This window comes from Pteronotus mesoamericanus, unplaced genomic scaffold (genome assembly GCF_021234165.1).
Source record: "Pteronotus mesoamericanus isolate MK-2021 breed Mesoamerican mustached bat unplaced genomic scaffold, CSHL_Meso_final contig_256, whole genome shotgun sequence".
Taxonomy (NCBI): Eukaryota; Metazoa; Chordata; class Mammalia; order Chiroptera; family Mormoopidae; genus Pteronotus; species Pteronotus mesoamericanus.
Genome location: NW_026555108.1, coordinates 1,285,746 through 1,429,924, shown reverse-complemented (window position 1 = coordinate 1,429,924; position 144,179 = coordinate 1,285,746). Strand labels below are relative to the sequence as shown.

At 38.8% G+C, this 144,179-nt stretch overlaps 1 protein-coding gene and 1 non-coding gene across 2 annotated transcripts; one reads left to right on the top strand and one right to left on the bottom strand.

Annotated features, from left to right (window-relative positions):
* Positions 1–38,465: 38,465 nt before the first annotated feature.
* HEPH (hephaestin) lies at positions 38,466–98,370 on the bottom strand. Its single transcript, XM_054574199.1, has 21 exons — positions 98,341–98,370; positions 91,115–91,320; positions 88,978–89,222; positions 87,705–87,917; positions 86,473–86,655; positions 85,113–85,367; positions 82,780–82,948; positions 81,460–81,596; positions 79,667–79,798; positions 77,691–77,902; positions 76,610–76,760; positions 74,090–74,302; positions 64,729–64,942; positions 62,865–63,004; positions 61,736–61,867; positions 48,780–48,886; positions 47,500–47,725; positions 44,876–45,015; positions 43,831–43,993; positions 40,667–40,711; positions 38,466–38,695 (listed from the first exon to the last, which is right to left on the bottom strand). The coding sequence occupies exons 1-21, from the start codon at positions 98,368–98,370 to the stop codon at positions 38,466–38,468; spliced, it is 3,543 nt and encodes a 1,180-aa protein (XP_054430174.1).
* A 5,293-nt stretch (positions 98,371–103,663) lies between these two features.
* On the top strand, positions 103,664–103,772 carry LOC129071145 (U6 spliceosomal RNA). Its single transcript, XR_008529213.1, has one exon. It is a non-coding gene; the product is annotated as a U6 spliceosomal RNA (small nuclear RNA).
* The last annotated feature ends 40,407 nt before the right edge of the window (positions 103,773–144,179 follow it).

Here is a 144,179-nt window from a genome sequence, read left to right as displayed (position 1 = left end):
TAGGTACAGAATAGACAAAGGGATATTAAGAACAGTATAGGCAATGGAGAAGCCAAAGAACTTACATGTACAACACATGGACATTGAACTAAGGGGGTATCGCTGGAGGGAAAGGGATACCAGGTGGAGGAGGGGGAAGGGGGAAAATTGGGACAACTGTAATAGCATAATCAAAAAAATATACTTTAAAAAAATAGCAAAGCTTAAAGACAGGGAAGGAATTGTAAAAGTCACAAGAGAAAAGCAGGTAGTTACCTATAAGGGAGCACCAATTAGCCTGTCATCTGATTACTCATCAAAAGCATTTCAGGCCAGAAGGGAGTAGCATGAAATATTCAGGGTGACAAAAGGCAAGGACTGACAACCAAGGCTACTTTACCCAGCAAAGCTATCGCTTAAAATTGAAGGAGAAGTAAGGAGCTTCCCAGACAAGAAAAAGCTAAAAGAGTTTGTTAACACCAAACCAGTCCTGCAACAAATGTTAAAGGGTTTGCTTTAGGAAGAAGAAAAGGAGAAAGAAATGAGAAAAATACTCTAACAATAAAATGGCACTATATCCATATCTTTCAACAATCACCTTAAATGTAAATAGCTTCAATGCTCCATCCATTTTGTTTTATATACTTTATTCTATCTTGACCAAATCAATGCTGCTTTATTGGTTCTGCTCTCCACATTAGTAAAGAGCTTTCTTAATTCCTAGTTATTTTAGGTACCTCCTTTTCTTTTCTTCTTACTCAGAACCATTTGCAATTGCATAGGCAGAATGACTTTTTCTGTCAGCATCCCAATCCCTTGAAGCCATATCATTACCTATTATCTGATTCTGCTTTACTCCTTTAACTTGAAGAAATGTTACTATTAATCCCACTAACCTAAGACAATTTATTAAACAAAGAATGCTTTTAATTGACCTCTGTAGCCCTAGTTCCTGATACACTATGTGGCACCAGGAAGACAGGAAACAAAATGTGAAATTAAGGAATGAAATATTTACTGAGTATGAGCAAGAGATAACTAATGTTATTCCTAAATTTTACCTTTCATTGTATGCATTAGAGCAGAACTCTCTACAGAGTAGTAATCATATTCTACAGAAAATTTTGTTTTCTGCTTTTTTTACTTAAATTTAACATAAGCATTTTTATATGTGTACAGATTTCATAGTTATATTTAATGGCTGCATACTATTTAACTGAGTGAATATTGCATAATTTCCTTAACTATTCTCCAAGCCTGATTATTAGAATATAGACAGATTTTCCCATTTACAGACAATTTCACTGCCATGAAAATGTTATTACTCATACCTTTTCATTTTTATTTTAGTTATTATTTCATGATTAATTCTAGGAGTGGAATTTTTGTATCAAGAAATTTGACTATTTTTATGAAGTTTTTTTTTTATTGTTCAAATACATTTGTCTCTGCCTTCTATGAGTTTTGATATACATTTTTATGCTTGTTTGTATTTTCTTTGATCTTAAAAAAGGAATCATTCTCAAAGACTCTAGAAAATGTCTCATTTTATTTAAAAAATCTCATTCAGGCTATAAGCAATGGTATGAAGTTTTAAAGACCAGTTCTCTGAAAAAAACAATTAAAGCCTTGGTTTATAGTATTTGTCATTTTTCATGGTGTAAATACTGCAACTGAAAGAGATAGGCCATTTCAAGTACCAATGTAAAGTAATTGAACACAGTGTTAAAAAACAATGAGTCAGCACAAGCCAGCTCCAGTACAGCACTGGTATAAGGCACCCTAACAAAGTATGGTTCTTTTCCTCTCAACAGAGGCACTTATTTTATGCTAGAATGATCTTGAGATGATTGTTCAGGGATCACAGTATCAGCTCTCAGTGGCCAATCTTAACAAAAGCATCCCCTGGCATTTCCTAGGTCCCTACACCCAGGGGAAAGTAAGACTTAAAGGGCAGAGAACTTGTCATCAGCTCCAAAACCTGTCCAGTCTCTGAAAGTTTGACTGTCCACTCTGACTTCCTCTTCAAAGCTTAAAGTTTTTCTGAGTTCTTCTTTATTTCAATTTTTATTGAAAATATTGTGGTGATATTGGTTAATAAAATTATATATTATTCAATTATACATTCTGTAATATACCATCTGTATATTGTATTGTGTGTTCACCACCCAAAGTCAAGTCTTTTTTCATCACCATTTATCCCCCTCTTTACCCTCTTCTACATATCCCTACCCCCCTTTCCTTCTGGTAATCACCATGTTACTCTCTGTGTCTATGAATTTCTTTTTGCTTAATCCATTTACTTTTTCACCAAGTTCCCCAGTCCCCTGCTCCTTTAACAGCTGTCACTCTGCTCTCTGTATGTATGAGTCTATTTCTATTTTATTTCTTTCTTTATTTTGTTCATTAGGTTCCACATATAAGTGGAATCATATGTTATCTCTGACTAGCTTATGTCACTTAGCACAATAATCTCCAAGTCCATCCATGCTGTCAGAAAAGATAAGATTTCCTTCTTTTTTTTATGGCCAAGTTATAATCCATTGTATATATGTACCAGAGCTTTTGTTTCTACTCATCTACTGATGGGCATATGGGCAACTTCCAAGAACACAGGGGTGCATATATTCTTTCAAATCAGTATTTTGTGTTTCTTCAGATATAGTCACAGAAGTAAAATTGCTGGATCGTAAGTCAGTTCCATTTTTAACTTTTTTTAGGAAACTCCATACAGTTTCCCGCCGTGGCTACACCAGTCTGCATACCCATGAATAGTGTACAAGTGTTCCCCTTTTTCCCACATCCTCACCAATACCTGTTTTTTGATTTATTAATGATAGCCATTCTGACAGGTATAAGGGAGTATCTCATTGTGGTTTTAATTTGCATTTCTCTGATTAGTGATGCTGAGCATTTTTCTTTTTTTATTGTATTTTTCCATGACCATTTATGCCCCTATATTCCCTCTCCCGACAATCACCACACTGTTGTCCATGCCTATGAGTCCTTTTTCCTTTTCCTCGATCTTTCTAACCCTTAACCCCCACCCAGAGCTATCAACCTGCCCTCTATCTATGAGTCTGTCTCTATTTTGCTTGTTAGTACAGTTTGTTCATTATATTCCACATATGTGTGAAATCATATGGTATTTGTGTTTCTCTGACTGGCTTATTTGACTTAGCATAATGCTCTCCAGGTCTGTCCATGCTGTCGCAAAGGGTAAAATTTTCTTTTTTTTTAAAGGCTGTGTAGTATTCCATTGTGTAACCATCCCATTGTTATTTTATCCACTCATCTACTGATGGACACTTGGGCTGCTTCCAAATCTGGGCTATTGTAAATAATGCTGAAATGAACATAGGGGTCTTTACATTTTTTTGAATTAGTGTTTTGGGTTTCTTCAGATAAAATTCCCAGAAGTGGGACTGCTACGTCATAAGGCAGTTCCATTTTTAATTTTTTGAGATATCTCCATACTGCTTTCCTCAGTCCTCATTTTCTACCTACTTTCACTCTCTTGACACACCCTATTTCAGCCATTCTCTTTTCAGACAAATGAGAATTCACCTCCTAAAGTAGAAATAAATCCCAGCATCATCTAAGATCTTTTGTACCACTCTGCCTCAGCCCTACCAGGCTGCTTTTTTTACATGGCAAGCAACTGGGATCTGGACCAGAAAAATGGAGCTGATTTTAAAAATTAAGGTAATATTGGTTAATAATATTATATAAGTTTCAACTCAATATACGCATACATAATAGTGTGCTTGCCACCAAAAGTCTAGTTTCCATCCACCACCATACATTTGACCCTTTTCACCCATATCTCCCTCTCCTCATCCCCCTTCCCCTCAGGTAACCACTCATCTGACACTTGTATCTATGAGTCTGTTTTTGTTCATTTGTTTGATTGTTTCTTTTTTGTTTCTATTACAAATGAGTGAAATCATGTATGTATTCTTTTCTGTCTGACTTATTTTACTTAGCATAATACTCTCAAGGTCCATCCATGTTGCTGCAAATGGCAATATTTTAACTTTTTAAGGCTGGATAGTATTCTATTGTGTGTGTGTGGGGGGTGTCTGTGTATTCACATATTCTTTATCCAGTCATCTGTTGGAAACAGTCATGGGATTGTTTGTAGGATTGTAAATTGGTGCAGCCACTATGTAAAACAGTATAAAAGTTCCTCAAAAAAATTAAGAATGGAACTACCATATAACCCAACAGTTCCTCTTCTGTGTATTTATCCAAAGAATATGAAAACACAAATTCTATAAGATATATATACCCCTGTGTTTATTGCAACATTATGTACAATAACAAATACATGAAAACAAGCTAGGTGTTTATTGAAATGGAATAGTTTTTAATGAGAGGTTTAAATCTTTCCCTGGGTTTGCCTCTCCTTCTCAAGAAGGCCTACATTCATATTTGCCTTTATGAATTTAACAGAGATCCATTTTTCATTAGTCTAGGGATCCATTTTTCATTTGTTTATTTATTCATTAATTTATTTGTTCAATAGTAACTTATTGAGTAACTGTGCTCTTAGTTTATCCCTTCCAAGCATTCTCAGTCTAGTCAAGAAGCCAAGCAAGTGTGTGAACAGCCAAATTACAATGCTTCCAGATAATTGATACAATAAATATATAAACAGAGCATGGAGACAAACCATTTCAGCCTGGGAAATTTTGGAAGCTTTCATAGAGAGGAAATAATGGGGTTGAGTCTTAGGAGTTTTCTATATTTCATGGAATATAAACACATTTCTAGTAGAGAAAAAGAGCATGTACAGAGATTTAAAAAAAAGGTGGAGGGGAGCTGGTGTGAAAAATCATGAAATGATGTTGAGAATGGGCTATGGAATCAGACACACCTAAATCTAGTTTATATATTAAGTTGATTTTCTCATTTACAAAATAAAAATAATAAATAGCACCTTCTTCACAACTTGTTGTGCAGGTTAAACAAGTAATGCAGGCCAAGTGTTTAGTGTAATACCCAGTGTATAATGACCACTCAGAATAGTGCATCCATGAAACACCAAGAAGTGTGTGAGGTGGAGGAGCTGAGTCTCTGTGGGGAGAGGAGTAACAGATGTAGATATAGAAGCAAGTTGGGGCCTTCCTCCCAAGAGCATTCAAAAGCCTACAATTCAGCATTCTTCTTTGGTGTTGAAGGGATTTTTACATAATGCACTGCCTGATGTCTTTAAACCTCCAGCTCAATAAAAATATCTGGCAAATAAATCTACAGGTTCCAGTTTGCTCTCAGAACAGCTGAATGAATTATGCAGATGCTGTTTTGCTTTCAAATAAAAGAAAATTAATTTATCCCATGGAGATTATTTTGTTTTTCCTTACTCATAAGGCCTCCATCTGTGCCTTTATACAACATAAGGAAAGTAGGAATGAAAATCACTTCTCAAGCTAGAGTCACTCATATTGATATTTCCTGAATTTAAAAAAAGCGTAAGATTTGCCTCCAGGGCATTTGGACATTTTCTGAGTAGTCTTCATCTTCTAGTTATGGAAGTAAGGATGGGATAAGATGGTTGTGGTATCACAACTCCAAGTTTGAGTTTGTACTCTCTACTTACTGCACAATACTGAGAATCTGGAAAGAGTTGCTACTGCCTAGGATGCTCTAGTTGCACAAGGATCATTGAATGAATAAATGTCACTCTCCTGCTCAGAACTTGCCAAAGGTTCTTAATCTCAGTCTCAGTTAAATCCAAAACTCTTGCTGTGACATACAATGACTCCTGCTATTTGTCTGATATCATATTCCATTGATATCTTCTTCACTCACTTCATTCTAGCCACACTGGGTTCTGTTCTGTTCTCCAAACACAGCAATAATGCTCACAATTATTACCCCAGATATCTGCATGGTTTTCTCCTCATCACTTCAAGCCTCTACACAAAAACAACCTCTTAATGAGAGTTCTCTTGTTAGTACATGCCAACAATTTCATTCCATTCCCATTTATTCTTTTTTATTTTTTTAAATTATGTCTTTAAGGAGAATACAGAAACTGATTTACTGGTTTATAGTTTGACTCCCCTCACCACATTAATTTGGGAATTTTTTTAAAGCCTGCATACATGTTTATGTGAACATAAAATTCATTCTCTAAAGCAAACACTCTTAGCTGACTGCTGAAATACATGTATTTTATATATATATATTTATTTATTTATTTATTTATTTTTTTTCTTTTTAAAAATTTTATTTTTAAATCATGTTTATTCTACTACAGCTGTCCCAGTTTTTTCCCCTTTGCCCTCCTCCACCCATCTCACCCCCACCCTCTACTCCCACAGTCAATTCCCACCCTGTTGTCCAGGTCCATGGGTCATTCATACATGTTCTTTGTCTAGTCCCTTCTCCTTCTTTCCACTACTGTCCTCCTTCCCCATCCCCTCTGGTCACTTTCAGTCTGCTCTGTGTTTCCATGCCTGTGGTTTATCTTGTTCATTAGTTTATTTTGTTGAACACATTCCTCTTATAGGTGAGATCGTTATGGTATTTGTCTTTCACTGACTGGGTTATTTCACTTAGCATACTATGTTCTAGTTCCATCCATGATGTCGCAAAAGGTAGGCGTTCCTTCTTTCTTTATTTTCTTTTAAATGCAGACTGATTTTATTTACTTATTTTTTTAAATGTCAAGATCCATCATAAAATATTAAAAAATTTAAATCCATTATAAATTCTCAGCAATTAAGACCAGATGACACCATCACAGAAATAATCAAGTAGATCAATGAAATGAGCATTCTAAAAACAAACGTATATATCTGTCTAACAATGTAATATATGATTAAATTGATATTTCAAATCAATGGGGAAAATAAGGCTTATTCAACAAATAAGGTACATGGACCACTATTACTTGAAATAAAAAAATAGAGCCTTATTTCACACATTACACAAAAAATATTCAGGTAAGTTAAATATCAATATGTAAAATCTAAGGAGTTTTCTGAGAAAATTCAAAATAATATTTTTCTTACCCTGAAGTAACATATTAAAACCCAGAAGCCATAAAGTAAAATATTAACAATATGACCATATTAAACACTTAAGACTATATAGTAATCTACATATAAAAAAGTTAAAGGACAAGGAATAGAATAGGAAAGTATTTGCAACACATCTAGAAAAGGGTTGACAAGGGTTGTGGAGGTTTTTTTAAGGGCAAAAATTCTACAAATATTTAATCAAAAAATGGAGAAAGAATACCAAAAAGTCATTTAAAACTTTATAAAAATAATAGAAATAGGCAAGAAATATACCAAAACAGGTTAAGTTTCAACAAATAATAAAGGAACAATTAAAATACATCATTATCACAATCAGATTAATAAGTTAAAAAATTGGTAAAATCAAGTATTGGTGACTGTGAAAGAAACTGGGTATTCATAGACTCTTTCTTCATCTTCCTAAAGCAGTCCCTTTAGAATATCTTGCAATGCCGGTTTGGTGAAGGTGTATTCTTTAGCCTTCTTTTGTCTGGGAAACTCCTATTTCACCTTCCATTTTAATGGAGAGCCTTGCTGGGTAGAGCAGTCTTGATTGCAGGCCTTTGCTTTTCATGACTTGGAATATTTCTTGCCATTCCCTTCTGGCTTGCAGTGTTTCTGTTGAGAAGTCAGCTGCTAGCCATATCGGGGCTCCCTTATATGTTACTACCTCTTTCTCCCTTACTTCCTTTAGGATTCTCTGTTTGTCTTTGATATTTGCCATTTTAATGATGATATGTATTGGATTGGGCCTCATTGGATTCCTCTTGAATGGAACTCTCTGTGCTTCCTGGACTTGTGTGACTTTTTCTCTCCTCCAATTAGGGAAGTTTTCCATCATTACCTTTTCAAACATGTGTTCTATCCCTTGATCCTCTTCTTCTCCTTCCAGTACCCCTATTACATGGATATTATTGCATTTCAGGTTGTTCTGCATTTCCCTAAATGCCTTTTCATTCTTTCTGAGTCTTTTTTTTTTCATTTTCTTGCTCTTTCTGGGAATTCTTTTCTACCTTATCCTCCAGCTTGCTGATTCAATTCTCTGCTTCATTGAGCCTGCTTTTGATTCCTTCTACTGTGTTCTTCAATTCAGAAATTGTTTTCTTCATTTCCTCTTGTGTCTTCTTGATAGTTTCTATGTCCTTTTTCATGCTGATACAGTTTGCAGTAAGTTCCTTGTAGTTTCCCTGTAGTTTTTGGTAATTCTCTCTGAGTTCACTGAGCTTATTTAGTTTCCTTGGACTGTTGTTTGGAACTCGATATCTGATAGTTTCCTTGACTCTATTTCATTTAGTTCTTTTTCTGGGGATTCCTCCTTCCCCTTTCGATGGGGGGTGTTTCTTTGTCTTCCCATTACTTGTGAGACTCCTCTCTTTTGCTTCTGCTTCTTAAATTGATCTGTCTTGATTTCCTGACTTTGCAGTGTGAACTTCTATGGTAGGAGACCTCTGTTTTTTTCTTTCCGGATCTGCCTCTGATGATATCAGATGTTGTCCCTGTCTGACCTTAAGCAGCCTGTTCAAGACTTCCAGGAATCTACTGTTTGTGGCTGTCTCCTTTGGCTGTTAATCTATCCACTCTGCACTCAGCAGGCAGGATTAGAGACACCACAAGGCAGGGCAGAGTCCCTCCTAGGGGCGGGATTATTGGGTCCTCTCACACTGGTTCTGCACAGGGGAGTGGTCTTCCTGAGCAGGATGGCTGCTGCCATCTGGGGGATGAGTCAGTGCCGGAATCCTGCTGGCTACTCTCTCCGTTCTCTCCCCAAAGCCTCCTTCCTGAGTCTCTCCTCTGGCATCTCTAGACCCCTCTGTCCCCGCCTTTGCCAGAGACCAGGGTAAGTGGCTGCAAATAAAAAATATGTGTTGGCCTTTTAAACAGCTCTTTGCCTCTCCAGCTGCCTGTCTCTGGCAGAGAGCAACCCTGCCGTTTTTCGCAGCTGGTGTTATCTGTGTACTTTTTGGGCTCTGGTGCTGTAGGCCGGCGATCCTCACTTTTGGTTTATACCCCACTCTTCTCAGGGAGATCCAACTGGCTGTTTCAATATCCTTCTGGTGCTTCCACCCGTGGGCACCCCGCCCTCTTTCTCAAACCTCTACCGCACTCCTTACCAGTTTGGTTGTGCTAAAGCTGATTCTTCTGTCTGTCCAAGGTTACAAGGCTTCTCTCTCACTATTGTTCAGTTATTTTTTACAGGTGGTTTCTCCATGATTTAGTTGTAATTCCAGGTTGGTCCTGGGAGAAGGTCAGTGTGACTTCCACTCACTCCTCTGCCATTTTGATTCTGTCAATTTGGGAATTTTTTGATGGCAGGAACTAGGCTTGATTCTGAATTACCTTGAAGCACAGAGTAGGTGATCAGTTGATTCTATGTCCTTTTCTTTTTACTTTTTCTCCTCTTGATATTTTTTGCAGTAAAGTGACCAGTGGCTTGGATGTTGCCTGATTTCAACTTAGGTAATTCTATTCCCTTCTCAGCATCTCCTGGTCAGTCCTATTCCCTTCATTACTTAAAAAGTTTCTTCCCTTCTATTATTTTATGACTTAAACCCAACTATTGTATTAACCAGAGTAACAGTTCTCTTTCTAGCTATCCCTAGGCAACCTCTAAACTCAATTCCAGGTTTGACTTTGTTTTTTCAACAAAAAATGAGCCATCAGCATCAAGGCCTCTGGCAAAGAAGGCAAAAGAGACAGATTGTGTTTTCCAAGTCACAGTACCTGATCAACATATGGCACCAAAACCCATTCCCAAGCTCAATCACAACCAGAGTCCCAGGATAATTACATGGGTAAATGAATGTGAAATTGCTCCAGAAATGGTGAATTATTATTCATATGGAAGGAATTTGGGGTATTGAAAAAGCCAAACTTCTCTTCACTTACTTCCATGATTGGCATTAATCCTCTCTGTATGCTGTTTTTCTAGCTCCCTCCCTTGGGCACTGTTCATGGCCATGGTTAGTGTTCCTAGTAACCAATAATTAACCCAGGAATTAGCTATCAAGGTGGTTGCCTCAATTTAAAAAAATGGCCAGAAAGATTTTAATGGCCACAACCTACCTGAAATGCTCCTTAGAGAACTGTAAAATCTTGTGTTTATCTACCATAGACCTGGAGAGGCCCATCAACATGAGTCCAGGTTCTGAGGCAGAAACTCTTGAAACTGAAACCAGCTCCTTCCTACTCAGCTAATAAAACACTTAAATTTGTAAAACACTTTATGGTCTCTTAGGCATACACATTATTGCCCTTAAGAGAAGATCAGCAAACCTTGGGCTGTCATACCATAAACCGGAACCATTCCCACAATTAAATATAGGTGAATGCCATTGAAATAGAAATGGAATTCCAGAGGAGTGAGGTAATGTTCTTACTCTTCTTTGTCCTGGTCAGGCCCCATCATTGCTATATATTTAGGTCTGCACCCCAGATATTAAGGCAACAACAACTACCCTGGGGAATGTTCACAGGTGAATGAAAAGGCCAGAAAGGGGGCTTTAAACTACATGAGAAATTATGTTAATGGACCCAGATTTGTTCCTAATGGAGAAAAAAGAAACAAACACAACTTTTGTCTTTAGACTACTAAGGGTCTTGTAACAAGACAAAGGGAACTGACATGGTTTGGGTAGTAGAGCTAGAGCCTCTGAGTGGTAAAAGCTTTAGGGAGACATATTTCACCTTAACTAAATTAAAAATTATCAAAAATTCAGAGATGTCAGTGTATAGAACAAGCTGCATTAAGAGGAAGCATGTTCTCTGCCTTTGGAAATATGTAAGAAGAAGCTGCCAAAGATTGTACAGAGAGGAATCACTCATTAGGTATTAAGGTTATGCTATATAACCTTTCAGGCTCTTTCTAAATATTAAGAATCTGCCATGATCTACTCACTTCATCTTTTTTTAAATTGAGGTCAAACTTACATAATATTTTATTAGTTTCAGGTATACAACATAATGATTCAATGTTTGTATATATTGTGAAGTGATCACCACAATAAGTATAGTTAATATTTGTCACTAGTCTCTTCATCTTTGATGTTTCTTTTGGCCTATGGAGAGGCCTTAAATATGAGCAGGACTGCAGAGAGTAGAGAGGGGAGAGAGAGGAATTGTCAATACATGACATATGAATGGATAATAACATTTCAAAAGCTTCCTCATGGCCAGAGCAATGTTCAGGTCTTCACCATGTATCAATTATGCAATTAATGCTATGATGGTAAGAGAGCTTTCTGAAGTTTGAGATGTAGCCCATGATAGGAATGATTCGGACCCTTCAGCCTTAAATCAAATATTTCTTACATATCCCTAGGTGTTCTTTCTAGAGGCTTAGAGCCAGAAGAAAATGCCTCACCCATTTCTTGGAGTAATCAGCCACTAGATGCCATGGGGATCACTCTTTGCTTCTGAACTATAGATGTTGAGTTAGAGAAGATACAAGTCAAAAAGTGCCTCAGAGATCATGTAGTCCAGTCCCTTTTATAACATGGCATATTTGAGAAGATTTGGGTCCACAAAGGTATATGTTTTGGGCCTAATGCCACAGAGAAAGTTTGAAGCAGGTTCATATCTAGAATCCAGGAATCCTGATTCCATAATTACCTCACCATACAGATTTTCCTTACATTTTTGAGGGATCAATAAATCATTTCACTCCTAAACCTCCAGCTAATTTTTTTCTGATACTTTCCCTTTCATCTGAGCTCATTCAGGTGGAAAGCAGTACAGCTTAGAGATTAGAAGTGTGGGTTTTAAAATTTACTTGGGTTCAAAGTCTGAATTTTCCATTTATTTATAACTCTGGGTAAGATACCTAACTTCTCTGAATCTCAATTTACTCATTTTTAAAGTAGGAATAATAATAGTTCACCAGCCTTACCTCCTAGGATACTTGTGGATTGTAAATTTGTTAATTTATAGGAAGAACTTAGTAAGAAGCCTGATAGTAAGTACTCAATAAATGGTGGGTATTATTGTTTATGCAACTGCTATCTACTGTATGCCTTTTTATACCAAGGACAGGGAAACTGATGAACAATTAGAAAATTATATTACAGTATGGTAGTAACTGCTGCCATAAGCTATGTCACAGGCTATGATGACATAGAGAAGTGCAAGAAGGTAGTAAAGGGTTTGTGTGGAAGTGATTCATCAAAGTAGCTTGAAGTGAGGAGAAATGTTATTCCAGGTAGAGTAACCACCAGGTTCAGAGGCTAAGGGTTAAAGAGCACCACCCTGTTTCCCTCTTACTTATAGCCACATGTTCCTCACCCGTAATCTCTCTCTAAGCAATGTCTGCTTCAGATGCACTCTAAGGTTGACCTCAATCATTACAGATGAGTGTTGAAGAGTTATAGTTCTTCATATATTCTGAGCGTGGGGCAAAATAGCAACAGGAGAGTCTAGATATGAAGACCATGCGGTCAAAGGCACACAGGCTGAAATGTCTCTCTCCCTAGCACACATCAACACAATTACAATAAACTATAAACCAACAAACAATCTAGAAATTTTACCATAGTCAAGTGCATAGGACTAGTTTGCAGATAGGCTTGGTAGTTGTAAATTGACAGAGCAGCCATAATTAAAATGCAAAAAAAAATTATCTCAAGACATCCTGAAAGTGTCAAACATGTACCAAACATTTACTTTGTGGTGGACATTGTTCTAAGTACTTTATACATATTAACATTTAATCCTCACAAAAATCCTATGAAGTTGTAACTAATATATTCATTTTACCAGTAGGAAAATTAAGGCATAAAGTGGTTAAGCAATTCTCTGAAGATCTCACAGCTACGAAGTTCCTCAGATGAGATCTGAATCTGGCAATTTGGAAACTAGAGTCCAAGCTTCGAACCAGGAATAAGAATATTCATAAGAATAACAACTGATGTTTTATATTATGGCACACCACTTTACATTTGTTATTTAGTTGAATTCTCACAGCCATTTGTAAGATTGACTTTGTTTTTTTTTTATTTATTTACTTTTTAAATACATTTGTCTCTGCCTCCCCCCCCACCTCTTTCCCTTGCCCCCTCCCTCATTCCCTCCCTCAGCTCTTCCCCTTTGGTTTTGTCCATGAGTCCTTGCTATATGTTCCTTGACTTTCCCATTCCCTTCCCTTTCCCTGCCCCCCCTTCCCTCTTGCCTCTGTTGATTTCTTTTCGTTTCAGTGTTGCTGGTCATATTTTCCTTGCATCTTTGCATTGTTGGTTAGGTTCCTCTTATAGGTGAAATACTACAGAATGGCCATCATAAACAGATCCACAAACAACAGGTGCTGGCGAGGCTGTGGAGAAAAGGGAACACTAGTACACTGTTGGTGGGAATGCAGACTGGTGCAGCCACTATGGAAAGCAGTGTGGAATTTCCTCAGAAAGCTGAAAATGGAACTGCCTTTTGATCCAGTGATTCCCCTGCTGGGACTATACCCTGAGAACACCAAAACGCCAATAGAAAAGAACCTATGCACCCCAATGTTCATAGCAGCACAATTTACAATAGCCAAGTGTTGGAAGCAACCTAAATGCCCATCAGTAGATGATTGGATCAAAAAATTATGGTACACATACACAATGGAATACTACGCAGCAGAAAGGAAAAAAGAACTACTAAACTTCGCAACACCATGGATGGAACTGGAGAGCATCATGCTAAGCGAAATAAGCCAGGGGGCGAAAGACAAATACCATAAGATTGACTTTGATATTTCTTTGTATATGCATGAGAGACCCAGGAAGGACTGAGAAGGTAATTTTCCACAAGTTGTACACCTAGAAAGTAGCAAATTGCAGACTCAAACCAGGTTTTTAGAAGTTGCCTGTAGATCATTGATGTATGTGAAAAAAGGATATGAAAACACTTGAAATGTGTGTCAATCACGGTTTTTAGTTACAAACAGGAGAAGAAACTTATTAAAGAATATTAGGCAACTCAGAGGATCTCTTGGAATATGTGTGGGTTGGGAGAGTATAGAGAGCCAGGTTGGGAGGCGACCCTGCCATCAATAAGGCTGAGGCCAAACCACAAGACTGTTGAGAAGAAACCCTCTGGGAACAGAAACTGCCGGTCACAACACTGATGTCAGATTTTCCCCCACCACATGCTACTCTTGCTATCCTTCACAGAAGAAGGATCCTGCTCAGCACCTGTTTCCTCGTAATGACCTTTTCCAAATCATATTTTCAATTGAGTACAGATGATGAGTGGATTTTAAATTTTAAGTTTCTTCTCTAGCTGAAAGAAAAGATAGGAAAGCAAGTTTCTGGCATATTAGACAGATTAAGACTTATTGTGTAAAATTCTCCAAATACATAGGAATGTGTTGGAAAACCACAAAGCATGACAAATATTTGTCCCAGGAAAAACATGGAATAGGGCATGTGAGTACCAGATATATGGTTGGGGATAGAGTTAAGCAGTAGATGAATTGTTCAAACCAAGATAGTGTGTGTATATGTATGTGCGGGCATGTGTGGTTTCTTCAGCTTCTCTCTGGCCCCTATGAATTCAAATCTACAAACCCCTTAACTCTGATAGCATGTGCCCTATCCAGCACCTCCTCCATCCAGAAAACCAACAATATGGAAAAAAGCTACAGTTTACTAAATAAATCAAGTATCTTTGAGAATCTTCTTTCTTATGTCCAGGCGACGAATCTCTAACTTGCTCAGAAGGGTCGAATAAACATTATGTGCTCATGGAAAAACATGGAAGTACAATATTAACTGTCTTTAGGATGCAAATAGGATATCACTCAATCCTCAAAAGACAATTCTCCATATTGTCTATCCTGTATCTCTCATACAAAAATTATAACTCACCAGTTTCTATATTGTTTAAGAAAAGAAATGATAGCCAATGCTATCCATTCTTCTTTGTACAATAACTCACTGTGGAAAAACTCATAGATAATCATGAAGTTACTGAGTCTTATTTCTTTCCTCAGTCTAACTTAGCCAATTCTTATCCTATTGAAATAGTAAACACAAGTCTGAAGATTTAGAAAGGAAATTTATTGCAGTATTATTTATGTAAGGAACAAACTGAAAATAACCTAAATGCCCCCCCAATTTGGGGAAATCTTGAATAAGTAAAGTAATAAAGCATGAAAGATCAAAAAGATGTGGCAAGGAAGTAGAAATTTAAGTTAGGATGGTAAATTAGGGCCTCAGTGATAACATAGTATTTGAGTGAAAATTTGAAGAAGGCAAGAAAGTGCACCATGCAACTAGCATGAAAAGAGCATTCTGTATAAAAGGAGTGGCAAGTTAAAAAAAAAGAATAGCAGGTTCAATACTTGGAAAAGAAGGTGCCTGGAATGTTAAAGGAGCTACATGGAAGCCAGTGTGGCTAGAGTAGAATTAGCAAAGAGATGAGTAATAGATGGTGCCAGAAAAGTAATGACACAGTGAAGGAAACCAAAAACTAAAGGAAAAGACAAGCTGCTGCATGGGAGAAGATAATTAGCCATTGATACATACAATAAGGGGTTAACATCAAAAATATTTAAGGAACTCACACAACTTAACACCAAAATACAAACAATCCAACTTTAAAATGTTCAGAGGACCTGAATAGACATTTATCCAAAGAGGACATATAGATGGTCAATAGACATATGAAAACATACTCAACGTCATTAGTCACCAGGGAAGTGCAAGTTAAAACCACAATGAGATATCACCTCACACCTGTCAGAATGGCTACCATCAATACATCAACAAACAACAAATGCTGGCGAGGCTGTGGAGAAAAGGGAATCCTCGTGCACTCTTGGTGGGAATGCAGACTGGTGCAGCCACTGTGGAAAGCAGTGTGGCGTTTCCTCAGAAAATTAAAAATGGAACTACCATATGACCCAGCAACTATACATATGGGTATTTATTAAAAGAGATAAAAACAGTAATATGAAAAGATATGTGTATCTCTGATATTTCATGGTGCCCATTTTATAGCCACACTCATCTCCATCCCACGAAACTCACTCCCCCTGCTCTGTCCCATCCTAACCACTGAGAATCAATAATTTGTTCTTAATTTCTATAATTCCCTGGAGGTTTTTCGAAGTAGTTTGATGAATTTCTTTTGTATTGTTGAATACAATAACCATGGTAATGATGTACCAGTTTAATTAACCATTTACACATAGAAGTGTATCTGAACTGTTTTCACTTTGGGGCTATAACAAAGCCATTATAAACATTTCTGTGTAGGCTTTTGCGTGATCATACTTTCATTTCTTTGGCATTAATGCCCAAGAATGTAAATAAGTTGTATAGTACTTGTGTGCCCCATTTCTTAAAAAATTGCCAAACTGTTTTCCAAAGTGATTGTACAATCTACATTCCAACCAGTAATGTATGAAGATCAGGAGAAATTTGCATCCTCAGCAGCATTTGCTGTTTTCACTCTTTTTAAAAAGTTTTTATTTATTTTTTAATAGAGGGGAAGGGAAAGAGAAACATCGATGTGTGACAGAAACATTGATCAGTTGTCTTTCTCACACCCCCACCTGGAGACCTGGCCTGCAATCCAAGCATATGCCCTGACTGGGAATCAAACTGGTGATTTTTCAGTTCACAGGCCGGCGTTGAATCCACTGAGTCACACCAGCCAGGACTGCTTTCACTATTTTTTCCTTTAGCCATTCTGATAGACATGTTGTATAACATTATAATTTTAATTTCAAGATGCTACTTATGTTGAGCATCTTTTTATATACTTATTTCTGATTTGTATATCCTGTTCAGTGAAATGTCTGGTCATGTCTTTTGCTCATTTTCTAATTAGATTTTTAATTTTCTCTTTACTGTTTATTGTTTACTTTTCTTTTTAAAATTGAGGTAAAATTAACCATATTAAAGTCAACAGCCCTGGCTGGTGTGGCTCAGTGGATTGAGGACTGGCCTGCGAACCAAGGGGCTGCCGGTTGGATTCCCAGTCCGGGCACATGCCTGGGTTATGGGACAGGTCCCCAGTGGTGGGGCATGGGAGAGGCAACCACACATTGATGTTTCCCTCTCTCTAAAAGTAAATACATAAAATCTTTTAAAAAAAATAAAGGGACAGTTCAGTGATATTAAGTTTTTATCGAGTTAATTGTTATTGAATTTACTCATAAAAATCTTATGGTTAATAAAATTATATGGGTTTCAGGTGTACAATTCTATAATACATCATCTGCATATTGTATTTTGTATTTACCACCCAAAGTCAAGTCTCCTTTTGTCACCATTTATCCCCCCTTTACCCTATTCTACTTCCTCCAGCCCCCTTTTCCTCTGGTAATCAAGATAAAGTTGTCTGTGTCTATGAGTTTTTTTCTTAATCTCTTCACCTTTTTCACCCAGCCCCTCAAACCCCTTCCTTCTAACAGCAGTCACTCTGTTTTCTGAACCTGTAAGTATGTTTCTATTTTGTTTATCTATTTATTTTGTTCATTATATTCCATAAATAAGTGAAATTGTATGGTATATGTCTTTTTCTGACAGGCTCATATTTTTTTAATATTTTACTTATTTTTAGAGAGAGGGGAAGAGAGGAAGAAAAAGATGTAGAGAAACATTCATGTGTGAGGGAAACATGGATCAGTTGCCTCTTACACATGCCCCAAACAGGGACTGGACCCACAACCCAGGCATGTGCTCTGACCAGGAATCAAACCGGCGACCTTTTGCTTTGTGGGATGATGCTCAGCCAACTGAGCCACACCTGTCAGGACTCTGAGGGGCTTATTTTACTAAGCATAATACTCTCCAGTTCCATCCATACTGGTGCAAAAGGTAAGATTTCTTTCTTTCATATGGTCAACTAGTATTCCACTGTGTAAATATACCACAGCTTTTTTATCCACTCATCTACTGATAGACACTTGGACTGCTTCCAAATCTGGGCTATTGTAAATAACACTGCAATAAACATACAGGTGCATATATTCTTTGGAATTGGTGTTTTGGAATTCTTTGGGTAAATTCCCAAGAGTGGAAACACTGGGTCAAAAAGGTAGTTCCATTTTTAGCTTTTTGAGGAAATTGCAAATTGTTTTCCGCAGTGGCTGCACCAAACTGCATTCCCATCAACAGTGTACAAGGGTACCCTTTCCTCCACATCCTTGCCAACACTTGTTTGTTGTTTTATTGATGATAGTCATTCTGTTAGATATCTGATATTTCATTGTAGCTTTAATTTGCATTTCTATGATGATTACTGATGTTGAATGTCTTTTTGTCTATTGGCTGTCTATATGATTTCTCTGGAGAAGTGTCTATGCTGGTCCTTTACACAAATTATTTTTCTATTCTTTCACTTGCCCCCTCCACCCAGACCCCACCCCCTTTCCCTCTGGCTATTACCATATTCTTGTCTGTGTCCATAGGTTATACATATATATTCTTCAGCTAATCCTTCCCCTTTCTTTCATTCAGCCCTCCCTTCCTCCATCCCCTCGTTTTACATTTTTAATTGGATTGTTTGTTTTATTGGTGTTGAGATGTATAAGTAATTTATAAATTTTAAATATTAATCCCTTATCAGATGTATCATTGGTGAATATGATCTCACATTCAGTGGGTTGTCTTGTAATTTGTTGATGGTTTTCTTTGCTGTGCAAAACCTTTTTCGTTTGATGTAATCCCATTTGTATATTTTTTCTTTTCTTTCCATTGCCCAAGGAGACGTAACAGAAAAAATATTGCTACAAGAAATGTTCAAGATTTTATTACCTATGATTTCATCCAGGATTTCTATGGTTTTGAGTCTTACATAAAAGTCTTTACTTCCTTTGAATTTATTTATGTTTATGGTGTAAGAAGGTGGTCTAATTTCATTTTTTTGCATGTATCTAATTTACCCAACACCATTTATTGACTGAACTATCTTTCACCATGTCTTACTGCCTTCTTTGCCAAGTATTAAATGGCAATAAAGGCATGGGTTTACTTCTGGGTTTTCTCATCAGTTCCATTGATCTATTATATACATAGTTCCAATTAAAGGTGAGATCATATGGTATTTGCCTTTCACCCCCTGGCTTATTTCGCTTAGCATAATGCTCTCGAGTTCCATCCATGCTGTCGCAAAGTTTAGTAGTTCTTTTCTTCTTTCTGCTGCGTAGTATTCCATTGTGTAAATGTACCATAATTTTTTGTTCCAATCATCTACCGATGGGCATTTAGGTTGGCTATTTTACATTGTGTTGCTATGAACATTGGGGCGCATAGGTTCTTTTGAATTGGTGTTTTGGAATTCTTAGGGTATAGTCCCAGCAGGGGAATCACTGGATCAAAAGGCAGTTCCAGTTTCAGCTTTTTGAGGAAATTCCACACTGCTTTCCATAGTGGCTGCACCAGTCTGCATTCCCACCAACAGTGCACTAGGGTTCCCTTTTCTCCACAGCCTCACCAGCACCTGTTGTTTGTGGGTCTGTTTATGATGACCATTCTGACTGGTGTGAGGTGGTACCTCATGGTGGTTATGATCAGCATTTCTCTGATGGCTAGTGATGCTGAGCATCCTTTCAAATGCCTCTGGGCCCTCTGTATCTCTTCCTTGGAAAGGTGTCTGCCCAGGTCCTTTGCCCATTTTTTGATTGGATCGTTTGTCTTCTTGGAGTGGAGTCAAGTGAGTTCTTTATATATCTTGGAGATCAAACCTCTATCTGATGTATCATTAGCAAATATATTTTCCCATAGTGTTGGCTCCCTTTTCATTTTGCTGATGTTTTCTCTAGCCATGCAGAAGCTTCTTATTTTGATGAAGTCCCACTTGTTTATTCTTTCCTTTATGTCTCTTGCTTTAGGAGACATATCGGTGAAAAAATTGCTGCGTGGGATATCTGAGAGTTTCCTGCCAATGTTTTCCTCTAGGACTTTTATGGTGTTGTGACTTATATTTACATATTTTACCCATCTGTCCTTTTTTACAGTGGGGTGTTGAAATCCCCTACTATCAGTGTGTTGCTGTCTATATTTTTTTTATGTCGTCCAACAATTTCCTTACATGCTTGGGGGCTCCTATATTGGGAGCACATAAGTTTACAATGTTTATGTCGTCTTGATAGATTCTTCCTTTGAGTATTATAAAGTGCCCCTCTGGGTCTCTTTTTATGGCCTTTGTTTTGAAATCTATTTTGTCTGATATAAGTATTGCAACCCCTGCTTTTTTTCTCTTGCCCATTTGCTTGGAATATTTTTTTCCATCCCTTTACTTACAATCTGTGTAGGTCTTTTGTTCTGAGGTGGGTCTCTTGTAGGCAGCATATGTGCAGGTCATGTTTTTTTATCCATTCAGCTATCCTGTGTCTTTTGATTGGGGCATTTAGGCCATTTACATTGAGAATTATTGATAGAAACTTATTCTCTTTTTCTCTTTGGACCTGTGGTTTTCTTTTTCTCACTCTTTTCCTTCATCTTCTTAAACCAGTCCCTTTAGCATATCTTGTAGTGCTGGTTTAGTAGAGACATATTGTTTTAGCCTTTTGTCTGGGAAACTCCTCATTTCCCCTTCCATTTTAATTGAGAGTCTTGCTGGGTAGAGCAGTCTTGGTTGCAGGCCTTTCCTTTTCATGACTTGGAATATTTCTTGCCATTCCCTTCTGGCTTGTAGTGTTTCTGTTGAGAAGTCAGCTGCCAGCCGTGTCGGGGCTCCCTTGTATGTTACTCACTGTTTCTCTCTTGCTGTCTTGAGGATTCTCTCTTTGTCTTTGATATTTGCCATTTTATGAGGAGTTGGCCTCATTGGGTTCCTCTTGAGTGGGCCCTCTGTGCTTCCTGGACCCGTGAGACCTTTTCTCTCCTCAAATTGGGGAAGTTTTCCATCAATACTTTTTCAAAGAGGTTCTTTATCCCTTGCTCCTCTTCTTCTCCTTCTGGTATCCCTATTATGCAGATATTATTGCATTTCAGGTTGTCCTGCATTTCTCTAATTGCCTCTTCATTCTTTTTGAGTCTTTTTTTCCATTTCTTGTTCTTTCTGGGAGCTTTTTTCTACCTTATCCTCCATCTCACTGATTCGATCCTCAGCTTCATGTAGCCTGCTTTTGATTCATCCTACTGTGTACTTCAATTCAGAAATCGTATTCTTCATATCCTCTTGTGTCTTCTTGATAGTCTCTATGTCCTTTTCCAGGTTGATATAGTTTGCTGTAAGATCTTGATCGTTTCTCTGCAGTTTCTCATAGTTGTCTTTGAGCTGGCTGAGCTCATTGAGCTTCCTTAGAACCATTGTTTTGAATTCAGTATCTGATAGTTCCCTTACCTCTATTTCATTTAGCTCTCCCTTTGGGGATTCCCCTTTTACACTCATTTGGGGAGAACTTCTTTTTGTTCCCATTTTTTGAGAGTCTATTAAGTTATGTATTTATGTATTTATTTATTTTTGCTTCTGCTTCAATCGATCCATCTAGATTTCCTGACTTTGTGGATTAAACTTCTAAGGTAGTAGGTGGGTCTTTTATTTATTTATTTACTTACTTACTTATTTATTTACTTACTTACTTTTCTTTCTGGGCCTGCCTGTGATGATGTTGGTTGTTGACCCTCTATGGCCTTGGGTCATTTGTTTGAGCCTTCCAGGAGTCTACTGTCTGTGTCTGACTTCTGCTTTGGGCACCTCTCTGACCCCTTCAACCAGGAATCCACTATTTCTGTGGATTGCTCGGCACTCTCATGAGGGCTCCTTGATCGCGCTCCCCGCAGGCAGGATCCCCCGGCCCAGGGGCACTTATTCGCAACCTCGCACACTCGTCTGGCTCCCTGCCCGGGAGGCACCCCGTCAGTGGTCAGTTTAGGGTCTTCTATTTTGTGCTTTCCCTGCTTTTGGCTTTTTGGCGGCGTCGCCTGCCCACGCAAAGTGGAGACTACAGAAATGGGAAGATGTCAGCTCCAGGACTCTCTGGTTAATCCTGTCTCGTCTCTCCTCCAGGGTCTCTGGGCAGCTCTGTGACCCCTTTGGCCGGGGATCTACTGTTTCTGCAGCCTGTTCTGCACTCGCAGGCCCACGCGGGTCCGTTTACGCCTGCCCTCACTGATCTGCACACTGCCTCGCAGGCCCCATTGGTGCCAACCTGCAGGAGCCCTGGCCAGCCCGCGTGGGTTTGCACATGAGCTCAACAACGCTCGCCAGCCACTTGGCGCGTGTGTGTGCGCGCACCTGCTCTGGGTGGTTTTGGTCTATTGTGTGCTTTTCAGCTTTTGGCTCTTTGGGGGCATGGCCTGCCTGCGCACAATGTAGACTACAGAAAGGAGAAGGAGTTAGGATTCCCCGGTTCCTCCTCCTTTTCTTTCCCCAATGCCTCTGCTTCCAGTCTCTCCTCAGGGGTCTCTGGGCAGTTCTGTGAACGCTTCGGCCATGGATCCACTATTTCTGTGGACCACGTTGTATTCACAGGCTGTCTGGCTCCCACGCGCCTGCTTCTACCTCTTTGGGGGCATGCCCCGCCTATGCAAAATGGATACTATGGAATGGGGAGGGAGTCGGGACCCCCTGGTTCCTCCTCCCATTCCTTTCCCAACGCCTCTGTCTCCAGCCTCTCCTCAGGGGTCTCTGGGCAGTTCTGTGACCCTTCGGCCAAGGATCCACTATATCTGTGGACTGCGTTGTAATCGCAGGCAGTCTGGCTCGTGTGCACCCCGCTTCTGCCTCTTTGGGGGGCACGCCCTGTCCCAGCAAAATGGAGACTACAGAATGGGGAGGGAGTTGGGACTCCCCGGTTCCTCCTCCTGTTCTTTCCCCAACGCCTCCGTCTCCAGTCTCTCCTCAAGGCTCTCCCAGACAGTCTGCACTTAGCCCCCCAGCTCACATGTGCACAAGCTGTGTGCAGAGCGCACAAAAGGCAGGTTCATTGATTCCCTTATGCCTGAGCGAGATGGTAGCTGCAGAGTGGGAAGTGCGTTATCACCCGGGCTCCACCGGCCGCTGTGTCAGTTCTCTTCACAAAGTTTTCCTCACCAGTCTTTTCCCAGGCACCAGCCCACCCTGCTGCCCTGTCTACCCAGAGATCCAGGAGGGCGGCTGCCACTGCAATTTTTGCGTTGGCCCTTTAAATGTCTCTTTGCATCCCAGCTGCCTGTCTCTGGCAGAGAGCACCCCTAAGCTTTTCAGGGTTGTGTTTTGTCTGTGTGTTTTCCTGGTTTTAGCTGCTGTAGTCTAGGGGTCCTTGTGTATGATTCAGACCCCGTTCTTCTCGGGGGGAGCTAACTGGCCGTCTCAATGTCCCTCTGGTGCTGGTGCCCATGGGCACCCAGCCCACCCTCTCGAGCCTCCACCGCACTTCTCACCTGTTAGGATGTGTGAGAGTTGACTCCACTGTCCGCGGCTCCAAAGCTCCTCTCCCACTATCGTTCCATTGTTTTCCAGGTGATTTCTCCACTATTTAGTCGCAATTTCAGTTTGGTCTTGGGAGGAGGTCCACATGACTCCCATTCACTCCTCCACCATCTTCCTTCCTCCAATATATAATTTTATATATAAACATATAATATATATCTTTTTATGTCAGTACAATGCTATTTCGATTACTGTGGACTTGTAGTATAGTTTGAGATCAGGTAACGTGATTCCTCGAACTTTGATCTTCTTTCTCAACATTCCTGTGGATATTTGAGGCCTTTTGTGGTTCCATATACATTTTTAAAATATTTGTTCCAGTGAAATAAGCTTTTGGACTCATGATAAGAATTGCATTAAATCTATAGTTTGCCTTGGGTAGTATGGATATTTTAATGATGTTAATTCCTCCAATTTGTGAACATGGTATATGCTTCCACTTATTTGTATGTTCAACTTCTTTCTACAGTTTATTATAAATTTCTGAATACAAGTTTTCCATCTTTGGTTATATTTACCCAATGTATTTTTTGATGTAATAGTAAATTGGATTGTTTTCTTAGTTTCCCTTTCTGATGGTTCATTATTGGTGTATAAAAATAAAACATTTCTGGATATTTATTTACTCTCCTGCCACTTTACTGTATTCATTTATCAGTTCTAGTATATTTTGGTTCCTCAGGGTTGTCTATATATGGTGTCACATCACCTGCAAATAATGACAGTTTTACTTTCTCCTTTCCAATTTGGATGCATTTTATTTCTTCTCCTTGTCTGATTGCTGTGGCTAGGATTTCGAGCACTATGTTGAAGAAGAGTGGTAAAAGTGAACATCCCTGTCTTGTTACTGATCTTAAGGGAAGCACTCTAAGTTTTTGCCCATTGAGTATGAACTTGGCTGTAGCTTTGTCATATACAGCTTTTATTTTGTTGAGGTATATTCCTGTATTCCTACTTTGCTTAAAGTTTTTATCACAAATCATAAATGGGTGCTGGATTTTACTGAATGCTTTTTCTGCATCTACGGAGATGATCATGTGATTTTTATCCTTTATTTTGTTTATGTTGTGTATCATGTTTATTTATTTGAGGATATTGTACCAGCCTTGCATCCCCAGAATAAAGCTCACTTGATCACGGTGTATGAACTTTTTAATGTACTGCTGGAACTGGTTTGCTAATGTTTTGTTGAGGATTTTAATATCTATATTAATCAAGAATATTGGCCTATAATTTTCTTTCTTTGTAGTGTATTTATCTAATTTTGGAATTAGGATAATGCTGGCCTTGTAAAATGAGCTGAGAAGTCCTTCCTACTCTTGAATTTTCTCAAATACTTTGAAAAGGATAGGTGTGTGTTCTTTGAATTTTTAGTGAAATTCACCTATGACAATATCTGGTCCAGGACTTTGTTTGATGGAGTTTTGTTTATCACTGCTTCGATTTTCTTAGTTGTAATAGGTCTATTGAAATTTTTCTGATTATTCCTGGTTCAGTTTTAGAAAATTGTATGTTTCTAGGAATTCATCCATTTCATCTAGATTGTTTAAATTGTTGCCATATATTTGTTTGCAATATTTTCTTGCAATCCCTGTATTTCTGTGGAGTCAGCTGCTACTTCTCTTTCATTTCTGATTTTATTTATTTAGGTCCTCTCTCTTTTTTCCTTGATGAGTCTCTTGAAATGTTACTCAATATCATTTATCTTTTCAGGGAAACAGCTCTTGGTTTAATTAATGGTTTGTATTGTTTTTTAGACTCTTATTTATTTCTGCTCTGATCTTTATTATTCCCTTTTTATACTCAATTTGTACTTTGTGGGGTTTTTTTGTTCTTTTTCTATTTCCTTTAAGTGTAAAGTTAGATTCTTTATTTAAGCTTTTTCTTGTTTTAATGTAAACCTATATTGCTGTGAATTTGCTTGTTCTGACTGCTTTTGCTGTGTCCCATAGATTTTGGGGTGCTGTGTTCTCACTTTTATTTGTTTCAAGATATCTCTTGATTCCTTTCTTAACCTCATTGTTGACCCATTCATTATTTAGCAACACATTACTTAGCTTCCAAGTCCTTGTGTGTTTTTTACTTTTTCCTTGCGACTGATTTACAGTTTCATACCATTATGATCAGAAAGGATGCTTGATACAATTTCAAGCTTCTTAAGTTTATTGAGATGTTTTGTGTCATAACATGGACTTTTATAGAAAATTTTCTATGTGCACTTAAAATGAACATATATTCTGCTGCTTTTGGATGAAATGCTCTGAGACTATCAATTAAATCCATCTGATCTAGTGTGTTGTTTAAGTCCACTGTTTTCTTGTTGCTTTTCTCTCTGGAATATCTATCCACTGAAGTCAATGGGGTATTAAAATCCCTTACTATGACTGAACTACTGTCAATCTCTCCTTTTATTTCCATCAGGTTTGCTTTATATATTTATGTGCTTCTATATTGGGTGCATAAATATTTACAAGTTATATTCTCTTGCTGGATTGTTTCTTTTATCTTTCTGTAGAGTCCTTTTTGTCTGTTACTAGAGCCTTTGTTTTGAAGTCTATTTTGTCATATATAAGTATTGCTACTCTAGTATTTTTTCCTTTTCATTTGCATGAAATATCTTTTTGTCATCCTTTTACTGTTAGTCTGTGTGTATCTTTCATTGTGAGCTTTGTCTCTTGTAGACAGCATGTATATGGGTTTGTTTTCTTATCCATTCAACTGTATGTCTTTTGATTGAAGCATTTAATTCATTTAGATTTAAAGTAATTATTAATAGTTATTGCCATTTTATTATTTTATCTATGTTCCTGTCTCCTCCTCCTCTTCCTCCTTCTCTTCCTTCTTCTTCCAGAAAACCCTTAACATGTCTTGTAATTCTAGCTTGATGAAAACAAACTCCTTTAGCTTTTTCTTGTCTGAGAAGCTCTTTATTTCTCCCCTATTTTAAAATGATAGCTTGATTGGATAGAGTAATCTCAGCTTCAGATCTTTGCTTTTCATTACTTTGAATACTTCATGCCATTCCCTTCTGGTGTGAAATATTGTTTCATTGTTTTTAGAGAGAGAGGAAGAGAGAGAGAAAGAAGTAAAGCAACATTGACGTGAGAGAGAAACATTGATTGGTTGTCTTCTTATATGCGCCCTGACCAAGGACCGAACATGCAACCTGGGCATGTGTTTTGACTGGGAATCAAACCCATGACCTTTCAGTCTATGGGATGATGCTCCAACCACCTGAGCCACATTGGCTAGATCCTGAAATATTTTTGTTGAGAAATCAGCTGACAGTCTTATGGGAGCTCCCTTGTAGGTAACTATCATTCTCTTATTGATTTTATGATTCTCTTTTTGTCTTTAACCTTTGCCATTCTAATTATGATGCATCTTGGTGTGGGCTTCTTTGGGTTCATCTTATTTGGGACTCTGTGTTTACTGGACTTGTGTGTCTTTTTCCTTCACCAGATTAAGGAAGTTTTCAGTCATTCACTACAGGTTTTTTTTTCCCTTGTAGTTACTGTGGAGTTTATATAAAATATCTTAAGCTATAGTATCCTAGTTTAAAATAACAACTTTATCAGCATTCCTGAACTTTATACATTTATTTTTTCTCCCCCTCACATTTTATATTATTGATGTTACAGTTTACATAATTTTTTACATTGTGTAATACCAGATTTTTATAGTTATTTTCTCTAAATTTGTTCTTCACTTTTAAAGTTGCAAGTGAATTATGTAGCATGATTACTATATTCCACAATCTAATTTTGACAGCATATTTTCCATTACCAGTAAGTTTTATGCTGCTTTCTTATGTTTTTACAATGTTAATAAGCATTGTTTTACTTTCACTCCAAAAAACTTTCTTTAGCATTTCATTTAAGTCAGATCTAATGGTTATGAACTACCTCAGATTTTGTTTGTTCAGGAACGTTTTATTCTTCATTTATTTCTGAAGGAGAGCTTTGTCATATATAGAATTCTTGGGGGGTTCTTTCACTATTTTGAATATATGGTTTCATCCTCTTCTTGCCTGAAACGTTTGTGTTGAGAAATTTGCTTATACTCTTATTGGGGAGGGTCCTCTTGAATGTAACTTCTTTATTTTCCCTTGATGCTTTCAAAATTCCTTAACTTGATTTCACAGGTGAAGAAACCGAAATGCCAAAAATTTAAGTGAACCACTCATGTTCCCCAGCCATGAAATGGTAGAAATAAGATTAAATTCCAGGTTAACCTAGTTCCAGTTTCAATGTTCTGGACAACTAAATTACATGGTACTTACAAGTAGTGAATATTTACAGAAGGAAATAATTTTCTAACTGCAAGCTAAAGAATGGAAACTTCTTTTGTTTTACCCATTTCAAACCAAAGTTCTCATCACAACTGGTTTTGAATGCAAACGCTCTGTTGTGTGAAAGCAAGATGCCTACTCAGGGTAAACCAGTTATAGTGAAACTAGTAGGGGAGTCTTCTGGAAATCCTCTTGCCAAAATTTCACTTTTATATATGAAGAAACTAAGCTCCAAAGAGACTAAAACTGAAGAAACCAGTTAGTGGCAAAGCTGGAATTCTGTATGACCCTTAGACAAATAGCTTCACCTTGCTGATCCCAAGTTTCCCCATCGGTAAAATAAGGATGCCAATATTAAACTTCAAAATTATTAGGAAGGGTAAAGAAAAAAGAGAGTGCAGGTGAAAGTGTCTTTCATCATACCTGTCTTAATGTAACCTCTCAAAAATGGTTTAAGAAAATAGTAAAGATCATTTTCTACTTCCTTGGCTAGTTTAGGAGCCCCTGTAAATCAGACTGACATTTTATATTTATTTCTCCTCTATCCCCAAAGCTCCCTAAAATAGATATACAATTTCTAGTATGAGGCTTATTACCACTTGAAGTGACACTTGACAGCAGTGGCCTATGTGAAAAAAAATGTGTTAAGAGATTTGAGTTGTCTGCAATATTCAGCTGAGTCATCAGTGAAAAGGGACTGCTATAAAAGTTAACACAATCTTATGTGGTGTTAATAGAAGCCTAACGTCTACAGCAGAGAAGGAATATCAGAGAGGTTTGCAAGCTGCTTCAGGCAGAGACACACGTTACCAAGGGATGAGGCTTGGCTTCCCACAGCCCCAGATTCAGTTTCAACAGTTCACTCCAAGTTGAACAATCTTAGAGTTACTGAGTCATATTCACCAAAGTCACTGGCATTCAGCGCAGAGAGCACAGCCAACTTATTAATATAAACCCAGTTTTGTCTCTGTGGTTTAAGTCTAGAAGTAGATTTGGTAGCCTCTCAAACTGGACAGACCCCATTCATCATGCACATTGTTTTATCTTACCTTCTCTTTCTCTGTCTTCCACAAAGAACCCCTCTTCTTTTCCTCTATTACAACTTCACAATGGTTACCACAGCCAAATTTTAACACAACTGAATAGGCTGGTTTTTTAAACATATTTTTGGTTGAGGAGTAATTTGAATAGCAAGCAGAGAAAGTCTCCCTCTAATTTCCAGCTCTACCATTTGATGTGATCTTGGGCAAGTAAGTAATATTATCTATCTGAATCTAAGTTTCCTCATCCATCAAATAGTGTTAACAATCCCTGGCTTGCTTCTCTCTTATCATTGGAATTAAGATCAATTCAGTTAAAAGATGGTAAAGGGCCTTGGAAATGGTGACAACTTGTGCCTTTTTAAAGAATTGTTAGTTTTGTCATTTACATTACAAACCTGTAACTTATATTTCTGGAGCATATACCCTAGGCTTTTTAATTTATTCATTCAAAACACATTTATTGAGTTTATACTATATATCAAACACTGTGCTAACTACTGGAAATACAGTAGTGAACAAACAAAACCAACAAAATTTCTGCCTTTGTTGAGTTTTGTTAAGAAGTAGGTAATAAATGAGAAAACAAATCCATATGAATGAGACAATTTTGATTGTGGTGAGTTCTATGAATGAATAAAAATGAGGACTTATGATAGAGAACATGTGTGTTGATGTAAGAAATGTCCAAACCTATGGAGAATTTTTATAAGAGTTTATTTGAGCCAAACTGACAACATTCTGGGAAGCAAGATCTCAAATGCTTTGAAGAATGACAGCTTTGCTCTTCTTTTTATACATTTCAAGTCTAGGAGGGAATGCAAGGAAGATTACATGAAAATGAGAGAAAGCACAGAAGGAAAATCTCTATGATTGAATTACAAGATAGTTAATAAGACTATCTGCTTCCATGAGCGTGCTTATAACTTTGAGGGGACTGGAAAAGAAGACTACTCCTAACATTTTATAGTTGTATTAAACTAGATGCACAAGAGCAAAAGACAGGGCTTGCTTAAGACAAAGATAAATCTTTTATATGCTTGGGGCATGACTACCCACCATGACCTGTCAGAAATTTATGATCAGATCACCCCGTCACATTACTTTTGGTTACTGGGCTTGTCAAATTTATTACATAGCCCCCTTTTTGTTCACATGTGGGATATGGAAACTACTTTATATTCAGTGGTCAAAAAAAGAACTCTCTGTAAAAATGACATTTAATATGAGACCTGACTGACAAGGAGTCAACCATTTGAAGGTCGAAAGGGAAAGATTGTTCCAAGAGTCAATAAGTACAAACACCCTGAGTAGGGTATGAGCTTAGCATGTCTGGTGATTAGAAAAAAGGTTAGTGGACTCAACATACTCCAATATACACAAAACATTTGAATAGTGTTCAAACTAATTGAAATTTGGTGATATCTTGTAGAATTTTGGCGTCTTGTAGAATGTCAGGATTTACTGTGATACACTAGCTACTGAGACATAGGACTGGAGGGAAAAAAATTAGTCACTTTTAATTCAACAAATACTTTTTGGGTAGCAGGGACTGAACTAGCCACGTCAAAGCAAGTGCATAAAAAGAGGGGAACAAACTAAAATTTCTCACTTCAAAAAGCCCTCAGTTTAACCAAGTAAGCATGCAGATAATTATTGTCTAAGAGAAACTGTTATATGCTATAAGAAAGGTATTAAAAAGTCCCTGGGAGCACAGAAGCAAGACTAGTGGAGTTTTAATTATGCTTAGAGGAATATCAGGAAGTTTTCATGATTTAAGCTGGCTCTTTAGGTTAGTGTCAAATTTCTATAGGTGGAGAAGGGAGGAAGGGCATTCCATGTGCGAGGTGCAGAACAAACAAAGGCACAGAAAACAAGGCAGGATGCATTGAGAGAAGATTGACTTGTCAGCTAGAACTTTGTTTCCAAAGACAGGACATGGTAAACACAGGAAAACAAGAATAAAACTGGTCTGGGGCCAAGTCAGTCACTGGCAGGCACTGACATCTAATAAGCATCTGCTGAATATCCCACTACACCATGTGCTCGGTAGCTCATAATGTCATGCTAAGTGTTTGGAAAGAGCAGAGGTGAGCTATAGGATTCTGAGAGGGTGAGTGACTTGATCAGACCTTTGCTTTAGAAAGATGTCTATGGAAGCTACATGAGGATGAAAAGGAAAGACTAAAGACAGGAAAGCCTGGTAACAGACTGTTATAGTCATTGAAAGAATCAGTGAAGTAATTCATCTCATAGCTAATGTTTATAAACATTCTGTGCTTCTTTTTTTTCTTCTTCTTTTAACCTCTCTAGGTCCATTTCCAACCCTTTTCTCCCTGTTCTATGTCTTGGGAGGCTGACCTAAATGGCTTGAATCACCCAGGCTTTTTTGCCTTCTGATTTTTGGTTATTTTCAATCAATGAGAGGCACTGGCTAGAGGTTAGAATGTGAGAGAAGTCCTTGTATGAATCCACCCATTTTCATTATCCCCCTGCCATGCTGTGATTCTGACAGTGGTCATATTCTTTTACTTACAGCCATAGCTACAGTTGGGCAGCCCCTCTTCAATAATTAATAACTTTCTTTAGCTTGCAGTAACACCATATCTTCCTCTTGCTCCTCTAGGTCTAAGAGTAGTAATGACTTCCCAATGTTGTTAGAAACTGGATGCTTCACCATCCAGTTTATTTATTGTTAATTCTCTTAAATCTGCCTTCATCTCTGTAAATAGTCCCTTCATTAAATTTCCTGCAATCTTTAGTTTACCTTCTGCTTTCTGCCAGTATCCTAACTGATCTATATCCATTAACTTCCTGACTCGTAACCTTATTATTAATAATCCTTCAGATATGCACAGTGTATTAGGTATGCCCATATTCCTTCTCACTTTATTTGTACACAAAAAAAGAATGGTTCTTCAAAATGTGAATATGATTATATCACTCCCATGGTCAAAACTTTTCAATAGCCCCACCACACTTAGAATAAACCGAAAGTCATTATCATAACCTGTAAGACTTCATATGAGCTGGCTTCCAATACTTCTCTGAGTACATCTCTTAATACTGTGCTCCAGCTGATTATCATACATCAGTCAAAAACTATCAGGAATATATTTACTGTCAAAGGAGGTTAGGTACACAAAACTTGCTGCAGTATGGGAGAATGCATACCAGAGGCATGCTCTGGGACATCGCAAAAGGAGAGATTAGGAGGCAAGGGTACTCATAAGATATTGAAGGTTGCAGTCAGACATAGGATAATATTTGCAAGTATTGGTCAGTATTTATAAACTAAGTGAGTTTCTGCAACCTTCAGTGGTCTTAGTTTTTTAAACTGCGATTATGCTGATCAATACACCATTAGATGTTTGACAATATTCTTTTTTTATTGCATTTTTTTCCATCACCATTTATCCCTTTTATTCCCCCTTTCTCCCACAATCACCACACTGTGGCCTGTGTCCATGAGTCTTTTTTCTTTTTGAACAATCCCTCCACTCTCTAACCTCCCCCTCAGACTAATTGTCATCTGTTCTTTACCTATGAGTCTGTCTCTGTTTTGCATTCTAGTTCAGTTGTTCACTAGATTCCACATACGAGTGAAATCATATGGCATTTGTATTTCTCTGAATGGCTTATTTCACTTTGCATAATGTTCTCCAGGTCTATCCATACTGTCACAAAGGGTAAAATTTTCTTTTTTTTTAATGGTTGAGTAGTATTCCATTGTGTAAATGTCCCATAGTTGTTTTATCCTCTTGTCTACTGATGGGCACTGGGGCTGCTTCCATATCTTTGCAATTGTAAGACCATATTCTTAACTGGAATATATGGGTATGAATGAGCTGGTGTCAAAAGAGTTTGACCTTAGGTAGCCAATGATTATGATTTGACTTGGCACAGTATATCTGTTCTGCAAGTTTTAGTGTGGGTTTACAAGATGTGGTTTCTATATTACTTCTCAAGCTTCACTGTCCTTGTTATCCCTCCAATATCCTAAGCATATTTATACCTCAGGGTATTTGCACCTCCCCCTCTCCTTTGTGTGGAGTGCTCTTTCCCATGTTTATCTTTTTCTGACCCATCAATTAGCTGTTCAAGTGTTACTTTTTTGGAAAGGACTTCCCTGACCATCTCCTCTAAAAAAGCATCCCCGACTTGTCCTTATCTATTTCACTACTCTCCTTTGTTTTTATTCACTGCACTTAACACTATCTGTCTCTCCAAACTTCATGAAGAAAGGGACTTTGTCTTGGACATCTCCGTGTTACCAAAGTCCATTACAATGCCTCACATGTTATGAATGTATGCATGTGTACCCTAAGAATTAAATAATGTAACTTTTATTCTTTCTATTTTATAAAAAAAAGGGACGCCATAAATGGCAAAATGATTGGCTTACAATCAGTTTTGCATTAGTGGTCAATCTGATACTGAGACTCAGGCCAGAACACTGGGCTGTGGTCCAATTTTATAGAGGGACAGACAAATAATAATAGTGAGCAGAAGGCTGTGCAGGGTGAGAAAGGAAGCCTGAACTATCTGTCTTCCAAGAGAAACACTGCTTCCAGAATCATAAATAGTTCATAGAAAGTTGATAATTTACTTTGCAACATGAATCTGAATATGTGAGAACCAGAGAAATGGTGTCAGAGACAGATGCAAGTTAAGACAAGTAACTTATTTCACTTTGTTTTACTTCCAGAAAGAGATCATTTTGGGAGTTGGTATGGGTGGGTGTGTCCCGTTGGCAAATATGCACATGTGTAGGAGAGGAGGTATGCCAGTGTGGATATGGTTACCCATGGAGCACTCAGGCAGAGAATGGAAATTCTGGAAGTTAACCCTTTTGGAGGTTATCAGACCCTCTTGTGAATTTGTGACTTTATCTTTAACCTCAGAGCATTGGGACATAGGTGAAGGAAGATGCACTTGAGTGAATTTTTAAAAATGGTTTTTCAAGGGAGAGACAGCATAGTCCAGCAGGAAGAAAAAAGCAAAAGAAGCCTGAGTTTTCACATGGTTCTGACATGACTAGCTGTGTTGTGTAGTTCAAATTGTTTCTGAGCTTCAAATTTCTACTTGTGTATAAAGGTGCTTTTATTTTTTCAACTTTATTTTTATTGTTGACAATATTACAGATGTCCCCATTTTCGTCCCCTTTGCCCAACTGCCCCCCACCCTTGTCCCCTCTTCCCTCTAACCATCAGCACACTGTTGTCTGCATCTATGGGTCATACATATATGTTCTTTGGTCAATCTCTTCCACTTCTTTCATCCAGTTCTCCCCCCACCAAACCCTCCTTTCTGATAGCTGTTCCATGTATCCATGCCTCTGTGATACCTATTCCACAGTGTTTGCTATGAAGATGAGACAATGTAAGTCAAATGCCAGTCACGTACTAATATGGCTATTTTTATAGAAGAGTGGATTAGATGCTTTTCAACAACAGCAAAAAAAAAAAAAAAAAAACACAAACGAAAACCCATTATCTGTCCTAATTAGGCTGTGAGTTCTGCAAAAGCACTGGAGGGTGGGGTTGAATTGACCCCTAGGTTTTATAGCAAGTGTACTGGACCTGAGGCTTAGACAAACAAATCAACTAGGTTGATTTAGTCCTATGTAACTTGACAGAGTGTTATAGGAAGGGCATTTTAGGTCATGTAAAATACCAGGGGTAAATGAAGGCCATATTCAGAAAATAGCAAATTTTCCAGTTGCACTGAAATAAGGTAGAGGAAAGAACAAGAGTGACATGAGGCTGGGAAGAAGAGGACAGGCATAAGCAATGGTCACCAAGGGAAAATTTAAATAACCCCTAAAATATGTCTGGTATTTCACTATTCATAAGAACTTCTAAAGAATGTCTGTATATACAATTTAATTTGGTCTTTGATAACCTCCATACATATGGTCATTTAACAAGTATTTAATAAGTTCCCACTATGTACTGCCAGATACTTTCCAGGTGTTGAAATATATCAGTGAATAAAACAGTGGCAAACTCTTGCCTATGTAGAATTTACAGCCTATCCCATAACTCAGGTTCTATAATACTATAATTCTAATTATACAGAAAAAGTTGAACAGATTTGGAAAATTTTTGCTCTTGGTTTTATAACAAATAAGTAGATAGAACAATGTTCAAATTTGTATGTCTAAGCCTCAGGTCTAGTACACTTGCTATAAAACCATACCGTTCATATAATCACATTTGGAAAATTATTATATAAGGAGAGTTAAGGACAGAAAGTAGTCCATTATGATTCTGAATGTTTGTGAGTTTAAAGCCATTCAATGAGATATTTAACATTTTATTTATTTTATATAGGGTTTACCACGAGCCAAGTAAGCATTGTTCTATTTTACAAATAGTGGCTTAATTAACCTAATCCTCACAAAAATACTAAGAAAAGATATTTTTGTATCCTTATTTACAGATGAGAAAATTGAAGCACAGATTAACTTGTTAAATTTAGCACAAATCAAATATTTTGCCTAAAATCAAAAAACTGTTAGGTGGTAGATATCAGCTCAGGCAATCTAGCCCCAAAATCTGTATTCTTAACTCTTTCACTATCAGTGGAAGGAGGTGAACATCCGCATTTAGAAAATATGGGTTGCAGTTTCTCCAAAGCAGCATAGCATAAAGCTAAGAATACCAGATCAATTTCAGGGACCTTGGTTGTTTTCTTCTTTTAATTTTTTAGAGTATATTTTATTGATTATGCTATTACAGTTGTCCCATTTTTCTCCCCTTTATCTCCCTCCACCATGCACCCTGCAATCAGCATTCCTGCCCCCCCCCTTAGTTCATGGCCATGGGTTGTATATATAAGTTCTTTGGCTTCTCCACTTTCTATACTATTCTTAAACTCCCCATCTATTTTGTGCCTACTAATTATGCTTCTTATTCCCTGTACTTTTCCCCCCATTCTCCCACTGCCCCTTCCCCATTGATAACCCTCCATGTGATCTCTATTTCTGTGATTCTCTTCCTGTTCTAGTTGTTTGCTTTGCTTTTAGATTCAGTTGTTGATAGTTGTGTTTGTTGTCATTTTACTGTTCATAGTTTCGTTCTTTTTCTTTTTTTAATATGTATTTTATTGATTATGTTATTACAGTTGTCCCATTTTTTTCTCCCCTTGATTCCCCTCTGCCCTGCACTCCCCTCTCCCCAGCATTCTCCCGCCCCCCCCACTTAGTTCATGTCCATGTGTCGCACATATAAGTTCCTTGGCTTCTCCATTTCCTATACTGTTCTTAACCTTCCCCTGCTTATTTTGTACCTACCACTTATGCTGCTTATTCCCTGTACCTTTGCCCCCATTCTCCACCTACCCCTTCCCTGCTGATAATCCTCTATGTGATCTCCATTTCTGTGATTCTGTTCCTGTTCCAGTTGTTTGCTTAGTTTGTTTTGTTTTTTCTTAGGTTCAGTTGTTGATAGTTGTGAGTTTGTTGCCATTTTACTGTTCATAGTTTTTGATCTTCTTCTTTTTCTTAGATAAGTCCCTTTAACATTTCATATAATAAGGGCTTGGGGATGATGAACTTCTTTAACTTGACCTTATCTGGGAAGCACTTTATCTGCCCTTCCATTCTAAATGATAGCTTTGCTGGATAGAGTCATCTTGGGTGGAGGTCCTTGCCTTTCATGACTTTGAGTGGTTCTTGCCAGCTCCTTCTTGTCTGCAAGGTTTCTTTTGAGAAATCACCTGATAGTCTTATGGGAACTCCTTTGCAGGTAACTGTCTCCTTTTCTCTTGCTGCTTTTAAGATTCTCTCCTTATTTTTAGTCCTGGGTAATGTAATTATGATGTGGCTTGGTGTGTGCTTCCTTGGGCCCAAATTCTTTGGGACTCTCTGACCTTCCTGGACTTCCTGGAAGTCTATTTCCTTGGCCAGATTGGGCAAGTTCTCCTTCATTATTTTTTCAAATAAGTTTTTAATTTCTTGCTCTTCCTCTTCTCCTTCTGGCACCTCTGATTCAGATGTTGGAACATTTAAAGTTGTCCCAAAGGTTCCTAAGCCTCTCCTCATTTTTTTGAATTCTTGTCTCTTACATTCCGTTCCAGCTGAATGTTTATTTCTTCCTTCTGTTCCAAATAGCTGATTTGAGTCCCTGTTTCCTTCCCTTTACTATTGGTTCCCTGTGTATTTTTCTTTATTTCACTTTGCATAGCCTTCACTTTTTGCTCTATTTTGCAACTATACTCAACCATTTCTGTGAGCATCTTGATTACCAGTGAACTCTGCATCTGATAGGTTGGCTATCTCTTTGTTGCTTAGTTATATTTTTTTGGGTTTTGATCTGTTCTTTCATTTGGGCCATATTTCTTTGTCTCAGAGCACCTGTTACATTGTAAGGAGCAGAGCCTTAGGTATTCACCAGGGCAAGGCAACTCACGTTGCTGCATTTTGGCACTGTCTGGATGAATGTTTCTTCTTTAACTCCTTGGTTGTTGGACTTCCCTGCAGTTCAATTTTCTGGCAGTTCTGGTTTTTTTTTTTAATTTGTTGTCCTTGTTTTGGTTGTGTAAGGAGGCAAAGTGTATCTGCCTATGCCTCCATCTTGGCCAGAAGTATCCTTCTCTGCTTTCTTGTCTGTGCTCTCTTACCAAGGTTTCAAATAGGCTTGAACTTGCAGGTAACAAAGAAATAGTTCTTTAACGTGCCAGATGGAAGGACTCTGTGTTTTAAACAGGCCTCCAAAATATCAAGTACCCCTCTTGTATCCTCAACTACCAAAAGAGCCCATGAGGTCTGTGTCTACGTTTCCTTGCCTAGTGGACAGGTTCAAGCCTGGTCTCAGCTCTTTATTTTCCTCTTGCAAATTTTCTTGGCATTTAGAAGATTTTTGACACCTATGGGCCAAGAGATGGTAACCACTATTCTGACTTTGAGGCTTCCTCTGGGACAGCATTTTCATTTCTAAAACACAAGCTTTCAGGCTCCACAAAGGATAGGCAGACCCATTCTATACCTACTCTTCTCCCCACCACTGAGTGACTTTTGTTCCAATAACAGTCTCTACCTTCCAGAGGTCAGAGGAGCCATCAAAATAATCAAATTCACTCTTACAGTATTCTAACAAGTACTTTAATGTACAGGAATTTCTGCTTAAAATATGGAGAACACACTCACATTCTCTTCAGTGTGATTGTGCCAGGAATTTTGCGGACTGGCTTCCTGAGGAACAGAGCTCTGAGTTCAGAAGTTAAAGTTGCTCATGGCAACCACCATCCACCTACTTTTCCAAAACAGTTCCTTTCCAAGAAGAATCAAAATACAATTTGGATCTTCAAATCTCACCCCACCCATTTCCTCATTGTGCCCATGTTCTTATTCCTTAGTTTAAATGTAGATTATCCTCACAGCTCACTTAGCCTTGATTCAGAGTGAATGTGCCTAGGTCCTGGAAAGCAATAAAAACTTATTCAATGTGTTTTATTCTTGGTATGTACTTTGTGACAAGGATCAGTTTTTAGAAATTTCCACATCTTCCAAGTGTCAGTCAGTGAGTGAGATAATCTAGCCATTGAAATTTGTGATATATAATACTAGGGGACTAGCCAAAGGTTCTCAAGTAGAGCAATGAAAGTTAAAGGAAAAGAGAATGTATAGCATTTCTATGTAAATAAATAAGTGAAAAAATACCCAGACAAGTTTGATTCCATCCTCTTCTGCCTACCACCCATGCCCCTTTTACAGTGGGGTCAGCTGCTGGTCCATGGCCTGCGGAGAAAGCATTCCAGATGTGCAGTTCCAAGATCCAGCTCTTAGTTCTTGAGGGACAGAAGCTTAAAGCTGTCATCCAGGATCGACCTCCTGTTGCGCCGTAGCTTTTTTTGACGATGTTGGTACCAGACCACACCACCAAGAGCCAGAGCAATGAGCAAGAGAATGACAACTATGGCAATTAAGACAGAAGTCAGCATCTCGATATCCTTTACAGAGATCTGCATGCCCAGCATCTTCACATCACCTTCTGTAAAGTCTCTGGAGATTGCTGGTGAAATGGAACAAGAGGGAAATGGTCACCCTGTGCTGGATCATACTCCAAAAAGACACTTGTAATCTACTCCTGAAAGAGGAGAAACAATTCTATCCAAATACAACAGAGGAACTGTCCCTATCCTTCAAAATGCCAGCTGATAAAAACAGATTCAGAGGTCATAGTGACTTGGAATAACAAGATGTCACAGCTGAGGAAATCCTTATTAATCATGGAGGCCATAATCCCTCTTTGAAAAGAGCTAAGACTCAGAGAAGAAATAGAGACTATAGAAGAATAGAGACCATAATGTAAAAACAACAACAACAACAAAACACCCTGGATTTGGTTTGCATGGTTCCAGAGGATAGAATCAAGAACAAAAAGCAGAAACTCTAGGGAAGAAGCTTGACCCAATGACCTAGCTTATCAATGTTCACTTTGACCATTGGACCATGACAACAGCCTGCCGCTGTGCTGTATGGTCTCTCGCCTCTTTGAGTGATGATAACTCTGATGTCACATTGATCTTTCAGGTTAAATAGTTAATTGTCTGAGTTCCTGGCATGCAAACTTTTAATGATCTCCAATTAACCTAGGGAATGAAGCTCAGACTCAAGCCAGGCATTTCAGCTCTCACAATCAGGTGTTAGCAACTCATTCTTTGTTCTCTAGAATAGGTGATCGTCTTTCAGACCTCCAAGACTTTCTCATGCTGCTCCTTTTACCTGAAAACCCTTTCTTCCTCCTCACTTTCTATACCCAGGTTAAATGTTACACGTATCTGTAAAGCTTTCATCAATTCAGCTTGCAGTTAATGCCCTTCTTCTGTGTTCTCAAAGTATCTGTACTGTTTGTATTCCCACAACTTACTTGCTTGGGCCACATTACCTAATCCTTCCTCATTTCTGCACTTCAGTCATCTCTTTTTTAAAAGGTAGATAATAACCATTCTAAACTCAGAGGTTTATTGTGAGGTTTAAGTGAGTTAGTGTTTATAAATATTTAGCATAGCACCTAGAAGACAGCAAATGCACAGTAACTGATCACAGTTATTACTACTTGCCTTTTTAAAAAACACATAACATCTAACACTGCACTTAACTGTTTCTCTGTCTAATTCCATTTTTAGGCACAAGTCTCTTGGAAAGTAGTATCTATGTCTTACTTCTTTGGTGTCCTTGACACTCAGAAAATGTTCAATGAATGTTTAACTGGATGAACATATGTCCTTACAAGAGTGAGAAAAGATGAAATATATACATATGTATGTATGATGCTCCACTCTCTCAGTCTCACCTTACTTCTTCACAACCCCTTCAGGATATGTCCTAATTCCCTGATTGTCATTTTATAAGATACATAGGCAGATCATTAGGAATTTTCCAAACACAGCTGAAAAGCCTCCAGACTAAACTAATAATCTCTAATATTCCTTCTAGCTCTCATCATTTTTTTAATCTTTCTGAGTCTTAGTTCAGGTACAAATGGGGTCAAGAGTGAAAGTGCTATTTGGACCTAGACTGCATAGAACAAGAATATTTATTTTCTTGAAGGGAAGAAATGACTGGCCCTACAGTGTCAACTATTTGATATTCCATAGATGCAAGAATAAAAATACCTGGTACAGACTCCATGGTATTTGTTGTAGTTTCATACTGTTCCTACAGGAATTTATGTCTGTGCTACAACTTCTTCATGCCCAACCCAGCAAGACCTTGTATTTTCTTGCCACTCACACATTAGGTGAGAGGCTAATATATCAGCCTTCAACTCAGGAAGCTGAGGGTGGGACCAGAGCAAATAAACCTAATGAGGGAAGCTGAACCTGGGATTCTCCCAAAGTCTTGCAGAAATCACACAATGCTCTCTGCTAGTATTTTGGTCCATCTTTCAGCCGTGTGAATCCCATATTTTATAGACACCACACCTTCCCACAAATGCACACTGTGTATGACTACCTAGTCTGTGCATCACTTATCCTACCTTTTCCAATCTCGTTGGTGATGGTGGTGATAATGCTTAAGTGTTCTAAAGAGAAAAAAAAGACAAGAGGTTAGTCCTGTTTTCTTACTATCAACCCACAGGCTCACTATGGGAGGTTGGCACTGGTTGGAGGAATCCCTGTGCCATAGTAATAAAAAATGATGATACCTGGAATTAACTAACTTATAGTCAAAATCAATATTGGTATGGAAATTTGATTTTGAGTAGTGACACAAAATTTGAGTGAGAGCATAGGTTTAGGAGTCCAAAAGGTAAGTCATCCTTCTGCATTACTTATGTATTTATTGGCACTTCCTCTATCCCCATTACTACTCTTTGCCACCCTTTCCACCCTCCCTTCAGGAAGTCCCTACATATTCAAACTACATCCATATATACTCAACCTCTTCTCAGAATACTTCTTTCTCTTCTTGCTTTAATGAGGCAGAATACTTCTCTAAGGACTATTGTTCCTTTACATACATTCAGTAGTGCTTTGAGATTATTGTTCCTCTCCTTTTTTAAAGATCTATCTGTTTTGAGGTTCATTCTATTTAGATAGAAAAACCACAACTGCTTCTTGTCACTGTTACCTAGCAGTTCTTTCCATTCATGGAAGTCTTTGGTACCTGGCTCAGTCTTCCTCTTCCTCAGTTCTCACCATGGGTATTGACCAATCATCCAACACTCAGGCCTCACTGTTCTTTGACCTCTTAATTCCAACAAGTTTTTCACATCTACTCCAATTCTATTAACTACTCCCATGGTCACATCGAACTTTTTATGCAGAACTGCTCCATCTCAGAAATTTAAAATTTAACAACATTCCACTTTGCTTTTTGTACCCTAATGCTATTTATTCCATTTCACTTGTTATTTCCTACCAATGAAGACTTCTAGCTCCTGGACTCTTCTGGTTTTTATACAGAGCCTCCCAGCTTTCTGCTGTCTTTTCTTCTATTCTTGGCCAGGCTATACTCCATGTCCTGTCACCTCAACTACAAACTTACCAGGAGTGTTATAATTATCTACAAAAACTCCAGTAATTATAATTTTCTGTATTTTATCTGGTATGCTAAATGCTGGTGGAGAAAAATCACACAAATATAAAGATCAGTATTCTTTGTGTCCAACGTTAAGCCCTCACTACTGCCTGACAATAATTAATTAATTTCTCATTAATCAGAGTAAACTTTTCTTTCCCATTTCCCAGAATGGTTATTTCAAACATTTGGCCATTCTCTTCAAGTCCCTTAACAAAGCACCTATCCTTTACTCTCAGCAGATGACTCTTTCTCTTCTATCATAGATGGAAAAGAGACCATATGAGAAAAATATTCTACCTTTCTGTAAAGCACCTCACCCAAACCTACCCATTGATGTTTTTATTTTCTATAGAAACAGAAATAGAAAATTTTCTATTTGTCTCCCTTCTTTTAGGTGAAACAATGACCTTACTCCACTCTAATCTTTCAGTTTAGCTCTGTTTTTTATCTCATGCTTCCTTACCAGGAACCTTCTTCCAACAATATATTATTTCTTTCCTGTCTTCAACACATAGGTGGTTGGAGCAATATTGAATTTGGCCATAGTGGGTTATTAAAAAATGGCAAATAGGTAAGATTTATGGGCTGGCTAATTTTCATAAAGAGATATGAACTATTCTTGTTCATGGAAGTTCCCTGATCATGTGAATTGAGATAGTCTCTTATCTATTAGATGGCATTTGAGATGACCCATTATTATACATGGAGACCTGTTATCTTAGATCTATGGCATCTTGATTACATATCAATTCATCACTTGACTTTGGTTCTAAGGACTGACAGAATGCAACAAAAAATTGTGTGCTCACCTTGATGGTGGAAAATAGTACTAGAGTAGTACGTAGAAGCCACATTTTAGCCATATGGGTTACCAGAGAACAAAACTTTTCAAACATACAGGAAATCATAATGTACACCCCAGAGGATAAATAGCAGAGTTGTAATCCCTACCCTGGTTTGCTAAGTCTGTTTGAATGCCTGAAGACTCTCTTCCCCTTTCTATTCCTGTTGACAAGAGTGCCGCCATGGCTGGCAACCCCAGAATATCTACCTGAATACCAACATTTTTCAAAACCATATGACACTTTAAAAAAAGTGCAGGATAAAAACTCCTTGGATTCCTGTGGGCTCCAAGAGATTTTATATGGCCTCTTGGAAGGGAGATAATGCTGAGAGCTGGACCGAGGTCAAAAGGCTAAAAAAGTTAGAGACTTAGCCCTGATTGGTGGGGTTCAATGGGTTGGGCACCCTCCCACAAACCAAAAGGTCACTAGTTCCATTCCCAGTTGGGACACATGCCTGGATTTGAGGCCAGGTCCCCAGTTGGCAGTGTGACAGAGGCAACCAATTGGTGTTCACATTGATGTTTTTCTCCCTCTGTTTCTCCCTCCCTTCCCCTCTTTCTAAAAATAAATAAAATCTTAAAATAAAAAATAGGTGAGAGCCTTAACCCTTTAATGAACCAAAGGCATAAAATCCAACACATCCCACCTTTCTACGTTCTTAGTTACTAACAAAAGTTTATTGGTAAAGAAACTACCCCAGCTATTCTCTTTCCATATTAAAAAAATGATAAGAAAAACACTCTTGGTAGCAACTCTGTCTGTGATAAGCTGTAATCAAAGGCCAATATTTCTTTCCAGCCTTAGTCAGAGTTGTTCCAGGTCAGATAGAATTGCCTTTCACAATCCCCACAAAGAAAATCAATTAAGGGGTGATTATTAGAATTATATTTCTTTTTATTTTTATAAACTGGATTCATTTGCAAAATTCCTTGAAATAGACAGTGACTCTAATTCTAAATAATAAATTTATATACAAAATAAATATATGTCAAAGGAATAAAATCTGTACTAGGCATCACTGCCCAGAACCCAGTTTCAGACTGTTTTAATTGATTTGGCCTCAACAGGTGTCAAATAAATTAGAAGGAGGCAATAGCAAGATGGCAATAGAGAATAAGAAATAGTAAATGGAAGAACACCTAGGGGATATGCTCTGCCTTAAGTTCTGGTTCCTCTAGGATCAGAAGCACAGGTGAAACTTTTTAGAATTATCTGGTTTCAGTAGGGTAGACAAGTGTTAGAAGATGGTACAGCTTGAGTAGTTAGCCCTTACCTCTTTGAGACAAGACAGTAAAGAGGGTCTCCATGCCAGCATGGACATGGTCAGCAACATGGCAGTGCAACAACCATGTCCCAGGGTTGCTGGCCACCATCTCCACAACCTCAAAGGTCCCTGGAAACAGATCCACCACATCTGCCCGGTAGCTCTCTCCATTCTGCAAGAGAGATTTGGGGTAAAAAGGAAATGAATGGTATAGAGATCACATAACAGTTTTTAAAAACCAAAAGGCTTGGAAGTCCACATCAAGGACATGGGACTCCAATTCATAGACTAGAGAGCAGCTTAAAAATTCCACCATATCCATCTTTCCAATGAACCTACCCACACAAACTAAATCAATAGAGGGTACCCTCTCTCTCCTCCTGCTTATTCTTAAAGTATCCCAAAACAAAAGACAGCACAGCTACTTCTAGGAGACTAAAAACTAGTGTCTCCATACTTTTCAGCAGGCTGAGATCTGGGGAATTTGGCTTAAGCCTTGACCTCTGGGAAAGAGTCACACATTATCTTTAGCAATGAAACTCAAATTATTTTATCCTTCATATCATCACCTTTGTAAGTACTTCTAGATCTTTATGTCTATATATCAATGCCTCCAACTCTGCCTCTTTTTCTAAAACTAAATCTTCTTCAAAACCTACGTGTTTTTCCATGTAGCTCCTGAATTAAAAATTCTTATAATGGATTAAGTACTTTCAGACTGAGACAATACTCTGAAATTCGTAGATCTTGGGATAACTGCTCATTGTGTATCAAGTCCTTACTGAGACCTAATTACATTGATTTTTTTCAATCTCCTTACCCCCATTAATAAGCCACTTGTTTCTTCTATATCAGAGTGGAAAGCTAAGACCTAGAGAGAAGTGACACTGGGATATACAGTCAAAGTAGAATTTCCAGCTCAGTGTTCCATGTACAAGACCTCTCCTCTTTAAACTGATTATTATCTTATTCTTTGCTATTCCCTTCTTCCTCAGTGGCTGTTAAAGCACTCCTCTAATTATCCCCGAGGGACTCAGCCCTCTTTCCAGCTCACCCGATAGAGGAAGCTCTCTGCATGGAAGTGGACAGTGTGCAGGTCAATATCTTGGCCCATGGCTAGCATGTACCAGGCCACTCGTTCTCCTTGGTACATAGTAAGACCTTTGAGGTTGGCATAGAGCTTTCCATTAATGGCTGTAAGAGAATATAAAGTCTTATATCTCACATTTGACTTCCCATTGGCACTGTCCTAGGGTTAGGACACTGTCATAGCCCCTATCATCTCTGTTTTTAAACATCTCTGATAATAGCAATAGCTTCTTAAATGTTCTCATCTCTGTACTATTTATTATCTTCCAGTCTGTCTTCCACATTGATATAATAAGAGTGGTCTTCTAAATAACTCATATGACCATGCCATTCTGTTGCTTAAAATACTTGAATACCTCCCTCCTACCCAAAAGATCAAGCCTATGGCACCTTAGCTCAGAAAACATGATCTTTCAAAAGATAGCCCAAAACATTTTCCCAGACTTATCTCCCATTATTCAACACATTTATTCCAATTAGAGTAATTTGTTCACCATCCTCCACATGGCTCAATATGCATGTTCTTTATATCTTTTTTCATGTTTCTGATCTTCCTTCCCCAAAACTCTGCCTCTTTTTATCCATCTGTTCAAAGCCCAGTCAAACCTTCTCTTCCTCCAAGAACACATCTTTGATTAGCTCCTCTCAGTACTTCCAATTTCCTGCACCTCTTCCTACCCTGAACTTCCCCAGCACCATCTGTTTCACTTTTTAGAACTCAAGAGAAATTGCCTCTACATTTAATTATCTTTTAATTTGTGAAAGCCCATATCCCCAGCTAGAGTCTAGGTTCCTAGTAAGCAGGAAATGATTGTACTGTAGTACTTTCATTCCCTTTTATTCCTCAGAACACCCAGCTGACACCTAAGCTTATAATAAATATTTTAAAAGACATCACATTTTTGGAATTAATAATGATATTAATGCATGGGCCTCATCAACTGCTTCTTCCTAGGCTAGATCCTATATTCTAAAAACAATAAACTACACATTGCCATGTTAATTAACACTGCCAGGACTATGCCCAGGACATATTCTTCTACTTCTCATTTTCTCAGAGAGGGAAGGTAATTTCCACTATACACCTCAAGAGGAAAAGTAATGAAAGGGGTATTTATAGCCATCTCTGTTTTTCCCCCACCAAACTATGAATTTGAGAAAAGGAACTAAATATGCTCAATTTAGCCTTTTCTGAATCTTCCCTCTCTTGAATCTGTCTGACTTTAGAAAGGGGTGCAAATAGATTTACTATTTCATTGTGGGAAAGATTTTGCCCCTGAAAAGGAGGATGGCTAATGTTGGCCATCTATGTCAATGACAGGGTAGAAACCCTATTCATTATAGGAGGAGCAATCCCATTTGATTAAAACACTAAATTCAGTTTTACAATTAGTTTTCTCAGTAAGCCCATGTTTGATCTCAAGCAAGTCTTTCTCTTTCTCAGTTGGTTCATGAATCAATCTGAAAGGGATGGGAAAGATACTGTCTATTTGCCCTCAGACCCCAACATTAATTAATTTTGATCTTCAAGGTCAGCACTCAGAAAGTGCTCAGCCAATACCTGATAGACCGATAGATAGAGCAATTGATGTATGAAGACTTTGGATGAGTGAACATATAAACAAGCAGAGGGAAATGGGTATTAGCCCAACCCCTGCACTAGCATAATATAACTGTGCTTACTCTCTTTTTGTCCTGGACAATTTATTTCTCTGATATGATGGAACATAAAGTTCACTTTGTGTTTGTGAAACATTGGTTCCAATGTGAATTGTTTATATATCCATCAAGGAGAAATAGCTAGAATCCGTGTGACAATAAAATACTACTTTTGAATTTCATTAGAGTCCTTATCAATGCGCTTCCTTCTGCTTAGATCAAAGAAATATTGTGCTAGAAGGGATAGTGAGAAATCAACTCATCCATTTCACTGCACTTAAGTTCTTCCTTTTGTTTGAAATTTTCTTGTGTTTTTGAAGAGATACACATATCTCTATTACAAAGGAAGGCTTGCATGCACAATTTCTTTCCAAAATCCACTCAAGTACCAAAAAAATTTTCCCTGTATGTAATATAAAGCAAGTATGTTTCTCTTTGAGACTCTCCTCCAATTCTTCTATCTGCAAATTGAACTTTGTTTTAAAAAATAGACTAAAAGACAAGCTGTCCATTTGTCTATATTGGAAAAGCAGATATCAGATTCAGAGTGGTTAATAAATAAGATGATATTGAGAGACTAAATTCAGGATTTTGAAGCAGAGGAATCCTCAGCATCCAGCTGACCAAATACATTGAAGGTCATAAATGCACATCTTACCTTTTGTAATATGTGCAAATGTGCTGATGTCACCACAGAAACTTTAGAGTCAGCTTCCTGCTTTCTGGGCACCTGACCTACTATAGACCACATATCTATTTTGTATATATAAATGTAAAATAATTGGAGACATTTCTTCCAATTTTTCATTCCACCTTCCTACTTTCACATCTTTTCAGGGATAATGCTCCCTTAAGTAATGGGTCTATCAGATACCCCTATACAATTAGTGGGGGCTTCTATGGAAGAGAGTTAGGTTATTTTCTACAGACCATGCATTTTATTACTCTCCAAAAAAGTTTCATCCTGAAGGTTAATACGGCCTGTCTCCTGGGGCCCGTGGGTTGCCACATTCTCATCCAGATACCAAGACTGGTTCTCATCAAAGATCAAGAATAACAAGGCAAATTCTCGATCCATGTCATTCCGTCCTCCATGGGGCTCCAGGATGCCCTTTCTGCAGATGACCAAGGGCCCCACCAAGCCACTATACATGTCCTGAAAATGGGAGGAAGGGGGAGACAGTGAAGGATATGAGGTTGTTTCTGGGTGGCAGTGCTACACAGGAAGCCAAACTGACATACAAGCCCTCTCTGCCCTCCGAACTTTATCATAGTGTTTTATATTTATAAGCATCTTAACTATGCTATCTGAATTTATCTTCACAACTATCTTGGGATACAGGGAAGATGTGCTATATAACCTATGTTTTACCTAGGCTAGACTATTCATTGATCTCCAAACCCACCAAGAACTTTCAAAACCCAATGCTTTTTCTCATGCTGTTTCTTCTTCCAGTAAAGTCCTCTCCTCTGCCATATCTCTTATCTTATGGCATATTACTACTCATCTTCCAAGACTCAAAGTACATACAACTTTCAGTAATTATGAGGCCTTATTCAGCTTCCCTCCCATTCATCCCCTCTTTCAAGCTGAAGAAATCACCATCTTGTGGACCCACATAAAACTATTATATGGTTTTTAAAGAAATGCTAATATATATAGCTAGCATTATAGTTCATATTCATCTGTCTCCCCACCTAGATCATACTCTTTGAATATGGGGACTCTATCTTACATTTGTATCATCTGAATACCAAGTAAAATGTCAAAAATGCAGTAGGCTCTCAATAAATGATTGCTCAGATCTGGCTGTGGATGGGTGGCTAGACAGATAAACCATTTTCCAGATAAGGACACAGAAACAGAATGACTTATTTAAAGTCACTCCAAAGGCAAGAGAAAACCAAATTTGAGACTATAACCCAAATCTCTTGACAAGATATCTTAGGTTTTTAAAACGAGAGCTTTTAGGATCCAAGAGGAAGAAACAAGGAAGAAAATGCTCAGGGCAAACATGTAGTGCTATGTATTCCCTTAATTCCTCTTCTTGTCTCTTAAAATAAGCCACACATTTAAGGAGCTTTCCCCTAAACCTTGGGCTTTAGTCCTTCAGGGTGGGCTTCTTACTATATCTACTTAATAGCTTCTTTTTGCCAGTCAGCTTACTCATTTGTGAAACTCACCTTCAGGCAACCAATATTGCATTTACCTTGATGGGATCTACTGCAGAATAATAAATCCAGGAAACACAAGCAGAATCATTGGGTCCAGGGCCAGATCTTTCTGGGATGTTCCATTTGTAAGTAAGAACTTCACCTAGGAAGAGTAATATGGATCTCTAGTTGGACAAGGTAAGAAATTCCTTCCAACTCCCTAATCTTCCCAAGAGCTATGGTGGGTAAGTCCCGGGACCTTTAAGATTATTCTCCATCACTTCCATAACAGTTTTAATTTTATTTTGTGAGACTTTGCTCTTCTGCTTCCTGGAACAACCTCAGCCTCTCTTCTACTAACCTTGTCATTCAAGGCCAAGGTCCAATCATCTGGTAAGTCAGCTCTGTTACTATTCTCTCTGCTTATAGTGTCCTCACTTCTTTGGCCTTGTTTTGTTCCAGCTGCTGCCTTCTATATGGGGCTGTCTCCCCAAATCTCTGCCTCTAGTCCTTGTCTACTCTTTTTCCATAGTCTCTCCATAGAAATTCTCATCTGCCTTTCTGATGTCAATTACTATATATGTATTGTTGATTCTTAATACCTAGCCAGATTTCCCTATTTCCCTTGTCATTTAGCTTCAACTTGACATTTCAATTAGATACTTGAGCATTTTTTGAAGATTGTCCTGACAGCACATCAAAAAGTAAAATTGTTATGAACTCACCTCCTTCCTTTGAAAAAAGAATGCTGTTACTCATTTTGTGCTCCCAGTATCTAGTAAAGATATCAAAACCATCCTAGCTATCCCATCTCAAAAGTTTAGTCTTCTACAAAGAAGACTACCTACCTTCATGCACAAATCAGGCAACCAAATAGTAAGTCCTACTGACTGTACCTCTACAATATAATTTACAGCCATACTCTTCTCTTTCTAATTCCCAATATTCCTGCCCTAATGTACACTCTTGTTTTTCTCAACATTAGAAAAACCTTTCAACATGTTTCTCTGCCTCCAAGTCTTGTCCTCTCCAATCCATCTTTTGAATGACACCATATTATTTTTTGTAACAGATTTATTAAGATACAATTTGTGTACCTTTAAATTCAACCATTTAAAGTACACAATTCAATGGTCTTTAATATATTCACAGAATTTTGTAACCACCACCACAATCACTTTTAGAAAAATTACGGTCACCAAAACAAAAAGCAATCCCTACACCCCTTAGCCATCATTCCCTAATCCACCTATTCATCAAAGCCATGAGTACCCACTAATCTACTTTATGTTTCTATAGATTTTCCCATTCTGAGCTTTGGTACAAATGGAATACTTTAGGAGTGACATCAGCAAAAATGGGAGACTAGTAGGTCCCAATGTTCATTTTCCCCATAACAACAACAAAACAAGAAATAAACTATATACCCACAAAAATAGCTACAATAGTGCTCTGGAATACAATAAAAAAATTGTAGCAACCCAGTGGAGAAGACAAGTGAAAATGGACATATAGCAAAGTGTAGGAAGTATCTTCTATGTAACTCTAGTCTGGCATCTCTAGGCACCAAGAGGGAACCCACATTGTGGTAAAGGAAAGCAGGAAGACTCTAGTAACACTTATAACCAGGAAGTCTTTCTTGATGCTGAGCCCAGCTGACTGAGCTGCCAGAATTCCATGCTCCTTTGCCACCTCTATAAGAAGGAGCCACCATCATTCTGCCTCAACCCAAGAAAAAGTTATAGTTGCTCTACTTTCCCCAGAAGGAGCTTCCATCACCTTGCCCACACAAAAAGGATTCTCTACTGCCTTTCTCCCCCACAATGAGCTATGGCTGTGTGGCCTACCCAAAGAGCCAGTACCAATCTTCCTTTCTACTCAAGGAGCCACAGGTGCTCTACCTTTGGATCCACAAGGAGCCACTGCTGCTGTGTTCCTCCAGAGGAAGAATTGTCACTGCTCCAGATCCCTAGAGGAAACCACCACTACTGTATCCTTCTGAGAAGTAGCTAATGCCATTTTTTGCCTTCCCTACCCAAAAGGAATTGCTGCCCTTCCGCACCCTCCACATGAAAAAGAGGCATCAATGCCAACTTTCCAAAGAGATGGAGCCACTGATAATCTTCCATTCCCCAGAAGTAGCTACTCTTGTTCCATATACCCCAAAGGAGCTGTTTCCACTCTCAAACCAAATAGCCACTGACACTCTGTTCCCCTAAAAAGCTGCCAGTGCTCTAACCCCCCAAGATGGAACCACTGATGTCCCCTCCATCCACAAGGGGCCAAAACACTTGTGTTCTCCCAGAAAAGGAGCTACTGTTTCACTAACTTCACCCCCCCACACACATACACACACAAGAAGCTGGTGCTGCTTAGCCCCCAACAAAAGAAGCCAGCTTTACTCTAGATCCCCAATTCAGAAGGAGCCACTCTTGCTCCACTCCTACTAGAATTAGCTGCAACTTGGCCCCTCTTTCCTTGTTCCTCCCTCAAAACATCAGCACCACTGTAACAGTGTGTGGGCCCACATCACAGAATTCTGTAGCACTGTTATTTTATGTACATCTCAGAGACAACAGCCAAAGCTACTGTATGCGTACTTACATGTTAAACATGGTATCAAGAGGAATGCCCTCAGCCATGACCTACTCAAGAAGAAAAACATGAACAGGAGGATCAAAGTAGTCTTCACTATTGAGGACCCCAATAGCCTTTGTTCCCACTGTAGACACCTTCAGAATTGGACACTGAGGACTACTGAAGTATTCACTGAAACTAACCTCAGCAGATGGAGCTGCATAGAAACTATACCATTGTGCCCTCCCCAGAGCCAGAACCAATGCTGAACACTCACAATGGCAAAGCTTCTATGAATCCACCCAGCTGGAACCCTTGTACCCAATCATAGGTGAAGGTCTTTTCCCATGTAAGTCAGTCCATACACTGTGGAAAAAGTAACTGATTCCTCAAAAGTGGATATATCAATGCAAGACTACAAGAAACATTAATAGTTAAGAAAATATGACACCACCAAAGGAACACAGCAATGTTTCAATACAAACCCCAAAGCAACAGAAATCTACAAATTGCCTGACACAGAATTTGAAATGGTTGTTTTAAAGAAGTTCAGTGAGCTACAAGAGAAAACAGACAACTCAATGGAATTAGGAAAACAATACATGATCAAACAAAAAGTTTAACAAAGAGATAGAAGTAATAAAAATAGGAATAGAAAAAATAGAAATTCTGGAGCTAAAATATATATATAATGGGTGAAGAGATCCAAGATTGTGGTGGAGCAAGTGGAAGCTACACTCACCTCCTCCCAGGACCAAACTGGAATTACAACTAAATTATAGGACAATCAACATGAATAACCAACTGAAGACTAGCTGAACAGAAGTCTTATAAATAAGCATTTACAGAAGAGGTGACCATGAGACTGGTAGGAAGGGCAGACATGCAAAAAAGTCTGACCATTTACCCATGTGCACCAGTTGAGAATCAGGAGGAATATTTCAGCTGCAAAGGTATCCTAAGGAGTGAGGAGTCAACCCTATCCCAGGCTCCACATCCCAAAGTACTAGTGCTGGGAAGAGGAGCCCAAATAACATCTGACTGAAAATCAGACATGATTCCATCTACCAGTGGGAGAAAGGAGTCTGCTAGGAAACCAGGCAATCTCACAAAGGTCCAACACACAAAATCTCACTTGTGGGCACTCACCCTGGACTTAAGCAGAGGGATAGCAGCTCAGAATGGATTGAAGTTATACAGGAAGAGTTTGGGTTGTGTGGCTTTGGGAAGAGGACTATAGGGACAGTTGCCATTGTTCCTGTGCTGACCTCCCCCACACCTCACACAGACAACCTCATTCCTGGGTTGAGCACTCTCCTCCATGCCAAGTCAGTCTAGAGGAATGCACTAGCCCCACCCTCCCACTTCCTATGGCTCTGCCTTACCAAGCTTATGTCATACAGAGGGTTCTGCTGGCTATGACCAGCCTAAGCCCATGGCACAGACTTTTTTGGAAGTCTTTTGAGGGATCCATTTTCCCCCCACATGCCCGCAACCAATGTCATTACTCCTGTGCAGAACCCTCCATCCACAGGGTCAAATCTTAATCTGTTTTAGCCTGATGAAACTATTGGCCTTCTCCTGATGACTCCCTGAGACCTTGCCACAAAACAAAGGTCCACAGGCCCCAAGTAAATGGTGGCTGGCCTCAGTATACCCTGACTTTTGCTGAACGGCCACAGTCCCAGCACCAGTGCCAAGTTTGAATCTGTATTAACCTACTAAATATCACTTGCCACTACCTAGTAACACTGAGAACCTATTTCATGCATCTTACATACCACCAGAGGCTTTTTTGTGTGTGTGACTGAGCCTAAGAGGTAGCTAGCAGGGAGAGATAAATCTCAGAGTACCTTTGGCCTTTTGCTGATCTCCTCTAAGCTTGGAGCTAGTGAAAGCTGGCTTTGGTATACAATTCAGCCTTTCCCACAACTCAGGCCCAGCAGAAAAGTCCACAAACTGTGGATCTCTTCATAGCTCTCTTAACAGGACCCATCACAGGAGTAGCCTGAAACTGACCTGCACTGAAGTCCCTTCCAAAAGGCCCCAGAATCAACATACCCCATGGAAGACTTCAGACCACATTAGAGAACAACTCAATCAGCTACACAAGTGGCACACTTAAAGGAAGATCTTGACAGTGAACAGAAACTGCTGAGGTGAGTTCCACTTCCTGGGATCAGCCCCTGCAGAGTAACTTATACACTGTGGTCAGGGTCAGTCCTCATAGTCCACCAGCCTGAGGCTTAACCCCATCCACAAATGGGCCAAGAGCTATCAAGACTCAGCTGTAACAAGAGGGCTCACACAAGGGACATTCCTGAAGCAAATAACTCAGATAATAATGGAGACTTTGTCATCAAGCTGGCAGAACACCTACTGTATTGGGCCACCCTACCAGACTAGGAAATAGTTAATATACCCATTATACAGAAACAAATGCACAGAGGCTCCCAAAAAGGGGTGACAAAAAACATGCCCCAAATGTAAGAAGAGAAATCCCCAGAAAAAGAACTAAATTAAATGGAGGCAAGCAATCTACAAGATACAGAGTTTAAAACAATGGCTATAGGGATGCTTCAAACACTTAGGGGAAGGATGAACCCAGTGATAAATAAAGATATAGTAAAAATAAAAATTAAACTAGGAAACATAAAAAAGAAACAGTCATAAATGAAGAGTACAGAGAGAGGACCCAAGATGGCAGCAAAGTAGGTGGAAGTTACACTTACCTCCTCCTGGGATGAACTGAACATACAAGTAAAGTATAGAACAATCAACATGCATAATTAACTGAAGACTAACTAAACAGAAGTCTTGCAATGGATTTACAGAAGAAGCCACATCAAAACTGGTAGAAACAGATGGCCCTGCTGACACAGGCAGCAGCTGAGATTCCAGAGGGATATCTCAGCTGCAAATGTTCCTCCTGAGGAACATGGGGTCTCAACCCCATGCCAGGGTTCCCAGCCCAGAGACCTGAAGAGACACCTACATAACATCTTGTTGTGAAAATCATCAGGGATACTGTCCACCAGGAGAGAGGGAGTCAGCTATAGACCCAGGATACCTCTTAAAGGGTCAATGTACAAAATCCCATTCACAGCCACTCTTCCTAGGATCCAGCGGAGGGAGTGCAGAGCAGATTAGAGTACTATGAGGAAGGACTATGGTTTGTGGCCCTCAGAAGTAAACTAAAGGAACAACTGCCATGGTCCCTGTGCTGAGTCCCTCTCCTACCCAGCAGATGCCATTTTTCTTAGGTAGAGCACTCCCTTCATTACAGCCCCAGCCTGGGGGAATGCAACAGCCTCACCTTCTGGACTTTCTGTTGCACCACCCTGCAGAGCTCATGCCCTGTGGAGAGATCAGGTGCCTGGGCCTGGGACGTAAAGTCTGCAAAGACTCAAGAGGTGTCTTTGACTGAGTTGTCTAGCTCTGGGGCAGGGGCCATTCCCCCCACCTTTTTGCAAGCCTAGTCAATGCCTGCCCCCCACAGAAGATCACCTCACCCCTCCATCCATATTCCCAGCCACACCCAACAGCTTAGCTTGAGTTCTCTAAGAGGTACAGGTAGAATCAGGGACAGACTGTGTTGTATGGCTCAAGGACGGGAGGCATTTTTCCCTCGCACACTTGACCAATGCAGAGTCCTCCTTTCACATGGCTAAACTTGGTTGGTTTGGGCCTAAAGAACTCTGCTAGCATAACCCTGATGACTCTCTGAGACCCAGCCCCACCACAAAGATCTGTGGGCCCCTGTTGGGTGACATCTAGCTTTGGCATACCTGGGACTTTTGCTGAGTGGCCTCAGACCCAGAACTGGAAATGAGATTGAACCTGTATTAATCTGGTGAATACCACTTGACCTTACCTGGTAAATCACTGAGAACATACCTCATGAAACTCAAGTACTGCCAGAGGCTATTTCAGTGACAGCCTAACAGGCAGCTGAAAGACAGAGGCAGACAAAGGCAGATCTTAGAGTACCTTGGGCCTTTTGCTGACCCACCCACTAGGATAGAAGCTGGTGAAAGCTGACCTTGGTGCACAATTGGTACTTCCCACACACAGGCAGCAGGCCCAGCAGAGGCATCTACAAACTATGGCTTTCTTTGTAGCTCCAAACAAGTTGTTGCAGGCAGCTTCTGATATTGACCTGCACCAGAGTCCCTCCCAAGAGTCCCCAGTATCAACACACCCAGTGGTTGGCTTCAGACAACATCAGAGAAGGGTCCAATTAGCTTCACAAGCAGCACATGGAAAGGGAGATAATGGCCGGCACCAGACCCTGCTGAGGCAAATTCCATTTTCTGTGGTCAGGACCTTTAGATCAGCTTATACACTGTGGTCGAGGTCTATCCTCACAGTTAACCAGTCTAAAGGTTGACCCCACACATGAACAAGCTGATAGCAATTAAGATGCAATCACACAAGAGATCTCACATAACCCACACAAGGGACAGTCTTAGAGGAGTAAGAGGTAGCTGGCAGGGAGAGATAATCAAGTAATCAAGGAGACTGTGTCACTGGGTCTCACAGGACAGCTGCTACATAAGGCCACCCTATCAACACCAGGAGACATAGCAGATCTACCTAACACAGAGAAACAGTCACAAAGAGGCAATAAAAATGGGGACACAAAGAAACATGCCCAGATGAAAGAAAAGGAGAAAACTCCAAGAAAAGAGCTCAATGAAATGGAGACAAGTGATCTACAAAATACAGAGTTCAAAAAAAAATGGTTATAAAGATTCTCAAGGAACTTAGTAAAAATTTCAAAAGTATGAAAAAGGACATAGAAATCATTAAAAAACAGTTAGAAATAAACAATACAATATCTGAAATGAAGAATACAACAGAAGTAATAATCAGTAGGTTGAATGACGCAGAGGATTCAATCGGTGATTTGGAAAACAAGATAGCAGAAAACACACCCAATCGAAGAAGCCGAAAAAGAGAATTTAAAAAAAATAAAAATAGTTTAAGTAAATTTTAGGATGACATAATGTGTGAAAACATCCACATGAGAGAGGTACCAGAATAAGAATAGATAGAGCAAGGAATCAAGAACCTATCTGAAGAAATAATGACTGAAAACTTCCCTAACCTGGTGAAAGACAAAGCACAGATTCCCAATCAAGTTGAACCCAAAAAGGTCCAAAACAAGACACATTATAATTAAAATAGCAAAGGTTAAAGACAAAGAGATAATCTTAAAAACAAGAGAAAGACAATTAGTTACCTACTATGGAGCTCCCATAAGACTGTCAGCTGACTTCTCAACAGAAACACTTCTGACCAGAAAGCATCAACATAAACTATTTGAAGTCATGTAAAACAAGGACCTACAACCAAGAGTACTCTACCCAGCAAGGCTATTATTTAAAGTTGAAGGCAAAATAAAGACCTTCCCACACAATAAAAAGCTAAAGGAGTTAATTACCACCAAGCCAGTATTAAAAGAAATGTTAAATTGGGCTCTTTAGGAAGAAGAAAGAAAATAAACAGTAACATAATTATAAAGAATAAAATGGCAATAACTATGTACCAATCAATAATCACTTTAAATATAAATGAATTAAATGCCCCAATCAAAAACAGAGGGTAGCTGAATGGATAAAAATAGAGGACCCATGTATATGCTCTCTACCCAAATCAGTTAGAAAGACACAAAGAAAATGAAAATAAAGAGATGGAAAAAATATTTTTTTCAAACTAAAATGAAAAATAAGCTGAGGTAGCAATAATTATATTAAACAAAATAGACTTTAAACAAAGGCTATAACAAGAAACAAAGAAGGATATTACATAATGATAAGAGGATCAATAAAACAAGAGCATGTAACCCTTGTAAACATTTAAGCCTACAAGATGGAAGCACTTTAATATATAAAGCGAATATTGATGGGCATAAAGAGAGAGAGCCAAAGTAATACCATATTAGCAGGGGACTTTAACACCCCATTGACATAAATGGATAAAACTTCCAGATAGAAAATCAACAAGGAAACAGTGACCTTAAAATATACACTAAACCAGATAGATTTAATTGATATTTTCAGAGTATTTCACCTCAAAGCAGCAGAGTATGCATTATTTTGAAGTGCACACAGATGATTTTCTAGAATAGACCACATGACAGGACACAAACCAAGTTTCAATAAATTTAAGAAGATTGAAATCATACCACAAAACGAAAAGGGAGCCAACCCTATGGGAAAATATATTCACTAATGATACATCAGATAGAGATTTGATCTCCAAGATATATAAAGAACTCACTTGACTCCACTCCAAGAAGATGTATGATCCAATCAAAAAATGGGCAAAGGACTTGGGCAGATGCTTTCCCAAGGAGGAGATACAGAGGGCCCAGAGGCATTTGAAAGGATGCTCGGCATCACTAGCCATCAGAGAAATGCAGATCAAAACCACCCTGAGGTACCACCTCACACCGGTCTGAATGGCCATCATAAACAGATCAACAAACAACAGGTGCTGGCAAGGCTGTGGAGAAAAGGGAACCCTAGTGCACTGTTGGTGGGAATGCAGACTGGTGCAGCCACTGTGGAAAGCAGTGTGGAATTTCCTCAAAAAGCTGAAAATGGAACTGCCTTTGGATCCAGTGATTCCCCTGCTGGGACTATACCCTAAGAATCCCAAAAAGCCAATTCAAAAACCTATGCACCCCAATGTTCATAGCAGCACAATTTACAATAGCCAAGTGTTGGAAGCAACCTAAATGCCCATCAGTAGATGAGTGGATCAAAAACATATGGTACATATACACAATAGTATACTACGCAGCAGAAAGAAAAAAAGAACTACTAAACTTCATGACAGCATGGATGGAACTGGAGAGCATTATGCTAAGCGAAATAAGCCAGGGGGTGAAAGGCAAATACCATATGATCTCACCTATAAGTGGAACCTAACTAACAATACAAAGATGCAAGGAAAATAAGACCAGCAACACTGAAAGGAAAAGAAATCAACAGAGACAAGAGGGAAGGAGGGAGCGGGGCGGGGACAAGGAAGGGAAGGGGAAAGTCAAGGAACATATAGCAAGGACTCATGGACAAAACCAAAGGGGAAGAGCTGAGGGAGGGAAGGAGGGAAGGGGTAAGGGAAAGTGGTGGGGGGTAGGCAGAGACAAATGTATTTGAAAAAATAAAAAAAAAGAAAAAGAAGATATTATGAACAACTATAGGCCTACAAATTGGACAATCTTGGAAGAAATGGATATATTCCTAGAAACATACAAATTCACAAAACTAAATCAAGCAGAGGACATTTTTACATTGCTTTCAGAAAGAGAGGAAGGGAGAGAGAGAAATATCAATGTGATAGAAAAACATTGGTTTCCTTCTCATACACACCCTGATCAAATCTGCAAACTGGGTATGTTCCCTCAATGGGAATCAAACCCGCAACCTTTCGGTCTATGGGATGATGCTCCAGCCAAAGAGCCACACTGGCTAGGGCCTGAATAGTACTTTTAAAATGAACAAAATTGAAGCAGTGATCAAAAAACTCCTAATAAACTAAAGTCCTAGACCAGGTGCTTTCACAGGTGCATTTTACCAAACATTCACAGAAGAACACCTAGCCTTCTCAAACTATTCCAAAAATTTCAAGAGGAAGCAAGACTACTAATCTCCTTTCACCAGGTCAGTTCTATGCTAATTCCAAAACCAGATAAAGGCACTACAAAAAAGAAAATTATACACTGATATTCCTGATGAACATAGATATTAAAATCCTCAACAAAGTATTAACAAACCAGATCCCCAAATACATTAAAGTGACCATACACCATAATCAAGTGGGCTTTATTTCAGTGATGCAAGGTTGGTATACTATCTGGCAAACAGTTAACATGAAACTCCACATAAACAGAATAAAGGATAAAAGTCATGTGATCATATCCATAGATACATAAAAAGCATTTGACAAAATCCAGCACCCATTTATGATAAAAAAAAAAACTATCAGCAAACTGAGAATAGAGGAAACATACCTCAACATAATAAATATCATATATGACAATCTCATAGCTAACATCATCCTCAATGGGGAAAAGATAAAAGTGCTTCCCTTAGGATCAAGAACAAGATGGGTATCTACTTTCACCATTCTTTTTTTAAAATACTTTTTTAATTGATTGATTTTAGAGAGAGAGAGAAAGAAAAAGAGAGAAGTTGATTTGTTGTTGCTTGTTGATGATGCATTCATTGGTTGATTCTTGTATGTATCCTGACCAGGGATTGAACCCACAACCCTACTGTATCAGGATGATGTTTTAACTAACTGAGCTATCCAGCTAGGGCCACTCATACCATTCTTATTGGACACTGTACTGGAAGTCCTAGCCACAGCACTCAGACAAGAAGAATAAGAAATAAAAGGCATCCAAGTTAGAAAGGAAGAAGCAAAACTGTCATTATTTGCAGATGACATGATGCTTTATATAGAGAACCCTAAAGACTGTGCCAAAAAACGACAACAAAAAAAAAACCTGCTAGAAGTGATCAATTAATTCAGTAGTGTAGCAAGATAAAAAATAAATATTAAAAAATCGATCACACTTTTATACACCAATAATCAACTGTCAGAAAGGGAAACTAGGTCCTGGCTGGTTTGTCTCAGTGGATTGAATGCCAGCCTGTAAACCAAAGGGTCACTGGTTCAATTCCCAGTTAGGACATATGCCTGGATTGGGGGCCAGGTTCCCAATAGGGGGCATGTAAGAGGCAACCACACATTGATGTTTCTCTCTCTCTCTCTTTCTCCTTCTAGTCCTCTCTCTCTAAAATAAATAAATAACATCTTTTTTTAAAAGAAAGAAAAAGAAAGGGAAACCTAGACAGCAATCCCATTTACAATTACCTCAAAAAATACCTAGGAATAAAGTTAACCAAGGACATAAAGGATCTGTACTTGAGAAATTATAAGATTTTAAAAAACACCTATATTATAAAATACAAAATTATCCCAAACAACTTTATTTTATATCCCAAGTAACTAGAAAAAGAACAAACTAAGGCCAAAGCTATTGTAGCAGAGGGAAGGAAATGATAATAAATACAACAGAAATATATCGAATACAGAATTGAAAAAATATAGGTGCCTGTTCTCAGTCCACTATCCTGACCTAGTATCTCCCTACTACATTTTAAAAATGAAAACATGATTTGCATCTCTCTGATGGCTAGTGACGCTGAGCATCCTTTCATATGACTCTGAGCCCACATGGATTTTCTTCAAGAATCCTTCTCTTTCTCACCGACAATATGCAATTAATCACCAAATCCTGCTTACTCTATCTCATTGTCCTTTTTAGAAACTATCTCCCTTTCCTCAACTTAAACATTCATCTTTCTTTCTTACTGGATCTTTACACATTGCATTCCCTACATATGGAACTTCCTTTTCCCTGCCATTCTTCCACACTCTCACTTTAATTGTATGCTTCTTCTTCAACCTTGGTATCAGTGGTTCTCAAAGTGTAAGTTACTCATATAGCAACATCAAAATCACCTCGAAATTTGTTTAATATAGCAAATGCTTGAGCTTAACCCCACATCTACTGGATCAGAGCCACTGGGGGTTGATCCCAGAAATCTATTATTTCACAAGCCTTCCAGGTAATTCTGATGCATGATAAAATTTGAGAACTAATAATTTAGATCTCAGCTGAGGTATCACCTAATCTGGGAAGCCATCCTTTACCATCTAAACATATATTAGGTATGCTCATTTACACCTACCTACAGCATTTTTAAAAACTCCTTTTAACACTTAAAACACTGCATTATAATTACCAGTCTACTTGTCACAATAGCCCAAGCTTTTAAAGAGTAGGAACAAATATCATTTCCTATGCATTCATACCTTCTAAAATTGTTCCTGCACCCAGTAGGCATCCAGTATTTATTCAATAAATGAATGAATGCAAAAGAATGTGGTCAAGATTATGGTCACCCTACATTTAGTATCAGGAGTTTAGTGTGTTATTGGGGTTAGAATTCAGTCTGTACTAAGGGGACAAGAACTTTATCTATGGCTGTGGTCAGGGATCAGTTTGTGATCTGAGGCAGGTAACTACCCATGATTAGGAGCTCATACTATAGCCAAGGTTTAGTTCAGTCCTAGAGAGGGTTTCAAGCTTTATCTGTACTCAGATTTAAGGCCAGCTTAAGGCTCCATGTGTATCCAATGTTGAGGGCAACTTTGATAAAACAAAAAACCTAAGGTAGCCTGTTTTAAGACTGAGAAAATGAGTATCTCATACAGACAACCTCAGGCTGTGGCTTAGTCCTGGCTAATACTCCTGTTTCAGTTCTTTAAGAGCATATTTTTTAAAGGAGAAAGGAAGAGGGCTGAAGAAGTGCTGCACATCTTTTTTACTTCACTAAGTGTTCCCACTCACCAGGCTCAGCAGCCAGTGGCCAGCCAGTACTAGATTCTAGCACTCCATGGGCATGCACAGAGTAAGGGCGGCTTGCATTATTCTTGAACACCACAGTTATGATATCACCAACTTCTCCTCTAAGAAGTGGACCTAATATATGCAAAAGAAGGAAAAGTCTCATTAGTGGAGTAGTAGAACAGGGACATTAAAGGCATTTAAGGAAGGGGACATAGGAACTCTCTGGAATTAGAGGTTTGCCCTAAGAAAGGATCCTTCTTCTTCTTTTTTTTTTTTTAATCTTTTTTTTTTGACTTTATTTTTTTCTTTTTTTTCTTTTTATTTTTTTAATTAATTTATTTACTTTTTAAATACATTTGTCTCTGCCTTCCCCCCACCTCTTTCCCTTGCCCCCTCCCACCTTCCCTCCCTTAGCTCTTCCCCTTTGGTTTTGTCCATGAGTCCTTGCTATATGTTAGAAAGGATCCTTCTTAGCTCAAAGTCATGACTGGCTTCATTTTGAAATTCAGAAGCCCTTAAAATGATACTGCTACCCACATAATGAGAGTACTTCATCCACAGAATTGTGTCTCCAATTACCCCCACTTTTCCCATCTCAACTCTCTCTAAACAATACCCCACATTTCTAGAGAAGGGCTCTATGTAGTAATGGTTAATTAGGAGCGAGAGTTTGACATAGAGTACAGAATTACTGGGCTCTCTTAAAGGGACAAGGGATCCTTTCTGTACAAGAATAAAATGAGGAAACTTACTGGCCCCCACAAAAGTGAAGAAACTGCAGCAATAGTTAAACTGGGTACAAGGCTAATACTGGTTTCCTGTACCATTTTTTTACTTTTTGATGTTCCTACATTCCCTTGCCTTTAGCATTAAAAACAATCTATCAGCTTCAGAGATCCATGATATAGAGACCTGGAAAAATCTAGTTCAGAGTGCAGCAGAATTCATGAAATTCCTCCCTTTGATTTTTTTTTTATTTTCATGGATGATTTATAAAATATGACTACAGTCCTAGTATATCATAAGGAAAAACTGATAATGGGAAACGGGAGGCCTTCCTGATATGACATAGCCCCTTGAGGAGCAGCACAAACTTCTAAACACTAGGAGGAAAGTGGAATTCCCTTACCCAAGATTCCTAAGTGCTCCTCTGGTCCAGTCCTTGGCCGAGGGATCCTGAATGTACCATCAGTGTATTCCCTGAATACAGCTTTCTTGTATCTGGAACCCAGTAGCCCATCCTTGTTGCTCAGAAAGATGTGACCATAACTAGAGGAATCCAAAGACTGGTATCAGCACCTGGCCCTCAGTCCCTCAAGCCCACAGGGAAGCTAGGTCAGACCCAAGTTCATGTCACAGATAGAAGAAGGAAGGGACCTATTCCTTCTAATATAAGATTCCTGAACACATTGGCTGTATACATGCAATTATAGATGGTAGATTTCAATATCTATTTATGTTAGCTTAATAGGAATTTTTATTAAAATTTATATGGCAAGAACACTGGGATAAAAATCAGAAGCTCTGGTCTCTAGCTGTAGCCTTGATGACGTCTTAGAGGGAATTCATTTGACAAGAAGGTGAGGTACATATGGCAGGAAAGTACTAACTGCTTCTGCTGTTGGAGGGTAAGAGATGAGGACAAGTATAAATCTTATAGATTTCTCCTTATAGGATGTTTTCCTGTTTACAAAGATCTTTGTTATTTATTTTATCATTTGACATTACCAATATGCTGGTAAGGTAGGTATGTCCCAGAGGTGGATTCAGTGGTCCAGACGTGACAGGACATATCTTCATTGATATGTCAGCCAGAAAGAGAGCCAGAACTTGAATTCAAGTCTGCTGTTCCTTCCCTACCTCCTTCCAGTCAAGTTATTTCAAGTATACCACATCATTTTAAAGATGAGTAAACCAAGGCTCAAAAAAGTGTAGTCACTTTTTCTTGGTAGGTTGCATATCAACTTAGAAAATAGGCTTCAACTTTTAAATAACCAACATAAAGAGCAAGAATTGGCAAAGGGTAGTGAGAATAGCAAAAATAAACTGTATTGGAAATTGCTTAACAGTACCTCAGTTTCTATTCTTCCCTTCTCCTTTTATGGTAGTAGAATCACCTAGGTTTTAGCTGGGCACAAGGCTGCCAAACAAAAGACTACACTTCACAAACTTTCCTGCACCTAGGCATGGTCATATGAAAAAGTTAAGAATAATGGGGTATTAGAGAAAGTGATGTACACAATTTCCAGGTCATCTTTACAAGTGCTGCTTTCCTTGGATTTGTTTCCCCTTTCTTAATATCTGGGAATGATTACAACTGGAACGGGCATCTTAATTCCAGAGATGAAAGCAAGTGTTATATGTGACTAGTTCATCTACTGGCCCTGGACTGCTCATGTTTATACGATTATTCAAGCAAGAAATAAAATTCTTACTTATCTAAGCCACTCTATTTTTTTCCTGCTATACAGATTCATCTGTACTTTAATGACATTTTGTCCAGGAACAGCTGACTTTGGGGTTCAGTTCCTTGAGTAAGTGCTCTATAAAATTTAAGTCCCAGTAGAGGTGCTTCTGGCTAACCAGAGGAAAGGGGGTGAAGGTTAAGAACATGAGGGTGTGGGTAAAGTCTTTTATTTCAACCCCACAGTACAACAATATAGAAGAAGCAGTGATTCCACTTTCCCTGCACTCTAGTCCCTGCACCAGATTTGTTGGTAGCTTACTAGGTGACTTAAAAGAGTGCCTCCTTCTTTCAGAACTTCAGTGTCCTCCTTATTTGTAAAATGACCCAGGGTCTCTGAAAGTGGGACTTTTTTTTAAATTTAATTTTAATTTATTTTTTCAAATACATTTGTCTCTGCCTCCCCCCCACCACCACTTTCCCTTGCCCCCTCCCTCTTTCCCTCCCTCAGCTCTTCCCCTTTGGTTTTGTCCATGAGTCCTTGCTATATGTTCCTTGTGAAAGTGGGACTTTTTTTCTAAAGACTTACCTGTCCTTCTCAGACTGGTTGTGCCACTCCAGTTCCCAGCTCCTGTCAGGACAATAGTCCCATTCCACCTCTTCTGCCATGATGTAGTAGATTCTTGCAGCCTGGTAGTGTTGGCGAGGGGCGGCTTGGCGGGCAGGACACTGGGAGACATTATAGATAGCCTTCATCCCTGCTTCTCTATGGCTACCTGCCTGGCAGTAAATCTCAAATGTCCCTGAGAAAGGAAAAAAGAACAAAACATGAATCAGAATACCCCTGTGAAGCACCTGGGGGATTCCATGTTTCTCTCTAGGCATATTGCAGAGAATGGGTAGTTTCAGATAAGATTAATCTATGCATTACATAAAAATTATTACAAATGTACTGAGAGCAATTAGCACAGAGGTTAAGGGTTCTACCTCCAAATATGCACTGTCTGGGTTTAAAACTAAACTCTGCCACTACAATGACCAATTTCTCCCTATTTATCAACGGATTTCCAAGTTTTAGCCCTAAAAGTCTCATATCTCTGGAAACTCCTCAGTTGTGAACAAACTAGGATGTTTGGCAACCTTATCAGACACATTAGCTGTATAATCTTGAGGTAATTTTTACACCTCTGTATATTTCAGTTCCCTTATGGTAAAATGGGTATAATTTTAGTTACTTTATTGGGTTGTTATAGAATTAAACAGAATAATATGCACATGTTGTTTCTCATAGTATATACTAAACATTCAATAAGTAAAGCTATAAATAATTAACTAAAGTTGTAATTATTATTCCAAGAAAGGCCTTGACCAGTTGTCTGCCTTTTTAACCATGTAACAAAGAAAGAAAGGTGGGCTTAAATAGATATATAAAAAAAATGAACTTCTTGCTAAGTGAAATAAATTAGATGGAAAAGGACAAGAAACATACAATTTCATTCATATGTGGAACATAAAACAAAAAGCAACAAACTCATAGACACACAACATTATGATCATTACCAGAGGGGAAGGGAAATGGGAAAATATGAAGAGAGTAAAGGGGGTCAAATATATGGTGATGGAGGGAGATTAGACCATGGTTGGGGAGAAGACAATTGAGTATACAGATGTTGTATTCTAAAGTTATACACCTGAAGGGAGATCCAAGATGGTGGAGGAGTGAGTGGGAGTTATACTAACCTCCTCCCAGGACCAATCTAGAGTTATAACTAAATTGTGGCGAAATCACCTGGAACAAACAACTGAATAATAGCGAAAGAGAAGCCTTATAATCATGGACAGACAGAAGAAATAGCTTCAGCACAATGTGACTGGTAAGGAGTGCACAGGAGATGTGAGAGGGCTGGCTGGGCACCAACAGGTGGCAGCTGAAATGCTGGAGGGATATTTAAGTGACTGGTTGGATCCCTCTGAGAAGTGTGGGGTCCAAACCCTAAGCTGGGATCCTTAGCCTCGCCCCGAAAAGTACCCAGATAAAATCTAGCTGCAAAAAGCAGCAGGGTTTCTCTGTGCCAGAGTTGGACAGCTGGAGATGTAAAGAGTCGTTTAAAGGGCCAATGCATAAATTTTTATTTGCAGCCACTTACCCTGGGCTCTGGCAAAGGGAGAGGGGGAAGAGCAGACTAGAGATGCTTGAGGAGAGACTGGGGACCGAAACTTTGGGGAGAGAACTGAAAAAGTACTGCTGGGATCCCAGTGCTGAGTCATCCCCCATATGGAGGCAGCCATTCTGCTCAGTCAGACCATTCTGTTACCTCCAAGTAACAGCAGCCTGAGGGGAAGAAATATCCCCAAGCCCAGGAGGGATCCTTCCCCACCTATGGTGCTTAAGCCTAACTGCTGAGTGCAGAGTGACTAGATTAACAACTGAAGAAGTCAGCCACAGACAGTAGATCCCTGGTGGTCTTGAGCAGACTGCCTAAGGCCAGATGGGGTCACCATCTGACATCACCAGGGGTGCGATCCAGAAAGAAAAAACAGTGGCAAATACTAGATGCTACCAAGACGAAATCCACCATGGTCCTCTACATGATTTGCAATATTGTCATTCCTGCATAGCTTTTTAACATTCATTTCTTGTCCTTCAAGCTTGTGCATATTAAGTCACTAAATTTTATATTATAGTTTATTTCAATACACATATTTTGCTCTTCCTTTCTCTTATCCCATTTTACCTTCTTCTTTCCTCTTATTATTTTCATGTTAAATTTCTTTTTCTCTCCTGCTACAACTTGTTTCCATTCCACACTCTTACTATTTCTCCCATGTCTAGCCTCTCAAAACCAATTTTCTTGCCAATGGTCACCTCACAGTCTTTTTCCTGCTTTAAAAATACCTGTATTCTCTCTCCACCTTTAGCAACCTTTGTTCATTGGTTGTGGATAGGGTACTTGTTGCATTTTTTTTTCAATTTTATCTTTAGGTCTTCACTATTTTTGTATTTCAAATCTCAAATTTTACCATTCTACTCTCCTACTCTTTTTTGTCTCAAATTTTAATTTTTCCCTGTCTTAGCCTAGTTTTTGTTCATCACTCTTAGTATTCCCTCTCCCTCTGTCATCTCAAAATAATTTCCCTTTCTTCTAGACATCTCTTAAGCTTTTCTTTATTTCTTTTTTCCATCTTATCCCCATTTCACCTATATTAATTTTACCTCATTTGTTATTGATAGTGCTGTGGTGCATCTTTTTCTCCAATTTGGTTCCTAATTTTTATTATTTTTTCCCTTTTCCTTTCTCTCTCCCACTTTATTTTATTTTTTAAAACTTCTGTTTAAACCCATACTATGTGCTTCCTTTTTTATACTCTGTTCCATTTTCTTAATTCCCTATTTTATTTATGATGTAAATTTTACTTTCTCTATTCTCATTGCTCTGAACTCTACTCTTATTAGTGGTCCTCCCTCTGCCTTCTCAAAATCATTTTTCTTTCAGTAGGGTATCTCATATTCACTCTCTTTTCTTATAATAGTCTTAATCTCTTTACACCATTATTAATACTGGTTCATTTGCTGTTGATAGTAGGATTGAGGGAGGAAGTTATTTTTGTGGGTGTGAGTTTGTTTCCTGGACTTTATGGTTGTGTTCTGGCAGCACTTGCACAACAGCATACAAGACATGGTGGGTGGAGTGACCATCTCAGTCAACCAGCTGGAGGGAAGGACCCACCAAAGAATGAAGCAACAACAATCAAGACCCAATTACATTCAGAAAGCCAACATAAACAGCATAAAGGGTATCCCAAGAACATCAGGTTCAGGAGCTCAAGGAGGCTGCAGCATTGAATCTCACAGGTCTCCTACCATAAAAGTTCACACCACATAGACAGGGAGTCAAAGCAGATCAATTTAAGAAGCAGAAACAAACAAGAAGAGTCTCCCCTAAAATTGGGAGACAAAGAAACAACCTCCAATAGAAAGGAAAGGAGGAATCCCCAGAAAGAGTGCTAAATGAAATAGAGGCAAGTAAACTATCAGATATTGAGTTCAAAACAATGGTTATAAGGAAGTTCAATGAGCTCAGTAAGAATTATCCAAAACTACAGGGAAGCGATGAAGAACTTACTGCAAAATATATCAGCATGAAAAAGGACATAGAAACTATCAATAAGAGCCAGGAGGAAATGAAGAATACAACTTCTGTGTTGAAGACACAGTAGAAGGAATCAAAAGCAGGCTAAATGAAGCAGAACATCGAATCAGTGAGCTGAAGAACAAGGTAGAAAAAAATGCCCAGAAAGAGCAAGAAAAGGAAAAAAGACTCATGAAGAATGAAGACGCATTTAGGGAAATGCAGGACAACCTGAAACATAATAATACCCACACAATAGGGATACCAGAAGGAGAATAAGAGGAGTAAGGGATTGAGAACCTGTTTGAAAAAGTAACAATGGAAAACTTTCCTAATTGGAGGAGAGAAAAAGTCACACAAGTCCAGGAAGCACAGAGGGTCCCATTCAAGAGGAACCCAAGGAGGCCCACTCCAAGACACATAATCATTAAAATGGCAAATATCAAAGACAAACAGAGAATCTTAAAGGCAGCAAGGGAGAAACAGGAAGTAACTTACAAGGGAGCCCCAATAAGAGTAGTAGAAGACTTCTCCACAGAAACACTATAAGCCAGAAAGAATGGCAAGAAATACTCCAAGTCATGAAAAGCAAAGGCCTGCAACCAAGACTACTCTATGCAGCAAGGTTCTCCATTAAAATGGAAGGCAAAATAAGGAATTTCCCAGACAAGAGAAAGCTAAAAGAATACACCTGTACCAAACCAGTATCGCAAGATATGCTAAAGGGACTGCTTTAAGAAGATGAAGGAAAATAGTGAGAGAGAGAGAGGAAAACAGGTACAAAGGGAAAAAATGAGTAAGTACCTGTCAGTAATAATCTTAAATGTAAATGAATTAAATGCTCCAATGGAAAGACATAGGGTAGCCAAATGAATAAGAAAACATGACCCACACATATGCTGCCTACAAGAGACCCAACTCAGAACAAAAGACCTACACAGACTGAAAATGGAGGGTTGGAAAAAATATTCCAAGCAAATGGGCAAGAAAAAAAAAGTCGGGGTAGCAATACTTGCATCAGACAAAATAGACTTCAAAACAAAGGCCATAAAAAGAGACCCAGAAAGACACTCCATAATACTCAAAGAAAGAATCCATCAAGAAGACATAAACATTGTTGACCTATATGCACCCAACATAGGACTACCCAAATATAACTTCAACCATTTTCCATATAAGATCCAGTATTATCTTTAACAACTGTAGTCCAGAGCACATTGGTCCCTTGCTTTAAATGTTCCATTCATACTCAGACATACAATCCAAACCACTGACTATGGTCAACAAGGCCTTACAAGTCCTTGGCAACACTGTGGCCAACCTCTATGACATCATGTTATTTCACTCTTCTCCTAGCTCTACATTCCAAACATACTGACCTTGTTTTTGACCCTAAAACAAGCCATGCTTTTTCTCACCTTTGGACATTTGTACTTGCTGCTCTCTCTGTTTGAAATGTTCTGCTCAAATACCTTCATATAGCTCCTTTCTGCTCATCATTTAGGTCTCTGAATAAATGTTACATTCTCAAACAGACCTTCCCTAAACACCTTCTCTAAAGTAATCATTTTATCATATCATTCTATTTTATTTCATTCATGCCATAGATCATAATCTGAAATCTTATTTTATGTATGTGTTTTATGTGTTTATTGCAGATATCCCCTCACAGTAATGATCATGTCTATCTTTTAATCCCCCACCTCAGACATAGCACATGAATGGTGTGCATTAAATGTGTTGAGTAAATAAATGTTTTTGCAAATGAATGACTGTATATACTATCAAAATTCATACCTCCAGGATTAGTGTGGAGAAGAAAGTGTGATTAAATGAAGGGGATGGAAACAAATAGAACACATTTGGGGAAAGGCATGTGACCTTGGACTAGCATATCATCTGAGTTTTCTCATAAGGAGATTGTTATCTAGGCCACTACTTTTTTAACATTCTTCTGCCTTGGTGTTTAAGTCTCCTCCTACCACTTTGACCAATTATTTTCTGTCTCCTTACTCTGGCTTCTCTTTTCCCTTCTACCTCTTAAATGTGTATTTTTGCCTTAAGTTTTCTTTTCTATCACTTTACATGTGTACATACTTGAACTATGAGGATATCTAAATCATTCTAGTTCTCTAAGCTTTACATTTCTATTCACAACTATCTACTGTGAAACCTATGTAACCTGGATTTCACCAAGAACTTAAATTTAGCACACCCCCAAATGAGAACTTTTGACCCAAATCTTACTACCCGACTCGTGCTTTTGTATTTGCTCACTTGATTAAAGACACCACATCTAGTGCACAAGCTAGAAACCTCAGACATCCTTTCTTCTTGTGCAGCACCTCGACAAAATCCTGCCATCTCTCTCATATATCCCTTAAACTCTGCCCCTGCTCACCATTGCTATTACTCCCAATCAGCTTATTTTCCAAGAAGTAGAGCTCTCATCTTCTTTTCCAAAAACCTCCTGTTCGACTTCCCCTTAAACCTTACGTTTCAGTATTCCTCAACAAAGCAGCTATTAGAATTTTGCAGGAGGCTATTCTTCATTGCTTAAGAATATCCTACATATTGCAGAAAGTTTTAGTATATCTGATTCCCACCCTCTAAATGACAGTATAACCATCACCATTTTCCCAGTCATGTAACAACTAGAAGTACCTCCACACATTTCCAAGCACCTTTTAGCATACTACCTTGAGTTGAAAAGCATTGAATCAAATGAGTCTATGCAGCATTCTCCATGTAGATGCTGTTTCCAAGCCACTGCCTATGTGGCTTATACTGTCTAAAATGCCTTCCTCACAACCATCCCCTTTCTTTGCCTGGTGACAGTTTACTTATCCTCAAAAGGTCAATTTGAATGTCTGCTTTCCCAGGAAAGCTTCACTCTACAAGTCAGGCAGAAATTGTTATAGCTTCCTGTGTGTTACCATAGCTCTTGGCAGACACATCATCATAGCCTTATGAATATTATTTACATACTTATATCTCTCTGTCACACTAAATGTTAGCTGCCTTATTCATCCTTACATCCCTAGCACTCATACGAACAAGTGAAAGAAAATAGACGTTTATTATTTGGGGTGGGTGGGGAGAATGTAATTGTAATAGAAAAGGGAAATAAAAAGGCAGAAAAAAGGAGGAAAAACAGAAAGATAGGAGAGAATAAAGAAAAGATACAAATTGAAGAAAAACAGGAGAAAAGAAGAAAAAGAGAAAGGAAGACAAAAAATAAAGGAACTGAAAGAGAAGAAAAGACAAAGGGCAATAAAAAGAATGAAAGAAGAAAGTATAGAGCAGAAAAAGAAAAAAGAGAGGTATAAGAAGGGAAGAAGAAAAACAAAAAGAAAGGATAAACTAGGAAAATGAAAACTGAGAGATGAGAGGAAAAAAGAGAAAACACATTGCTCTACCCTTTTTATCTGCCACTTTTCCTGGCTATTAAAGCTCTAATATCAGTAGTTGTGTTGAGCAGTTGATGTATACTATGTAGTATGATATTTTTAAATACAACATGTCATTTCTATTCAATGAAATACAAGATTATTATAATTTAAAGCAGAGCAAAAAGAGGATTAAAAATTATCAACAAACCCACACAACGGAAATTCTTTGAACACTTCACTGCATTTTTTTCTGGGCATTCGTTTCTCTATTTTGTTAAATATAGTCATGAGCCTCCAGCACACAGCATCTTGAATCTCTCTGGTGATGTTTTTAAGTAGTCTGAAAAGCTGCTCAATTACATATGTATATTTATCAACAATCCCCATCACTATTCCTTTCTCTAGAATCCCAAAGCCATATTCTGATCCTGGTTTTCCATTAACTGGATACTTTGCCCTGTCTTTGGAGAGCTACTCACAATGGTCTCTCTCAGTCTCAATCAGAGAACAAGCCCCCAGGGGCAGAATGAAGGAAACTTCAGATTGAAGATATCATCTAGGAGGAAGAATCAACAGGAGTTGTTGGAGAACAGGCAAGAGGAAAATGAAGAAAAATACAGCCAACATGTCTAATCTGAACAAAGCATTTCCCCATTTCAGGTCTCTGTCTCTTCCTCCCATTAGTAAAATAAGTGAATTGATATTATCTTAAAGGAGTTCTATCATTCCCAACATTCTATGACTCTAGAACTCTTCAGAAAGCAGAAAGAGTTTGAAAGGTCTAGAAAATGCAATGGTAAGATAAATTTTGGCTTTTACTGGTAAGAAAACTCAGGAATCTTGACAAAGAGTAACCTTCAAGCCTTTACTCTTATAAACCCATTTACACCTTCTCTTCCCCATACCAGATCAGAATGTTTTTAAGCCATATGAAGCCACCATCCTTGGGTCTCACTGTAGCACAAAAATAATTTCATTCCTCCAAAGTAAGAGTGAGCCCTGAAGAGGCACATAGACATGACAGTGGAGCCTACCTAATTTTGTAGGAAGGAGATTAAGCCTAGAATTTGGCTTTGGGACCAAGACTAGAGAGAACGGTCTTTATTCAGAAGTTCCCCACCACAGGCCTCACTAAAAGCACTTGTTTCTGTTGTTCTTTTCAGCTCTATTAACTATTGTTTCTAATTTGCTAAATTTACTCCCAGAGCAAAAAAATATCTGAGGTAGATGGGGAAAAATGAGGACCCAGATATCTGTGGAGACCAGCTTTATGTCAAATGCTTTTTAAACCCAGTGCCAGAATGAAATTAATAAATTGTCAAGGAGACTTGTTTTTGCTTAGGGATTTTTTTTCAAATATGAATAGAATCTACAGAACTAAAATAAAGTTTAGTGGTAAATGCATGGAACTGAGAGATTTTCCTTACAAACACTATTGCCATCTACTGCCTAGAAAAAGTATATACCCTAGGAACTGCAAAGAGAAGTTATGCTGCATCATTAAATGTTAGACAAATATAGAATCTGAAGAAACATTCAAGTCAAATTCCTTAATGAAAGAAAGACAGAAGAAGAGGGAGAGACAGAAGGGGGGAGAGAGAGAGAGAAAGAACGTAGAGAGGGAGAAAAGGGGCAAAGAAAGGGGAAGGAGGGAGAGTGACGGTCAGAGAGAGAAAGAAATCTAGCCACAGAGGGAGAAGTGACTAGACCAAAGTTAAACAGCAAGTTACTGAAAGAACCTGGACTAGAAGTTCCTGTGTTCTGATTCTTGGTCTAAAACCCCCACCTAACTCCCACCTAACCCCCACCTAACTCCCCCTAACTCCCTACCAGAGTTTGCGGAAATCCTCACAGAATATCAGAGTTGGAAGTGCTTATAGGTACATCTCATGGACCTCCCCCCACCAAAGCAAGGACTTTATCTATGGAATCTCTATGTGGACAAGGGACTACATGGCCAAGTCCACCCTCTGCATATATAAAAATTGTCTTTCTTATTGTTGACATTGTTACAGATGTCCCTCAATTCCCCACTTTGCCCTCCTTCACCCAGCCCCTACCTTCCTCCCTGGCCTTTACCACACTGTTGTCTGTGTCCATGGATCATGCATATGTGCACATATGTTCTTTAGCTAATCTCTTCCAGTGCCCCCTACTACCCTTCCTGTCCCTTGACAGTATCTCTATTTATCTTCTGTTGTTCCAGAAAGAGCTTCCTTAGTTTTTCACTCTAATTCACCTGCAGCCAAGATGATAGTCCAAATAACCACAACATGAACTGCACAATGAGGAGGGAGAAGACAATTGTGTTTTGAAAATGTCCTAAGTACCCTCCACAAGACTCTTATTTTCTCTTCACCAGCCCCCCTCACCCAGCCCCATGCCCAACAAAGCCTCTCGGTGTAGGGCCAGCTGCTAAGGTACTTACCGGTGTTGTCAGGCTGCATAATGGCCATGGCAAAGGTGTGAGGAAAGAGCATCGCAGCACTCTTTCTCATGCCCTGAAGCTGCACAGTGTTGCCCTGGAACATGACCCCGTGCACATCACTCTCTGTGCCCAGGCCAAGCAGGTGCCAGGCTACTGTGTCACCCTTGCACATGTCCAGCCTGGGCAAGTTAGAGAATAGAAACCCGTTAATGGCTGGAAAACAAAAACAAAAGACAAGATAGGGAGATGAAACCAGACTTCCTCAGGCACTGGCCAACAGCATGGAATTGGCTCTGTACTATAAACAATTTTAAATTTCTGAATCACCACAACTCCTCTTCCCTTTCCCCTAAGCCACCTTAGTTCTACTCATGAATATCTGCACCTTTAGGATGAGAGCCCAACTAGCCTTCCTGGCCTCACTTACTGCCCCTCTTCCACCACACTTCACATCCTTGAAAAACTGAACTACTCTCCACTACTACAACCCTTCCACACATATACAAAAGTACCAACCTCTTCTATTCCCAATCTCTTGAAACTCTCCTCCCTTGGCTTCTGTAACATCACATTTTCCTGGTTCTCTTACAGCCTCTTTGATTGTTCCTCCTCCTTCTCTTTCTTATTCTCCATCCATCTGTAAAGTGTTGGGGTTCCCCAAATTTCCATACTTTGTTTTCAAACTATCTCCTCTTTTCATCTTTACTACCCCTGCTCTGGCCCTAGTCCTCACCATCTCTAGCCTGAACTCCTACAAAAGCCTGCTTCTGGTACCCCTACCTGCAGTCCATCCTCCCACCCCTTCTCACACAATAAACACACAATTATCCTGTGTTCTCTATTTTCTTCTGCATGCCCAAATGCTTATAGGACACTTGTTGACTTCACATGCTGTTTCCTCTTCCTGCAATATATTGTACTTCCACTGTGGTCTCTCTCTACAGCAAACTGCTACTCATCCATCCATTATGCTCCAACTCAAATGTTACCTCCCCAGTGAAACAGAGTTATTATTCTGTCTCTGGTTTCCATAAACTTTTCCTCCACAAAATTCTGCCAAATAACTTACCACAGAAGCCAGTGATTTACCTACAGATCTATCTCCCTCACTAGATTGACCTAAGAGGGAGAACTTTTTTTTCTGTATCTGCATGGCTAAATACTTAACATGTTACCTAATATAATCAGGTGTTCCATAAACTCAAACTGGAATGAACTTAGTTTGCAGGACTGCCTTACTTTTTCCAGCTGATGTAACTGACTGGTAATGAGAACCAAGAGATGGAACCAAAAGACAAAACACTTTTTCCTTATTCCCTCACACCTTCTACTCTCCCCTCAAAAATATAGAGGCCTGTTTGAAGCTTGCCCCTTTTCAATATTCCCACATCTACTGGAACTAGCTTTAATAAGTAACCTTCCTTGGTAATCTTCTGAGATGCTGATGAGAACATTGCTAACCTTTTGATTCTATTTCACCTACCTATAATGTCTGATAGCAAACCTATTCAGCCTTCAAGACCTAGTTCAAGCAGTCCCTTCTTTCAGAAATCCTTTAATTGCATTGTTCCTCATTAATGTTCTCCTCCTCTGAACTCCATGTCACTTAAAATCTGTTCCACACAATTTGGCACTTAATTATAGTATGTCTTGGATTGTTCTATATTGTTTCATGGATATTATTAGTCTCATCTCATTGCAAAATGATGGGAGCTCCTTGAAAACTGGGTCTATGCCTTTACATTCTATCACACCTGCCCACCTACTCATTGATTGGTAGTTCACTGGGTCATAATCATTTACTGTATATTAGACAGTGTAGAGGATACAAAGATAAGCAACAAACGATACTCACCTTTAAGGACAATACACTTTAGCAGAAGATAAAAACAATGTAACAATTAACTGAAATGTTGGGGAGTGTATGAAACTTGCTATTAAAATAGTCTGATAAATATAAAATAGTATAATAGTTCAAAAGAAGGTGTCATTATCCTGGGCTCAAGTGATAAATATATTGTAAATAAAGGAGTTACCTTTTGAGTACAGCTTTAGAGAATGAAAAAAATTTCCCCAGGCTGTGGGCAAAGATGTAAGCAGCAGGGTTTCAACTGGAGGGCAAAGCATTGCAAAAGCATGAAGTTAGAAATGTACAAAGTACATTCATATAGAGAAAAATATTCCCGTTTTGCTGAAGTATGAGGTTGTGGAGTAAGCAAAATGGAAGAAAACGGAAAGGATATAAGCCTAGAAAAGTGTCATCTCTGCTTTACCCAGTGACCCTGCTACTATGTAACACAGGAAACAGCACAAGAAGGTGCTAAGTATAAGATCTGTCATCAGATTTAATCCCTCAAACTAGCTCATCTCTTGGATATAGTTTACCAATGTTTGTAACATTGTATATAAAACATTGTATAGAATCAATGTTTTCAGAGATGGGTCATAATTAAGTTAAGGTTCAATTTTACTTATAACCTCTTAGTTGTAGCTCAGGACAAAAGTACTTGGTCCCCATACCATGCATCCGATTGGAGTCTTGGAAACCCACAACATCCTCTGAGAGTAGTCGGGAATCCAACATAGCGGCTTCTTGATTGGTATTGCTGTACCAGCTCTTGTTCTCATCCAACACAGTAAAAAGAAGAAAGAATTCTTTATCCACCCCTTTCTGTAGGCCCAGTGGGAGAGAAGAGGGGGGGGGAATGACAACAGTTTCAGCAGCTGTAGCCTCTGACACTCCACACCCAATGATGCCTTATTCTTTCCCACTGTTTCAGACACAGAGCCAAGTCCACATCTGCTGTCTAGAACTGCAGGTGTTGCTAGGCAGGTTTTCCTCAGGTAACCTCAAATCACAGGTGGGTGAAGGAGATCAGAATAAAGTGAAAAGACTGGAGGTGAGGAGAGTGGAAAAAGGAACAGGGAAGAAGCACAAGATGTGTGTTATGGAAAAAAATACAGAGTGTGATAAAAGAGATCCTATAGTCACCTGGGAAGGAGTGGTAAAAGGTGGCTACGAGATCAGGGGAGGGCTCAAGGTGGAAGCTTGGAAAATAAGAGGAAAATAATTATAATAATTATTAATATGCTATTAATTACTATTACTATTACTAACATTTACTGAGTGATTACTACGTACCAGACACTGTGATAAGCATTTTGTATGGATTATTATAATTAATACCTACAGAAACACAAGATATCTTCCTCCATTGTTAACCCTTTACTGTAGACAAGGAAACTGAGGAAAAGAGAGGTTAAATAACTTGCCCATGATTACACAGCTAGAAATGGTGGTCTGGATGTAAAAGAAGATTAGCAAATTCTAAAGAAGATTTAGGAATTTGGAGCAAGGGTTAGGGGCTATTGAGGCCAAAAAAAAAAATAAAGGATCAAAGACTAAGTATGATGTATGCTTGTGAGTGAAAGAATAACATGCAAGATAGCTTGAAGTCACCAACTATTAAAGTCTGATTCAATACTTGGTTTTTTTTTTCTATTCTCATCTCTAGAACCTAGTTCCATGCTTAACTCCTATTTGGCAACTCAGCCTCATCTTCCTCCCAACAGACTTTCCAGCCAGAAACCTTGGCAATACCTGTTTGCTATCTTCACCCAAGGCACCAGCCTTGCATACTAGTAGAGGGCCCACCAGACCAGAATTTGTATCTCTTATGGGGTCCACAGCAGAAAAATACATCCAGGTGAGACAGGCAGGATCCTGAGCACTAGGGCCTGCATGGGGGGGTACTGTCCAGCGATATGTTACTTTCTCAAAGGGCTTGGCCACCAAACCAGGATGGGGTGAGCCTGCAGGGAAAACATGGAACTCATTACTCACATGGGTTAGAGTAAAGGTCATCAACTCCAAGCAGTGGGGTAAAGATCATAAACTACAAAGGCATTTTGGAGTAGCAGCAGAAACAACGGTAGCATGGAATACTGAATATTTAAAAGAATCCTAGGTAAGAGTCAAGACACTAGAGTTTGGTTCCTAGTTCTGCCACACCTTGTTATATGAACAGGAGAAATTTTAACTTCCCCAAACATTTCCAAACTCATAGGACCTAAGGAATAAAAGAGTGTTTTAAACTTATTTGGAATGCCCCTCACTTGAAAACATACATTTATCTGCTTTTATATCCCTACCTCTGCTTAAAAATTTCCAGAGTTGGGAGATTCACTACCTGCCGTCATAGCCCATTTCATCTTTGAGTGGTTCAGAAGAAGGTGTCATCATCCTGGGCTCGGGTGATTAAAAAAAAATTGTACATGAAGGAGTTAGCTTTTGAGTATGGCTTTAGAGAATGAAAAAAACTTTCCCCAAGCTAGGGGCACAGTATTAATTTATCTTTTCTTATTCACTCATTGTCCCTAACTCTTTAAAATTTCAAACATACAGAAAAAATATAAAAGTTAGTACACTAATCACCCTACCATCTGGAGTTGATTGTTAACATTTTGCATTCTTTAATTCATCTACATTTATATGTATGTATATCTACACATACACAAACACACAGTTTTGGTTTGTTTGCTTTTGTTAAATCATTTGGAAGCAAAATCCAAGCATCATGACATCTTACTTCTAAATAATCAGTAAAAATCTCCTGTATTACCACAATAACATTACCACACCTAAAATAATACTCTAATATCATTAATATCATCTAATATCTAGTCTATAACAAAGAACTTTTAATTATCTCCAAAATGTTCCTTAAGACTACTTTTTTATAAACAGGATTAGATAAGGTTTGCATGTTGCCCTTGGTGTTGTCTCTTTAATGTTTTTCCCTATGACTATGACTTCTTAAGTGAACTAGACCAGTTGCTTTGTAAGATGTTCTTTTAGTGCAGATTTGTCTGTAACTTTGCCCTTTATGATTTTATTATTTTTTATATTTTTAGCTTGGGATTAGCATCTGTTAATATTATTTTCAGAGAAAATAAGAAACTAATTATCCAATAATCTCATTTATATTTTCCTCTTGAAATAGCAATCCAAACCATATGTATGTATTCATTTCATGCATTCAAAGATTTAAAATATTCTAAAATAACAAAAAAATTTACATGTACAAACAATACAGGATAAGATAAATATATTATGGCAAATCTAATAATGACTATTATAAAGTCATTAAAAGATTTATAATATTAGTATGAGATGGAAAATGGACAAAATAGAATGGTAACTGAAAATATGACACAAAACTACAAACCATATGATCATAAATCTATAAATATATAGGTTTTTATAAGCGCAGAAAAATATTTAAAGGTATATCAAAGTGGAATGGCAATTTTTCTATTAATGATTTTAGCTATATTATACTTTTTCACATTTTTCAAAATCCCATAATACATGTTATTTTTATAATAAAAAGTACTTAAAATATATCTCTTATTGAGTCCAGCTCTGCCTTGCTGTATCATACATTTATTCAACAACATCCACACATGCCTATTAATTCTGCCTCCTTCTCCCTCCTTCACATCCTGTTTATTTTTCCTCTAGAGCTACCTTCTATTATCCACAGCCCACATTAGTTTGAGACTGTGCCTGCTTACCATCATTGTACGTAGTTCCCTCATAGTCTTTCTCATAAAAGACCCCATGAGGCTGTATGCTGAATGGCTGGGAGGCGCGATTGTAGAAGATCACCTGAATTGTGTCACCAACCTCAGCCCGGATTACTGGCCCTGTTAAATAGGAAGAAGAGGCAATGAAAGTGAAAACAGGCATGACAAAGGAGGATGGAAACAGAAAAAAGGAAGGGAAAGAAAAGGGATGTGAAAAAAAGAACTCTTTGCAATAAGAATAATCCAAGTATATTGAAATTTATAGCCATAAAAAGTACATTAAAATACATTATCTCATTTTGATCCTCAAGTATCATTCTAAGGTATACAGAGCAGGGGACATTCTAATTTTACAGATGAGAAAACTGCAGCTCAGATAGGTAGAATTGATCTCAAATTCAAATGACTGATTAGGAACACAGACAGGACCTAAAACTAGGGCTTTCTTCCACGCCACTGTCAAGTCCAATTCCATTTCCCCTGCCTTTATTGTCCCAGTTTCCACAGTTGCACTTCCTTGAAGGACGCATCTAAATATCTAAGCTTGCCTCAAATCTAAATACATTTTGATCATAAGAAATTATTATATCCTCTAACAAGGCCCTGGACTAACTAGCCTAGCCATGACTACTAGATTTTTCTTTGCTCTACTACCCACCATCTCTAACCTAGCTTAGGTCACTTTTGAGACCAACCAGAAATAGCAAGACAACCTGAGGACTTATGGTGACTCTAACTCTGTGCTCAGAGCTTCTGGCATGGTTTCTACTCAATGTCTACATCAATATTTTACCTCTGATCAAGACTGGGAACCAATATCCCACTCATAATAATGGATAAAACAACCAGACAGAAGATGAATAAGTAAATAGGAGACTTAAATAACACAATAAACAAACTAGATCTAACATATACAGAACACTCCACCAAACAACAACAGAATACATATTCCTCTCAAGTGCACATGGGACAAATTAAGCCCCAATAGATTTAAAAAGATATTATATAAATCATGTTCTTCAACTACAATGGAATAAAATTTGAAATCAATAAAAGAAGAAAAAATGGACAATTTATTAAAAAAATTTTGTAAATTAAACAACACAATTTTAAAGAATCAATAGATCAAAGAAAAAATCACATACAAAATTAAAAGATACTTAAAGGCAAATGAAAATGAAACCATAACATACCAAAACATAAGATGCAATAAAAGTACTGTGAAGGGGGAAATTTATAGCTATGAACACTTACATTAAAAAGAACGAACTCAAATCAACAACCCAACTTTACAAGTGAAGAAAACAAGAGAGAAAAACAAACTAAACCCAAAGCTAATAAAAAGAAAAAAAATACATGAATGATAAATGAAATAGAAAATAAGAAAACAATAAAGGAAATCAATAAAATCAAAAGTTGTTTCTTCAAAAAGATCAACAAAATTGACAAATCTTTAGCTAGATGGACTAAGAAAAAAAGAGATAACACTCAAATTAATAAAATCAGAAATGAAAGTGGGGACATTACTACCAATCCTACAGAAAGAAAAGATTATAAGCGAGTACTATGAGCAATTGTATACCAACAAATTGAATAACCCAGATGTAACAAACAAATTCCAAAAACATAACCCTCTTGCACAAAACACTCATCTGTTGGTACTCACTTTGAGAGATGCAGGTCTAGAGTGTGCCTCTGAACTGCCCCAGGCTCCAGTTTCTAAGTCCTCCCCAGTTCTCCTGGCTCTAGTCAATTAATTTCATAAGTTAAGGATTCCTCACCCAAGATTCCAAGATGCTCATCTTCCTCCAGCTGTACTTTTTCCTGGAATGTTTCATCTTGGAAGGCTTCATATCGGACTTTCCAGTAAGTGCCCCCAATTCGGCTGGAGCACTTCTGGAAGAATTTATCTGGGCCACTGGCATACAAGGAGGCAAATGTCACATGATTTAATTATATATCAAATAGACTCCAACATCACCCTTGGTCTCATCAAGTTATGGGTATTTATGATAAGGAAAGACCTCAGACATCATCCATTTTAGCTTCCCCCAAATGAAGGTGACACCACTAACAAAGAATATGCAGCTTCAGCTTTTCCAAGATTAGGGAACTCATTTTCAAAGAAAGCAATCCCTCTTATTGTTGGGTAGTTTTAATGATTAGAGTTATTGTTTTATAGCAGATGAAATCTTCTTGCTTGTAAGTTCCAGATATTAGCACCAGTCCTGCCATTTTGAGTTGCACAGACTTACGTCTGCCCTTAATCATCTTCAGGTACTCAAGACTCTTTCTCCTCTTAATTAAGAATATCCCTAATTCCAAAATGAAAACCCACTAACTTAGCAAACCCAGTTAGATATTCTAGCTGTCATGCTGAGACCCAAGTGCCTACTTTCCTATGTTTTCTGCAGATTCATTCCATTATTTTTTTGCTTGAAGAGTAAACATGATGTGGCCATAGGATATTCCCCTAAACTCTCACAGCCCTCAAGTACTTCTTCTGTGAAAGACCTAGAATCACTGATATGTCCGGCAGCAGGTATAACTTAAGGCCTAGCGACTGAATAGGGAACTAACCTGCTCTATCTTGCCCAATCTGAGTCATGGAAGAACCAGGAGAATTTGGATAAATTCCTCCAAAATGATGGTTATGGAATGGCCACAGGTAGATTGCTTCTCCTTTCTACATTTCTCAGAGTGATTTTTACACTCCTGCTTAAATGCATCCTTCAGACTATGAAAAAGAAAGGAAGGTGCAAGGAGGTAAATAATGGGTTAAATAAAGGAGAGTTGGAAAAAAATGGCATTTCAACTGATCTGGTCCCACAGGGTCTCCTTTTCTGAATGTGGCTTGGGATTATAGCAGGAACAATCTCAAACACTGCTAGGACCTTTTGCTGAGTATATGTCGTAACCCTACAAAAAGCTTTCTAGATGCCCCAAAGCAAGCTGTCCAAAGGACCAAAAGAATTTAGTTAACAGCTGTGCCATGTAACTCCAGTCAGACAACAATTGTGACCCCCAAGTGAAAGTGAGAGGGAGTAATAGTGTTTAGGGCTGAAACCAGGAATGGGGAGAAGAAGCCCACTGTGTCTTACCTGCCTGGCTCCCTCAAATCTTTCCCAGTGCTCCCGTCGTAACCCATTGGACCATAGTCCCACTGAATTTCATGGGCCTCAATGAAGTACTGCCGAACTTTTCCTGTTAGTTGGTTCACTGGAGGGGCCATGGAGCAAGACTTGACCTCGTAGAGTGCTTGCATGCCATCTGGGGGAAGAACATCATGGCTGGCCCCATTTCAACCAACAGGTCTTCTACCCAGACAATGCACCTTTCTCATAAGGTCTCTGCCTCCCACCCTCCACTAGGCTTTTTACCCCTACTTCCAAGTGAGCCATTTTTCACACTCCTTAAGAACCTGGCTGAAAGCAAAGGAGCCCAGGTGGGAATTAAAGTATCTCTACCTGCTGAACACCACTGATGCATTTATCAGACATTCATTCCTTTGCAAAAGGCTTACAGTGTACACATATCACAGAGCATGAATTATGAATACCTGAGTATAAGTCCAAGCCTTATCATTATCTGTAGGACCTTAGGCAAGTTAATTCCTAGATGTAAAGTTTAACCCTTATTTTATAAATGGGGACAATAGGAAATATACCACACTGGGCTGGTGGGAGCATCAAATTTTTAAAAAGAGAGAATTAAATAATTTTTAAAGAGAGAACCTCCTCAAATAATGGAATAGCTCCTATACATGGAGATGAAGCTTCAGGTTTAGGTCTGTCTTGAAGATGTACATTCTAAATAGTATCTCCAAAATGTGAAAAATATTACATTGAGTTCTAGTGGTAATGATGACATTGCCTTACATTCGCTTGGCATCTTATAAAGGTCATTCAGATCATTATCTTATTTGAGTCTCATAAAGTCTCAAGGAGATTTAAAATTGTAAATTAGAACAATAAAAAAATGCAAAAAAATAAAATTGTAAATTAGAAATCTGATATACAAAAAAGGATGAGGAAAGGATATTGATTTTTCTTGAATAAGTTTATGGGCCAGACCCTGTGTCAGGTGCTTTACATATGTTATCTCTTTCAAATCTTTGTATCCACCCTGTGAAACAGACTTTTTTTGAAACAGACATTTAATATCCCCTTTTGCTGTTGAAAAAACTAAGGATCAGAGAGGTTATGCAACTTTCCCAAGATAACACAGCTGATCAGTGGCGGAGTTGAGACTTCAGCTCCTATCTTTTAATTGCAAATTTGAGTGCTCATTTTCTTCTCTTATATCCACTAGTTTGGTCTGAACATTCTCTGGGTTTTTAAGACTCAAAATCATATTATTTTTCTAAAACCTTATTATAACTTTATGAGGTAGGAATTATTATTGCAATCATCAGTTGAGGTAAGAGACACCCAGAGAAGTGGTATGACTTACCAAAGCTAACAAAGCAACTGGTAAAACAGGTTTATCTGGCTCTAAGCCCCTGCTTGTTCTGCTATTGTGCTACATTTCTAACCTCCATCTGGATTCATACTCACCCAAGAGCCTTTGGGACCAAGGGAAGACCCTGGGTGATGGAGCATGGGTAGCTGGCCCCTATTGGGGAAAACCTACCACTCCAGACTCATGATCCTACCAAGTCTATAACTCCTTGCCTACTCAAATCCATTTCACACACTCACATGTTTCCTGATATCCATCTAATTTACCATATATTAAATAATTCTAGAAAGTGACAGCTGAAGAGAATCTTAGAGACTATTTAGACCAAATCATCCATTTTATAAATGTGGCAGATGAATCCCGGAAATGGAAAGGGACTTTTCCAAAGTTATTACAGTGAGTTTTTCACAGAGCTGAAACAACTGAAACCATCTAATCACTTATCTAGTGCTCTTTCCATTGCCTCATATGTTCTTCCTCTCCTCTGAAGCTCCTCAATGCACTGTGCCATTACTTCAACCATTCTCCCTATGAAAATCCTCTTCTACCCATATTTCTGTTGGGTCCCAACTAGAGCGTCAGCACTTGCCCACAACACTTTGATCTCCTGCAGAAAACATATACTTTTTAAACCAATCTTTCCTTTACTCCCTGTTCAATCAGCTGCAAACAACTTCAGGTCTTAATTCTTTAGGACTCTGAGCAAATACATATATATCAGCTTAAAAATCCATTTATTAATCATCAACCCCTATTTCATCTTATGTTACAGATGAAGAAGATGAAACCCAGAGAGACGGGCATGAGATCACTGTTCAAGTTAATGGCTGACCCAGGAAAAAATACTAGTCTAGCCTTTCATCCTTTCTTCCTTGCTGTCTCACCTGAAAGACCTATCTAGAATCCCAGGCTCCTGATGACCATATTGCCACCTGCCTCCCATCCCTCAAGGGTCAGAGGTGTTGGATCTCACCTCGCAAGTGACTATTCACTTGACAGCTTATTAACCAGGTGCCAAGTTTCTGGGGCACCATCTCAGCAGTCACAAAGGTGGCTGGAAATATGTGGGCCACATCAGTGCGGTGGCCCCGAATGGTCAGCATCTGTCCATGGAAGAAGGCTGTATGGACATCTACTTCATTGCCCATGCCAAACAAGTGCCAGGCCACACGCTTCTGTACACACATGTTCAGCTCTGGTAGGTTCCCAAATACAAAGCCATTGATTGCTGAAAAAGAAAATCAAAAGAAAATGTCAGAGCTAGGAAAGGGCAGCCCAGTGGGAAAAACCTTACCATCTGATAATAATAATAAGTAACATTTACATGAGGTTTTAAAACAATACACATTATATCATTTAACTCTCACAAACAACCTTAGGAAATCAGCAGATATCAATGATGTCATGCAAAAGTGAGAAAACCAAGGCTTAGAGAGGTAAAGTTATCTCTCCCAAGGCCACAGAGCTATTAGCTGGTAAAGCCAATGTTCCAACCCAGCAATCTGAGGAAGCTTTTTAAGGAATGTGGTTTATTTTGTAAGCTATTATTTTCTTCCAGGCCAATCCCCTTCTAAAATTTCCATAGGACAATTGTCAAATCAGCTGATTAATTACCATAGTTACTATAAGAAACTGGTATAAAATACAAAAGAAATTTGAGCTGTCCAAATCACCCCCTACATCTTCCCTCGGAGTTTTTACTCACCCTTGGGACAGTCTGACTTTGAGCCCACCTTTGTTACAAAGGTAAAGAAGCCATTCCGTTAATTAAACAAAAGCAAAAGTAACTTGTCTCTTTTCCTAAAAATCACTTCTCTGCCCATATCTCAGGGTTTTTGTGCCTTTACTTAGTTTTAAATTTAATTGACATGATGAATTCCCTCATAGGCAACAATTTTTCTTCAAAAAGTGGGTAATTCTTCCAGTGTGCATCCTTTCTAGAACAAAGAAATGCTAATTGATTGCATCAGTGGACAGCCCTCACCAAAGTGACTGAGCAGATGGAATCAACACCCTGGACCATTCCACATTGAGGAGGCAGGATACCTAATGAAGATACCTAATCTTCATTAGGTACCTAATCATAAGGATTACCTAATGACAAGAGCACTGTATGCAGTCAGATTAGGACTGGAATTTTAGCTGTGCCATTTATCTGCTGTGTAACCCTCAGTTTCCTCAGAGATAAAAACAAGGTAAAGCTACCTGCTACTCCTGGTCCTTGTCAGGATTAAAAAGGACCAGTATGGGAGATCACCCACCAAATGCTGGGCCCAGTGGAGACCCTGCATCTGTGTTTAATGTCACAGTGTGGCCACTGCATCCCAGCTCACCATGCATCCTATTACTCTCTTGAAAGGCCTCGTCTTCTTTGTCCACTGAGGCAGGGTCTGAGCAGTAAGTGGCAATGTTCTCATCGATATGCCAGCTAAGATTCTCATCTACCACACTGAAGAGCAGGAAGAAATAATTGTCCACGTCTTGCCGCCGAGGAGGGGAGTTCCCATTCAAGGTTCCTAATACAAGGAAGAAAGGTGCCCTTAAGAACCTCCTATCCTTAGCAACAGTAAACTGCAAGAGGTATTCACAAGAAAGATATAGGAAGAGAGGTAGCCTAATGAACAAATTGAACTAACAAGGAAATGGGGACAAACTCATAGACTGAGAGCAGGCTGGAAACTATTGGGGGAGGGTTGGGGGTGGAAGGATCAACAAAAAAGGAAAGAGGACTCATGGACATGGACAACAGGGTGGTGATTGCTGGGGGAAGGGGGATATAAGAAAGTTAAATGGTAATGGAAAAAATACAATAAAAGTGTTTTTTTAAAAAGAGTTTGTCAGCAACAGAAAAGCAGATGGAGACTTCCTCAAACCAGGGCCTTAAACTGACCACACTGTTGCAACATTTGGGTCTTCAGGCCTTGCTATACCTTAAACATACACTGCTTCAAACCATATCCACAATCCTCCCCAAATCCTGAGGGCTACACTTTCAATGCTATCCAAATTTAAGGTCCTACCACATAACTCACTTTTATGTGACCTAACTGTCATCATTACTAATTCAAATTTTTAAGCGATTAGAAAAAAATGTAAAAAGTAGAAAAGGGGTTTTTTTTCCAAGGAAAAGAAGGTAATATAATAGAAAAGGAATCGCAAAAAGGGCCCTGGACAGTGTGGCTCAGGTGGCTGAGCATCATCCAAGAAACCAAAAGGTTACAGTTTCGATTCCTGGTCAGGGCACATACCCAGATTGCAGGTTTGGTCCCATTTAGGGCACGTACAAGAGGCAACCAATCAATGTTTCTCTCTCACATCAATGTTTTTCTCCCTCTCTCTCTCCCTCCCTTCCCTCTTCTCTAAATTCAATAAGCATGTTCTTGGATGAGGGTTTTTAAAAAAGAATAGTGAAAGGGAGTTTGGCATTGTTTATTCCTGCTGATAAACAATAGTTTTGAATTAACACTCCTCAGGTTGCTGCTTAATATGTAGGCAGTCCAACAATATCACTGCTTCCCATAGATATTCTAAGCTGCATCTCATAGGTCACCCTTGGAGCCCATACCTCTTTTACAGGTGATAAGGGGTCCAATGAGGCCAGTTGCAATGTCTCGTGGAGCATCTACATGAGAATGGTAGATCCAGGTGAGGCAGGCTGGGTCAGCATCAGTGGGTGCATGGCTTTCTGGAACTGTCCAATTGTAGATATGGTAGCCTCCCGGGGAAATAGAGTCATCAGCTTTCAGCTGACCAGAGGAGCCATCTGGGTAGAGGGAGCCTAGAAAATGAAATTGCACATGCTCAGTCCCAGGGTGAGTGAGAAGTAGCCTGGCAGATAAAGAAGTGAAGAGAAGGCTGACATATGAGATACATAGGTCCAGTCTTATGGAGAAGATAAAGTTCTAAGGTTCAGCAGTGTTCCTCACAACATGAGGAGGTCACAGATTCAGGTAATATCTAGCTAAAGAACCCCATACCTCACATCAACAACAGGTGGAGAGGTGGCAGCCATTGGGGGAAGAGCTGTAACCACAAAAACTACTGCTAGGGATAACCTAGTGCAAAGCCAGTGGCGTCGAGGCACAGGACAGAACAGAATTCTCTTCCTGAAAGCACTGGCTTTGGAAAACAATCAAAGAATTTCACTTTAAAGGCAACTTGATGATCAGTTAGTCCACTTCCCCATTTTATGAAAAAGAACCTGAGGAAAAGTAATTTGCCAGAGGTCATACAGAGAGCACTGGTAGCCAAGTCAGGACTTTCTGATTTCTCTTTCTATTCTCTTCAGTCACTGTGGTATCTGTATTATAGATCACTGGCCTGGGATAGTGAGAGATACAGATGAGTAAACTGAATTCCCTATTAAGAAAAAAAAATAGACTTTTTGGAAGACTCTGACCCTAGAATAATGCTCCCTTATACTCAGAGCATACTCTTCTCTTTTCAAAACACAATTTTCCAAAAATGCCATTTAAGTAATTCTTTGTGATAGAAGGCAGGTTTGTATTTTTATTTTTCATTTTTCAATCACAATCAACATTCAATGTTATATTAGTTTCAGGTTTACAACATAGTGGTTAGACATTTATATAAATTACAAAGTGATCCCCTCTGATATTTCCAGTAGCCACCTGACACCATACATTGTTTTTACAATATTATTGACTATATTCCCTATGCTGTACTTTACATCCTGATGACTGCTATGTAACTACCAGTTTGTACTTCTTAACCCCTTAACTTTTCTTATCCGGTCACCCAACTCCCTCCTCTATGGCAACCATCAGTTTGTTCTCTGTACCTATGAGCCCTTCTATGAGCCCTCTGTATCTATTTACCTTCTGAGTCCTTCTCATAGAAAACACCATGAGGGTGGATGGTATAGGGTCGAGTAGCAAAATTTTTCAGGTGGATAAGGATGACATCTCCCACCTCAGCCTGCAACACTGGCCCCAGGAAGCCCAACCAGGCAGGCTGGGCTATTTCATGCGTGTATGAGTCATCACTGTATTCTTTGTAGATGGTCTTCTTGTAGCTGCTCCCTATCCGATTCTTGTCAGATTTTAGGAAGCTGGAAGCTACTCTGGGAAGAAAGAAAGAGAGTCACAACTTTGCCACAATCTTCAAACCTCTGGGGGGTTATTTTCCAGAGGAGACTGACCAAAAAGTGTCCATCTTTGTTTAGGGCAGAACATGAGGAAATGAGACGTACTAATCAAAGCACAAAAGCTTTAAACTAGAGTTCAGTTGTTTGACAATGGGAAGTATAAAGTGAAAGCATGTGAAATTGGTGATATTTGACCACTTTTAGCCTACAAAAAAGGCAATTTCACATGGTTTAATTTAATATAGAGTAATGGGGAAACAGCAAAGACAAGACGTGTTCCTTTTAAGTGACCAACGTTGCCTGACTTAGGTTCATTCTACTATATATGGGAGGTTTTATAGCGTAATGGTTAAGGTCTATCCTGGAGCCAGGATAGTTCAATTAAATGTTGATACTACCACTTCCAAATCTATGGGACTTTGAGCAATTTATGTAGCTTCTCTATGCACAGTTTCCCATTCTGTAAAATGGAGATAATCACAGTACTAAACTTGGACAGGTGTTGCTGGTGATAAAATAATTAAAATTTGTGAATAGCTTAAAACAGTGCCCGGAAAATAGTAAAAGCTTAATAAATGTTAACTACTACTTCAAAATATCAGGGATGGGGGATAACAAGTTATCCCTCAAGGACAATTTTAAAACAAACACTCTGTGATTTCAAAACTAGATGGATAGAAAAATGATTTGTCAAAAAAGAGAAGTTTTTCTTACTCTAATTCTTCCTATAGGGCTCTGAGATGTTACAGTGAACTTTGGAAGACTCTAAGGCTTTGGAGAAACAAAGTGATTCATGATCAGAAAAGATTCTTTACTACATTCATTTACTTTCTAAAAAGAGATATTTCTGAAGCATCTGCAAGGCTCTAAAATCAAGAAAAGTTAATCCCACCATCAGTTTAATCTTTGTTTCTCTAAATTTGTTTTTTGTTTCATTTTGTTTGTTTATATGCTTTGATATTTTTAAAAATTCAAATATAAATGAAATCATGCAATATTTGTCTTTGTCTAACTTATAATACCTTCTAGGTCAACTAATATAATATTGTATGCCAATTTACTTTAATTTGGAAAAAATAGCACTCCTTTGCTATCTCCCCCAGCCTTTTTTATTCAAACAATTTGGGATGAAAAAAAGGAAAAAAAAATCTACAAAAAAGAAAGAAAGGTTAATCCTGTGGGGGCTGTGAGAGGTAAAATGGTAAGAAGAGTACCAATTTTGCATGCACATTACCCTAGTTCAAATCCTAACTCTTAGATTTGTTAGCTGTGGGACTTGAGTTATTTGATGCCCCTGACCCTCAGGTTTCTCATCCAAAAGATGAGGATATTCAGACAAACGTCCTAGAATTTTTGTAAGAATTAGGTGAGACTAAGTATGTAAATGTCTAGCATGATACTTGTCATAAGCAGAGTATTACACAAGTGATACCTATTACTGCTCTTTCTTTGATTCTAAGACTTTATTTTTTTTCTCATGTTAACATATCTGAAGTTAGTATAGTTCCACTACACGTATCTTACAAATACTATATATATTTTATGTTTCTTTCTTTTTTAAAAAAAGCTAAAGAATTGTTTTTAAAACAGTATTGTGGATATCATCTTAGCACCAAAAGAATATGAAATTACCATTAGGACCCTAAAAATGCTAAGACATCTCAGTGCGGAAAAGCAGACTCCACATGTAATTCTGACTCTTGAGTCAACTATACTTATTCTCAGCAAACATGCCACTGAGGGTACGGTTCAGAGAGATCAGTAACTAACTACTAACACACCCTGAGAAAAGGTCTTCAAGAGGCTACCTCCTGATTTCAAGGATGCCCTCCAACTCCAGCTCTAATTCCACAAGAGATTAAACCTACGTGTCACTTTCCAGAGGCTGGTTCGTGATGACATTCCTTCCCTTGGGCGCATAGTTCCACTGCACGTCCCAAATACCCAGGTAGTAGACTCGAGTAGCCCCATCAGTCAGTCGGAGCCACAAGGGTTGCACGAACAGCAGAACCCAGAGGAGATGGCCTGGCTCCATGGCCCACATTACTCTGGGAAACAGGCAAATGAATAGCTCCTGGCATGCAAGAAAGAGAACAAAGGGGTTTTGCATGTGTCTGGAAATTAAAGGGGCAAGAGACAGATGGAATGACAAGAAAGCAAGAATGGATTACCCCAGAATCTATACCTTACCTGATTACTTTCAGTTCAACAAGTGTTCAATGATCTGTACACATTGGACTTTGGAGGGCAAAGTTAAACAGTCACTTATACTGATAATTATGCATCGCTTCCTTCAAAAGAGAAATCTGGATCCAGTTCCTTTACCTTGGCTCAAGAATCAGGAAACAGGCACCAGAAGCCTGATTGGGCCACTGACTCACTCAGTACCTAAATCAAGTCACTAATTTTCCCTGAGCCTCTGTTTTCATTGTTGCCACCTTCCCTCCCCTAAGATATGTGTTTAAAAATGAGAATTCACCAAAAGACATTTAGTAGAATATTAATAGACTCAAAATGGAAACAACCAAAATGTCCATGAACACTAGAATGGATCAGTAAATTGTGTTTTAGTTATACAATAGACTTTTACATAACAATGATAGTGAACAAATTACAATTACACATGAAAATATAGGTGCCGCTCATGAACATAATGTTGCAGAAATAAATCAGACACAAAAGAGTACATACTCTAGCCCTGGCTGGTGTGACTCAGTGGACTGAGTGCTGGCTTGCGAGCCAAAGGTCACCGGTTCAATTCCCAGTCAGGGCACATGCCTGGGTTGCAGGTTGGGTCCCCATTGGGAGGGGTCTGTGGGGTGAAACCACACAGTGATGTTTCTCTCCCTCTCTTTCTTCCTCCTTTCCCTTCTCTAAAAATATAAAAATAAAATACCTTCTTTTTAAAAAATTGCTTTAAAAATACATACTCTATTATTTCATTTATGTAAACAAAATCATACAAAAATAATCTATGTTTCTAGAAGCCAAGATAGTGTTTGCCCTTGAGGTAGGTATCAGTCACTGGGAAGGGAAAAAGGGAAATGTTTCTAGATAATGTTCTGTTTATTGATCTACAGAATGGTAACATGAGTGTGTTCAGTTTGGGAAAATACATTGAGCTATAAATTTAGCATTTGTATGCTTTTCTCCATGTGAATAGCAAAAAGTAAAAAATGAAAAAAAGTTAAAAAGTTAAATAAAACAAATGAGAATGTGTCACAGAAATACTAACTTAAAGGAAATGTTCTCTGCTGGTTCTCTGCTATGCACAAACTCATTTCATGGGTCCAATTCTGAGTCAGAGTCAGAACTAAGTCACTAGCTTCTCATTCCAGTACATCAGCCAGGAGGTTAGACTTCTTGGGACTGGGATGGAGCACTCACTTATGTAATAAACAGCTACAATCAAACTTAGAAACACAAGCAACATAATATAAACACACATATATATATTTACATACACATAGCCACATGAAATCTTACCTAAAAGAAGTTCTCTACACACTTGCATCCACATATAGAACCATAATGTCACACAGAAACTTTGTCACTTTCAGAATAAAAACAATAATAAATCAATATTTGTCATGTGTGCAAAGACAGTTTTTAAGTGTTTTACACAGATTAAATCATTTAATCCTCACAACAACACTATGAAGAAGATGCCATTATAATCCCCACATTACAGAAAGAAAAACTGCAGAACAGAAGTATAATTTGCCCAAGATCACCTAGTTAACGACTAATAGCATTGGGCTGTGAGTCCAGGAAGTATGGTTCCGGTGTCTACATTCTTAATCACCATGCCATACAACCTTCCAGAAAATATACTTGCACACTCACATGAATATACACAGAGAACACATATACATCCCTAACTATAACCATATCTGGGAAAACCCCATTTACTATTAAACATGCAATCACATATAGTTTTGATCACTTCTAGAAACACACATATACTCATATATATAGGCAAAAATACATGTAATCAATATAATTCATAATGATGATAGTGATGATAGTAGTTACCATTCATTGAGATTACAACTAAACACTAAATGCCACATTCAATGATTTATATAAATTATTTCATTAGGTCCTCATCCTAAGCACATGGGATAGGGACAATGAATCAAAAATAGAAAATCAAAGATATGCACAGACTTACCTATGGATAGGAAATCCCCAGATACTTACTTTGGTTAGGCCTAGATATTGACCCTGATTAATAAACAGACCTATAGATTTCCCTACAAAATCTCAGGGCCCTCTACACACAGCACTAGTACAAGTGTTAATCTCCAATCTCCACATGACATCTGGCAGAAAGCCCTTGATATAGGGGATAACTTGTTCTTGGGTTTCTCTTTCCAAAACCTGGATCCCCCACTGGCCACTAGTATAGAATTGGATAATATTTAATTACTCTGAACCTGTTTTCTTACCTATAAAGTACATATAACAATATCAGTTTTGAAGAAATGAATTAGAACACTTACATGAAAGGCACAGAACACAATTAACACTTAGAACAAAATAGACAGTAACTGGTGTCTTTCTTCTTCCTTCTCCCTCCTGGCTACTGTCTCTCCCATATCTTACATTCTATATTTCTACTCTAAGAGCTAACTTAAATCTTAACTGCCCCAGAAGGTCCCCTCTAGCCTTTTCATACCACTGTTTTCTAAAGGACTACTTATTCCCTATACCACCCAGTTTCATTAAGTCAAATTTTGTATTATTGTTACCTTTCTATCCATGAGCTGCTTCATGAACTATGTTTATTCTCCAGATTGGACTATAAACTCCTTGAGGATGAATGTCATGTCTTAGAAGTCTTTGTGCATCTATTGCCAACACAGTGATATAGGTCCTATAGGTATACCATAAACAGCTACTGCTAAAGTGACACAAACATATTATTTTCCCACCAGTTGGTTCTAGCTCAAGTTTGCCACTGGTATACAGAATGACTTTAAGAAAGTTAATGTACCTTAGTGAGCCTCAGTTTCCCCATACATAAAATAAAAGAGCTGGACTATATACTTCTTACCTTTTTGGTGTCATGTTTAAGAACATAATGAAATGCGAAAAGGTGGGACTACAAAAATGTTTAATGCAAAAATTCTCAAAGAGACTTTCTAGTTCTCATACTTTGTCAGTATTCCCATTCACTGATGAAACACAGGTGCATTCACATGCACCTACATATAGTACTACATATGGTCAAGCAAATAGCCATGACTTAGAACCTTCAATATGGAGGCAGTGTCCTTAGTTCAATGGAAGTCTGAATACAATGTGGACCTCCTTCAAGCTTTTTTTCAGGAATGTGCCAGAAAGGCCATTGTACCTTAAACTCACTAGATAGGGAGAAAACTGTCCCAGGTAAGAGTTTCACAATTGGAGAAGCACATAGTAACCCAAAAATATTCCCAGAAGAGCCTGGTACAGATCTTCAGCATACAATGAATAAGCATTCAATGGTGACTAATGACCAAAAGAGCTAGACAATAAAACCTGGGGGAAAACAATGATAGCTAGTGTTTGTCTATCATGCTCTACTTTACAGTATGTTTTTCATATTTGCCTTCTCATTTAATTATCAAAATCTTGTGAGATAAGGATTGTCTTCCCCTTTTGCATCTAGAGCATAGTTTTTGCTATCAGACTACCTAAACTAATCCTAACTCCACTTTTCCTAGCTCTGTGACTCAATAAATTGCTTCACTTCTGTAGCCATGGAGTTTTATCTTTGAAATGAATTTAATACTGTTAGTTACACTCAAGTAGTGTGAGGATTAAATGAATTAAGATCTGTAAGTGCATAGAATACAAATATGTGGTCAAGTGTATGCAAGTGATCAGAAAGTATTAGTGGCTATTATTAGTAAAGATGAAGAAATATCTTTAGAAATAAAGTTTGGCATGATCCCAGAGCTTTAACATTTTATGGGTAGCCATAACATATACATGCTCAAAATTTCCTACATACAGTAGCACATACAAAGCATACAGGTACATGCGTATGGCTGAGATTAGTCTCTTTGGAAGCAATATGATATAATTAAAGGGAACAGAAATTTTGAGTTAGACAAACTTAAGTATGAGTACTGTTTTCAGTTATGTTTGAAAGGACTAGAATTGGAAACTTAGTAGGCATCTGACAAATATTAGCAGTTTTCTTTCTTTCTAATCACTGGCTTTTTTTCTTCCCAAAGCTGCATTTGTTGTTGCTATTGTCATTTTTTTAAATTTGATTTTGTCATAAATTATTACAATAGAAAAAAGAGCCCTGGCTGGTGTGGCTCAGTTGGTTGGAGCATTGTCCCATTCACCAAAAGGTTGTGGGTTCAATTCCTGGTCAGGGAACATATCTAGGTTGTGGGTTTGATCCCTAGTTGGAAAGCAACTGATAGATGTTTCTCTCATTTCTCTTTCTCTCTCCCCCTTCCTCTCTCTCTCAAAGAAAAAAATCAATAGAAACATATCCTTGGGTGAGGATTAAATTTTTTTCATTATATAGGTTTCAGGTGTACAATTCTCTAAAATCAATAAAAACCTCAGATAAGCATTTAAAAAAAACAGAAGAAAAAACCCACAAAATTTCTTTAAAATCATTTAGATATTTCATGATAAAATTGAAAGACTTTAAATCCTAGAAAAATAGATTCTAGTTCTGAACTCATCATTTATTAGTTGTACATCATTAAGTCACCTAATTTCCTGGGTCTTAGTTTCCTCATGCTGTAAATGAAGATAATCTCTGGTTTGGGTTCTTCATTAGTTTACTAAGATGATCAAATGAGATAAAGGATGTGAAATCCCTAGGCAAACTTTTCTCTTGGGCAGGAGTACTTTCTTTCAGCTGAGCCCGTAGGAGGAAGTCTTAGAGAAAGGTCAGACTGAGAGGTAAAAATAAAAAGGAAACATAAAATGACAAATGAAATAGATAAGGTGATCCAGAATCCTGAGACAAAGTAAGAACAGAAAGGGCAGAAGGAGGCGGGGGAGAGAGAGACAGAGAGAGAGAGAGAGAGAGAGAGAGAGAGAGAGAGAGAGAGAGAAAGAATATATGAATTTCTGCTCTACTTGGAATTAGACATAGCATAATTAACATACACTGAGACCAGCCTGGGGTGAAAGTCAGCTAACAACAAATCAGGCCTCTTATATTTTTACCTTATCTTCCTGTAATCCCAGCATCACCTGGGCCTGGTCACCATGATACATGACAATTTTCATCCCTGTTTTCCCTATAATTCGCAAGTTGTTCCTTTAACGTGATAATGTTCTTATCTCTCTCTCTCAATCTCTTTTTCACAGTTGTGTTAGACTGAGATGGACAGACTCATACTAAAGTAAGGATCACTCAAATGCAAACAGGAATGCTGAGTTATATTTTGGGTCCTGTCTCCAATATCAACAAAATAAAACCTTCCATCCATTTTGATCCTCTGCTTTCTTAATGCTTTTTGGTTATTTCTTCACCCTGTGTCTCAAAATATATTCCAAATGGGGGTTTTCTCACCTTCCTTGGGTATAGGCTTGTCTTTACTAGGAGGGAAACTAGAATGTTAAAAAGCTAAATAGGGTTTGGGATAATACAAGTAAAATTTATACTATTCTTTAATCAGTATCACTGTATCCTAGAATATCAGAAGTGATGAAATTGAGACCTAGTGAGGAAGGGACTTACCTGAAAACCTGATGTTGGAACCTAAGAATATTGAGCCCCCCACCACCCGCCACCTAATAATCATGTCCAGCATGTCATCACCATACCATTCCTGGGAAAATGTGATTTCACTACATATTTTCCATTTGTACTAATGAGGTTGCTTTACCTCCACACACTCCAGCTGTGGTATCATAGAAAGCATACTAATTTAAAATCAAAAGACCTGAATTCAAATCCTATCTCTTGCGTGTAATAGCTATGTGGACTCTCAACAAGTCACTTTCATCTATTTGAGCCTCACTTTTTTTATCCAAAAAATGGGGAAGATATTTATTTCACAGTATTGTTTTGAAGCTCAAAAAAAATGGTTATTTAAACCCAAGCAAAAAGCTTGAATGCAATAGATGTTCAGTAAAAAAATTGAATGCATCATAGATTCATACATCCATAAAGACCTTTAGAAACTATGTTTTTTCAACCCTTTAATGTGACGCATAGAAAACAGGCCAGATGGGTGAAGGGACTTACTTAAAGTCAAGCAGCCATTTACTGGCAAAGCCAGAATTTGAACCCATGTTTGCTAAAATATTTCTGTTCTTTAGACACTAAATATGACAAATAATTTAGATTTTAAGCTGAGCTTAGCTCACCTATCATTTGTTTGTTTATTCAATGCCTATTTAGATCTCAAAACATAAAATCAGATGGTTGTTTTTAAGTGTTTGAACCTCTCATTTATGTAGTTCTCAGATCCATCACATCAACAAACCACTCAACCTGTGAAATGGAAAATCAGCATAGTATTTCAACAGAAATGCTAAGCTAAATAAGCCAGGGAGCAAAAGACAAATACCATATGATCTCACCTATAAGTGGAACCTAACCAACAATACAAAAATGCAAGGAAAATAAGACCAGCAACACTGAAAGGAAAAGAAATCAACAGAGACAAGAGGGAAGGAGGGAGGGAGGGGCAGGGAAAGGGAGGGAAGGGGAAAGTCAAGGAACATATAGCAAGGACTCATGGACAAAGCCAAAGGGGAAGAGCTGAGGGAGGGAAGGAGGGAGGAGGCAAGGGAAAGTGGTGGGGGGTAGGCAGAGACAAATGTATTTGAAAAAAAATAATTAATTAATTAATTTAAAAAAAAAAAAAAACTACTCTCTACAACTCCAGGATTGTCCTTGAGGCAGTCAAGCCAGTGTGGTCCTGGCCATTTTGGAGACAGGAACAAAAGAAGCCTATTGTTCGCTTTAACTTCCCTGAGCACCCAGCCAAGATTCCTTTAACTTTTTAGCAACTTAATTTCCCTCCAATGGCCCAGGACTTCCCTAAACCCAGATGAATAAAAGTTTTTACAAAGAAAGGAAGGTAAAGTAGGATTTAGAAAGAGAGAAAAGAAAGCTTACCTTTGCTAGAGAAAACCCTCCTATATTCATGTCAGCAGCCTAGTGATGCTGAACTGCAGACCCCAGCGTGAGTCTGCCAGCCCTGCTCAGTCAGTATCCTGGGTTACAGGGCCTTTCTCATAAATTAAGTCCAGGACTCCAATCTGGCGAGTGTTACTGGGGTAGGGTGAATGGAGGAGGGGGCAGTGCTGGGTGCTGTCCTTTCCAGAAACTAAACTACTGGAATGTTTTGTTCCGGTCTGGTTTGGTACAAAACCTGGGATGGTTCTTTGACCATATCCGGGTGTTTTCCAAATCCCGGTTAGGATCTCAGGAGGAATTACAAGGGGGTGGGCTGCATTTCTGTTATCGCAGCTTGCTAGTTGGCCTTTGCTGAGACAGGGAGGAGAATGCACTGTCAGTGTGGCCAAAGCTCACAGAGAGATTCCAATAGCCCCATTTGTGAAATGGGGTCCTTGGTAAGTATTACTAGATTTAGGAAGAGCACCCCCCATACCAATTTTTTCCCTTCTTGCTGTGAAGCAGTTATCAGCCCTGCCTGTTATACTGAGGCCAGGGTTGCTTGGTAATAAAGGAAAATAAAACTGGTGACACAACAAAGAAGTTTCTACGTGACAGGCCCTATGTGAAACCACTTTCCATGCGTTCTATGATTTAAGTGTCCTGATACCCTGTGACATGGACACTAATTCTCCTTATTTTACAACCAAAGAAAACCAGGCTCTAAGAGAGAAGGTAACTTGCTCAAGGTCACACAATTAGGATGTAAAAGAGTGAATTTTACTGGGTCTGTCTAGACTCTTCACCACCACACTACCATACTGTGCTGCTTAGGGGAGAACCAGAGAGCCCTTTTGAGATGAGGGAAATGGCTTCCCAATTATTGAGTGCCTGCTGTCTACCAGTCACTGCTAGATAATTTTTTAAATGTATATTACCTCTGCTTCTGCCATTTCTAGTAGCTCCTAGAGTGAAACCGAAGGACTGTTATTATCAATACTTTCCATAGAGGAGACTGGATACAACTAGAAGATAGACTGAATTAATATAAGTCAGCATCCTAAAAACAGAGAAAATTCAGAAGAATTGGAAATATTACATTTTTAAAAAGTAAACTGAAAAGAAATTCCCTAAAATTTCTGAGTGAAACTGAAATCTGGATTCGTTTAAAACCAAAGGCCATCCTTGTTTCTTCTGGAAAGAGAAGATTGTGAAAAAAAATCACTGGCCTGAGTCAAGTGACCTAGGTTCAAGCGCTGGCTTGCTCTGGCAGTAATCAGTACATAGGCCTGACCCAGGCTCTTCTCTCCTCTTCTCTGGGCCTTAGTCATTCTATTCATAAGAGGGCCTTGAGCTAGCTACAGACCTTCCCAGTTCTATAAATTTACATGTCTAGCATTCCATGAAGAAGGCACATTCTTGATATTAAGTGGAAGAGAAAGAGGTTTCAAAGATGTAAAGCATAAGGAAAGAATGAGTGGGAAAAAAAGGTAGAGAATTGCATGCCTCTTTGGAAAGGACTGTATCTACCTACCAGACCCAGACATAGAAAAGAAACAGGTATAATGGCGGTTCTACCGCCTAGTATTCTTACTTTATGATGAAGAGATCTTGGCTTGGAGCAGATGCTGTTCTCTAGGCAGGCTCAACACATTTTTCTTTCCTGAATTTAAAGTGTGTGGGGCAGGGTCCAGGGAGGAGGACTTTCAAAGACTGAGCTGGTGGGGCAAAGTCTAGGTCATAAACTTCTGGAGCTGGTTAAAGGTGCCTAGACACTTAGGAGCTATTGCATAAACTGCAACACACACCAAGCCAAGTAGAAGCATCAGTCGGGAGAATGGAGAAGCCACCAGCCTCAGCTCTCTCAGAAATGCTCAGTGATTGAGAGAAGTTGGATCAAGACACAGCAGTTGCTGGGGTTATCTGCCTCTTCTCCCACTTGGCAAAGATGTGGACCTTTAAGTTAGAAGGGGAAGGAAGGGACCAAACCCATTAAGCTGGGATCCAAGTCCAGTCTCTAAAGCATTTATGACAGGGAGGGGAAAGGATAAGGTCTCTGCTCTGACTCATGAAAGACAACAAGAAGCAGTTCATATAGAGACACTTGAGTCAACACAGTAAAAACTGCAGGAAGCCAACGATGCCAGGTTCCAGAGTTTGTTTTATTCATTAAGCAATTCACTGAGTGGGCATGCAGTGCCTCCCACTTCTGTAAATCCTGGATATACTTCTGATGACTTTCATCATCTAAAAAGAGGTTAAGTTGATACCTATAGGCCAGGGATTGGTAAACTATTTCAATAAAGTGCCAGTTAGTAAACATTTTATTTGCAGCCTCTGCTATAACTACTAAAATAGGCCAGTGTAAGATGTTGAGCATATATATGTACCAATAAGAATAAATTTACAAAAACAAGCAGCAGGCCAGATTTGACCCATGAGCTCTAGGTTGGAAACTATCACTATAGACTGTTTTGCAATATAGACATTTCTAATATGGCAATGTTATTAAGAGTATGAAAACTACAGATGTTTTAGATTGAAATACCAACTCTGCCATTTTCTGATTCTATGACCTCATAAAATTTATTCAATCCTTCTAAATCTCAGTTTTATCTCTGTAAAATGAGGATAACAATAGTACCTATTTCATAGGGCTATTATAAGGAATTAAGTAAAATTACTCATATGAACTATTTAGCACAGTGGCACATAGTAAGTCCCCTCAAGTGAATTATCATCTTTAAATTTTCAGTGAAAAAGAAATCTAAATTCTTTATTCTTCATACTTAAAAAACAAATTGTATTAATCCATGATGAAAAGCAAAGAATGTTTGTAGCATCCTGGCTTTTAGTTCTAATTATGCTATTAAAGAAAACACAGTAATCCTGGACAAGTCAGTTTGACTTTATGCAACTTTGTTCCCTCTCTTGTAAAATGGAGAAAATGTTCTGGATTTTACATTTTTCAAAATTATTTTTGGCAGCAGAACTATTTCCCCAAACAAAATCTTACAGTATACCCCCACTATGTATGGAAGATGAAAGTACAGATCTTCTGGTAAGGTTAGGAGAGAGAAAGGAAATGGGCAGAGCTTAGGGGACCTAAGGACCTTCTCCTTTGTATGCCTATCCACCAAGAAAATGTGGTTAATCTTGGCGCACCAGCAAGAAACCTCAATGGCACTGAAAGCACATTCATTTGAGAAGCACAGGGAGAAAATGTGCTTAAAAGTCAAGATTTAAATTCTGTCACTAACCCTTCTTATTTATTTACTCAATCAATATTTCCAGGTTACCTGTGTAGGGACAAGCACAAGGGCATGGTTTTGGGATGATTACAAAATGAAAGGATCACAGGGACGTTCATTGTTAGGGGCAATACTAGTGTGAGAAGCATGGAGTTTGGAGTCAGAAAGACTAAAGTTTGGATTCTGGCTGGCTCCTTCTGAACTGTGTGACCTTGGGCAACTCACCTAAACTTTCCGAACCTCTGGTTTCTCATCTGTATAATAGCAACAATAATACTCCCATGACTGAAATATTGTAAGAATTAAATACGCTGCAATTTCCATGAACACTTAGCACAGCATGCAACACCTTGGTAGCCTTCAATTAACTTTCCTTTCCTTCTCATCTTTCTCACAGTGAAATTTAGTGACAGTATCAGGTACCTGGTGAAAACAGAAGCCCATGGGCAGAGCCCTAGCATAGCCAGTCTACCTTCTTTATCTGAAGACCCTCTGATGAGCTTCCCTTAGCAGTTCTTAAAAAGAAGACCTATGGGAAAGGGTGGAGTGGTGCAAGAAACAAGAGATTGTTGCCTAAAGACCATACCTCTGAAACTACTGCCCTCCTTCTTCATTCCCTGCCACCACTTCTGACCAGCAGGCTCCATCATGCTTTGAAAAGATGATATACACTGCTGTGATGTGTGATTGTCCTGGGTTCCCTCAGGGGACAAGGTCTTATTCTTTAACTCAGTTCTTGATTCCACTGCTGTTTTCTTCAGTCCTCCAAGGCAGTGGATCTCATATTTTTGCATGCATCAGAATCCCTTTGAGGATTTGTTAAAACACTGAGTTTCTGCTTCAGTAAATTTTGGATGAGGCCTGGTAATTCACATTTATAATAATTTCCCAGGTGATGCTGATGGTGCTGATCTGAGGATCACACTCTGAGAAGCACTACTCAAGTTTAGGGGACTTTTGTTCTGAAGCTTACACCTTGCCAGCCAGCTTCTTTTTGCAGGCTGATCCTTGAGCTCTCACCACCCTGGTCTTCAAGTATCCAATCTTTGGCCCCAGGTCAAAAGTATGTTTCTTTCCTTCTCCTGGTATATCACTCATGTGGAGTCTCCCTGAAGGTCCTTCCGACACCAGTTTGCCCACTCCCTTTGCCCCAGACCCTTCCTGCCTGCCTGTGTGAGTCTCATTTTTCCCTCCGTGCTTAGTTAACATGTCTTGTTTTCTGGCTGCCTTCCTTGAACAACTCTATGAATGGCATCAGCTCCTCCTGCCAACTCTCCTCTACATTCTCATGTGACTTCCTCATTATGGACTCTGGACACAGACAGTCCTGGGTTGAATCTTGGCTTTGCCTCTCTCTAAAGTCTGTGATCTTGGGAAAGTCTTTTGAGTTCTCCAAGACTCAGCTTGTTATATGTAAAATCAGGCTATGAAAATAAAATGGAAGAATGTCTGTGTAAAGGCCTAGGGCAGCACCTGTTACATAGTAAGTGATCAGTAAATGCTAGTCTCTTTTTCCTTACTTCCTCTACTTTCTTCACACCTACCTACCTTAACACTTACTACTAAGGACCTGGCAGCAAATAAGAATGATAACAGAATGCAGGAATAAAGTCTTTCACTACCATGAAAAGGCATGGTAAATGAGAGAAAGGAGGCCTACCCATACAAAGTGATACAACAGTTAAGAGAAGGGAAAGATCATTTTCAGTGGGTGGGTGTCAGGATAAGCTTCATGTATGACTAAATGATATAATTTTCCCTCACACTCCCATATCTCAAGCCAGAAACCTGAATGTCCTCCAATATCTCTGCCTTCTCCCTCACTCTCTACCTCCATTTCAACAGCAAATTCTTTCATATTTATATTCTAAATGTCTTTTGAAACCACCTACTTTTCTCCATCTCCACTGCCATAGCCTTGGTCTGAGTAATGTTCGTCTCTGAACTAGATCACTGTAATAACCTCCTCGCTGTTCTTTTTGTCTTCATTCGTGTCCCCCACAGTCTGCTCTTCAAATAACAGCCAAAGGTATTTTTCCAAAAACATAGGTGATTATATCTCCCCCTTACTGAAAATCCTCCAGCTGTGGGATTTTATTGGCTGAAATTGGAGTAGTACAGAGATTAGCAGGGTCCCTAGGTAAGGACGACATTGAAACTGGTGAAATGTTCCGTGTGTTTTTATGTGTGTGTTTTTGTGTGTGAATGCACATTGGAAATAACTCTAAGATATATTATTAAGTTAAAGGCAAAGTACAGAATAGTGAGCATACTGTATTTGCTTCACACACACATACACACTTCTATGTATATACTTATATGAGAGGATAAATGTTTTTCATCTGGATATCATCACTAAAATATTTTTTTGTTTTGCTCAGCACTTTTACTTTTTATTTTTTATTTTTTTATTATGGTTATTATTACAAAGGTCCCCCCCCCCCACCATTATTAATGTTTTCCTTTTTGGAGAGTAACCTGGTGGGGAGGAGGGTGACTATAGCTTTTCATTTTGAAGTGTTTGAATTTTCAAACCTCATACCTTTTTTAAAAAAGGTTTGCTGGAAAGTGCATATTAACTCACTTGTGTTTCTTTCTTTGTATTTCTGTGCATGAGAGAAACGCATGTAAGTGTTATATTTAAAAAAATTAATGACCTCTCATTGTTACTAAGGTAAAGGTCGAACTCTTTAACATAGCCTATATGGCACTTTGTGATCTGGCCCCTCCTAATCTTTCTAGTTCATAGCTTGCTCTTCTTCACCTCATATTCTATGCTCCACCCATACCACATTTCTGTCATTTTGTTAGTTTTCCAGGATACTATGAGCTTTTTTTTACGCCCAGCACTTATATGTTGTTCCATCCACCTTAAACACTCTTACCACTATTTTTTTCTTTCACTCATCATTGGATCTCAGTTTAGAATTCCTTTCCTCCAAGAAATTTCCCTTGATTTCTTTTGTTTCTGGGTTAGGTGTTCTTGCCATGTGCTCCCAATGCACACTGTATATTTAACAGTTAATTGAAATTGCTTGTTAACTGTCACTACCAGCCCTTCTTTTATCCTAATTTTTAATTGAATTTATTGAGGTGACATCAGTTTACAAAACCATACTGGTTTCAAGTGTAAAACTAAAAAAAAAAAATCATCTGCACACTGCTTTGTGCATCCATCGCCCCAAACAAAGTCTCTTTCAGTTTCCATTCCCCCTGCCTTTACCCAACTCCACCTACCCCCACCCCCCTTTCCCTCTGGCTATCACTATACTATTGTCTGTGTCTATGTTATATATATAGTGTGTGTGTGTGTGTGTGTGTGTGTGTGTATAAATTTTTAACATATATAAAATTTGTTCTCATACCAATACTCTTTTCATTCCCAGGGAACTGTGGTAGAAAATGCCACAATGGTTGTTGTCTTAACCACTGGCTGGAAGAAGTGTTCATCTCTACATGATATGATTTAAGGGACTGAAAAAACCCTTCCCTCCTTCCAAAAATTACAGCTTACTTTTTTGAAATTATACCCAGTACTGAGAACTACATTTCAGTTTCCACTATGCCACAACCCCATATATGACCTAAGGTGTGCTATCTTACTTCTTTGGCCTCAGTTGTCTCACTTGTAAAATGAGAACTGTGCATCAGCAGAGCTTTTATGTCCCTTCAAAGTATCCCATCCTATATTTCTATGACTCAGGCTTTTGGATTAGATCCCACAAGCCTCCAAAAAACATGTGCAGGTGTCTGAACACAAATACTCTGTGTTTGCAAGAATGACTTTACACAAGTTCACCATTTGGGAAAATGAATTATGCGCAATTTCACACTCTGGATCTCTACTGACATGTAGAAAACAAAGGCATTCTCACAATACAACTGCTCTTCCAGGAAATGCGAACATAATCAGAGCTCAGGGTATAACTCAAGCTGTAGCAGATGGGTCTCTTCTCAGCCGTACTTTTTAAGCTAGTTGATACATTCCTTTGGCTACTTATTATTTTGTTACAGTGAAAAAGAAAGTGGATTTCGGGGTGAGGTAGGCAGAATAATGCTATCCCCAAAGATGTTTATGTCTTAACGTCTGGAAACTGTTAATATGTTACATTACATTAAAAAATAGGAATTAGCCCTGGCTGGTGTGGCTCAGTGGATTGAGTGCCAGCCTGCGAACCGAAGGGTCGCCAGTTCCATTCCCACTTTAGGGCACATGCCTGGGTTGCAGGCCAGGTCCCCAGTAGGGGACGCACAAGAGACAACTACACATTGATGTCTCTCTCCCTCCCTTGCCCTCTGTTTAAAAATAAATAAATAAAATCTAAAAAGAAAAAGAAAAACAGGAATTAAGGTTGCAGATGGAATTATGGTTGCTAATGAGCTTAAATTTTATTTTTGTTTGTAACTTTTTTTTTATTGCTGTTCAAGTACAGTTGTCTCCATTTTCCTGCCACCACTTCCCCCACCCCCACCTCCCACCCTCAATCCTACCCCCCTTTGGCTTTATCTACAGATCCTTTATACATGTTTCTTGATGACCCTTCCCCTTATTTCTCCTGTTATCCCCCTCTGCCCTCCCCTTTGGTTCCTGTCAGTTTGTTCTTTATTTCATGTCTCTGGTTATATTTTGCTTGTTTGATTTGTTGGTAAGGTTCCACTTATAGGTGAGATCATATGGTATTGTCTTTCACCCCCTGGCTTATTTCACTTAGCATAATACTCTACAGGTCCATCCATGCTGCCCTGAAGGGAAGAAGTTCCTTCTTTCTTTCTGCTGCATAGTACTCCACTGTATAAATGTACCATAGTTTTTTTGTATCCACTCATTTACTGATGGGCTCTTAATTATTTTGCCCTGGCTGGTGTGGCTCAGTGGGTTGAGCGCTGGCCTGAGAATCGAGGGGTTGTCGGTTCAATTCCCAGTTGGGCACATGCTTAGGTTGCAGGCCAGATCCCCGGTCAGGGGTGTGTGAGAGACAACTGATCAATACATCAATGTTTCTTTCCCTCTCTTTCTCCCTTCCTTCCCCTCTCTCTAAAAATAAATAAATAAAATTAAAAAAATAAAACAAAATATAATTCTGAAATAATATTGAGTGGTCTCAATATTGTCATAAGAGTCCTTACAGTGGAGGAGTTTGAAAGCAGAGGAGAAGGTCAGAGTGATGAAGTGTCAGAAGGGCTCAACTGGATGCTGTTGGCTTTGAAGATGGAGGAAGAGAGCTATAAACCAGAGAATCCAGAGCTCTAGAAGTTGGAAAAGGCAAGTAAATGGATTGTTTTATACAGCCTCCATAAGAAATGTAGCCCTGTTGACACCTTGATTTTACCCAATGAAACCTCTTTTCAATTCCTATTAGAATTGTAAGGTAATAAAATGTATAATTTTAAGCAGCCAAGTTTTTGCTGATTTGTTGCAGCAGCAATAGGAAACTAATACAGCGGTCAATAGACTCAACTCTGATTCTTGCTATTGTCACATATTAGCTATGTGATATTCAGAAGATTTATTTACCTGTCTAAGATTTAAAGTCCTCATCTGTAAAATAAAGATAAACCACCTTGGGTGCTTACATCACAAGTAGCCTTGAAGACAAAATATAAGGTGGAATAGGTTTGTACAACAAAAACTTCATAAGAAAAATGAAAAAAGCAGAACAGGAAAAATAACTGCCATATATATGAGATAACTAATTACTATTCAGGATATACACACACGTATGTATACACACACACACACATATATTTGTTTCTGTCCAGAAGGTATCCAGCCATGTACTATGAAAAATAGAGACATTTATTGAAGAAGATATAAGATACAAGAAACATTGTCCATAGGGCAATAATGCCTCAGAGCCCTTCAGAGTAGGCACCTTGAGACCTCACACAGTTCTCCCAGTCACCATCAGCTGCCCCATCGTATTTTCCTGAATCTCACTGATGGTCTGAAATCTCTTCCCTTTCAAAGGTGATTTTACTTTTGGGAAAAGCCAGAAGTCACAGGGTGGCTAATCTGGGCTGTAGGGGAGCTGAGTCACCTGGGTGACTGATGTTTTGCCAAAAAACTCTGTACAAGATGTGATGTATGAGCGGGTGCATTGTTGTGATGAAGCTGCCAATCACCAGTTGTCCATAGCTGCAGCCCTCTGAATTATTCAAGTGGTTTCCACAGAGGAATGTTCAAGATTAATGCAAAATTTGATGCAGATTTGTTGCTCTACTCTCTCAGTCATTTTGAATGTGACAGCCACACAGTAAATACACACACTCACTCAACAGCATCTACCGCCCCCACTGACTAGTACAGTGAAATCGTCATTGTTCATGCATGCACATTCCAGTCCACTCTCTTTGGCTGCCAGGTTACATGGATGTCGTGCAAACCATTCTTGTTATATTAACAGTGACTGGATTTTTTCCAGACAGACGTGTGCGTGTGTGTGTGTGTGTGTGTGCGTGTGTGTGTGTGTGTTTTACATGAATAAAAAAGAAATCCTAAATGGAAAATAACCACAAGAACAGATGCTCAGACTCACAAGTAATCAGGGAAATGCAAATTGAAAATCAAAGCAACATATACTACCAGTTTTCACCAACCAACTCTATTGATTCACATTCTTAAAATATTTCAAAAATTGATAAAAGTGCATGTGAATATATGAGGAAAAAACCATCTTATACTCTAATGAGAACTATTTGTTGGTGGAACTACCATGGAGAAAAATTTGATAATATATACTAATATTTCAAAAGTATATACCTTATACCACAGCAATTCTTGCTCTTAGATATTCACCAAAATTGACACAGATGGACAAAGATGTTCATTGCAGCAGCATCTATCACAGCAATGACCTTGGGCAAATAATCTATGTTATCACAATATAATAAATTGTTATGCATCTGCTTAAGGCAAAAATTGGCACTTGCAAGATGGCTGCAGAGTAGGTGGGAGCTGTATTCACCTGCTCCCAGCTCTAAATGGGATTTACAGCTAAATTACAGAGAAATCAACCTGAATAACCCACTGAAGGCTAGCTGAACTGAAATATTATCAAGGATTTACAGAATAAGCCATATAGAGATTGGAAAAAAAAGGGTGAAAATGTAGGAAGGGCTGACCCCCACACCCATGTGTGGAAGCTGAGAAAACAGAGGGATATCCTGGCTGTAAAATTCCCTCCCTCCCTCCACCACCCCCAGGAGACATGAGGTCTCAACTCAACACAGAGAGCCCCAACCCAGAGCAACAGAGATGGGAAGAGAACGCATAGCATTTGCTGGTCAAAATCAGTGGGGATTCAGTCCACCTGGAAGAAAGAGAATCTTCTAGAGACCCAGGTGCCACCTTCCCAGGGTGGAGTGCTCCTATTGTTACAACATTAGCCTGGGAAGTGCACTGCCTGGTTTTCCAACTACTGGCAATACTACTCCATCATACTCATGTCTTGAAAAGGAGTCTGCCAGCTGCATCCATCAGAGAACTTTGGGGAGCATTTTTTTCCAGAGAAACTCCTGATGGAGACTCAAACAGTGATTTAACTGTGTAGCATTGGAAAGGGGAACATTCTTTCCCACTTCAAGTGCACAGCTGGCATCCTCCCACCTGTCAAAACCCTGGGCCTGCCCTGACAGTCTGTGGCCCTGCCCAGCTGTGTTCATTCATGCAGGGGTATCAGAGTGCTGCACAGAGCTGGGACTTTTGGAGCATTGTCTCCTGGGGAGGCTTCTGTATGAGAATCAAATGGATGGGTGCTGGGTTGTGTGACTGTATTGCGGGGGAGCCACTCCTATCTCGCCCGGAAACTCAGCCCGAGGCTCTCCCTGGAAGGGGAAGAAATGTCTGCCTTCCTCCTACAAGCTTGTCAACACCACAACCAGTGGGAGACAGTTTGGATCTCTTCCCCAAATCCTAGTAGCCTCAACCTGCTTAATTCAGTTCCATGGAGGCAGGGAGGCCTGCTCAAAGCCAGGACATTTGGAGTATGTTTCTCTCAGAGTCTACTGTCTGGGACCGAGATATAGTGCTTGGCCCCCTCCTGTGGACTCAGCCAGCACCACCACCAAAGGGAGACTCTTGATATGTCCATGGGAGCTACAGAGGCTCTGCCTTGCTGAGCATACTCCTGCAAGAGGGGAAGGCTGGCTGCACCCAACCTGAACCTGCAGCATGCTCCTCCTGAGGGAACCAGAGCTGGAGACTCTGGGACATGCTGAGTGCTTTGGCTCTGGAGTAGGGGCCACTTCCCCCTAATTGTGTGCCTGACCACTTGGTCTCCAAGATGTGGACCAACTTACCCTATCCTCCAGACGATGGCCACCTCAGCTTACTGAGCTCACAACCTGTGGAAAGGTATGTGGGTTCTGGTCAGCCTGAACCTGCTCTACATTCTTTTTCTCCAGAAGGCTCTAGAGAAACACCAGACAACCTCAAGTAGAGACAGAATAGCTGACAGGTGGAGGAGCATCTCAGGGACCCTCAGAACTTTTATAGATCTGCCCTCAGGTCTAAGCTGGAGGAATCCAACCATTGTATAATTATTGGCCCCTCCCCTGGACACTCAGGCCCAGTAAATGCAGACACAAACAGTGAATAGCATGGTAGTTCCAGACAGGTAATACAAGGCAAGTTACACGCAACATCTGATATCAACCTGGACCTGAACCCCACCCAAATGGACACAGAAACAACAGAACAAGTGACAGGCCTCAGACCACGCTGGAGCACAACACAATGAGCCACACAAACAGCACACTCAAAGAGGTAGTCTGGCAGTACCTAGACCCTGCTAAGAATGACTCCACCACAGGGGATAGCCCCTGCACAGCATCTCATACAAGATAATCGAGGTCCTTATGGTCAGACAGCTTGAACAGTTAACTTCATCCACTAAAGGGCCAAAACTCCATTTAAGACTCAACTACAACAGAAAGGTGTACGTAACCCCCAATAATCATTCCTGGAGCACTGAGCTCAGATGATTGTGCCCCTGAGCCAAACAAGACACATACAACATAAAGTCACCATAAAAAGTTTGGGAGTCATAGAAGATCTAGTTAATACATAGAGACAAAGTGGGGAGACAAAGAAATATGTCCCAAATGAAAGAACAAGATAAGTCCCCAGAAAAAAAAATGAAATGAAATGGAGGCAACCAAAATACCAGATGCAGAGTTGAAAACAATGATTATAAGGATGCTCAAGGAACTTAGGGGAAAAATGGACGATATCAGTGAGAACTTAAAGAAAAAACATAGTAAGCATTGAAAAGTACTTAGAAACCATAAAGAGAAACATTCATAAGTGAAGAATAAAATACTTAAAATGAAGAATAAAACAGAGGAAATCAAACTGTTCTGAAATCAAACTATACTACAAGGCCATTATCATCAAAACAAGCTGGTCCTGGCACAAGAACAGGCATATGGACGAATGGAATGGTGAGTCCAAAAATCAACCCACATCTTAATGGTCAATTAATATTTGACAAAGGAGGCAAGATCATACAATGGAGTAAAAACAGGCTCTTCAATAACTGGTATTGGAGAGAGAATCAAGAGGGCAGAGGAGTGAGTGGAAGTCATGCTGACCTCCTCCCAGGACCAACCTGGAATTACAACTAAATTGTGGAGAAATCACCTGGAACAAACAACTGAACAGTAGCAAGAGAGAAGCCTTAAAACCTCAGACAGACACAGGAATCGGCTTTAGCACAACTGAACTGGCAAGGAGTGTGGTAGAGACTTGAGAAGACATGTGGGATGCCCACAGGTGGCAGAACCAGAGGGATATTGAAATGGCCAGTTGGATCCCCCTGAAAAGAGCGGGGTCTAAACCATAAGCTGGGATCTCCAGCCTACAGCACCAGAGCCCAAAAAGTACACAGATAACACCCAGCTGTGAAAAGCGGCAGGGTTGTTCTCTGCCAGAGACAGGCAGCTGGAGATGCAAAGAGCTGTTTAAAGGGCCAACGCATAAATTTTTATTTGCAGCCATTTACCCTGGTGTCCGGCAAAGGTGGGGGCAGAGTGGGCTAGAGATGCCTGGGGAGAGACTGGGGAAGGAGGCTTTGGGGAGTGAACGGAGAGAGTAGTCAGCGGGATCCCAGTACTGACTCATCCCCTAGGCGGCAGCAGCCATCTGGCTCAGGCAGAGACCACTCCCTCTGAGTGGCAGCAGCCCAAAAGGCTAATAGCCGCACCCCAAGGAGGGACTCAGCCCTGCCCTGTAGTGTCTAAGCTGGCCTGCTGAGTGCAGAGTGGCAGCCACAGACAGTAGATCCCTGGCTAAAGGAGGCGCAGAATGGTCTGGAGACACTTAAGGAGAGATTGGAGACAGAGGCCTTGCGGAAAGAATGGAGAGAGTAGCTGGCAGGATCACGGCGCTGACTCCTCCCCGATACAGCAGCAGCCATCTGGCTCAGACAGACCATTCCCCTGAACAGCAGCAGCCAGAGAACCCAATAACCCCGCCTCCAGGGGGGACTCCGCCCCACCCAATGATGTCACTAAGCTGGCCTACTGAGTGCAGAGTAACTAGCTTAACAGCTGAAGGAGACAGCCACAGACAGTAGATTCCTAGAAGTCTAAAACAAACTGCCTAAGGTCAGACAGGGACAACATCTGACATCATCAGAGGAAGATCCAGAAAGTAAAAACAGCAGTGTCCTACCATAGAAGTTCACACCACAAAGTCTGGAAATCAAGACAGATCAATTTAAGAAACAGAAGCAAAAGAGAGCCTTACAAATAATGGGAAGACAAAGAAACATCCCCCATTCGAAGGAAAAGGAGGAATCCCAACAAGGACAACTAAATGAAATAGAGGCAAGTAAACTATCAGATATTGAGTTCAAAACAATGGTTCTAAGGAAGTTCAATGAGCTCAGTGAGCTCAGAGAGAATTACCAAAAACTACAGGGAAACTACGAGGACCTTACTGCAAACTATATCAGCATGAAAAAGGACATAGAAACTGTCAATAAGAGACAAAAGTAAATGAAGAATACAATTTCTGAGATGAAGAACACAGTAGAGGGAATCAAAAGCAGGCTAGATGAAGGAGAGGATCAAATCAGCGAGCTGGAAGGCAAAGTAGAATAAAGCTCCCAGAAAGAGCAAGGAAAGGAAAAACGACTCAAAAAGAATGAAGAGGCATTGAGGGAAATGCAGGACATCCTGAAATGTAATAGTATCCATATAATGGGATACCAGAAGGAGAATAAGAGGGGCAAGGGATAGAGAACCTGTCTGAAAAAGTAACGATGGAAAACTTACCTAATTGGAGGAGAGAAAGTCACAAAAGTCCAGGAAGCACAGAGGGTCCCATTCAAGAGGAATCCAATGAGGCCCATTCCAGGACACATCATCATTAAAATGGCAAATATCAAAGACAGAGAATCCTAAAGCAAGCAAGGGAGAAAGAGGTAGTAACATATAAGAGAGCCCCAATACAGCTAGCATCTGACTTCTCAACAGAAGCACTGCAAGCTAGAAGAGACCAGCAAGACATATTCCAAGTCATGAAAAGCAAAAGTCTGCAACCAAGACTGCTCTACCCAGCAAGGCTCGCCATTAAAATGGAATGCAAAATAAGGAGATTCCCCGAAAAAAGAGGCTAAAAGAATACACCTCCACCAAACCATCACTGCCAAATATGCTAAAGGGACTGCTTTAAGAAGATGAGGAAAAAGGGTCTATGAATAACCAGTTCCCTTTACAGTCGCCAATACTTGATTTTACCAATACTTTTAATATTTATTAATCTGAGTGTGACAATGATGTGTTATTTTAACTGTTCTTTTATTATTTGTTGAAACTAAACCTGTTTTTGTATACTTCTTGCTTATTTCTATTATTTTTAAAAGCTTTAAATGACTTTTTGGTATTCTTTGTCCATTTTTTGATTAAATATTTATAAAAATTTTCCCCTAAAAAAACACCACTAACTCTTTTTTAGATATTTTGCAAATATTTTCCTATTCTATTACTTGTCCTTTAACTTTTTTAATATGTACATTACTATATAGTTTTAAATGTTTAATATAGTCATATTGTCAATATTTTACTTTATAGCTTCTGGGTTTGAATATGTTACTTCAGGGTAAGAAAAATATTATTTTGTATTTTATCCTAGAACTCCTTAGATTTTTCATGTTGGTTTTTAACTCACCTGAATATTTCTTGTATAATGTGTGAAATAAGGCTCTACATTTGTTTTATTTCAAGTAATAGTGGTCCATGCACCTTATTTGGTGAATAAGCCTTATTTTCCCCACTGATTTGAAATATCAATGGAATCATATGTTACATTGTTAGACAGATATATACATTTGTTTCTAGAATGCTCATTTTATGTTATTGATCTACTTGTTTATTTCTGTGCTGGTGTCATGTTGTTTTAATTGCTGAGACTTTATAATGGTTCAACTACTTAATATTTTATAATGAATCTAGAAATTTTAAAAAATAAATAAATATATAAAATCTGCCTTTAAAAAAAAAAGAAAGAAGGAACTCCTACCTTTTGCAACAACATGGATGAAACTGGAGAATACTATTCTAAGTGAAATAAGCCAGTTGGTGAAAGACAAATACCATATGATCTCACCTGTAAGTGGAATCTATTCAACAAAATAACCTAATGAACAAAATAAACCACAAGCATGGAAACATGGAGCAGACTGAAAGTCTGAGGGGATGGGGAAGGAGGACAATGGCAGAAAGAAGGAGAAGGGACTGAACAAACAACATGTATGAATGACCCATGGACATGGACAACAGAGTGGGAATTGACTGTGGGGGAAGGGATGGGTGGAGGAGGGCAAAGGGGGAAAAATTGAGACAACTGTAATAGAATAAACATGACTTAAAAATAAAATAAATGGTACTGGGAAAATTGGACAGGTACATGCCAAAAAAAAAAAAAAAGAAGAAGAAGAAACTACACCATCAACTTACATCATACACAAGAATAAACTCAAAATAGATAAAATACTGAAATGTAAGTAGTGAAAGTATAAAAATCCTAGAAGAAAACATAGGCAGTAAAATTTCAGATAGCTCTTATAGCAATATTTTTGCTGATATATCACCTAGGGCAGGAGAAACAAGGTAAAATATAAACAAATTGGACTACATCAAATTAAAAACTTCTACACAGATAAAGAAACCATCATCAAAATAAAAATGGTACCCACTGTATGGGAAAACATATTTGCCAATGATAAATCTAATAAGGGATTAATTTCAAAAAAATATTTAACCAATTTATATAACTCAACACCAGGAAGACATACAATCCAATTTTTAAAAAGAGCAAAGGATCTGAATAGACATTCTTCCTAAGAAGATATACAGAGGAACAAGAGACATATGAAAATATTAACATCACTAATCAGAGAGATGTAAATTAAAGCAACAATGAGATATCAGATAGCTGTCAAAATGGCTACCATCAATAAATCAATAAATAACAAGTCCTGGCAAGGATATGGAGAAAGAGGAACCCTCATACACTGTTAGTGGAAATGTAGACTGGTGAAACCACTGTAGAAAACAATATTGAGTTTCCTCTCAAAACTAAAAATGGAACTGCCATTTTACCTAGTTATCCCACTTCTGGGAATATATCCTCAGAATCTTGAAACGCCAATTTGAAAGAATATAAGCACACCTGTGTTTATAACAGCATTATTTACAACAGCCAATATTTGTAAACTGCCCAAGTGTCCATCAGTAGATGACTGAATAAAAAATCTGTGGTACAAAAACACTTAAATATAAGTCGTGACACCATAAAAGTCTTAAAGGAGAACATAGGCAGGAAACTCTCAGATATCCCACATAGCAATATTTTCACTGATATGTCCCGTAGAGCAAGGGACAAAGGGAAAGAATAAACAAGTGGGACCTCATCAAAATAAAGCTTCTTCACGGCTAAAGAAAACATCAGCAAAATGAAAAGGGAACCAACCAACCATATAGGAAAATATCTTTGCCAATGATACCTCAGACAGGGGTTTGATCTCCAAAATATATAAAGAACTCATATGACTCTACCCCAGGAAGACAAACAACCCAATTAAATAATGGGCAAAGGAACTGAACAGACACTTCTCCAAGGAGGATATACACAGGGCCCAGACACATATGAAGGGATGCTCAGCATCACAAGCCATCAGAGAAATGCAATTTAAAACCACCATGAGATACCACTTCACAACTGTCAGAATGACCATCATAAACAAATCAACAAACAACTGGTGCTGGTGAAGCTGTGGAGAAAAGGAAACCCTAGTGCACTGTTGGTGGGAATGCAGACTGGTGCAGCCATTGTGGAAAACACTATGGAATTTCCTCAGAAAACTAAAAATGAAACTGCCTTTTCACAATTTCAGTGCTGGGATTATACCTTAAGAACCCTCCAAGACCAGTGCAAAAGAACCTATGCACCCCAATGTTCATAGCAGCGCAGTCTATAATAGCCAAGTGCTGGAAACAACCTAAGTGCCCAGCAGTAAATAAATGGATAAAAAAAAAAACAACTGTGGTACATTTACACAATTGAATACTATGCAACAGAAAGAAAAAAAGAACTCCTGGCCTTCACGATAGCATGGATGGAACTGGAGGGCATGATGTTCAGTGACATAAGCCAGGTGGTGAAAAACAAATACCATACGATGTCACTTATAAGTAGAACCTAACCAACAAAACAAACAAGTGAGCAGAACAGAACCAAAGACATGGAAATGAAGAACATACTTACAGTAGACAGAGGGGAGGAGGGAGAGGGATAATGGGCAAAACAAGTGGAAGGGTCTTCAAGAAACATGTATAAAGGAAAGAATAAACAAGTGGGCCCTCATCAAAATAAGAAGCTTCTGCACGGCTAAAGAAAACATCAGGAAAATGAAAAGGGAGCCAACCCTATGGGAAAATATATTTGCTAATGATACATCAGATAGAGGTTTGATCTCCAAGATATATAAAGAACTCAGATGACTCCACTCCAAGACAAACGATCCAATCAAAAAATGGGCAAAGGACCTGGGCAGATGCTTTTCCAAAGAAGAGATACAGAGGGCCCAGAGGCATTTGAAAGGATGCTCGGCATCACTAGCCATCAGAGAAATGCAGATCAAAACCACCATGAGGTACCACCTCACACCAGTCAGAATGGCCATCATAAACAAATCCACTAACGACAGGTGCTGGCGAGGCTGTGGAGAAAAGGGAACCCTAGTACACTGCTGGTGGGAATGCAGACTGGTGCAGGCATTGTGGAAAGCCATGTGGAATTTCCTCAAAAAGCTGAAAATGGAACTGCCTTTTGATCCAGCGATTCCCCTGCTGGGACTATACCCTAAGAATCCCAAAACGCCAATTCAAAAACCTATGCACCCCAATGTTCGTAGCAGCACAATTGACAATAACCAAGTGCTGGAAGCAACCTAAATGCCCATCAGTAGATGATTGGATCAAAAAGTAATGGTACATTTACACAATGGAATACTACAGAGCAGAAAGGAAAAAAAAAAAAAAAACTACTACCCTTCGCGACAGCATGGATGGAACTAGAGAGCATTATGCTAAGCAAAATAAGCCAGGGAGCAAAAGACAAATACCATATGACCTCACCTATAAGCGGAACCTAACCAACAATACAAAGAGGCAAGGAAAATAAGACCAGCAACACTGAAAGGAAAAGAAGCGAACAGAGACAAGAGGGATGGAGGGAGGGGAGGACAGGGGAATAGGAAGGGAAGGGGAAAGTCAAGGAACATATAGCAAAGTCTCATGGACAAAACCAAAGGGGAAGGATTGAGGGAGGGAGGCGGGGAGGGGACAAGGGAAAGTGGTGGGGGGAAGGCAGAGACAAATGTATTTGAAAAAAATAAATAAAGAAATCTTAGAAAGCCCCCCAAAAATAAAATAAAATAAAATAAAATAAATAAAAAATAAAAAAAACACCTGGAGAAAAAAAATTAATTTTTACCTATTTATTTCACAATTCTGTCAACATGAATCTAAACTAATTAAATATAATAAAATTTGGAATTGTAACTTAATGATGCTCTTACAAGCTCTTCTAAAGAAAGTGCCTCAAAAATGTCCCCTATATACAATTTGCTCTTTTATCCAGTACAGACTGAAAATCTGGGTAGGAATAATTTTAAGTCCATAATTTAAAAACAAAACAAAACAATTTCTACCTCCACCATCCACATCATTTTGAAAACAAGTTCCAGTTTTCAAAATTGCTGGGAAAACAAGCTCCAATTTTCTCTATTGCTGGGAAAAGAAAAGCACCAATTGAACTGCATTTATACTTATTTCATTTCTAAATTATCAATCTGGATTAAAACAGTTGGGTGTCCATATAATAAACTCAATAGTTGCCAAAATGATATTTCACAAAATATAATAACTGTTTACAGTTATTATAACTGGAACACAACGTATTGTGGACTGGAATGTGCATGAGTGAACAATGACAACTTCACTGCACTAGTCAGTGGGGGTAGTAGACGCCATTGAGTGAGCATGTGTACTGTGTGGCCATCGCATTCAAGATGACTGAGTAAACGTTTCAACAAATCTGCATCAAGCTTTGCATTAAGCTTGAACCTTCCTCCATGGAAACTATTCGGATGATTCAGAAGGCTGCAGCTATGGGCAACTGGTGATTCGCAGCTTCATAACAATGCGCCTGCTCATACATCACATCTTGTGCAGAATTTTTTGGCAAAACGTCAAATAACCCAGGTGACTCAGCCCTGCTACAGCCCAGATTTGGTACCCTGTAACTTCTGGCTTTTCCCAAAACTAAAATCACCTTTGAAAGAGAAGAGATTTTAGACTGTCGATGAGATTCAGGAAAATACAACAGGGCACCTGATGGCGACTGGGAGAGCTGTGTGAGATCCCATGGTGCCTACTTTGAAGGGGCCTAAGGCGTCATTGTCCTATATACAATGTTCTTATATCTTGTATCTTCTTCAATAAATGTCTTTTTCTCATTAAAAAAAAAGAAGCATGTATAAAGGATCCATGGACAAAGACAACAGGTGGGGAGGGTTGAATGTGGGAGGTGAGGGTGGGTGGGGCAGGGGAGAGTAATGGGGGGAAAATGGGGACAGCTGTAACTGAATAACAATAAAAAAAGAAAAAAATCTGTGGTACATTTACACCATGAAATACTACTCAGAATTAAAAAAGAAGAAACCCTTTTTACACAGCATGAATGAACCTGGAGATTATTATGCGATGTGAAATACACCAGTCAGAGAAAGACAAATGGCATATGATCTCACTCATATGTAGAATCTAATGAACAAAATAAACTGAGGAACAAAATAGAAACAGAGGCATGGATATGTGGAACAGACTGACAGCTATAAGAGGGGCAAGGTAGTGGGTACTAGATGAAAGAATGGGAAGGGATTAACCACAGAACATACATGTATGATCCATGGACACAGAAATCAGTATGGTGCAGGCCAGAGGGAAGAAGGGGTGGGGGCTGGGTTGAGGTGGGCAAAAGGGGTGGGAAATGGGGACATCAATAATAAAAATAAAGAAAAAATAAAAATAAATCGGCAGAAAAAAAGAAGCATGTTCTCTTTTTTGTTGTTGTAGTAGCTGTGGAATGACCTCCGTTATGTGAAATAGGAGAATGAAGGAGAAACATAATCTAAGATGAATCAGTCAGTATCTAATTTCATTGAGAAAGAAATTGTGAATAAATATTTCTTAGTTCACTTCATATTGTTGGTCTCATTCAGAGTAATATTTAGACATGTGAACTAACCAATATCTAAATTGAGTTTATATATGGACATCAATGGCTTTCATATTTTGTTGGTGCAAGTGGTGATTTTGGTAGATTAAAAGGGACTATCAGATTTTCCTTCTAATTTTTTTAGGAAGGAAAACCAAAATTTCAACTGCTTGTTTTTTAATATTGTATTGATGTGTTAAAATTGTATGTCCATGGGCATACTGAATATTTAAGCAAATGGTATATGCCACCCACAAAATAGATTAATGGTTTCTGGTCTAAAAAGATGACAATTTCTTTATTATCACAAAATTAAAACAGATGTCTGGTCATTTCTCAATGTGATTGCCCCCTTTTCTGAATCCTGATAAAAATCTGTGCTGCTCACTTAGCATTTATCAGCTGCTGCTTTTCAAAACTAGTCATCTAGTTCTTATGTTTATATATCTAACTTACTTTCCTGATCTGTTAGCTCCACAAAGGATTTTTGACAGATAAGCTCATTCCTCAAGTGCCTTTACAGCTGGTAAAAACAAGTTTGTTAAGTCCCGATTCACATTTCCCAAGTTTCAACTGGAGGGATACTGAGTATACAGTTTCTTACTTGTTAGAACCTAGGTTTATTCATATTTGTGGCACGATATAAAGCTTCATTTAGAGTAATTGATAATGTAATGTTTTTTTTTAGTTTTTTTATATCTCTTATGTGTGAAATTTTTTAATGAAAAGTTTTACTTTGCCTATTCTGTAAGATTCTGAGTAAAAACACTTATTTTAAGACATTTCAAGTATGATGATTATACACCTTATAAGCATGCTAAAACAGTGCAGATCTAAATCATTAAATCATGTTTAGTCACCACCTATGGAAATAATTACAACATTGCTATTCTAGACAATATTCTGCATACAAATTTCTTTAGAGTTTCATTTTATGAAACACCTAGTTAAATATACTCTTATCCCCATGGACCTATAAAATTAAACTGTAGTGTATTTTGGTTTATTTATGAAAATTACCCACACTAGATTATCCACAAGATAAAGCCTCCTCCCCAAAACTGCTCATAATTACTTCTAACAAGAAAGACCTGAAAGAAGGTCAGAGCTCAGGTCTGAACATAATGAGGCATGTGTGAGGGGTATATTTCTAAATAAATGTATTTTCTACATGTCCAAGTCACATCTAAGGGAGGGAGGGAGGGGGCAAGGGGAAGTCGTGGGGGGAAGGCAGAGACAAATGTATTTGAAAAAATAAATTAATTAATTAAAAAATATTAAAAAATTTAAAGCCATTAAAAATAAAATAATTAATTGTAAAACTTTGAAAAAATAGTTTTTAATAAACATTTCATTCTTCCTGTAGGATATTTTTAATTTTTAGATATAGAAACTATGACTTATTTATCTCTGCATTCCATTCACAGTTTTTAACTTTCAAAATATACTTAAAAATATATGCTGGATTCAACACTGAAAGAAAAAGAAACCAACAGAGACAAGAGGGAAGGAGAGGGGGGGCGGGGAAAAGGAAGGGAAGGGGAAAGTCAAGGAACATATAACAAGGACTCATAGACAAAACCACAGGGAAAGAACTCAGGGAGGGAGGGAGGGATGGGGCAAGGGAAAGTGGTGGGGGGTAGGCAGAGACAAATGTATTTGAAAAACTAAATAAAAAAATAAAATTAAAAAAATTTCCATTGCATTTGTATGATTCAAGAATCATAAAAATATTCATCATAATACACAATCTCACTCATGGAAATGTATCCTAAAATAAAATCAACAACTATTAATGTGAAAAAAACATATATGCTGGATTCAGTCAACATTCATTGAGGATCCACTATGTGTAACATATTTTTCTAAAAATTTGGAGGAAGGATGGGGTAGGCTATAGTTGTAGTCTTCCAGGAGCTTCCAAATTAGTGGAAGAGATCAAAATGTATGTACCTTGTGAAGCATTCTGTGCTTAGTGCAATAATAAAAGTACATTTATTGACTTTAGTCTACTCTTTTGGATTAATTTTACCTCTTTTCCCTTCCAGTGGTTCCCATAATGGAGAGTTGATGGTATGTGAAATTTTTAAACAACCTAACTGTATGCTGTTTTTATTTTAGGTGCCAGCAATAAAAATTGAGAATGTCAGAATCTACCCTGACGAGTTCCAGAGAATGATGGCTGAAATGCAAGAGATGAGAGAGAAGCAGAGAAATATGAATGCCAAATTTACAGAACTGAAGAAGTGAGTGTTTATCAAGATTTCCAATGCTTGTTTCCAAGGTTTTTAAGGTTGATTGACTCTGAGTTGAGAAACTGAACTCTTGTTTTCCATGGCACATTAGTGAGGTTTCTTTTAAGTAAAACCATAGCACTGAATCACTTTAGTGTTTGGACTCCTGTTAGGGTTTCAATGGCATGGATCATATAACTCTGGCTGACTAGCAGACCACTCTGTAAATCAGAAATAAGGGCACCAGCATCCAAGAATGACCATGCAGACATGAGTAATATAGCAGATAGCAGTTTCCACTTGACACTAGAGAAACAGAAAAAGATGTTAGATATATAGGTTCAGTATTTAACTACTCTGAGCTACATTCTTGGCTTATTTGCTAATTCTTGGTGAGTCCAAGGATATCCTATGATTCCTTTCTTTGGTCTATTTTTTTACTTGGTCTATAAAATTGGTTCTTTAAGATATTTTCCAGTGCTCTATAAGGAACCAAAGAGTACATATTACAGCAGACAATGGTTCTAATATTAAGATCTTTGATCCGGCAGTAGTGTTTAAAGACAATATTCAAATAGTTCAATCATTGCACAATAATACTTGTGAGAAAAGTTTATAATCCATTATTTACCTTAGAGAAATAACGTACATATGTTCCAGCAAGTGTTCATTAATATTCAGTATAGACCTGACTGGTGTGGCTCAATGTGTTGGCTATAGTCCCACAAATTCAGGTCACCAGTTCACTTCCCAGTAAGGGCACATGCTTGGGTTGAGGGCCAGGACCCCAGTTAGGAGCAACCAATGGATGTGTTTCTCTCACACATAGATGTTTCTTTTCATCTCTTTCTCTCTCTCTTCTCTTCTCTCTAAAAATAAATAAATAAAATCTTAATAAATAAATAAACAAACCTTTGATTACTTAAATAATGGTAGCTTAATTTTTAAAATACTCAATATAAAGTTCAACTCTATCACCAGACTTTCAGTGAAGTGCTAATATGTCTTCAATTTTATCAGTCTATCTTTTGTAACTGATGTAGTAAATTAAGCTTTTTGTGTCTGGCAGGGGAGAAAAGAAAGAGTAAAAGAAAATGTGGAAGTATTTTTCTTGCCTTTCACCAACGTTTAATTAAGACAAGATTTCAAGATTTCTGTTGACATTGACCATGAGTCAACCTTTCATGTTAATTCTGGAAGTCAGCCTTATTGTAGGATGAATGAAAAAATATATATAGAGAGAGAGAGAGACAGAGACACAGAGACACACAGAGAGAGAGAGAGTCATGTGATTAATGATGCTCCAGTGGGTTCTGGCTTTATACATAAATCAGGCCAAAAACTTTTGGGTAGTAATGAACTAGATGGTCTTCTGAGGTTCCTTATAACCAAATATTTGTGAAACTTTCCCATAGTGGAATTTGGGTTATATTAGGTCACACCTAATTCTAAACCTAATTCTTTTTTTAAAGATTTTGTTTATTTATTTTTTAGAGAGGGGAAGAGGGAGAGAGAGAGAGGGAGAGAAACATCATTGTGTGGTTGCCTCTCACACACCCGTAACTGGGGACCTGGCCTGCAACCCAGGCATGTGCCCAGACTGGGAATCGAACCAGCAATCCTTTGATTTGCAGTCTGGCACTCAATCTACTGAGTCACAGTAGCCAGGGCTATATAAGAAATTTATGGTCTCTAAATCTGACAAAAGTTGTCTTTTGTCATATCACTCATTGGAAGTACAGATATGTTATTTTGGTGTAAATGTGCCAGCCTAGTGATTTAGTTCTTCTTCCAGCCTTCTATAAAGTGTTTTTCTACCCCTAGGAATGTCAGTAAGGACTTTGAATTAGTATCATCTTGGTTTGCAAGTCTAGAAGGTTATTAAGGTAGTCTGTGCTTTCAGAAATATTAATGTGGTACCTCTATAGACTAATTCACTGATTGAAAGATTGTAAGAAGTTAAATTTTAAGGCCAAAATATTCAGGAAGGGTAATAAAGAAAGAATTCTCATGAAGAATGTTGTAAATGCTATTAATTCAAATAGTTCAATATATTACTACATATTATATCTTCAAAATTTGGTAGAGATTTTCTATCTTGCTTTATTTGTGGATTCTGTTTTGGCTTGAAATGACAAAACTAAACAGGAATTCAATGAGCAACAGCAGCTTTTTAACACAGATACCACTTCAGCCTTTTAAAATCTGCTTATTCTTACTTTTCTGTATATTGTTGATTAAAAGATTTTTAAGTTTATGTTGAGTTAGATGAGTGGGAACTACATACAGATATGAATAGGAAAAGTTGAATTTATTGATGCAAAGAATTTTCTTGGTTACAGAAGGCCCCTTTGTTCTCTTGTCTCATCTCATAATTTTTCTCTTTCCAAGCTCATTCTCATATTTTAAGGTCAGAGCAGTTAGTCAGCATGTATGAATTGTATCTGATATCCAGATTTAAAAAAACATACCTTTTAAGGAAAGCAAAACACATCATCTGTTCAGTCTATATTGTTTTTCCTTTTCTTCATACTTTTACTTTTAAGATAATACACACTAATTTGCCACTGCATGGTCATGATGGGTGTACTCCAGTTGCTGTAGCTGTTGGTTGTAGATTGCTTCTGTCTGTATCTTTTTTTAAAATATTTTATTTATTTTTAGAGAGAGGGGAAGGGAGGGAGAGAATCAATGTATGGTTGCCTCTTGCACGCCCCCTGCTGGGGATCTGGCCTGCAACCCAGGCATGTGCCCTGACTGGGTATCGAACTGGTGACCCTTTGGTTCGCAGGCCAGCACTCCATCCACTGAGCCATGCCAGCCAGGGCTATACCTTTAAGGTGGTAAATAAAAGAGCCATTAAGAACTAAAGTAGGGCTAGGATGTACCAGCCATTCTAAGGCTTCTAGTCAGCTCTGAAGAGCTAGATGGAAATAGGTGCCTTCTGACATTTCCCCTAAGATTCTCACAAAATAAATTGGAAGATACCCCTAAACTTTATCCTCTTAAGGAGCCATGGCACTAATCATAGATGTTTTTATACAAAAGTTTTACATGGATTGCCATTTTCTTACATAACCACTGTATAATATCAAAATCAGGAGACTCACTGATTTAGTACTAACTTCTAATTCCAAGTCTATGCTCAAATGTAACCAGTAGTCTCAAAGATATGCTTTATAGCTGGCACCACCCCTTCTCTCTGTTCACAGTTTAGAATTTAACCCAGGGTTACACACTGCATTTAGTTGTTATATCTCAATTCACCTTTAATCTGGAGGAGTTTCTCAGCCTTTATTTGTCTTCCATGACTTCAACATTTTTCAAGATTGTTTGGTATGGTCTCATGAATAGAATCACATTGTGTATTTTGGTCAGTAATACCAAGAATGGATGTTATGTTCTTTCGGATGCATCATATCAGAGAAAACTGATGTTTGTTTTATTATTTATGATGTTAACTTGAATCATTTCATTGAGGTGTGCTTTCTCAGTTTTCTCTACTTTTAAGTTACTATTTTAACCTTTGTAATTAATATGTAAATTGTGGAGAAACACTTTGACTCTACATAAATACCCTGTTCCTCAAATTTTTATCCATAATTTTAGCTTATATTGGTTATTCTTAACTTAATTACATATTAGTATGATGGCTGTACAATTTGATTTTCTAGTTCCAATATTCCTTTATGTTTTCAGTTTGCATTTTACTATAAAGAAGAGTTTTTACTTCTTCCCTGTTTATGTGTTTATTTATATCAATAAAAAATATGGATTCCTACTTTACTTAAAAGGTTTTATTTCTAGAATATATCAATTGAGAGATATATTCTCATATTTTGAGTGTTTACTTTGGCACAATAGAATATTGCAAGCTCAGCTTGTACTTGGCCTGCCCTATCCCTGGAATCGGGCATTGTTTCAGGGAGCATAGTATCCTCCTTTGTCTTTTTCTTTTTTTTCTTTAAGATTTTATTTATTTATTTATTTATTTATTTATTTATTTATTTATTTTAGAGAGAGGGGATGGGAAGGAGAAAGAGAGGGAGGGAAACATCCATGTGTGGTTGTCTCTCACATGCCCCCCACTGGGGATCTGGCCTGCAACCCAGGCATGTGCCCTGCCTGGGAATCCCACCAGCAACCCTTTTGGTTCACAGGCCTGCACTCAGTCCATTGAGCTATGCCAGCCATGGCTGCCCTTTTCTTTAGTTTAATCTGACCAATGTACATTTAAAAATTCAAACCTTTAGGATAGAATTCCTTCATGTAGACACTCAGGAAGAAGCTAACCTAACAGGGATAATATTAATTCTTCTAAGCTACCCACCATTTAAATATCCTAGGACCTTTTCTTTTCCTATTTTGCTATTGCGATCTCAAAAGTTTATATCTAGTGAAAGTCATTTTGACAACATGATTAAAATTTAGGTTCTATACAAAAGAGTTGGCTGACCATTGCAATTTTCATGTAGCTAATTACAGTGAAATATGGGTCTTGTTGCAGTCACATCTTGGGTTTCAGCTTCAAAATGTGCTCATCAATATTTCCATATTTCATCAGAGAAGACGAAATAAATTTCAAAATTCTGAGATAAGAAGGTGAGGTAAGGGAGTAAAAAAAGTACATTTGCTGTTGGTAAAATTATCAGTGCTTGTTGCTATTATTTATTTTTTTTAAAGAGAGAGAGATTTATTGTTCTGCCTCTTTATATATTCGTTGATTAAGTACTGTGTGCCCTGATCAGGGATTGAAACTGCAGCCTTGGTACATTGAGATGGTAATCTAACCAACTAAGCTACCTGGCCAGGGCCTATTTGTTGCTATTATTTCTAAAACCATTGTTAAATATTATCAAAAGAAATAACATAAAATATGAACTAAGCAAGACCAGATGTATAAACATTATCACTAATAAACTCTTGTTTCCTCTAACCCTCTTATTTAGATGGAGATATAAAAAAAAATATTCACTTGTTGAGGACAAAAATGAGTCTCCTATAAAGTGCCTTACTTACTTTAAAAGATGAATCCAAAAACTTAGTTCCACCTATGGACAAAGCAAGTAGAAATTATAGGAAGCAACCTTGTGGGCCATGTATTTGTAATGAAATATAATATGGTCTGCATCTATGTTAAAACATAGGGTGTAACTTATTTTTTAAGTGAGTAAATAATACTTGACTTCAATTAAAAAATAACTCTACCAACACTATATATATATAGCATTTGTGTTTGTTCCTTAATAGTGATAATAGGTATGTAATGCTGTTCATATTTTTGCTTAGTCCCCCTTATGACCACCAAAACCTGTTTGAAAAATAGTTAGTTTGACCTGTATTTTGTCATAAATATACATATACATATGCATACATATATAATGATTGTTCAAGAAATAATATAATAAACCATAGCTTCCTTAGTATAAAATATCTGTATGTAATCAATACATTTGCCACATGTCAACAATAGAGAGTTAAAATTTTTATTGGAAAAAAACTTCTATTGACAAAATCCAGAAGTAAATTAGCAAATACCATAAATTTTATATGGTACATAGAATGCTGGTCCAAGATGATGGTGGATTAAGTAGAAGCTACACTAATCTCCACCCAAGACCATACTGGAATTACAACTAAATCATCCTGAATAACCAACTAAAGACTAGCTGGAGAGAAGCCTTATAACCACGGACTTACAAAAGAAGCCAGCCACAGCAGGACTAGTGGGAAGTTCAGAGGCATGAGAGGGCTGGCTGGGCTCCCACAGGAGTCTATTGATGTTCTGGAGACATATCTCAGCTGTGGGGGGAGTCAAAACCCCAAGCCATACTCCTCAGCTTAGAGCACCAAAACTGGGAAAGGTGCTCACAACACATTTGGTTGTGAAAAGCAGAGAGGTTTCTGCCACAAGGGAGTGATGGTCAGAGATGCAGCCACCCGCTTAAAACATCAACACACAATCTTTGTTTGTAGCCATTTACCCTGGGCTCTGGCAGAGGGAACCCAGCGTGAACAAAAGCCACGTGAGGACAGCCTGGGGTTGGTGACTCTGAGGAGAAAGCTGAAAGGTTAGCCACCAGGATTCCAGTGCTCAGACATCTTATCTTACTGCAGTATCCACCCTTATCAGGAAGAGCACTCCCCTCCTTGTGACATTAGCCTAGAGGAAAGAAACAGCCCCACCCACAGGAATCCTCTTGCCTAACCATGTGGAGCTTAAGGCCTGCTGAAGAGTACTGCCAGAGGCTATTTTAGTGACCAAGCCTAACAGAAAGCAGAAGCACACTTCTTGGTTCTTTGGGACCAGTGCTGGTAAAAGCCAGCCTTGGTACACAGCTTGGTTTTTTCTACATGCACCAAGTCCCAGAAGAATTCACTACAAGTTATAGATCGCTGGTAGCCCCAAACAGGTTGCCCAGGCCCAGTCACAATCAGACCCTGATGTAGGTCTGCACCAGAGTCTTTGGAGATCTATCTAATACATAGAAACAAACACAAAGAAACAGCCAAAATAAGACTAAGAAACAGGCAAAAAAAAAAAAAGAGACCCATGGACAAAGCCAATGGCGGGGGCTGTAAGATTGAGTGTAGGAAGTCGGAGTGGGTGGGGCAGAGGAGAGTGGTGGGGGGAAAATGGGGACAACTATAGTTGAACAACAATAAAATAAATAAATAAAACTTTTTAAAAAACAGAAAGAAACAGGCCCCAAATGAATGAACAGGAGAAATCTCCAGAAGAAGAGCTAAATGAAATGGAGGCAAGCGATTTATCAGATAAAGAGTTCAAAGTAATAATTATGAGGCTAATCAACAGCATAAAAAAGGAAATAGAAACCACAAAAAAGACCAGTCATTAACAAAGAATGAAATACTTGAAATAAATAATACACTAGAAAGAATAAACAGTAGGTTGAATGAAGCAAAGGATCACATCAGCAATATGCAAGACAAGATAGAAAAAAACACCCATTCAGAGCAACACAAAGGAAAAAAGAATTTAAAAAGCAAAGATAGTTTAAGGAACATTTGGGACATGAAGTGTAATGACATCCACATCATAGGAGTACCAGAAGAAGAAAAGAGAGAGCAAGGTATTGAGAACCTACTGGAAGAAATAATGATCAAAAACTTCCTTAACCTGGTGAAGGAAAAAGACACACATGTCAATCGACGATCTGCTGTGCAGTGGCAGGATGATAGCTCTCCAACATGGTCTGCAGCTGTCCACTGTATGTGCAGGCTCTGGAGTTTCCTGGGTGGTGCAGTCCCAGGTCAGCCCCAAACTATGTTTTTCCTGGGGCCACCCTGCATGAGCAATAAAGCAATCTGAGATGGCTACTACCTGTGCCAGGCTTGGAGATTCCCAGGCGAAGCCAAGCTGTGAATCTAGGCTGGCTGCTGCTAGTGCTGGGCCTGAGACCACTTAGCAAGAGGTATGGAGATGGGGGCTCATTGAGGCCAGCTATTGCTTGTTTGAGAGGATTTAGAAAGTTGTGAAGCATGAGCCAAGACCAGTCATTCATATGGAAAAGTCACTGTTAACAGCTTGGATGGAGTCTCAGGGGATCTCCGTGGCAGGGCAAACAGTGTATAGCTAGGTTGATGGAGTCTTAGATATAGCACCTGCCTCCTGGCCCTGTGGCTATGTGGGAAGCAATCTGAAAAGGAACAATGGCCTCTGGCCACCTTTCTGTCTGGGAGAAAGCTGTCCCCCAGCTCTTGCCTTGATGCCAAACACGTCAGTTCTTCCCTGTGTGCCACTGGCACCTTTCAAGTGGCTACCCCAGTGCTGGAGGTCAGAGGGAATGAGCCTAAGTAAGTTCATGTGTAGGTTCTTTAAGAGGAACTTCTTGGGACTCCAAAAGTTTCTTCTGCTGACTCAATCCCCACTAGCTTTTGCAGCCAGAAGTTATGGGGATTTATCTTCTTGTCACTGGAACCCAAGGATTGGGAGCCTGTTACACAGTTGGGACACCTCACTCCTGAATTTTTTATCCACCTCACATGGATATGGGATCAATCTGTCCATGTCTCTGCCCCTCCTACCACTCTGGATGAATGTGGTTTCTTTAATTCCATAGGTGTCAGACTTTCATTCAACTCGATTTCTCATGGTTCTGAGTGATGGTTGTTCTATAGTGTAGTTGTAATTTTGGTATGGTTGTGTTAGGATGTGAGCTGTGTTTACCTATGCTGCCATATTGACCCGAAGTCCACCACAAAATAGACTTTTTTAAAAAGATTTTATTTATTTACTTCTAGAGAGAGAGGAAGGGAGGAAGAAAGAGAGGGAGAGAAACAGCAATGTGTGGTTGCCTTTCACGTGCCCCCAACTGGGGATTTGGTCTGCAACCCAGGCATGTGTTCTGATTGGGAATTGAACCGGCGACCCTTTGTTTTGCAGGCTGGCACTCAATTCACTGAGCCACACCAGCCAGAGACACAAAATAGACTTTAAACCAAGGGTATAATAAGAGAAATAAGGACAGTACATAATGATACAGGGAACAATACAACAAAAGGATAAAACATTAGTAAATATTTATGCACCCAGTGTAGGAGCACCTAAACATGTAAAGAAGTCTCAATGGACAGAAAGGGAGAGATTGACAGAAATACAGGCATAGTAGGGGATTTTAACACCTCATTGACTTCAATGGATAGATCTTCCAGAGAGAAAAACAAGGAGACCACAACTTTAAATGACATACTAGATAAAATGGAATTAATTTACATGTACAAAGGTTTTAACCCCAAAGCAGCCGAATATTCATTCTCTTCAAATGTGCATGGAACATTTTCTAGAATAGATCACATGTTAAGATACAAAACAAGTCTCAGTAAGTTTAAGAATATTGAAATCATATCAATCATCTTCTGTGACAATACTGCTATTAAACTAGAATACAATCACAAGAAGAAAATTGAAAACACACCAAAATACACGGAAGCTAAATAAGATGTTACTAAATAATAACTGGGTTGACAGTGAGATCAAGGAATAAATCAAAAGATACCTAAAAACAAGTGAAAATAAGAGCACACAAACCTCAAATCTGTAGGACACAGAAAAAGCATTCCTAAGAGGGAAATTCATAGCATTACAGGCCTATCTCAAGAAGCAAGAAAAATCTCAAATACACAATCTAACTTTACACTTACAGAAACTCAAAAAGACCAACAAACCAATCCCAGAATAAGTAGAAGGAAAAAATAATAAATATCAGAGCAGAAATAAATGAAATAGCATCTAAAAACAATACAAAATATCAATGAATCCAAGATGTGGTTCTTTGAAAAGATACAATATTGACAAATCTTTCACCAGACTCATCAGGAAAATAAGTGAGAGCCCAAATAAATAAAATTAGAAATGAAAGAGTAGAAGTAACAACTGACACCAAAGAAATACAAAGGATTGTAAGAAAATATTATGAATATTTTGGATGATATAATGATAGGCCAACAATTTGGACAACCTAGGCGAAATAGATAAATTCCTAGAAACATATAATCTTCCATAACTAAATCAGAAAGAATCAGAGAATATGATTAGGTAAATTTCAACTAGAGAAATTGAAGCAGTAATCAAAAGACTCCCAACAAAGATCCTGGGCCAGATGCTTCACATGAATTTTGATTCATGTGAATTTCACCTTTGATAAGGTGAATTTTATGAAACATTCAAAGAAGATGTAATACGTCTTCTCAAACTATTCCAAAAATTAAAGATGAGGAAAGATCCCCAAGCTCATTTTATGAGGCCAGCGCTTTCATAATTCTAAATTCAGGTAGAGACACTGCAAAGAAATAAAAACATAGGGCAATATCCTTGATGATCAGAGATGCTAACATCTTCAACAAAATATAGCAAACTGAATACAGCAATACATCAAAAGATGATACACCACGATCAAGTGGGATTTACTCCAGGGATGCAAGGATCGTACAATATCCACAAATCAATGAACGTGATACATCACGTAAATAAAATGAAGGATAAAACCATATGATCATGTCAATATATGCAGAAAAAGCATTCGATAAAATCCACCACCAATTTAAGATTAAAAAAAAAAAAAGCTCAACAAAGAGGGAGACAAATGTATTTGAAAAAAAATAAAAATAAAAATAAAATTGAAAAAAAAAAGAATAAAATATAACCAGCAACACTGAAAGAAAAAAGAAACCAACAGAATCAAGAGGGAAGGAGGCGGAGCAGGGAATGGGAATGGAAGGGTCAAGTCAAGGAACATGTATAAAGGACCCATGGACAAAGCCAAAGTGGGGAAGGATTGAGGGAGGGAGGTGGGGGAGGAGGGCAGGGGAAACTGGTGGTGGGAAAATGGAGACAAATGTATTTGAGCAATAAAAACATTAAATTATTTTTTTTAAAAATAACATACCAAGGAATAAATTTAACCAAGAATGGAAAAGACCTATACTTGGAAAATTATAAGACACTGAAGAAAGGAATGGAAGAAGATGCAAATGGGAGGAAGCATACACTTTGTTCATGTATAAGATGAATTAACATCATTAAAATATCCATCCTACCCAAAGCAATCTACAGATTCATTGAAATTCCTGTCAAGATGCCAATGCCATATTTCACAAAACTAGAACAAACATTCCAAAACTTTAACTGGAATCACAAAAGACCATGAATAGCAACAGCAATCTTGAGAAATAAGAAGAAAGTTGGAGAAATCATGCTCTCTGATATCAAAATGTACTCCCAAGCCATAGTAATGAAAATAGCATAATGCTATTATAAAAACATACATATACAAAAAGATGGTGGAGGAGTGAAAGGCAGTCATGCTGACCTCCTCCTCCCGAGACCAAACTAAAATTGCGACTAAATAATGGAGTAATCACCTGGAAAACAATGGAACTATAGTGGGAGAGGAGCCTTGGAGCCGCGGACAGACAGTGGATTCAACTCTCACACATCCCAACGGGTGAGAAGTGCGATGGAGGTTGGAGAGGGTGGGCTGGGTGCCCATGGGCACCAGCACCAGAGGGACATTGAAATGGCCAGTTAGCTCCCCCCGAGAAGAACGGGGTCTGTATCATAAACAGGGACCCCTAGACTACAGCAGCAAAAACCAGGAAAACACACAGACAAAACACAACCCCAAAAAGCTTAGGGGTGCTCTCTGCCAGGGTCAGGCGGCTGGGGAAGCAGAGACATTTAAAGGGCCAACGCAAAAATTGCAGTGGCAGCCACCCTCTTTGATCTCTGGGTAGAGGCGGCAGCAGAGTGGGCTGGTGCCTGGGAAAAGATTGGTGAGGAAAACTTTGTGAAGAGAACTGAGACGTCGGCCGGTGGAGCCCCGGTGATAACGCACCTCCCACTCTGCAGCTACTATCTCACTCAGGCATAAGGGAATCAATTAACCTGCCTTTTGTGCGCTCTGCACACAGCTTGTGCATGTGAGCTGGGGGGCTAAGTGCAGACTGGCTGGGAGAGCCCTGAGGAAAGACTGGAGACGGAGGAGTTGGGGAAACAACGGGAGGAGGAACTGGGGAGTCCCGACTCCCTCCCCATTCGGTAGTCTCCATTCTGGGCAGGCAAGGCGCGCCACCAAAGAGGCAGAAGCAGGGCGCGCAGGAACCAGACTGCCCGTGATTGAAACGCAGTCCACACAGGGGGTGGATCCTTGGCTGAAGGGGTCACAGAACTGCTCAGACACCCCTGAGGAGAGACTGGAAACGGAGGCATTGGGGAAAGAATGGGAAGAGGAACCAGGGAGTCCCGACTCCTTCTCCTTTCCCTAGTCTCCATTGTGCGGGAAGAGGCCACACCCCCCGAGACAAAAGTGGAAAAGCACACAATAGAGAGCCCAAAACCACGCAGTGCAGGCGTGCACACTGGCACGGAGTGGCCGGCGAGGGTTGGTGAGTGTGTGTGTGTACCCACGTGGGCTGGCGAGGGCTCGTTCAGGCTGGCAAGGCCTCCTACAGGTTGGCACCGATGGGGCCTGCAAGGGAGTACGCAGATCAGCAAGGGCAGGTGTAAATCGACCCGCGCGAGCCGTGATGGCAGAGCATGCCGCAGAAATAGTGGATCCCTGGCCGAAGGGGTCACAGAGCTGCCCAGAGTCCCTGGAGGAGAGACTGGAGACAGGATTAAATGGAAAGTCCTGGAGCTGACTTCCTCCCATTTCCGTAGTCTCCGTTTGACAAGGGCAAGCAATACTTCCAAAGAGCCAAAAGTGGGAAAAGTACACAATAGAAGACCCTAAACGGACCAGTGCTGGGGTGCCTGCGGGCCTGGGGGGGCCAGACGAGTATGTGAGGACACGAAGAAGCACCCTGGACTGGGACAAGCGTAAGCGAGTCCAGGCTGGTGGGGGATCCTGCCGGGCCGGGTTGGGGAGCGCGATCAAGGAGCCAGCAGGAGAGTGCAGAGCAATCCACAGAAATAGTGGATCCCTGGCCAAAGGGGTCACACAGCTGCCCAATGCAGAAGTCAGACATAGACAGTAGACTCCTGGAAGGCACAAACAAATGACCCAAGGCCATATACGATCGACAACTGACATCATCAGAAGCAGGCCCAGAAAGAAAAATAAAAGAAAAAATAAATAAATAAATAAAAAGACCCGCCTACTACCATACAAGTTTAATCCACAAAGTCAGGAAATATAGATGGTCCAATTGAAGCAGAAGCTAAATAAATAAATAAATAAATAAATAAATAAATAAATAACAGACTCTCACAAAAATGGGAAGAAAAAGAAATTCCCCTAAATGAGTGGAAAAGGGGACTCCCCACTAGAGAGCTAAATGAAATAGAGGCAAGGGAACTATCAGATATGGAATTCAAAACGGTGGTTCTAAGGAAGCTCAATGAGCTCAGGCAGCTCAAAGAGAACTATGACAAACTGCAGAGAAACTATCAGGATCTTACAACAAACTATATCAGCCTGGAAAAGGACATAGAGACTATCAAGAAGACACAAGAGGATATGAAGAATACCATTTCTGAACTGAAGAACACAGTAGAAGGAATCTAAAGCAGGCTGGATAAAGACAAGGATCAAATCAGTGAGATGGAGGACAAGGTAGAAAGAAGCTCCCAGAAAGAACAAGAAATGGAAAAAAGACTCAAAAAGAATGAAGAGTCATTTAGGGAAATGCAGGACAACCAGAAACGCAATAATATCGGTTTAATAGGGATACAAGGAGAAAAAGAGGAGCAAGGGATAGAGAACCTCCTCGAAAAGGTAGTGATGGAGAATTTCCCTAATTTGAGGAGAGAAAGGCTCTCATGGATCCAGGAGGCACAGAGGACCCCACTCAAGACGGACTCACGGAGGTACACTCCAAGACACATCATCATTAAAATGGCAAATATCAAAGACAAAGAGAGAATCCTCAATGCAGCAAGGGAGAAGGAGAAAGTAACATACAAGGGGGCTCCAATATGGCTAGGAGGTGACTTCTCAACAGAAACACTACAAGCTAGAAGGGAATGGCAACAGATATTCCAAGTCATGAAAAGCAAGGGCCTACAACCAAGGCTACTCTACACAGCAAGGCTCTCAATTAAAACAGAAGGGGAAATACGGAGTTCCCCACACAAAAGAAGGCTAAAAGAATACATCTCTACCAAACCAGCACTCCAAGATATGCTCAAGGGACTGGTTTAAGAAGATGAAGGAAAAGAGTGAGACAGAGAAAAACACAGGTCCAAAGAAAAAAAAATGAATAACTTTCTATCAGTAATAACTCTTAATGTAAATGGACTAAATGCCCCAATCAAGAGGCACAGGGTAGCTGAATGGATAAGAAAACATGACCCACACATACGCTACCTACAAAAGACCCACCTCAGAGCCAAAGACCTACACAGATTGTAAGTAAAGGGATGGAAAAAAATATTCCAAGCAAATGGGCAAGAGAAAAAGGCTGGGGTTGCCATACTTGTATCAAAGTCAATTTCAAAACAAGGCCCTAACAAGAGACCCAGAGGGGCACTTTATAATACTTAAAGGAAGAATCTATCAAGAAGACATAAACGTTGTAAACTTATATGCTCCCAATATAGGAGCCCGCAAGCATATAAGGAAATTGTTGGACGACTTCAAAAAAGATATAGACAGCAGCACACTGATAGTAGGGGATTTCAACACCCCACTGTCAAAAATGGACAGATCTTCCAAACAAAACATTAATAAACATATTGTGCAGCTGAATGACACACTGAATCAAAGAGACTTAACTGACATACATAGAACCTTACATCCCAAAGAAGAAAAATACACATTCTTTTCAAATGCTCATGGCAGTTTTTCAAAGATAGACCACATGATAGGACACAAAGCAAGCCTCAGCAAATTCAGGAAAATTGAAATAATACCAAAGTTTTTCCTGGACCACAAAGGCTTGAAACTGGAAATCAACCTCAAAGAGAAACTTCAAAAACTCACAAACTCATGGAGACTGAACAGTAGACTATTAAACAATGAATGGGTCAATAATGAGATAAGAGAAGAAATCACAAAATTTCTGGAAACACATGAACATGAAGAGAGAACAGTGCAAAACCTATGGGACACAGCAAAAGCAGTCCTGAAAGGGAAGTTCATAGCAATACAGGCTTACCTAAAAAAGATAGAAACATTTCAAATAAAAGACCTCACACTATAACTTCAAGAACTGGAGAAACAACAACAAAAAAAATCCCAGAGCAAGTAGAAGGAAGGAAATAGTCAAGATGAGAGAACTGAATGACATAGAGACGAAACGAACAATTCAAAGGATCAACCAATCCAGAAGCTGGTCATCTGAAAAGATAAATAAAATTGACAAGCCTTTAAACAGACTCATCAAGAAAAAAAGGGAGAGGACCCAAATTAATAATATCAGAAATGAAAGAGGAGAAATAACAACTGATACCACAGAAATACAAAGGATTATCAGAAACTACTATGAAAAATTACATGCCAAGAAATCTGAAAACCTTGATGAAATGGACAAATTTTACAAAAAGTATAATCTTCAAACACTGAAGGAGGAAGAAACAGAAAGCTTGAACAGACTGATAACAGCTGGGGAAATTGAAGGAGTAATCAAGAAACTCCCGGCACACAAAAGCCCAGGGCCGGATGGTTTCACAGGAGAATTTTACAAAACATTTAAGGAAGAGCTAACCCCTGTCCTTCTCAGCCTATTCTAAAAAAATCCAAGAGGAGGGAAGACTCCCAGACTCTTTTTATGAGGCCAGCATCACCCTAATCCAAAAACCAGATAAAGACCCGAGAAAGAAAACTACAAGCCAATTTCGCTGATGACCATAGACACTAAAATCCTCAATAAAATATTGGCAAACCGCATCCAGCAATACATGAAAAAGATTATCCACCATGATCAAATGGGATTCATCCCAGGCATGCAGGGATGGTTCAATACACACAAGTCAATAAACGTAATACATCACATAAATTAAAGGAAAGACAAAAACCCCATGATCATCTCAATAGATGCAGAAAAAGCATTTGATAAGGTACAGCACCCTTTTATGATCAAAACACTCAGCAAAATGGGAATAACTGGGGCATTCCTCAACCTAATAAAGGCCATATATGAAAAACCTACAGCCAACATCGTACTCAACGGGCAAAAACTGAAAGCTTTCCCACTAAGATCGGGAACACGACAAGGATGTCCGCTTTCACTGCTTCTTTTCAACATCATATTGGAACTCACAGCCACAGTGGTCAGACAAGAAAAAGAAATAAAAGGCATCCAAATAGGAAAGGAGGAAGTAAAGCTATCATTGTTTGCAGACGACATGATAGTGTACATAGAAAACCCTGTAGACTCTACCAAAAAACTCCTCCACCTAATAAGTGAATTTGGCAAAACAGCAGGATACAAAGTCAATATTCAGAAATCAAAGGCATTTTTGTACACCAGCAATGAAATAGAAGAAGAAATCAGAAAAAAAATACCATTCGATATAGCAAGAACAAAAATAAAGTACGTAGGAATAAATTTAACTAAAGAGGTAAAAGACCTGTACACAGAAAACTATACAACATTGAAGCAGAAATTAAGGAAGACACCAATAAATGGAAGCATATACCATGCTCATGGATTGGAAGAATTAATATCATCAAAATGTCCATAGGACCCAAAGCAATTTATAGATTCAATGCAATCCCTATTAAAATATCAATGACATATTTCACAGAAATAGAACAGACATTTCAAAAATTTATATGGAACCATAAATGACCCCGAATAGCCACAGCAATTTTGAGAAAGAAACGCAAAGCAGGAGGGATCACAATACCGGACATTGAACTCTACTACAAAGCCACTATACTCAAAACAATCTGGTACTGGCACAAGAACAGATCCATAGACAAGTGGAACAGAATAGAAAGCCCAGAAATAAGCCCAGGTCTATAGGGGCATCTAATATTTGACAAAGTGGGCAGAAGCATAAAATGGAGCAATAATAGCCTCTTCAACAAATGGTGTTGGGAGAGCTGGATGGCTACATGCAAAAAATTGAAATTGGATCATCAGCTGACACCATACACAAAAATAAACTCAAGATGGATTAAAGACTTACATGTAAGTCGCAACACCATCAAAGTCCTAGAGGAGAACATTGGCAGGAAACTCTCAGGTATCCCACGCAGCAGCTTTTTCACTGATATGTCTCCTAAAGCAAGGGACATAAAGGAAAGAATAAACAGGTGAGACCTCATCAAAATAAGAAGCTTCTGCATGACTAGAGAAAACATCAGCAAAATGAATAGGGAGCCAACACTATGGGAAAATATATTTGCTAATGATACATCAGATAGAGATTTGATCTCCAAGATATATAAAGAACTCACTCGACTCCACTCCAAGAAGACAAACGATCCAATCAAAAAACGAGCAAAGGACCTGGGCAGACGCTTTTCCAAGGAAGAGGTACAGAGGGCCCAGAGACATTTGAAAGGATGCTCAGCATCACTAGCCATCAGAGAACTGCAGATCATAACCACCATGAGGTACCACCTCACACCAGTCAGAATGGCCATCATAAACAGATCAACAAACAGGTGCTGGCGAGGCTGTGGAGAAAAGGGAACCCTAGTACACTGCTGTTGGGAATGCAGACTGGTGCAGCCACTGTGGAAAGCAGTGTGGAATTTCCTCTGAAAGCTGAAAATGGAACTGCCTTTTGATCCAGTGATTCCCCTGCTGGGACTATACCCTAAGAATCCCAAAACGCCAATTCAAAAGAACCTATGCACCCCAATGTTCATAGCAGCACAATTTACAATAGCCAAGTGTTGGAACCAACCTCAATGCCCATCAGTAGATGACTGGATTAAAAAAATTATGGTACATTTACACAATAGTATACTACGCAGCAGAAAGGAAAAAAACTACTAAACTTCGCGACAGCATGAATGGAACTGGAGAGCATTATGCTAAGCGAAATAAGCCAGGGGGCGAAAGGCAAATACCATATGATCTCACCTATAAGTGGAACCTAACCACAATACAAAGATGCAAGGAAAATAAGACCAGCAACACTAAAAGGAAAAGAAATCAACAGAGACAAGAGGGAAGGAGGCGGGGTGGGGGAAAAGGAAGGGAAGGGGCAAGTCAAGGAACATATAGGAAGGACTCATGGACAAAACCAAGGGGGAAGACTTGAGGGAGGGAGGGAGGGGTCAAGGGAAAGTGGTGGGGGCTAGGCAGAGACAAATGTATTTGAAAAAATAAATTAATTAATTTAAAAAAACATACATATAGATCAAAGGAACAGAAGACAGAGCCCAGAAATAAACTCACACCTTTACCATCAATTAATATTTGACAAAAGAGGCTTTTACACACAGTGGGCTTAAAGTAAAGATACTTTATTCAATAAGTGGTGTTGGAAATTTTGGACAGATATGTGCAAAATAAAATCAAACCAGAATACCTTCTTATACCACACAGAAGAATAAACTTAAAATGGATTAATGACTTAAATATTATACTTGAAACCATAAATATCCTAGAAGAAAACATAGGCAGTAAAATCTCTGATATTTCCAGTAGCAACATTTTTTTTGTTTCTTCTGGCAAGGAATAAAAAAGAAAAAATAAACAAATGGAACAGTATCAAGCTAGATAGTTTTTGCACAGCAAAGGAAACCATCAACAAAATGAAAAGACAACCCACTGAATGGGAGACATATTCACCAATACATCTGATCAGGGGTTTATATCCAAAATTTATAAAGAACTTATACAGCTCAACACCAAAAACTCCCCCAAACATAACAATTAAAAATGGGCAAAAATCTTGAATAGATACTTCTCCAAAGAAGACATACAGATCGTCCATAGACATATGAAAAGATGCTCTATGTCATTAATCATGAGAAATGCAAATTAAAACTACAATGAGATATCACCTCTCACCTGTAAAAATGGCTATCATTATGAACTAACAACAAGTGCTGGCAAGGATATGGAGAAAAGGTAACCGTTCTGTGCTGCTGGTGGGAATGCAGACTGGTGCAGTCACTGTGGAAAACAGAATGGAGTTTCCTCAAAAAATTAAAAGTGGATCTGACTTTTGACTGAGGTATTCCACTTCTAGGAATTTATCCAAAGAAACCTGAAACATCAATTTGAAAGAATACATGCACACCTATATTCATTGCAGTGTTATTTACAATAGCCAAGATTTTCAAGCAGCCTAAGTGTCCATCAGTAAATGAGTGGATAAAACAACCATGGGAAATTTACACAATGGAATGCTACTCGGCCTTAAAAAAGAAGAAAATTTTACACATTGCAACTGTATGGATGGACCTGGAGAACATTATGCTAAGTGAAGTAAGCCAATCAGAGAAAGACAAATACCATATGATTTCACTCATATGTGGAATCAAATGGACAAACTGAACTAACAAGCAGAATAGAGACAGACTCTTAGAGAACAGACTGACTATATCTATCTGGTTTTATAATTAAGAAAATGCTGGCCTCGAAACAAGCTTGAGTCTTCCTTTCTCTTTAAATTTTTGGAATAGTTTCAGTAGGATAGGTGTTCACCTGTGAAGCCACCTTGTCCAGAACCTTTTTTCTTGGAAGTTTTTGTTTACTGTTTCAATTTCATTAGTTGTTTTTAGTCAGCTCTGATTTTCTGTTTTTTCTTTATTCAGTTATGGAAAGTCATCTGCTTCCAGGAATCTCTCTGTTTCTTTCATGTTGTTCAATTTTTTGACATATACTTGTTTGTAATACTTTCTAACAATTCTTTGTGTTTCTGTGCTGTCGGTGGTTACCTGTCTTTCATTTCTGATTGTATTTATGGGTCCTCTCCCTTTTTCCTTGATAGGTCTGGTTAAATGTTAATTGATCTTGTTTATCATTTCAAAGAACTAGCTCTTAGCTTCATTGATCTTTTGTATTTTTTAGACTCTCTTTTGTGTATGTCCCCTCTGATGTTTATTATTTCCTTTCATTTATTCACTTCATGCTTTGTTCACTGTTGTTTCTTTTTTCCTCATTCTTTCTGAGGTAAGTTTAGATTGTTTATTTGAGATTTTTCTTGCTTCTGGAGGTAGGCCAGTAATGTTATGAATTTCCCTCTTGGGACTGCTTTCACTGTGTCCCATGGATTTGAGGTTGTTGTGTTTTCATGTCATTTGTCTCAAAGTATCTTTACATTTATTCCTTGACCTCATTGGGAACACAGTCATTATTTAGTAACATCTTTTTTACCATCCATGTGTTTAAGTGTTTCTCAGTTTTTTCTTATAATTAATTTCTATTTTCATACCTTTGTGGTCAAAGAAGATACAAGATATGACTTCAGTCTTAAGTTTGTTGAGACTTGTTTTGAATCCTAACATGTCATCTTAGAAAATATTCCATGTGCACTTGAAAAGAATGTACATTCTATTGCTTTGGCTTAAAATATTCTGAAAACAGCAGTTAAATCCATCTGGACTAGTGTGTCATTTAAGTCCACTTTTTTTCTTTGTTAACTTTCTATCTGGAGATCGGTCCATTGATGTCAATGATGTGTCAAAATTCCTTAATATCAGTTTAATAGTACCAATCCCTCCCTTTTGTCTATCAACATTTGCTTTATAAATTTAGATGATCCAATGTTGGGTGCAAATGTGTTTACAAGGTTTATACCCTCTTGCTGAATTGAGTCTTTATCACTATGTAATGTCCTTCTTTGCCTTTTATTATAGCCTTTTTAAAAAGTCTATTTTGGCTGATATAAGTCTTGTGCTATATCTGCTTTTTTTCCTAATTTCTATAAATTATGTCTTTCTATCCCTTTACTTTCAATCTGTGCATGTCTTTCCTTCTGAGTTGGATCTGTTGTACACAGCATATATATTGGTCTTGCTTCCTTATCTATTCAGCTACCCTACGTCTTTTGATTGGAACATTTAATCAATTTATGTATAATGTGATTATTGATAGGTATGTGTTTATTGCCCATTTTATTTATTATAATTACATTCCTCTTTTTTCTTTTTGTTCTTCTTAAAGCCCCTTTGATGTGTCTTGTAATACTGGTTTGTTGGTAATGAACTCCCTAGCTTTTTCTTGTCTTGAAAACTTTCTTCTTCTATTTTAAGTGATAGCCTTGCTGGGTGAAGTAGTCTTTGTTATAGGTCTTTGCTTTTCATCACTTTGAATATTTTATGTCAGTCCTTTCTGGCCTGAAATGTTTCTGTTGAGAAGTCAACCAACAGTGTTATGGGAGTTTCCTATAACTAATTATATTTCTCTTGCTGTTTTTATGATTCTCTGTTTTTCTTTAACATTTAACATTTAAATTATGTCTTTTCTGTTGGCCTTTTTGGGTTAATCTTGTTTGATACTTTCAGAGCTTTCTGTCTTTGGCATATTTTTCTTCACCATGTTACAGAAGTTTTCAGTCATTATTTAAGTAGGTTTTCAATCTCTTGCTCTCTCTTGTCCTCCCGGTATGCCTATAATGCAGATGATTTTATGCTTCATGTTGTCCGAAAGGTGCGTTAAACTATCTTCATTTTTTAAAATTCTGTTTTTATTTTTGCTGCACTGATTGTTTTTTGCCTACCTTGTCTCTAAATTACTGATTCAGTCCTCTGCCTCATCTAATCTGCTGTTGATTCCTTTTAGTGTATTCTTAATTTCACATGTTGTATTCTTCATCTGTTTTTCATGGTTTCTATGTCCATTTTATTGTTGCTATATTTTTATTTCAGTTGTCACTAAATTCCTTGAGTATCCTTATAACCATTGTTTTGAGCTCTGTATCTAGAAGATTGCTCATCCATTTTACTTAGTTCTTTCACTGGAGATTTCTCCTATTCTTTAATTTGAAGCATGTTTCTTTGTCTCCTCAGTTTGGCTGCCTCTCTGTATTTGTTTCTGTGTATTAGATATACCTACTATGTCTCTCTGGTATGGTTGCTTTATGTAATAGATGTCTTGTCAGACTCAGTTGTACAATCTCCCTAACACCTGAGCTAGGTGCTCTAGGAATGTCCCTTGTGTGGGTTATGTGGTCCCTCCTGTTGTATTTGAGTTTCAATTGCTCTTGGCCCATCCATGGGCAAATTTTATCCTCAGGCTACTGAATATGACAATCGACCCAAAATGTTGGGTATAAGCAGCTGTGTAGGGGCTGACGACATGAAGCAGAATTTGCTGCAGCAGGGTCTGGTGCCTGACAAGATCTCTCTTTGGGTGTGCTGCTTATGCAGTTTTTGGGTTGTTCTGTGAAGTAGTCTGAGGCCTGCCACTGGGTGTGTTGGTTCTGGAGCTTCTTGGGGAGGCACTCTGATGCAGGTCAACATCAGACACTGTCTATGACTGGCCCTGGGCTATCTTTTTAGAGCTACAAAGTGGTTAACAGTTTGTGGCTGCCTCTGCTGGTCTCTAGTGCATGTGCTAGAGCTCCATCTACATACCAATGCCACCTTCCACCAGCACCAAGCCTGGGGACAGGTCAATAAAAGACCCAAGTTACCCCAAGATTCACCTTCACTTTCTGGGTGCCTGTTAGGCTCATTCATGGAAAGAAAAGAGCATCTGGCAATATGCAAGTTGCATGAGGTAGGTTCTCATATGTAACTAGGTAGTGGTGAGTGGTGTTCACCAGATTGATCCAGATTCAAACTTGGCACCAGTGCTGGTTCTGAGGCCACTCAGCAACTTTTTCAGGATACACCAAGGTCAGCCACCACCTGTCAGGGGCCTGTGAACCCTTTTGTTTGCAGGGAACCATGGCCACAGGGAGGACTCTGCATAAGAATGATGGCACTGATTGGATGTGGGAGAGAAAAATGGTCCTCGCCCTAGGGCCACACAACTTATTCTTTCCTTATCTGTCCCTGCCACTCCCTGAGTCTGTCTAAATGTCCTTGAGATCTTTCATAGAAAATCTGCATTGTGAGAACAGGATGACCACAGCTACCTAACTCTTCTGCAGGGCATATTCTCAGCAGGGTGGGGTCACATAGAGTCAGGAAGGTGGCACTAGTGAATTCCCCCAGACTGATGCATTATGGAGGGATGTCCTGGGCCCAG

Excerpts from the sequence above, each read along its gene's own strand:
- HEPH (XM_054574199.1), bottom strand. The coding sequence starts at position 98,370 with ATGAATATAGGAGGGTTTTCTCTAGCAAAG. Across the intron at positions 45,016-47,499 it reads GGAGAGTAATAAAATGCATG|CCATTAATGGAAAGCTCTAT; the intron begins GTCTGTAGAAAA and ends ATTCTCTTACAG. Across the intron at positions 38,696-40,666 it reads CACCAACGAGATTGGAAAAG|CAATCTCCAGAGACTTTACA; the intron begins GTAGGATAAGTG and ends CCATTTCACCAG.